This window comes from Acinonyx jubatus, chromosome A1 (genome assembly GCF_027475565.1).
Source record: "Acinonyx jubatus isolate Ajub_Pintada_27869175 chromosome A1, VMU_Ajub_asm_v1.0, whole genome shotgun sequence".
Taxonomy (NCBI): domain Eukaryota; kingdom Metazoa; phylum Chordata; class Mammalia; order Carnivora; family Felidae; genus Acinonyx; species Acinonyx jubatus.
This window is the reverse complement of record NC_069380.1, coordinates 22,206,647-22,350,825: the sequence shown is the minus strand read 5'-3', so window position 1 is coordinate 22,350,825 and position 144,179 is coordinate 22,206,647. Positions and strand designations below refer to the sequence as shown.

Here is a 144,179-nt window from a genome sequence, read left to right as displayed (position 1 = left end):
CAGATCTAGGTTTGATCTCGCCTGATCTTATTACTTTGGGAAACTCACAACCTCTCTAAGCTTTGGTTTCCTCACATGATTTTCTGTGAGGTTTAGGTTTAGGGGAGATAATGACGCAAAATGCCCCATAGGAGTAACTGAGGGTGCTGCTCACTGCTCATTAACATCCTTTATCTTCAGATATATATATACGTATATATATAGATATATAGATATCTATATATATACGTATATATAGATATATAGATATATCTATATATACGTATATATACATATATATAGATATATCTATATATATATAGATATATCTATATATCTATATACATAGATATATCTATATATAGATATGTATATGTATATGTATATATACATATATATAGATATATAGATATACATATATAGATAGCTATACCTATATACAGTGAGATAGTGAGGGGGAGAGAAAGAGATTCCTGGTCTTTGGTGAATTCAATCACTTTATTATTTGGGGGGTAAGAGAGAGCCTTCCCTGTGTCCTTCTGAGAATATTGTAAGACATACATTAATTTTTCTAAATATGATAGAATTAAATTGGTTTTATTTTAAGAATTCATGTGAATTTCAGTCTCCCTTTGAGAGTCTGGTCTGAGGAAACCATAGACAACCAAAAAACAAAACAAAACAAAACAAAACAAAACAAAACAAAGCAAGAATCAAATGCTAAGCTCAAGGTCTGTGTCTTATCATCTCTGACACTTGTATTCTTTAGAGCCCCTTCTTTAGGTTTTAATTCCTCTGGGGAGAGGGTATATGGGGGTGACATTTTTCTTCTTCAACTAATTTCTCATCCCTACACCTTCAAAACCAGTATCACACCCAAGGGTCACCAAACCTCCTTGAGTCTGACCCACGGAGAAAGTACCTGGAGACCCCTTGTCTCGGGGGGCAGGTGGTGCCCCTTCCTATGGACACAGGTTATTCTGGGCAGTCTCTGGCAGATGCTGAGGCATAGGATGTGGGTTTTAACCTTCAGAGTTTCCTCCTGAAACCTTAAATGCCATCTCTCTGGTATTTCTGGAACTAACCCTCTGTTTATAGGGGGTGAAGCAAAGCAAGTAAGAAACTGAACACAGATGGTGGCCCTTTCTGACTCTCCTCCCTCTCACCCTCCTGACTTACAGAACACTCAGGCAATGCCTCCATTTTAAGGTGGGCCAAGGCTGAGTTTTCCAGTTAACAGTAAACTGGAAACAACTTTTTTTGTAAACTTCCATTTCACCAGTTTTGTGGTCACTTTCTTCAGTATCCGACTGACAGCATTGGTTTCTGGGACCCTGAACACTGCCTTTATCTGTGTCTTAGACCATTCGGGCTGCTCTAACAAAAATACCAGAGACTGAGTGTCTTAAACACTCAAAAATTTATTTCTCACAGTTCTGGAGGCTGGCAAGTCCAAGAGCAAGATGCTACAGGTATAATGTCTGGTGAGAGCCTGCTTCTTAGCTCATAGATGGCCCTCTTCTCACTGGCAGAGGGACAATGAGCTTTACTGGGGTCTCTTTCATAAGGGCATGAATCTGATTCATGAGGGCTTCACCATCACAACCATATAAGAAAAATGACATCTCCCAAAGGCCCCACCTTCTAATACTATCGCACCAAGGGTTAGAATTTCAACAAATGAATGGAGGAGGGGCACACAAGTATTCAGCTCACTGCACCTTGCTACCAGAGTCCTGGTGTTAGCATCTAGAAATAGGAAGCCAAGGGTTTAGTTTGGAATAAGCCAATGCCTGAATAAGCCAGCTTGCCGGTGGGTCAGGATCACAACTAGTCTATGTCCCTGAGGATGTGAAGAGAAAGGGCAGAGCTAAGTCCGTGATGTCATGCAGTGTGGACACTCACATCCTGTAGATTCAACCACAGAGTGAGCCTGTCTTCATTGATTTAGTCAGCTGCCTGGCCCTACTGTTCATTTCTCAGTCTGCCTTTTCCCTCTATGGAAGGGCTCACGCTGGTGTTACCACACATGGTAAACTCAGCGAGAGCTGCCAGCTGTTTTGTTTGCTCAGGGAAATGTCATGTGAATATGAGCGTTTAATCAATAACTCTTTGCCTTTGGTGGTGGTGATGATAGATCCTTTCTGGCAGGTTATACAGTTCCTGATATAGTAAGCCTTATACTTTTGCAGTTAACTGTATGCTTACACAGTATATACACATATGTACATATATACATATGCATATGTACACAGGTACTTTGATAGGCTCCTCTTTTAGAAAAAACAAGGGGACTGGTTGGTAGTAGAAAGTAATCTGTGGTTTTTATTGTATATTTTATTTGTAACTTTCAATCCCTTGAAAGCACTAGGTCCCTTGTAATTAACACTCTGCAGATATCATGGTGGTGAAGGGCAGCTGCAAGAAGGGCTCCTTTTACACCTGCCGTGAGAGGAGGGGTGGGGGGGGGGTCACAGGGGAGTGAAGGGGGTGTTTCAGCAACAGCTGCAGAGCCTGCCGTGTGGAAAAATTGCCTCAGTCTCCTCTCCCTGATACTGGAATTCCTTCTTTAGGAGCATAACCTTTTATTTCAATTGCAGTTAAACAAATATTCCAATGCCCTAGTGGAAGCAACAAACACCCACATATTAAAACTTGCCTGAAGGCAGTTTTTACCTCCAGAGAAAGAGGAAGGGGCGGGAAGGAGAAGATCACCGCAGGGAGTGGGTGTGTTGTTGGAAAGAGGAACTGAGAACCTCAGAGTCAGAGCTCATTAAGTCATGCTTTTTCTTTCAACCTGATCTCCCTTCCCTGTCTCATCTTTGAAAGAAGCTTTCAAATGCTGACACAGCAATGTACAAGGTGAATCATGGATTATTTGTCTACGTGCTTTACCTGTGCTTAAATTTAAAATTTCGGCCATTTATTCAAGGCCTGGCAATAATTAACCAGCAATAAGGAAATGACATGATTTTCTTAGAGGAATGCATCAGAAAATAATTTCCTGGAGTCACCGAGAGAACTATAAACAGCTGTAGTCTCATTTTGGGCCACCCGGTGCAAAGTCCTTTTAAATCATAGATGGTGCCCGCCCTGAGGAGTGTTGGACTCAAGCAGCCTGAGCAAGGTGGGTTTTAGGGACCAGGTGAGCCCTGCCACTGTCTTCTAGACCTGCAATTATCCTGTGTGTTCAACCAAAAGCTTCCCTGGAGCTGGAACTAGTGTAACTGTTCTTCCATCAGACACTTTTTGAGCACCCATTTGGTGTTGGGAACTATTAGACGCTGGGGGAAAAAATTAGTAAAAAATGAAAAGCAAAAAGAATACTGTCAGCCCTAGAAACAGGTATTTGATACATAGGCCTTTTGTATTTCCGTTCTGGTCAAACAGCTACTCTCCTCAAGGCCACAAACACTGACGCTCATTCTTACTCTAATTAAAATTACCTGAAGGCAAAAGAGGAAAGTTTGCCTAGAAACAGCGGTTAGGAAAAAAAAAAAAATTTTTTTTTTTTTTTTTACAGCCTCATAACATTTTACCAATGCTGCTCCCTGCAGGGCAAACCTGGAATCTCAACTCAGCAGTGTGTACAAACTTCTCAACGTTGATTCCTTTGGAGAGAGCTTGAAGGTCCAGGGGCCCTGAGACTTCACTCATAAACCCCCTAAAATAATTGTGAACAATCATGTGCCCTCTTGCATATTTTTGAAAACACTGACGTATGAATTTGTATCATCAATTTCACAGCTGTGAAGGTTGAACGTTCCCACATATGTTATGTGCTTTAAATAGTTGCAGACTGGGGCACCTGGGTGGCTCAGTCTGTCGTTAAGCATCCGACTTCAGCTCAGGTCATGATCCCATAGTTTGTGAGTTCAAGCCCTGGTTGGGCTCTGTGCTGACAGCTCAGAGCCTGGAGCCTGCTTCGGATTCTGTGTCTCCCTCTTTCTCTGCCCCTCCCCTACTTGTGCTCTGTCTCTGTCTCAGTCTCTCTCTCTCAAAAATAAATAAACATTAAAAAAAGTTTAAATAGATGCAGACTGAGCTCATCAAACTTATGAAAAATACCTTCTATATCACCTCACGGTAAAAACAGCCTTCATTGCCAAATCAATCAATCAAATTAGAATTGCTTTTTGACAGGAAAAAAAGTTTGATCATTCTCCATTCAGTGTAACTGGTTTTTGGTGGCAATTTTTTTGGCTGTTATCCACCAGATGGGGAACCTCTTGACTTGTCAATACAAACAGAGAGCTGCTGTAAGGTGGCATGTACCTTTTGCTCAGAGGCTACTGGGGACCAAAACTTCTCTTCAAGACCTCAAGAGAGACTGAGAAGGAAGAATTCTTTTCCAGGAGGCCTAATCTTTAGAAAACATGACAGAGGCACATGAGGGTCCTGCACTCTAGGCAACCCTGAAGGGAAGCTGTGGTCTGGTAAAGGCCAGAGCAAAAGTGGAGGGACAAAGAGAGCCTCCTTAACATAAATGGCCCCTTGGACCCTGAAGTGGCCAGAGTGGGGCGCTCAGGTTCTTGGGTTCTTCAGGTGAATCAAGTCAGCCGTCTGAGCACTGCAGGACTTAAATCGTCTACATCTTTGACTTCTGTGTTCCTAAAACCAAGTGCCCGGGAAAGTGCCTGTGGTAGTTCCATCCATGGGCTACCCCCTCACCTCTTGTCAACACTCCCCTGTCACAATCCCTTTCTCCCACCTAACAAAAGAAAGACATGCACCTTCTGCCATCTTGCATTTGACTAAGTATGCCGTCCTGGTGTGAGAACATGCACCAGACGACAGCGCCATAAGAAAATTCAGATCTAAGAGCAAGAGTCACAGGAGAGCGAAGCAAAGGGAGCTGTCTTCTTTCCTCCTTGCAGGAAATCCTAATGGGATTGGGATGGAGGATGTGAAGATGATCTCCGGTCTGCCTTGGAGCCCCTTGAATGCCACACTAAGACACTGTAGTAGGTCTTGCACCGCCTTTTCAGGCTCCGCGCCTGCTGCACCCTGCATCCCACTGATGGGAATACAAAGGGCTTCCCCACACACCCTGTGCCCTTCCCTCTGTCTGACTTGCTTTGACCATCATCTTGCTCTGTCAAAGTGTCTTTAAAGGCTAAAGTACTCTTTCCTAGGGGCACTTGTACCCCAATGTTTATAGCAGCACTCTCAACAATAGCCAAATTATGGAAAGAGCCTAAATGTCCATCAACTGATGAATGGATAAAGAAATTGTGGTTTATATACACAATGGAATACTATGTGGCAATGAGAAAGAATGAAATATGGCCTTTTGTAGCAACGTGGATGGAACTGGAGAGTGTGATGCTAAGTGAAATAAGTCATACAGAGAAAGACAGATACCATATGGTTTCACTCTTATGTGGATCCTGAGAAACTTAACAGAAAACCATGGGGAAGGGGAAGGAAAAAAAAAAAAAAGAGGTTAGAGTGGGAGAGAGCCAAAGCGTAAGAGACTGTTAAAAACTGAGAACAAACTGAAGGTTGATGGGGGGTGGGAGGGAGGGGAGGGTGGGTGATGGGTATTGAGGAGGGCACCTTTTGGGATGAGCACTGGGTGTTGTATGGAAACCAATTTGACAATAAATTTCATATATTAAAAAAAAATAAAGTACTCTTTCCTGATTATTCCCTGGTATAAGCCTCTCTCCTTTCTCTTAATTCTGTAACATTCTATACTATTTTTAGGGCATGTATTGTATTCTTCCTTATGCTATAATTATTTAACTTCACATCTCATGGTCCTTTGAGGTGAGAGGCAAATTAATCCTTCTATTTCCCAGTTGCCTAGTTCAAGATCTGGTATAGAGCAGGTAATCAGAAAGCATTTCAGGCCCCAGGTCCACCCCACGATGCTGTTGTGTGAGTTTATAAAATATACTTTCCAAGTAAATACAGATTCTATGTTCTCCAATCAAAGAATGCACTTTTTCTCATCACACACCTGAAGAATGATGGGATGAGTTCTAAAACTTAGTAACTTCTGGAGTTCCAGCACAAAACATCTGTGAGGGTAAGGAAATTATTAATGTGATCGGGGATTTTGTCATGGATGATGACACACTTTGGGTGGCATTTCTAAAGCACCACATGGTGCTTCGAGGTCAATAGACTGCGTCCGGTGATGACTAACGGTGCATACAGGAGCTCAGTCTGGGCTCATGCATCTCCCCCCGCCACCCTGCCTCTTGTAGGAGTTATTCTGCTCATGACCCACATTCATTTCTTAATTGAGATAGTTTTAAAACATGCCAAGTATCAAAGATCTTTGGGAATGTTTCCAAATTTTATCAAAGATACACACATATCATGAGATAAACATCAAACTTCACGGTAACTCACTCAGCATATTCAAACCCCCAATTAAATGTGTGGCTTAGATTTAAATGATGGTCATGTACCATCACTTCATGGAGACAGGATAAATGAAGAATAGAATGAGGGATGAAAAATTTCCACCCAAGTCATATCTAAATTGGCAGGGGCTGAGCTCATTTAGATATTCATAAATCTGCAAATAAATAGAGTAGCTGGAATGGTTCTGCAAGACAGTGGTTATCCAAATACAAATCAACTCAGACAAATCAAAGAATTCAGAAAATGGGAGCCATGTAAATTGTCTTACATACAATGCATAAAGAATTATGCCTATGTGGTTTTATTTTACATTATAAGAATGATCTTAGCTATTGAGTGGGAGAGCAAATTCTGGAATGGATATGTGTGCCAAGCCTTATGGTACATAACAACAGTTTCTTGCCTGGAAGCTTCTTGTTAGCTCTGCTGTTAACCAGCTGAGTGACTTCGCCCAAAGATCTGTCCATTTTTATACTTAAAAAATTGAACATTGGCCAACAAGTGCATCTAGATAGGGACCCTTTGGATTGCCAATTAGTCTTATTGAAGAGTCATCCAATCTTTAGATGCTAAAGTTTAGAGACTTTACCTGCTGAGTCTCTTACCCAACCTGCCCATCTTCACTGAGCACCTACTACAAGCTCTGTACGCCTGGCACCTGAGTATTTGGCAGGCAGTGTGTTCCCATGGAGACCAGTTCTACTCCGGGAGAGTTTTTCAGTCTGTCTGTAAATTGGGGTTAGTGAGGGCAGCTTCCATCCTGCTAAGAAACAAAGCCAGCCTTTCATAGGAGCGAGAAGCTGGTGCTTTACCACATGTTTTTCCAACATCCTCTATAAAAACCCTTTGTGGTGTTTGTTGGCTGACCTCTCACGAACCTTTCTCTTATGTTCTAAATGCCTTTCTCATGCCAAGCGTGGTGAGAGTTTTTATTCTTTCTGCAATAGTAGGGATGTCAGATTTAGCAAATAAAGATATAGGACATCCGGTTAAATTTGAAGTTCAGATAAAAAGCAAAGAATTTTTGAATGTACAACACACGGGACATACTTATACTAAAAATTATTCTTTACCTATCTGAGATTGAATATAATGGGATATCTTGTTGGCAACTTTATACAGGGATTCAAACGTCCTAATTTTTACATCCATTGTTTCTGCCGTTTATCCCTCATAGGAGGAAATAATGCTGCACAACCTGGAACTATTTTAGTTACCTAAAAAGAACATGCACTCTCCATAAAGGAAGGGAAGCAAAAATAATATAGAAACAGGGAGGGGGACAAAACATAAGAGACTCATAGATATGGAGAACAAACAGAGGGTTACTGGAGGGGCTGTGGGAGGGGGGATGAGCTAAATGGGTAAGGGGCACTAAGGAGTCTACTCCTGAAATCATTGTTGCACTATATGCTAACCAATTTGGATGTAAATTAAAAAACTAAAATAAAAATAAATTTAAAAAAGGAAAAAAAAAAGAACATGCACTCTTCCCCCTGAGAAAGGTTATGAATAACACACTTTTCATTGAGTGTCCTGAGGTTTGACTATTCTCTTTTCTGATACAATAATTATTTCTTTTCAGGCTTTACCTCTTTTTTTGCATCTCTAGCACCGCTTGTCTTACCTTCTTAAATAAAAAAAGGAAAAATCCTTTATTTCAACCCTGGAATGTGAAAGATAGCAGTTCTCAGATCCTCTAGCTATATGGTTTACCTAGGCCCCTGAGTTCTGAACCCAGTAACAGAACGGCCACCCTGTACATATTACCCTTTCTGTTGCTAAGTGGCACTTGTATGAAGTAAAGATGACCCTCACGGTTTAGTTTAAACATTTGGAAAAGACACTTTCTTTTCCTTTTTTTAGTTTCTGGTTTTAAACTAGCGTGGTAGTCTCCGGGGTGGTTTAAGAATCAGCAACAACCCACGTCTTCACCACTCAGCTTTAGATGCTTCTACATTAACTATCACCACCAGACGCTTCTTCCGAATGTTCTCCCCTTCTCACCTGTGCTGGGCAGCTCCTCCAGGCTGGTGGCCTCACAGCTGCCTAGGACACCACCTGAAGGCAAGCCTCTTGGCAAATTGTGTTTGGAGACAGAGCATTTAAACTTCCATCATTGGGCAAAGTTACGGGGTTTAGGGATGAGGGACTAAGCGGGGGAAAAAAAACCCCTGCACTTGTTTTGTTTTTTTTGTTTTTTTTACTCATCTCATTTAATCCTCCTGGGGTGACCACGGCAGATGAATATTATAATTTCCTCCACTTTTCACATGAAGAATGTCAGGCAAAGAAAGCTGAGTCGGGGATAAAAATCTTTTGATTCTGCTTCTCTGCTCTCATTTTTTTTTTTCCTCCTGGAGTTTTCCCCTGGCTATCATTTAATTTCCTTTATGCAGCAGCTGAAAACAATAATGTATTTTCTATAATCTTGTGTGTCTGTGTGTGTGGTAAAACAAATACATGCTCTTTGTTTAACAAACATTTAGAACCTTCAGAAGAATACAAAGCGGAGATGTCTGCATGTGTGACAGACTCCTCTCTATTTCCCCAAGGTAACTATTTCCCTGAGGTGACTACTTATGAACAGTTGGGGGCCCAATCCCAGTATTTATTGTGGCTATTGATTCAATTTCTGCCACAGGCCTGCCTTTCCTTCACTGGGTGATTTACAGCTTTCCAGTGGGTCACAGAAGCCCAAAGGGTGTGGGCGCTAGGGTCTCGCCAGCTTGGATATTCGACCCATCCTTGCATGGGTTCTCATTTACTTCAGCAAAAGAATCTCTTTTTTTTTTCTTCTTTAATCAGGTTGCGTTTGGGCTGAGGGAGGGTGTGGGTGTAGCAGTAGATAGGAGGGAGGGAAAGTGGAAAGGAAAATCGCCTTGCTGGAATAAATGAGTGGGTCTTCCTACAGAGAATAATTACCCCAGGTGAGAGGTCGTGAGGTTTAGGAGGCCTGTTGCAAGATTTTGCCCCAGCCCAAAGAATTTATTTCAAACAAGGTGCACCAGGGATTAGCTTTCTGGCTTTCACTGAAGGATTTGTTGGGGTAGCTTAATATTTTGGCTAGTTACCTTAAAGCCAGGATTCTGTTTAAATGCAGATCATCACGTCCCCCACCTGCTGAGTCCCCCTTAGGCCCAGAAATGAGGAAAATGAGGTGCGTTGGAATTAATGGCTGGCGGTGACTTCATCTGAATCTCGTCTCTCAGAGGGTAACCATCCGAGGTGCAGGCTCAGCCTTCACCACTCAGGCCGCCTCACAATACTAATGAAATAGGAACACGGGGCCCCAATAAGGCAAAAGTGTTACCAACATTCTGATCTGTGTAGATACACAGGAGCACGTACTTACGGAGTTCTACAGTATATCGGACTCTGACTTCACTCTCACTGGTCACGATGCTTGTTCTCCAGGCAACGCCGAGTGAGATGGGGAGGGAGGACTCAGAGCTTGACAGGAGATGCAGACTGCCTGCTCCTGAAGCGGTTGATGGACAGGCGGAAAAGCCAAGCTTGGTGGTCACGTGGCTCTGCCACCGCCGGCTGGGCGAACTTGGGCACGAAACCTAACCTCTGGGGTCACCGGATGTTAGCGACCTGAGGCTCCCAGGATGTGTCTGCAACTTCCTCAGCACAGTCCACATATAATAACTGCCTGACAAAGACCGCCTAGTATGTGGCCATTACTTCGTCCCATCCGGGTTCTAGCACTTCTTTGCTTTTGACACTTTGCTCTCAGAACCTGCAGAGGGCGGCAGAGCGCTTCGGTAGGCTCTCCCTTCTTGCTGCCTCAGGTTCTCAAGGGCCCATCTCCCCGTTAGTCACAACAGACACGGTGCGAAAGGTCCGTGAGACTTCTAGGGACTCACGATAATATTGTAATTTCTCTTAAAATTAGAAGGAAAAAACACATATTAATGAATACATAACAGTGAGTCTAGCCTGCATTGTAGTAATTTTTTTACTGGTGCAGTCGTCAGATAAAACGTTTGATACTTTTTTTTATGGAGGAAGGGACTTGGAGGGCAAAAGAGCCTTGAGCCTGAAAAGTCATGATGCAAACAGAACTTTTGGAACTCACTTCTGAGAGTGAGTTAAAAGCCTGAGCTGCCTTTTGGCAAAGGCCAGAAGGGCTGAGCCACCAAAATCCCTTGTCTGTGGGGAGTTAAGGGACACGCTTTATCAGCTACAGAAAAGCACAGGCACCTTTTTTCTGGAGAAAACCTTCAGTGCCTGGATAAGCAGAGTAAACAGCCTCTGTTTGCCCAGGTGACTTACGAGGTAGGAGTCTGAAGGGAGGCCTGAGGGTATCATGAACTGCGCTGAACTGAGTGTTTGGGGCGAAGGGGGCCACATGAGGGCACTTTTCAAATAGCTAAAGCTTGCATCTTAGATCCTATGTAGGTGCTTATTGACAGCAGGATTTTTAAAGGAAATCTCTCTATAATGCACCACATTCCACAGTCTTAAACATTTTTTTATAATGTTTGTTTATTTTTGAGAGAGAGAGAGCGAGCACAAGCGGGGGAAGAGCAGAGGGAGAGGAGGACAGAAGATCCGAAATGGGCTCTGGGAAGACAGCAGAGAGCCCGATGCAGGGGCTTAAACCCAGGAACCAGGAGATCATGACCTGAGCCAAAGTCAGACACTTAACCAACTGAGCCACCCAGGCGCCCCTCTTAGCATTTTTAACTTTTGTCAGTGGAATGTATATGCATAGACACACAGACACACATAGACATACATAGACACAGACACACACAAAGCCTAATAGTGCTAAAAGATTAAAAGATAAATACCAAGGGTGACTTGTTTCACATTTCTGTCTTTCCACCTCCTTGTTCCTGCTCCTTGATGGCAATCACCTTCAACCCTTCTAAACCCCTTTCATTTTTCTGGTATTTAACTCCATATTTTTAAGGAATATAAACACAATGCTGTTTCCTGACTCATCAGTTTCAGATAGTAGCTATTGTTGTCCTGTTCTAATAGATGAAGATTTAGCTGCTGTATATCCCCAACCTTATTTCTCCTCTCACCCACAGCTACCAATAAACTTATATCATATTTTTTATTCAATCTATATTTAAAATGTTCATTACAGCACTGCGGAAATGTCCACTGCTGAGCCAACAATTACATCCCCTTTCTTTTTCTTTAAAAATTTTTTTTAACATTTATTATTATTATTTTTTGAGAGGCAGAGAAGGAGTGAGAGAGGGAGACAAGGAATCCAAAGCAGGCTCCAGGCTCTGAGCTGTCAGCACAGAGCCTGATTCAGGGCTTGAACTCACAAACCGTGAGATCATGACCTGAGCCAAAGACGGATGCTTAACCAACTGAGCCACCCAGGAGCCCCACAAACATGTTAATTAGAATTGACAGTGAATGGTATCGACAGCTAGTTGCTCAGGAGGATCTCATATTTGAAGACAGAGCACAGGGTTTTTTACTTCCCAGCTGCCTGCCCATTTTATGACTCCTTCTGAATGTTTGCTACAGACTATGGTTAGACTCCTAGGAGGCTTGGAAACTCAGTTGCCCTTTGTGGAGGAAACAGAGTTGAATCAACATGTGCTGAATAGGACTCCTCCCAAGAAATACAAGCATCCGGATCCGGGGAGACTTCAGCTCACCCACTTCAAATAAGGTGACCAGGGTGCCAAGGTATAGTTATCAGGAGGAGTGATTAGAAGGTGAGTGTAACCAAGAAAGTTGCAACTGGAATGTACCTTGTCTGAAGAAGGAGTGTGCCAACCCAAGGGCAGATCTTCAAAGTAAAAGGGAGATCAGGGAGCAAAATGTTATCAGTGTTTTCAATACCATCCAGTGAAGATATCAGTGGGCACAGGCCCATTACAGCTGCTTGGCACCTGCATTTTCTTAGCATAAACGGCTGTGTCAGTCCATGTAAGCTTATCAACACCAATAGGACAATAAAACACATTTTTTTGTCCTAATTTTATGTTGATGAAAAAACTCTTCAATCATTCAACAAATATTTATTGAGTGCTTGGAATACAGTAATGAACAAGAAAGGCAATTGCCTGCCCTCCTGGAGCTTATCATCTATGAAGAGATAACTTCTTAAGTGATTATTCACTCTGCTAGGGGTTGGAGTGATGGTGATAAAGGCTAAGACTGGCCCTCTAGGGACTCACAGTTAATAGAAATGGCTTTCCAATTAGATCTTTCCATAGGGCAAGACTGATTGATTAGCTAATTCAAATACCCAGTCCCTTTGGCACAATAAAAGTTAATTGCATTCTGGTCTCAAGATTTTGGTTAGCTTGAAGTAGTCCTCAACACTAAACCATGAGTGCACCGTGAAGTTGGGTTTCCTGACTCGAACAACTAATGACTAGACCCTGGAAAGTGCTGAACCCATAAAGTTAATTCTCTATAGCCACACCAGGCCTAAATCTCCTTTTATCATTTCCCCGTCACATCCCTTTCTTTCTCTAACCTCAACAGAGATATTCATATGTCATATATAATCATACTACCTCTTGAGAGCACATGTAGGCACAGAAAGAAGTGAGTTATTCACATATTCATTGCTGAGGTATTTCTGGAGACCTATTCTATAGCAGACCCTGCCCAGGGGATGAATGCGGCAACATCTCTTCGCAGGGTGATGGCAGGGCGTGTAGTGGAAAGCTCTCTTGATGGACAGGGTTGAATTCCAGTTCTGGGTCTGCTATTGACTTGCATGAGTGATCTCTGCTTCCTGGGCTGTAATTACCCTTCTCTGCAATCAAGAAGCTGGACTAGCTGATCTCCTGGCTTTCTGGTGTAACATTTCTGTGTCAGAAAGGTGTGTGGTGGGAACTTTCAGACACTGTGCGTGTGTGTGTGTGTGTGTGTGTGTGTGTGTGTGTGTGTGTGTGTGTGTATTTTACGACCAGAAATGCCCATCTTTTCTCAGCAGCACCGGGTAGTCACCGTGCAGGCAGTTCACCAGGGAGCTCCTGCTTACAGCACACACAGGACTCAGAGGAGATAAACCGAGCCTGCTTTCCATCCCGGCACCCGCTGTCCATGGTTCAGTGTGGGCCCAGCCTGCGGCCTTGGTGGAGGCAAACCCGAGTGTGTGCTCACGGTGGGCTTCTAACCCATCCTGAGGCTGGACCTGCGCTCTTAGCATCTGCACCGAGAAGAAAATCAGCTTCTCACAAACAACAGTCACTCCTCCCACTCACTGTGCTCCTCAAGTTCCGTTTTCTTAAAGGAGGTGAAGGCAGGAGGGTTCCTTTCCTGCCCAACAATTAGCTTTCCTATACTCTGATCCTCTCTACCCAGCCCCCCCCCCCACACTACATACACACTACACACAAACATACACCCCATCCACACACATGCCCTACCCATACACATGCCATACGATGCATGCACACATGCCTTACACACACATGCCCTATGCACACACACCCTACACACACAATACATACATACACATACACACATGCCCCACACACAATACATACCCACACATGCCATATGCATACACATACACAATATGTATATACACATACACACATGCCCTATATACACACACGCCCCCCCACAATTCATGTATACACATACACACGTGCCCTACACACACATAATACATACCAACACATACACACGTGCCCCCCACACAATATATACACACATGCCCTGTACACACAATACATACACACACACACACACACACACACACACACACAGAGGCATACACAACCCTTCCTTTTAACCAACATTATAGCAAAACAATATATTTTTTTCATTTGCTCATTCAATAATTATTTATTAAGACCCTAGTAAGTGCCAGGCCTGTTCCAGATTCTGGGCATTCATGGTGAACAAAAGACAATGACACCAAGAAGCTTACTTTTTGTGAGGAGAAAAACAGTGGAAGGTAAAAACAAATAAATTTCTTAAAAATAATCTTTTTTTTTAGAAAAAAGATTCAATTATTGGGAACACCTGGTAGTGCCCTGGGCTCAATTATAGGCTAGCGGTTCTCAAAGTGTGTCCCTGGACCAGCAGCATCAACAGCCCCCAGAACTTGTTAGAAATGCACATTCTTAGGCCCCGCCCCAGACCCACTGAATCTGGAACTCTGGAAGTGGAGTACAGCAAATCTGCTGTAACAAGGCCTCTAGGTGACTGTGACGCCCACTGGGGACTGACATGGACACCCCCCCCGGGGGCTGTGGCAGTGGGCAGCATCTGTGTGCCGTCCCCAAGGGGTGCTTCTCTCTCTGCAGGAGGACTGTCTGCCTCCTTCTTGTAGGTTCTGTCTCATCGAGGATTGTTGGTGTTTATTCCTCATGGCTGGCATCAGAATGTCTCTAATTTGTATTCCCTTCACATTTGCTGCTTCTAATCAGCTCTGTGCTGAGAAACCAGATCACCAGCCATAACTTCATTATGCAGAAGCTAGGAATACATTCTAGGGTTGCTGGAGCCTGTTGTTAGTAATCTGATCTTTTGCTCTCATTGGCATTGGCATGGTGGAGAGAACACGGGCCTCTGGAGGCAGATAGACCTGGATTTCAGTGCAGAACCCCACCCCTGTGGGGATTTTGCCAGCTGGTGTGTATGCCAATTTCACTTATACATGCCGGAAATGGGAAGTGACCACGGATGGCCCTCACTGGCCCCATGGTGAGATAAATCTGAACTAAAATGCCATTGATCACCTGACCTCCATAAGCCTCCACTCCGACTGGCTCAGTAATGTTTGGGGCCTATTAGAATTAGTGTCAGTTCAGAGTTAGTGTCCAGTGAGCCCCCAAAAGTCTGATGACTTCCTCTTTTCCGGTACACAGTCACCCTCGTAAATGGCCGAAGCTCCCTTTGGGGGAAGGCTGGGATGAAGATTGATGCTACAGATTGTTAGCAGTGTAGCAAGGTACTTTCTCATGGGGACATAGCCTCCCACTTTCCTGGTTGTGTGATCTTGCTGGAGTTAGAACAGGATTGCCTGGTACCAATGACATGCTCAGTAAGTGCTGGGACATATGACGGGGGGCTGACCTATGTGTGATTTTTTTTGTACAGGTCAATGCCCTTCAGAAAAATTTGCTCAATTTTTATCCCTTTTTAAAAAACAGCCTTAAAAATGTTTTTGTGATATAATCACATACCTACAATTCAGCCATTTAAAGTGCATCATTTAATGACTTTTAGCGTATTCACAAAATCGTACGTCCATCACCATAATCAATTTTAGCAATTTATTACCCTAAAAAGAGAAAGGATACATCCCTTAGCCATTGTCCTTCCCACCATCTTCTCATTGCCCACAGCTCTAGGCAACCACTAATCTATTTTCTATCTCTATAGATTCCTGTATTCTGGACACTTATATAAATGGTATCATACTGTATATGGTCCTTTGTGACTGGCTTTTTTTTCACTTAGCATAATGTTTTTGAAATCCGTCCACACTGTATAGCATATATGAGTACTTCATTTTTTATTGCCAAATAATATTCCATTGTATGGATATATCACATTTTATTTATTTATCAATTGATGAATTTGTTGTTTTTTGATTTTTGTTTTACCTTTTGGCCATTATGAATGATGCTGCTATCAACATTTGTGTCCAAATTTTTGTGCAGATGTATGTTGTCATGGACTGAATGTTTTGTGTTCCCCTAAATTCATATGTTGAAGCCCTAACTCCCAATGTAACGGTGTTAGGAGGTGGGGCCTATGGGAGGTGATTAGGTCATGAGGGTGGAGTGGAGCCCTCATGAATGGGATTAGTACCCGTACAAGAAGAGGAAGAAACCTCCATGCTCTCTCTCTTCTATCTCGAGCTCTAGCTCTATCCCTGGCTCCTTCTCTTTCTCTGCCACATGAAGACACAAGAAGATGATAACTGTAAACAAGGAAGGGGGCTCTCCCCAGAACCCACCATGTCAGCATTCTGTTCTCACACTTCCAGGTTCCAGAACTGTAAGAAACAAACATGTTTGTTGTTTAAGCCACTCAGCATATGGTATTTTTATTATAGCAGCCTGAACTGACTATATCTTAAGTAGATACCTAGAAATGGAATTGTTGGATCATATTGGTAACTCTATGTTTAAACACATGAGGAGTTGTCAGACTGTTTTCCAAGGCAGCCACACCATTTTACATCCCTATCAGCAGTGTATGAGGGTTCCAATTTCTCCATATACTTACCAGCACTTTATTATCTATCTGACTAGTTGAATTCAGCCATCCTAGTGCATGTGGAATGCTATCTTATTGTGGTTTTGATTTGTATTTGCCTGATGGTTAATATGTAGAAAAATTTTTCATGTGTTTACTGGCCATTTGTATATCTTCTTTGGAGAAATGCCTATTCAGGTCCTTTTCCTATTTTACAACTGGCTTATATATTTTTATTATTTTTATAATATGTGTATATTTTATTATTTATTATTATATATTTTATTTTTATATTATACATACAGGTCCCTTATCAGATATATGATTTGTAGGTATTTTCTCCCATTCTGTAGGCTTTTTACTTTAAAATTTTTTTTTTAATTATGTTTATTCATTTTTTGAGAGAGAGACAGAGCATGAGCAGGGGAGAGGCAGAGAGAGAGGGAGACACAGACTCTGAAGCAGGTTCCAGGCTCTGAGCTGTCAGCACAGAGCCTGACACGGGGCTCAAACCCATGAACCATGAGATCATGACCTGAGCTGAAGTTGGATGCTTAACTGACTGAGCCACCCACGCACCCCTAGGCTGTCTTTTTACTTTTACTTGCTGTCCTTTGATGCACAAAAGTTTTAATCTTGATGATATCTTATTTTGTAATCCTTTTGTATTTTGTCACTTGTGCCTTGGTGTCATACTTAACAGATGGTTGCCTAATCTAAGATCACAAAGGTTAATCCTATGTTTTCCTCTAAGACTTACAGTTTTAAGTCTTACATTTAGGCTTTTGACCATTTGAGTCAGTTTTGTTAGTGATGGCATGAAGTGAGGGTCCTCTTCTATTCTTCTGCAGATGGTTATCCTGTTGCCCCAGCACCATTTGTTGGGAAGATTTTTCTTTTCCAATTTAACTGTCTTGGCATCCTTGTCAAAAAATCAGTTGGTCCACCCACTTTGTTTCATTTCAAATTTTTACCCAAAAAACTTTGCTGGTGTAAATATTGATATGGGACACAAAAAAAACAAAACACATGAACAGACAGGTGCATTGAACAAAAGCAAGCAGTGCAGACTCTTCAACTATTTCTGGATGGCAGTGGAGAATGGCCTCCATCCTGCGTTAAATGCTTCTACTACTGTCTGTTTTAGTGCATGCTGGCTGGTTTGTCTATTTGCTGCTTGGCATCATGTGCTGAAAAGATTTTATTCTATTTCAAAGCAAACCAAACAGAGACTCCTGAAAAGATGCTGGCTCTACACAATTTGGTAGACCTTAACATTTGCCACAATTCAACCAGCTGTATTTCTTCTTAGACTAAGATTTTGACCAACCTGGGAGCCCACTAAAATTTTAGTTGTAAACTAAACCTGTTGAGGACATTGCTGCTTTTCTTGTGGCATCATGGCATCTTTTTCAAGGCTGCAATTGAAGAAGTTGCTCAGTCCCAGGATTACCTTCCCACCAAAGCTCTGGATTCAGGGAGACTGCCCATTTATAATAATGGCATAGCAGTGTTAAAAGCGTCAGAAAATCCAGGAGCTGAAATTCAAATACTGTCCTTGCAAACAGATCTCTTGTTGAAAGGGAAGGGAAGACAGAATGTGTACTCCCTAACAACTCAGAATCAGTTCAAATATACTAGACTTGCCCATGGTTCAAGCACTGTCTGCCAAGCCACAGAGGGAGGGAACAGAGGCTTCAAGGAGAAAGGCCACCTTAAGAGAGTTTATCATTCAAAATCCATCAAATGGAGGCTCACATCACTCAACCTTGTGTGATCTTCATTGTTTGAGTTACATTTACAACAGTGCTCATGAAGGGCCTGCAAGTCAGCTCTGGTTATAGGAGATTCTTCAGCCTTGTCTCAGATTTCAATGTCATTCCCATTTGTTCCACTGAACAACTAGTACATGCCAAGCTCCATAGGAGTATTGTGGAACTGGGGGTCAGAGGTAAAGATGAATATAGAAAGGCACAATCCTCACTGTGATGGAGTTTATAATTCAGCAGAACTTTGCCAGAATTGAATGTTGAAGCAACCATGCATTGTTTACAAAATTATGGAGTTTTATTAGGTGATAGTTCCTGTGTTTGGTATTTCCCCAAACCACTCTCAGATTCAATGATTCAGTAGGATGAGAATCAACAAAACTGTTACAGTAATGGTTATGGCTTATTGCAGTGGAAGGATATAGATTAAAATCAACAACAGCAAAAGGTGTATGGGACAGAGTCTAGGAGAGACTGGGCACAAACTTCCAGCTGTCCTCTCCCATTGGCATCATATAGGCAATGCTTAATTCTTCAGGCAGTGTTATAAGGCAATGCACATGAAGTGTTGCCAACAAGGGAAGCTCACTGAGCCTTGTAGTCCAGGAGTTTTATTGGGGTTCTATTACATATGTATGGGTGACTGCCCATGTGGTTGACCTAACTCCAGACCCTCAGGGTAATAACATGTGGCCCAAGGCCCTCAATAAGTCACATTGTTAGCGTAAACTATCTGGGATAGCCCAAGAAACTTAGGTAAACAAAGATACTTTTATCAGGCAGGATATTCCAATGACCCAGAGGTTATCTCCTAAGAGTTGAGTAAGGGCCAAACTTTTCCAGGAAATGTACATGTTTGGACAACACAGACTTGCTGAAATAATCCTTCACTACACAGAACACAAATGCATTCTTATTGTTAAAAAAAAAAAAAAATTCAGACAGGGGCACCTGGGTGGCTCAGTCAGTTGAGCATCTGACTTCGGCTCAGGTCATGATCTCGCAGTTTGTGAGTTTGAGCCAAGTGTCAGGCTCTGTGCTGACAGCTCAGAGCCTGGAGCCTGCTTCGGATTCTGTGTGTGTGTGTCTCTCTCTGTCCCTCCCCCGCTCGTGCTCTCTCTCTCTCTCTCAAAAATAAACATTAATAAAAATCAGACATTACAGTAAAGTCTAAATCACCCCTCCCCATGTAGGAGCATCTTTACAAATGCAATATTTGCCTAGGCACTGTTGCTAGAAGCTCTCTGTTGTAGTGTGTGCTGGGACTCTGTCTCAGAACAGCTTCAACATCTAGTAGGAAGACAGATGGTACAAAGCATGCTTAGCATTAGAATAACTTTCTGTATATTTCCCAAGGAATTCTGACAAGGACTCAGAGATTACATTCCATCTGAATCCTAATAGATTGTGGGAAATTTAAAACTTTCTCTTAGGAAAAGAAGACAACTGAAGAGATACTTGTTCTCAAGACAGCTATTAAGTCTAGAGTGGCTTATGCTAGTTCTTTTGGGATTCCTTAGGAAGGCAGTATGGAATTAGAATGCTAACATCAGAATTGAGCTTGAGTCCTGGCTTTGTCACTTCTTGGTGACTATAACAGGTCGACTTGTGTCATCTCCTAAAAGATACGTCCAAGTCCTAAACCCTGGTCCCTGTGAATGTGACCTTATTTGGAAATAGGGTCTTTGCAGATGTAATTAGATTCAATATCGAGAGATGACATCATCCTGGACTTAAGGTGGGCCACGAGCCCATCCTTCTAAGAGATGAGAAGGAGATTTAACCACAAAGAGACAAACACAGGAGAAGGCTGTGTGGATGTGAAGGCAGAGAATGGATCAATGCAGCCTCAAGCCAGACAATGCCAGCATGGATACCACCACTAGGAACCGAGAAGCAGCAAGGAAGGATTCTTCCCCAGACACTCCAGAAGCAGCTAAGCCTGCCGACAACTTGATTTCAGATTTCTGGTTTCAAAAACTGTAAGAGGATGCATTTTTGTTGTTTTCAACCGCCACGTTTGTAGCAATGTTTTATTGCAGGGCCAGGAAAATAATACAGTGACCTTGTGCCCCTTTCTGAACTCATCTAGTCTGTATCATCTATACGACAGTGATAACCACCTCTTGAGAGGATTAAACAAGATCATGTATAAGTAACAGTGAGAAGTCTTTCTAATTCGAAATTTTTATTTCCTAGAAATTCTCATATGCTTCACAAAGATACTGTTTTGGGGGATTCTGGGAAATAGTTTTATATTTTTTTGGCAGTATGACTCTAAACTCAATGGAAGATGAACTTCAGAGAAAAATTCTATGAAATCTCATATGATTCCAGTGCAAAAGAATAAGTAAAGGGGAACATGAATTAGAATAAGTGTCAGCTACCTAGGCACTGCTTTAAGAGTTCTCCTTCCCTTTATGACAGCAATTGCTATGTGACTTTGTTACTTGGAAAGCTAAGTCCCAAGGTCTGGGGGGTCCCAGATTGGGGGGCTGTGTTAAGCTACGCTCACTATGCCAGGGCAGGTGGTGAACACAGCCCCTGCTTCTTTCCTCTGGGTCTTCTGTGTTGATGCTGTGCTTTAGCACAAAGTGCCAGAGGGCACTGAGGGGCAAGAACTACATCCTTAACAGTAAAAATTATTCCCAAATGGACTGAAAAGGCATATTGCTATCTGCCCAGAATTGCCATAATGTACGTCTGTGCTTTTGCTTCTCTGGTATGTTGGCATGTTGGCATGTCATTGCTTACCCACAAGTCTGGAAGAGCAGTCTCTGGTGTAGGTACCACCGTGGCCCCAGATCACTTGTCCCTGTCACTAGAAGGACTTATGTTAAAGAAGCCCCCAGCCCACTCCTTCAGGAAAAGCAAATCCTGTATTCACTGGCATGGATGGGGGGGGGGATGGATAGAAACTTAATTTATTAGGCACTTATTCTGTGCCAGGAAAAAGGCAGCTGCATTTACATACATTTTGTTCTCATACATTTAATCCTCATTTGATTAGGTTGGAAAGATCCTAGCTTAAATTAGATATGGGGGATGTGGCCTGCAGATAAATTGAACAAAGAACTCAGCCTTCCCAGACTGAGGGAGAAGGACTATCTGCCTTTAAAAGATACATTTTGTTAAAGAACCGCAGTTTTGTCCCAACAGAATCATTCATTCATTTTCATTCATTATTTCAACAAATATTTACTAAGTGCCTTTTATGTGTTAGTCAGAAATATCTACCCTGTGAAGCTTACATCCTAGCTTGGGGAGAAGACATAATAGATTGGCAAAATATATATGCTATATGAAAAGATAATTTGCAGGATGGGAAAAATAAAGAAGAGTGATAAGGTTTGGGAGTGTGGGGGTAAACAGGGTGGTCAAGGTACACCTCACTGAGAAGATGACACCTGAGCAAAGACTTACAGCAGCTGAGGGAGGAGCCACGTGGGCTTCTGGGGAAGAGCCTTCCAGGCAGGAGCAGAGGTCCTACTGTGGGAGGGTGCTTGGCTTGTACGGAACAGCAGGAACAGCAGCTAGGATAGAGTAAATGAGGTGAGATCACCAGTGGGGAGGTAGAAGAGGTAAAGGTAGGGAAAGATCATAGTGGATCTCATCAGCAACTGTAAGGATGGACATGGAGGGTATTGGAGGGTTTCTGCTGGAGGACTGATCAGATTAGAACCATTCTTTAAAGGGATCACTCTTGGGTCTATGTTGATAAGACTGTAGAGAGGCGTGTCAGTTTCCTAGAACTGCTGTGACAACATACCATAAACTGAGTGGCTTAAAACAACAAACGTCTATTCTCTAAACATTCTGAAGGCTAGAAGTCTGAAATCCAGGGGTTGTCATCAGGGCCATGCTCCCTCTAAAGACTCTGGGGAAAATCCTTCCTGGCTTCCTCCAGTTCCTAATGGTTCCATCAATGGCATTCCTTGATGTTCCTTGGCTTGTGGTAGCATAAATTCAATCTCTGCCTTCATCTCCACATGGCCTTCTTTTTTTCTTTTTTCTTTTTCTTTTTTTGAGAGAGGGCGCAAGTGAGTGAGGGGCAGGGAGAGAGGGAGAGAAAATCCAAGGAGCGGCAGAGAGAGAGAGAGAGAGAGAGAGAGAGAGAAGCAGGGCTCACCTGAGGCTGGGCTGGTGTTTCTACCCAAAGCGGGAGTAGTGCTCACCTGAAGGGGGCTCGAACTCACAAACCATGAGATCATGGCCTAAGCTGACATCAGATGCTTAGCTGACTGAGCCACCAGGCGCCCTCCATATGGCCTTCTTTCCTGTATCTATGTGTCTCTAACTCTCTCACTCATAAGGACACCAGTCATTAGATTAGGGCCCATCCTAATGCAACCTCATCTTAACTTGATTATGTTTGCAAAGACCTTATATCCAAAGAAGGTCATATTCAAAGATACTGATGTTAGGACTTCAATATATCTTTACCTCAGACACAGTTCAACCCACAGAACGAATCAAGGGTGAAAGCAGGAAACCCAGCTAAGAAGCAATGTCAGCAACCCAGGTAAGAGAGAGATTGTTAGCTTGGATCTAAGTTGTAGTAGAAGAGTAATGAGAAGTGGTCTGACTCCGGATATATTTTGAAATCTGAGCGAAAAGTATTTCCTGACATATTGGAAGTCAAAAGGGAAGCATCAAGGACGTCTCAAGGTTTTTCATGTGAGCACTTGGAAGATTAGAGATATCATTGATTGAAACGAGGAAGGCTGTGGGGAGAGCAGACTTGGGGTATGAAGATCAGGTGTTCTATTTTCAACATGTTTCATTTAAGATGTCTTTCAGACATCCAGGAAAAATGTTGAGTAGGAAATTAAATAATCAAGTCTGTAGTAGTTCAGGGAGAGGCCCGAGCTAGAGATGTAATTGGGAATTATGGGCATATAGACAATGAGCTCCTTATCTTGCCCATTCTATAGACACCATGTCAGGAAAATATTTGCCTGAAAGCTATAGCTGGATATCTGGAAGTTATTCTGATGTCAAAAAGGGCTGTGAAATTGGGGAGCCTGGGTGGTTCAGTTGATTAAGCATCTGGCTTTTGATTTCAGTTTAGGTCATGATCCCAGGGTTGTAGGATCAAGCCCTATGTCAGACTTTGTGCTGAACATAGGGCCTGCTTGGGATTCTCTCTCTCTCCCTCTCCCTCCCCCCTCTCCCTCTCCCTCTTCCTCTCCCTCTCTCTCTCTCTGTCTCTCTCTCTCTCTCTCTGTGAAAAGTAAGTAAATAAACATTAAAAAAAAAAGAAAAAGGCTGTGAAAGAGTAAAGCATTTGCCAGGTTTCTTAACAAAACCCTCAAAGTCACTTATCCTTCTGTAGGAAAGGAATATGACAAAGAAACTTGGTTACTTAAGACAATAGGTAACATTTATTGAGCTCCTATTACATGCCGAATTTATTTTGTAAGCTCTTTCATTCAATGCTTACAATAACCACTTGAGATGGATTGGTATTGTCGCTAGTCTCAACTGCAAAGGAGAAAACCTAACTTTAAGGTAGTTAGGTAACTCATTCAGAGATATCCATCTTCTGAGTGGCACAGTGGAGATTCAAACACACGTTTGTCTGAGAGTGGAATTGGAGATGTTGAACACTGTGCTATTTAACCTTACAAGTGTCTGTATGCATTGTGTAGAGCTCTCTTAGGAAAGCATTTCTCAATTTCTCAAATTACCTCTAATTTCCTATTCTTAACTTTTGATTACCCTTAACACCTCATTTCTATTTTTTTTTTTTTCAAAGTAGGCTTCATGCCCAACATGGGGCTTGAACTCATGACCCTGAGACTGAGACTTGCATGCGCTGCTGACAGAATCATCATGGCACCCCTCAACCCCTCATTTTTGAGAGTGTGTCTGAAGTTCCCGTGGGCAAGGTTAAACACTTTTGTGTTCAGAAAGGAATGTTTACTAAGCTGTCGCCTCAAGACCCATCACCTTTCAGCTGATGATGACTATGGCTGCTGGGACCCAAATAGCCACTTAGTAAGTGTTCATGATGTGCCAAACACTGTGCTCAGGGCTTCACATATAATAACTTTTCTAACCTTCACAATAATTCAGTGGGGGTACAAATGACCTTTTATGATAAGGAAATTGAAGCATGGAAAGATAAAATAATTTTCCCATGGTCATAACACTGATGGATGGGATAGCTGGCATTTGAACCCAGGCACTCTCCCTCTATACCCTGTCCCATGCAGTGTCTTCTTTGAAAGCAATAGGTATAATGGTAATTAGAATTGCAACCAGAAAATACATCAATACTTGTGTCAATACCCCACTCAAATTTAGATAAGGAAGCCTAAGGTAAATAAAATCTTATTCTGACTGTTGCTATAGTTAGTTTACCTCTTTCTTCCTACCTTTCTTTTTTTGCCAATAATAGATTTGGAACAAGGTGGTGACCCCATGAAAGTGGGGTCACAGGGATCATGTCACATAGGGGACAGAAGGTCAGCTTTGGCATCAGCTCACTGACCAACTACCGATCAGGGTGACTTAGCAGTGGCAGACCCTGGAGAACACACCCTCAGAGGCTACTTGATGTGGATTTTCTGACTTCACTCCCTTGACATGTCCTAGGAAAAGTTGGCTCTCCTTCTCTTGCCACAGCACCTAGAAGGGTTTCTTGCCATTTCTCTGCTGCTTGGTCAACCACAAGGACAGGGCTGATGAAAGGGAGGGGTGTGAGTTACATCGGGATGGATTATGACTCAAGACCAATGTTTTATCCTATTTTAGTTTCTATAAATAACCAGGTTATTTAGGAGTCTAAACTCATGTGTTTAAAACAAAAATGTCTATGGGTGCCTGGGTGGCTCGGTTGGTTGAGTGTCTGACTCTTGCTTTTGGCTCAGGCCATGATCTCACAGTTCATGAGTTCCAGCCCTTGCACGGGCTCCACACTGATGATGAGGAACCTGCTTGGGATTCTTTCTCTCTCCTTCTCTCTCTGCCCCTCCCCTGCTTGTGTGCTCTCTCTCTCTCTCTCCAAATAAATAAATAAACTTTAAAAATAAAAAAAAATGTTTAATGTTTTTTTTCTAGTAATTTTGTCCGACCAGGCTTGCCAAAATTTACCAATGGGTCTGTCATTCTTTATTAATATCTTTTCCAAATTTTATAATTCTTTAGGCATTCTTGTTTTAGAACAGTCTCACTTTGATATTTAAGACTCATTCCTGTTCATTTCCAAACTTCCACCTCAAAAGTCATTCCAAGCTATTTTTCCTTGTCTTCCTAGGACTAATTAGACCTGTCTTAGTTATCGGAGTTTATGAGGTTAAACGTGGTTTGTACAAGTGTGGTTGAGAGCAGGTTTGATTCCCTTGACAGGATCAGATTTGATTTAATAGGCAACATTCCAGACCACATGGCTCTGTAATTGTACTGGCTTCTCTTTTCCCCCTTCTCACTGCCCCTGTCCTTCCCATACCTCTTGACCTGGGGATTATCCTTTCCTTCAGGTTAACTGTCTTTGATCTGGCATCTGCAATGTGACCTAAACCTAGTGATTTTCACTGGAGTCTCTTTGACATAGTGGAAGAATATGAATCTTTATCTTGTCAAATGTTGAGTGTATAAGCTGTTCCATTGTGGAGACCTCTCTCCATCTTGCAATCATCCTGAAGTTTCTCTTCTTCGTGCTCAACTGACAGGGGCAGATTTGACCTCTACTAGATAGACTGATGTTCAACCAAGGAATAAAATACAATTCTCCCCTCCTTGTAGTTTTCCCAAACATTTATAGCTGATTCTCTTGGGGTCTTACCCTGGGTTTTAGAGAATGGAAGGAAATAGCTTCTTTTCATAAACACTATATTAGTCAAAAACCTGAGGACACCTTTACCTCTTAAACTTTTTCTTATAGTCACTGAGTGGGGGTGTGGTAGGAAAGTAGGATTGGCTCTGAACCTGAGGTGCATAGATGCCCCCAACTGATAGCAACTCTCTGAATGTGGGGTGCTTAATACATCTGGTTAATTCTAGGGCTATGGGAAAAATTTCACTTGATGGTCTGTTACATATAATTGCATGTTTTAATAGTTTAGGGTAGAATTTACCCAAGTTGTTTTTCAGCAACAAAAGGCACCTTATTAAGATCTGTGTGCTTATTGTGAGATACAACATCCATTCTTCCCATCCTCCTTGCTAGCAGAATCATGATTTTGCTCATGAAGAAAGTCTCCTTTTTCTTCTCTCTCATTATTTTTCTGGATCGTTTAAGAGCAAGACACAGACATGGTGTCTCTTCATTCTTAAATATTTCAGTGTATATTTTCTTTTTTTTTTTAAGTCTTTTTTTTTTTTTTTTGAGAGAGAGAGTATGTGAGCAAATGGGGGAGGGGCAGAGGGAAAGGGAGAGAGAGAATTCCAAGCAGGCTCCACACACAGCACAGAGCCCTACCACGGGGCTCGATCTCACAACCTGGAGATCATGACCTGAGCTGAAATCAAGAGTCACCAACAGAGCCACCCAGGTGCATTTTTGGTCAGTTGGCTCAATAATATACTTTACAGCAAAAGAAAATCCAAGGCATTTGTCTTGTCTCTTGAGTCTGTTTTTAATCTATGACTATTCCTGAATTTGTCTTTGTATTTCATGAGTACAGGTCAATGAGTTTGTAGACTGTCCCCAGTCTGAGTTTGGCTGATCTTTCCTGGTGATCAGTCAGGTTATGCACACCACTCAGCAATGATGCTCAGTTCTTGGTACTTCACTTCAGGAGGCACATGTTGATGAGCCCCATTGGGCGGAGAATTCTAACATGAACATTACTGACTTACTGGCCGGTTGTGTTGGCTACTTTGTTACCACACCTCAGAATTCCACATATTCCAGCTTTTGTACGACTACACTGAAGGTCCTTTCCCTCCCATTCCCTTAATGCAACAAGCTGTTGATCATCATCAGAGGACTAATTCTAGGGACTTATCTAGTAGAACCAGATCTATTTCTACTCATTTAATTTGGGTGGAAACTTCCTGCAAATATGCTTGGCCCTCCATGCACTATTCCTGGTACCCACAGCCCTGCTCAAAGTTCAGAAGATTACCCAAAATTAGTTTGCTTGAAAAACCTCAGGCTTCCAGTGATTGTTCCCGAATAGCATTCAAAATGGGATTTTATTTATTTTTAAAGCTTATTTATTTATTTTTGAAAGAGAGAGCACATGCCTGTGAGTGAGGAAGAGGCAGAAAGAGAGGGAGACAGAGACTCCCAAGCAGGCTCTGGGCTGTTAGTGCAGCATCCAATGTGGGACTTGACACCATGAACTCGGATCGTGACCTGAGCTGAAATCAAGAGTTGGATGCTTAATCGACTGAGCCAGCCAGATGCCCCTCAAAATGGGATTTTAGTGTCCACCTATCATTTTTAGGGAGTGAAAAGCTACAGAACAGATTGGTTGATTTTTATTTTTTAAAGAACGTAGGTGCTTTCTGGCCAGGTGCTCTTTGTCCTAGATCTGGCAAAAACAGCCTTAATGAGCATGTGCTCACAAGTCAGCTGCGGTCTTTCCAGGCTATCCCTTGCTTTTCTTCAGACGAATTTTTCCTAATACTTTCTGTGTACTTGGCTTTCCCAGGGGAGGAAGGGGTGCCAATGTGCTCCACTGCACTTTCTTCTGAAATTCTCAGTGACATGAGCAGATACGTCAAACATATGAGGCCTTCCGTGTAGGTGGGAGATGTGTTCTAGCACATCTCTGCAGAGTAACCCTCTCTTCCTTCACCAGGCTCTCCCCGAGACTAGACAGGTGACTGTGGGATGCGAGAGGCTGCTGGCTTCTTTTGTGAGTCGTCGCTGGCTGTGGGTCTTCTGTGGGGAAGAGTGCCTGCCACTCAGTGTATCCTCAACAACAGACAGGCTGCCATGGAGCAGGTGTCAGCAACAGGAAGTGAAACCAGAAGTAGCCAGAGCACATGGCTAAGAGGGTGGTGACAAGAAGGGGATCTGGCTTTTGTGGTTGAGCTTGGACTCGTGATGAATGACCATCCACAGTGTTGCTCCAGGAAGCTGACATGTGGGGAGTTTTATTTTTTTGTGGCAGCCAGAAGTATCATTTCATACGAGCCACATTTGACACTGCAGGCACTTGACCAGTGTTTTTGACACTTGGTTTTGAAGGGGGCTATGCCTCCAGGTTCTTAAATAATGGCTAAGCAAGTTTTAAGAATGATAAATAATCTACAAGCATATTTGTATGCCACAAAGAAAAATAGAGGGGTGCCTGGGTGACTCAAGTCGGTTGGGCGTCCGACTTCGGCTCAGGTCATGATCTCGCAGTCTGTGAGTTCAAGCCCCATGTCGGGCTCTGTCCTGACAACTTGGAGCCTGGAGTCTGCTTCAGATTCTATGTCTACCTCTCTCTCTGCCCCTCACCCGCTCTCACTGTGTGTGTGTCTCTCTCTCAATAAAATAAAATAAAATAAAATAAAATAAAATAAAATAAAAACATAAAAAAGAGAACAGTATTAATATTACTATCCTCATGATTATAAATATAACCCTCATTTGGAGATGTTCTTGCTCGCACGGTGCAGGTTTTGCAGGGGAGTGGTTGAGATGTTGTGTGTTCCTCTCAGTTTGAGGCTGCATTCTGCACCACTGCTAGCCCATGACGGCTCATCTCTTGAGAGCATCTTTTTTGGCATTAAAAACAATAAATGTATATAATTTACACACCATAAAGCTCACCACTTCGAAGTGTACAATCAGTTACCTTTAGTATGTGTGCAAGGTTGTGCCACTATCATCACTGATTCCACAACACTTTTATCACCCCCAGAGAACCCCCATACTCATTAGCAGTCACTCCCCAGTTCCCCCAGCCCCCAAGCCCCTGGCAACCACTAATCTACTTCCTGTCACTATGGATTTACCTGTTATGGGCGTTTCATATACACAGAGCATACAATAAGTGGCCTCGTGTGTCTGGCTTCCTTCACTTGCACGGTATTTTCGAGGTTCGTCCGCATTGCAGCATGTATTAGTGCTTCATTATTATCCCTTTTAGTTGCCGGATAATATTCTATTGTATGGACATGTGACATCTTGCTTGTCCATTCATCAGCGGATGGACATTTGGGTGATTTCCGGCTTTTGACCATTAAGAACAATGATGCTATGGGGCGCCTGGGTGGCTCAGTTGGTTAAGTGTCCGACTTTGGCTCAGATCATGATCTCACAGTTCACGGGTTCGAGCCCTGCGCCAACTTTGTGCTGACAAGCTCAGAGCCTGCTTCGGATTCTGTGTCTCCCTCTCTCTCTGTCCCCACCTCACTCACACTCTCTCTTTCTCTCAAAAATAAACATTAAAAGATAAAAATAAAAAAGAACAATGTTGCTATGAAGATTCGTGCAGACGTTTTACTAGGGACATGTTTTCATTTCTCTTGATATATATCTAAAAACAGAATTCTGCAGTCCCAGGGTAATTCACATTTAATTTTCTGAGGAACTATAAAGTCATTTTTCACGGCGGCTGCATCATTCCTGCCAGCAAAGTATGAGAGTTATTTTTTCCACATGCTTGCCAAATGTTGTTATTGTCTTTTTTGTGTGTGTGTCTACCCTCCCAGTGGGTTGAAGTGAGGCTTATTGTGGTTGTGAGCATTTTCTACACAATATTCTCACACACATTAGAACTGTGGTTTGCACACAGGAGTTCCCCTAGCCCATGGTTTATTGGAGAACCTTAGCCATTCTGTCATTTAACCAAGATCTGCTAGCATCCACCGTGTGCCAAGAACTTCTCAGAAGTGCTGCGAACATGACACAGAGAGAGCAAGGTACATCCGCCTGGCTGTCATGGAATTTACATTCAGTAAATTCTGAGGAAAAGGATAAAGATGTGTACGTGCATGGTGTATTAGGGTTCTCCAGAGAGAGAGATTTATATAGAAAGACAGATTTATTTTAAGGAATGGCTCACACAGTTGTGAAGGCTTGGTGAGTCCAAAATCTGATGGGAGAGGCCAGCAGGTTGGTCACTCAAGGAAGAACCACAGTTTGAGTTCAAAAGCAGTCTTCTGTAGAACCAGAAGAGCTGATCTTGTAAGTGAAGTCTAAAGGCTATCTGCTGGCAGAATTCTCTCTTGCTCAAGGGAAGTCAGTTTTTTGTTCTATTTAGGCCTTTAACAGATTGGATGAGGCCCACCCACATTAGGGAGGGCAAGGTGCTTTACTCAAAGCCTACTAACTTAAACATAAATCTCATTCAAAAACACCCTCACAAGAACATCCACAATAGCATTTGTCCACATCTGGGGACCTGGGCCTAGCCATTAACTGTCACAGAGGGTATCCACAGTAGATAGGTGATTGGGGAAGACTATCTGGGCAGGTGATATTTAAACTGAGGTCTAAAGGAGGAGAAAAAATCAAGTGTGCAGTGAGAAGAACATTCCAGGGAGATGATACTGGCCTCAGCGTCACCTTCTGTAAAGTGTGATATGTCTTCCATCACCTGCCATCAAAGTCAGTAAATAAGAAAAAAAAAAAAAAAAGGAATAATGGCTGGAACCAAGGTTGTGGCATCATATGCCAAAGCTACTTCTAGTCCAAAGCTAGTCAGCTAGTTTCTGAAATAGGGAATTTTGTCCACTTCCCAAGTTGGACACCAAGGCAGGTTTCTAAGGAAAGCAATGGAAAAAAAAGACACACAGCAAAAGTTCCAGAGACTAGGACTGAGACCTTGAGTATTCACTTAATCATCTCCTTGGCAGTCTATAATTACAAATTATATGAGATATGTAAGGACCCAACCTATTTAAAAAAAAAAAATTTTAATGTTTATTTATTTCTGAGACAGAGACAGAGCACGAGCAGGGGAGGGGCAGAGAGAGGGGGAGACACAGAATCCGAAGCAGGCTCCAGGCTCTGAGCTGTCAGCACAGAGCCCAACGCGGGGCTCGAACTCACAAACTGTGAGATCATGACCTGAGCCGAAGTCGGTTGCTCAACCCACTGAGCCACCCAGGCGCCCCCTGACCTATTTTTAAAAAGGTAGAGCCTATTCTCACAGTGAGGAGTCCCCAGATCCAGACCCTTCCTTCACAAGAGAGGACAAGCCTGCTCACCCTAGCCTTTGCTGCCACCTTCGTGATTCCCAGAGCCTCTGGCTTGGGACATCCCTGCCCATGGATTGGCCTTACTCCATTTTATTGGGGTGTCGAGTTCAGGGAAACACAAGACCAAACCAACCCCTACCAACACATTTCTCCTGCACCATGCAGTTCGGACTTGAATGTGAATGGTTCTTTCTGCCATGTGGTGGTGACCAGGTGCCAGGGCTTGCTGGCTTCTCCTCAGCGAACTCTCTAGGCTGTAGGCAGGGTGTGACAGTCTCTCCTGGCCCGACTTTGTATTTTGTAGGCTTCAGGTTTCCTTCTTTCTCAGGGAAGGGCTGACTGGCTTCCACGCCAGCAAATGTGGGCTAATTATTTGTCTTTGGTATGTTTATGTAGCAAAAATGTGTGTCTTTTTTCTTTGGTTTCCTGCTCTAGGGTCTCTCATTCTGTCTTCCTGTTAAGGAAGACACAGAACATCTCTCTGCAAGGGAAGTATAAAATGCTCTGCATTGTTTTCCCCTGGTCAGAGTAGACTCCTTTTGTGCTCTCCTCTGTGGAAGAACTAAGGCTCGGTGTCTCCTTTTCCTCAGGCTAGGAGTTGACTATTTGATTCCATTAACTCAACTTTTTTTTTTATATGTAAATTTATTCACCAGCCAGATTGTAACAGCTTCAGAAACTGACCCTAAAGCCAGAGAAGCATGTGTAGTTTGAAAACACTTGTGTGAATAATTTAAATTCTGGCAAAAAAATTTAGGTAAGCAAGTGGAGAATAGGGAATACATTCTCTGGTTGAATGTTAACTCCTTCTAAGGATAACATAAAGCCAAACAGGTGGTCATAGGACCTCTTTTACCTTTCCCGAAATAATAATAGTAATAGCTAACTTACTTTGCGCCAGCCATTGTTCTCACACTCTGAAGACCAACCCATCCAATCTTCACACAGCCTCAGGGGACATACTATCATCCCTACCTTTAGGTGAAAAAATAGAGCCAGAAAAGCTTGAACCACCTCCCCACCCCACCCCTACCCCTCTGAGTCCACTACACAAATTTTAAATGTAAGTGTCAAAATATTATCGAGTTTACCTTCCCAAATCAGGAAACAGACTTCAGAGAGTCCCTGCTACCTTTGTGATGGTGGCCCTGAAGGAGGGCTTCCCACGCCTGCTCCAGCCAATGGCCAGGCCCTAAGGCAGGAGGCCTGTTGCCACTCGGTCCCTTTTCTGTATCAGAATGCAGGTAGAGCACTGAGGCACATGGACCCACCCTCTCTCATCAGCAGCAAGCAGATCTTCTTACTTAAGGGAGTGCCTACAGGAGAGCGTCTCCAACTGTTATGGCAGAAGATCACCTGGGCTGCAGCTACCATGCAGGCACTGACTCAGGGGCAGGGTCCAGGTGATGCTTCTGCTGCTGGCCCATGAGACTAAGAAGCAAGGGCCCAGGACACCTGACTCTTGATTGCACTTGTTAGCGGCAGGTTTCAGCTGGAACTTTTCTAACAAGTTAATCCTTCTGTATTTGAACACGTAGTTGACTTAGTCCCCACTCACTATCTCTGTTTTTATTCACTGGGGTAGATGTTCTGCATTTCAGAGAGTGTTATGGGCCAAATTGTGCCCCCCCCCACCCCCATCCTATGTTGAAGCTCTAACCCTCAGGACCTCAGAATGTGATGTATTTGGAGAAAGGACCTTTGAAGAGATGATTAAGTTACAACAAGGCCAGAAGAGTGGACCCTAATCCAGTTGGACTGTTGTCCCTATGAAGGAGGAGATTTGGACACACACAGACAGCCGGGGAGGCACCTCACAGAAGAAAGAGGTGCCATGTGAAGATATAGTGAGAAGGTGAGAGGCCTCAGAAGAAACCAAGCCTGCTGACTTTTTGGTCTTAGACTTCCAACTTCTGGAACTCTGAGAAAATAAATTTCTGTAGCTTAACCCTCCCCATCTGTGGTATTTTGCTGTAGCAGCCCAAGAAAACTAGCGTAGAGGGTACCCATTATCTGAAACCTTTTTCATGAAACCTCCCACCATTGGGTGACTTTGCTGGGGGCCAGAGCTCCACCTTTCACCAGGTAAGCTGGAAAGACCAGTGATTGTTTTTCCTGGCCCTGAACAGCCTCCAAAGCGGTGTGTGTCCCATTGTGGGCTCTTCCAAGGACTTCAGATTTGGCGTGAGATGTGAAAACAAGCAAGGGCTCCTCAGAATCTTCTCTAGTGGCAGTAGTGGCTCTCTTTGTCCTGGGGCTCCACGGACGTGCTGGCAGTGGAGGAAGCCCATGTCCGGCAGTGATGAGGCCACGGCTGGGGTGCCAAGGCAGTGCTGGCTGTGCAGGGCAGTGCGGTCCCAGAAGCAGCATCCCACCCAGGCTGTCCTGAGGCATGACACTGGCAGGGTCAGTGGCCTGATTCACTTTGTTCTTTGCCTTCTTCCAAACCTGGTTCTCTAGCCTTCCAGGCATTCACTGTGCCCACACCCCCAGCTGTCCCCCCACTGGGGACAGTGGCTTTCTGACAGATTCCTTTCCTGCCTAGCTTGCTAAAGCTGGTTTTCACTCTTTGCAACCAAGATGTTTGACTAGTATAGTCACAAAGATTTTGAGTGATTGACCTGGTTTTCTGGCTTAAATACTCTTCATCTGGATTTTTTTTCTTTTTTTACTCACCTATGCTTCATCGCTTTCCCATCAGAAGCAGAGTGATGAGGTTTTCTGTTTCTCATCCTATTATATCCAAGCAGAATGTGGGGCTGTGGGCTGCTCTGGTCCTCACAGGCCACCTGAGAGCAATACGTTCTTCATCCCAGCCAGGATATGGGGAGGTGTGCTTAGATGCCAAGGGCACATCCTAATCTTCAGCCCTAAATCAGGTATCCCATGTCATGCCTTATAGCAATGGGTTATAGCAAAATGAACAAACAGCAGTTTAGGCAAGCATCTCCAGAGCACAGCATGGCAGAGGGCTAATGTATGGTGGTGTCTCAGACCAGGGTTAGAGCAATGGTGATGGTGAGCTATATTTCAGATGCACAGCCAACAAGATTTGTTGCTGAACTGTATGTGTATTTCAGCTTAGTTAGGATTAGGGTCTGCTGTATCCAAAATAATAGGACAGAAGTTTATTTTTCTCTGAAATCAAAGTCTGCGTAGGAAATCCAGGGCCAGTGCACCACACACTGTGCCTGTTACCAGGGAAAGGAAGCCTTCCTTCTCTCCAATCTCTCCCTTTTAGAATGGAAATGTACATCCTGTGCCTGTCCCACCACTGTATTTTGGAAACACAGTTTCCTGGTTTTACAGGTTTGTAATGGAGAGGAATTTTGTCTCAGAACAGATCATACCTTGGGTCTCACTTATGCCTGATTTAGATGCCGTTTAGAACAGACTGTGGATTTGGAGTCGGTGCTGAAATGCATTAAGATTTTTGGGGCTGTTAGGATGGGAATAATGTATTTTGATTGTGAGAAAGACATAAATTTGGGGGCCCAAAGGGTGGAGTCATTTGGACTGAACTGTGTTCTTCCCAGATTCACATGTCAAAGCTCTATTTGGAGGCTGTATGACTGTATTTGGAAACAAGACTTCTAAAGAGGTAATTATGGTTAAATGGGGTCATAAGTGTGGAGCTCTAATACAATAAGACTGGTGCACTTAGAAAAGAGGAGACACCAGGGAATACATGTGCACATGCAGAGAAAAAAGGCCACATGAAGACACGCAGCAAGAAGGGGACCGTCTGCAAGCCACAGAGAGGCCTCAGGAGAAACCAATCTGCTAATTCCTTGATCTTGGAATTCTAGCCTTCAGTGTTGGGAGAGAATTAATGTTGTTTAAACCTCCTGGTCTGTGTTATGGCAGCCTATCAAACTAATACAGGCTTTGCTTCTTAACTCCAAATCCATTCTTCATTGTGTTGTTTTGGCACTGGAGCTGGAATCTGTAAACATTTTTCCTTTGCTGGTTGTCATGATGTTAGCTTTGTCAGTAGATGGTACTATATGGATATGGAAGGAAGAAGGAGTTTCTCTTCTTGGTTATGGTTCTCTTTCTCTTCCACTTGCTCCCATGAGGTGACTTCCAATGGCATGCATATGGGCCATCCCATGGCCATCACCGTCCAGCTTTGGCCCATTTTCCCACCCACCACCTTTAGTCCACTGACTGTGAATTTCCTCTAAGGTAACTGGCCTAAGGGAACCCAGCAAACTTCTCCACCTCTGGTGGGCTGCAGCCATACCCTTTTCAACAAGTTTTGAACCTTTTCCCCCTTCAAATTTGTTTCTTCTTTGCCTACTCTTTCTCAGCTCTCAGGTATCCTTTAGAGTTTTCTTTTATCCCCTTTTAGTACCCAATCCCCTATAAATAGTAATTCTTTATATTAAACTTTGCCTGTTTAAGTTCTACTTCCAGACTAGACCCTGAATGACAGACATACTAACAGCTCACTATTAGGGCATCTTGGGGTGTGACCCTCATCCTCGTGGTCCAAGGCAGCCTCTGCATTCAAGATGTCAAGATAAAGTGATAAGGGAGAGACAAAAAGTGGTCCTTTGGTACTTCCATCGACATCCAATTGGCCAGAACCAAGTCACAGGGCCACAACTAGGTACAAGGAAAGCTGAGAAATGCCATCTTTATTCTGGGGGCACATGTGCCTGGTAAAAGTTCTCTTACTATGGAAGAACAGAAAACACTGGAACCAAAGAGCAGTCCCTACTACATGAATTAGAAGTAAAATCAAGAAATCAAGGATGACTGCAAGATTTCTGACTGAGCAAAATATAGATGGTAGTGCCACTTATTAGGGTGGGTAAAGCTGGAAGTTGAGAAGGCTTGGGGCCAGGGGTGGATAGAGAAAGAATCAAAGATGTTGTTTTGTCACACCAACATTGATGTTCTCATTAGAAATTTAAGTTAAACCATTGACTACAGAAAACTGGAACTCAGGGGAGTCATAAACATATAGATGACATTCAAAGGTCTATGGTTGGATGAGATTGTCTAGGGAAGTGGAATAAAAAGAGAAGAGAACAGGGGACACAGCCTGAGACTCAAACATTTAGAGGTCAGGTAGAGAAGGGAAGCCAGTAAAGGAAGCTAAAAGGAGGGAGCCATTGATATTTGATGATATCAAGGATAGTTAATTTTTTTAGGTGTGACAATGATGGAGTGGTTATGTTTTTTATAAAAAGAGTCCTTATTTAGAAAAACATACAGAAATATTTACAGATGAAATAATATGTCTGGGCCTTGCAAGTAATTTGGGAGCAGGAAGTACATAGGAGATAAATGAAACCAGACTGGTCATGAATTGACACTGAGTGATAAGAGCATGGGAATTCATTATATTATCCTGTTGACTTTTGGACATATTTAAAACTTTCCATATTAGAAAAGAAAAAAAAAAAAAAAAAAGGAATGGCCACTCAAGTAGGACGACAACCAAGATATTGTGGTGTCAAGAAACCTAGGAAAAAACATGCTTCATGAAAATAGTGGGCAATGGCCAGTGCTTCTGAGGACAGAGAAGATGTGGACAGAGAGCTGACCCCTTGAGCTGACAAAATAGCTGTCGCTGGGAGTCTCATTAAGAATCATTCAATGGGTGGGGCTCCTGGGTGGCTCAGTCAGTTAAACATCCAACTCTTTTTTTTTTTAATTTTTAAAAATCTTTTCATTTATTTTTGAGAGAGAGAGAGAGAGAGAGAGAGAGAGAGAGACAGAGTGCAATTGGGGGAGGAATAGAGAGAGAGGGAGACACAGAATCTGAAGCTGTCAGCACAGAGCCTCATGTGGGGCTCGAACCCATGAACCACAAGATCATGACCTGAGCCAAAGCTGGATTTTCCACCGACTGAGCCACCCACATGCCCCAAACGTCCAACTCTTGATTTCAACTCAGGTCATGATCTCATGATACATGAGTTTGAGCCCCACCCTGGCAGCGTGAAGCCTGCTTGGGATTCTCTCTCTCTCTGCCCCTCCCCCACTCACTCTCACTCTCTTTCTAAAATAAATAAACTTAAAAAAAAACAAAGAGTCATTCAGTGGGTTGATGAAGACGAGAGCCTGGCTGGGAGGAGAAGTTGTATAGAGAATGGAGGATGAGGGAATAGAATGAAAAAGACAATTTCTTTGCTCTAAAGGAAAACAAAGAAATGGAAAAATAGCTAGAGGGGCATGGAACTGAGGAATCTATTTAAATGGGTCATATTGAGGCAAATCAATATGTTGATTGTAATGATCCAGCAAGGAAGAAATTTATGCCAAGGAGGCAAGAGCTTGAGTAGGGACAGATGATTGGCTGGAGAGCACAAGAGAGGGTCCGGCTTTGGAGAAGAGCAGGTTGAGAAGGCAAACTATCAGTTGTGGGTTTTCACACAGGTTCTGAATTCAGTGGTGGGAAGATGAGGTAGTTCTCATCTAATTGTATGTATTTTCTCAGTGAAGTATAAAATGAGGTCGCAAGCTGAAAGTGAAGAAAAAAGTTTCCTGTAGGTTTGAGGAGGAAGGAGAAGTTGCCACAAAGTCTCCTTGAGAAGAGGGGACTTGATTTACCAGGGAAATGTGACCATTTAAAAGCTATCTTACACATTTTTTAAGAAAAAAAAAAAACATGCAGCAGGATTGTTTGATTTTCTTCTCCCAGTTTCTGCTGCTGGAATGCAGCCATGTAGCAGGCAGACAGTTGGGTTTAATGAGGGTTGGGGTTTTGCCAGGTTAATTAAATGGGGGGAGAGATAGGAGGCCCAGGGTGTTTGTAGCAGTGAGGCTGATGTGCTGGACCATGGGCTCTGAGTCCAGGGAAGTGTATGGTGCGTGTATGCATGCATGCGTGAGTGCATGCACACGTGTCCTGGGGATTAGAGGGCCACGTAGTTTTGAAGCATAGCTGGAGTGGGGAAACTCAAATGAGTGAATCAGGAGGTGAAGAGGTGGTGGCCAAGAATGGGCAGGGTGTTGAAATAGAGAATTTGGAGATGGTGTGCTTAACGGTGAAGACAGAGTCAAGGCTATGCCAGAGGGGGCAGATGGTGGAGGTGGGGTGGAGAAAGTGGCCACTGGAGTTAGAGGCCAAGAAACCAGAGGCTAGAGTTCTCCTCTCTTTTCCCATCAGACATCATGCACGGGCTTTGTGTCTCATTGGTCCATGGTAATTGTTGACTAAATGTTGGGCATGAGGCCAGGTACAAGTGAACAAGGAGCAGGATGGAGGGAGGGGAAGTAAGAGAGGTAAGAGTAGTCTCTACATGATCACCTATCCCCTTGGTTCTGCCTAGAATGCTGCCATTTATAGGTGTTTAATATATTCTAATGGAGTAACCTGAGGTCCATGGGAAGATATATTTGACTCAGTTCAATCTGAGCAATGCTTATCGAGAACCTTATATCTTTAGAATGGCAGACTCTGTGCTGAGAGTACCTTGGAAAGGTTATAATCAAGGTGGAGAGAGGGCATAAACCATTCGTTAAACTGCCAGGCAGTTTCTGCTAAGTGAGAAACTGAATGAATACATTGCTTTGCCTCCTCTTTTCAGAGAAGGGAATTTCTTAAGAGGTCTGTTTGAAATTGTAGGGTCTCAGGAAAGCCTGCTGTAATACATTGTGGAGCTGAGACTGAAAGGGCCCCAAAACAGACAACTTGCAAATAGATACATGGTTTGTTTGGTAGTTTTCACCTTCCCTCAAATGCCATCAATCTTTATTCCTGAAGCAGAACTGTTACAAATGAAGTCTTTCCCCTTCTGTATAATCCTACTGATTCCTCATAAAATTGTCCTATTTTCCTCTATATTAGGGTTTTCCAGAGAAACAGAACCAATAGGATACACAAACGCATGCACGTACACAAATTTATTTTAAGCAATTGGCTCGTGCAAATGAACCCCATGGGACAGACTGGTAGGGTGGAAATCCTGTTACGAAGTGATGATGTCTGGAGTCCAAATTCCACAGGGCAGCAGGCCAGAAATTCAGGCAGGGTTTCTGTTTTGCAGTTTTGACAATTTCTTCTGCTTTGGGAAACCTAGTTTTTCTCTTAAGGCCTTCATATGACTGGATGAGGCCAACCTACATGACAGAGAACACTGTGCTTTACTGAAAGTCTACTGATTTAGGTGTAAATCTCATCTAAAAACTACTTTACAGCAATCTCTAGATTGGTGTTTGACCAAACCACCATAGCCTAGTCAAGGTGACACATAAAATTGACCATCGCACTGGCCTAGAAGATAATCAACACTAAAGGAATTTAATTCATCTGGTTTTTTTCTGTGGAATGTTTATAGTCTATCAAATATATAATTTTTGTGAAAGTCTTATCTGAACTATTATTCTTTCAGCTTCTTGCTAATAGGTACTATTTTCCATTCCTCTTTCCATCATTTCCCCAAACTTAGCCAGTATTGTATACTGGTGTATTATCAGGTCCTGTGCTGAGTGCTTCCCATGCATTAACTTAGCTATTCTGCAGAACAATCCCCATTGGACTGCTACATCATTGTTATCATCTCACAGGGAGCAAAGAGGCTCAGAGAGGGTAAGTTACATGCACACACACACACACACACACACACAGCTGGAAGTAATGAGGCAGAGTGGCGCTAAGGCTGGCTATTGTTCCCTGCAGAGTACCTGGTGTTTCTCCAAGATTCCCTCTGCCATGAAGGCCCTGCTTTCCATCTGGGGCAGCCACTTCTCTCCAGAGCCAGCTCCTGCCCCACAGCCTCTGAGAGGCCTTTTCTGCTGTGCTCTTCCTTAGGAAGAAGAGCTGATGGGAGCCAGCTGATGGGAGCCAGATGAGGGGGTCTCTACTTCACCAGGACATCAGGGGGAACACCAGGGAGTTGCCACGGCAGGGAACTGATGAAGCTACACCTTATCCTAATCTTCAAAGCCAGAATGGCTGTCATTCACACAGAACTACCTATAGTAGAGGGGCACCTGGGTGGCTCAGTCGGTTAAGTGTCTGACCTTGGCTCAGGTCGTGATCTCACAGTTTGTGAGTTCAAACCCCACTTCGGGCTCTGTGCCGACAGCTCAGAGCCTGGAGCCTGGTTTGGATTTTGTGTCTCCCTCTGCAACCCCACCCCATCTTGTGCTCTCTCTTTCTCTGTTTCAAAAATAAATAAATAAACTTATTTTTTAAAAAAGAGGTACCTGTAGTGTTCGCTGAGCCCTAGGACTGGCCCCCACTGGCACAAGTACTCAGAAATGTTCGTTTTCTGGCAGTGACCCTCTTGAGGGTAGGACCCACATCTTAGGTGTTATTGTATATCTTCATCCTATGTGGACCGACACAGCTCTGCTTAATGTTTTTGTTTGCTTGTTTTTTTAGCAACAATGTATTTTTTTAATTTTATTTTTTATTTTTTAAAATTTACATCCAAATTAGTTAGCATATAGTGCAACAATGATTTCAGGAGTAAATTCCTTAATGCCCCTTACCCATTCAGCCCATCCCTCCTCCCACAACCCCTCCAGTAACCCACTGTTCATTTTCCATATTTAAGTCTCTTATGTTTTGTCCCTCTCCCTGTGTTTATATTATTTTTGCTTCCCTTCCCTTATGTTCATCTGTTTGTCTCTTGAAGTCCTCATATGAATGAAGTCATATGATTTTGGTCTTTCTCTGACTGGCAAATTTCACTTAGCATAATACCCTCCAATTCCATCCACGTAGTTGCAAATGGCAAGATTTCATTCTTTTTGATTGCCGAGTAATACTCCAGTGTGTGTGTGTGTGTGTGTGTGTGTGTGTGTATATATATATATATATATATATATATATATATATATATATATATCACATCTTCTTTATCCACTCATCCCTCAATGGACATTTGGTCTCTTTCCATACTTTGGCTATTGCTGATAGTGCTGCTATAAACATGGGGGTGCATGTGTCTCTTCGAAACAGCACACCTGTATCCCCTGGATAAATGCCTAGTAGTGCAATTGCTGGGTCGTAGAGTAGTCCTATTTTAGTTTTTTGAGGAACCTCCATACTGTTTTCCAGAGTGGCTGCACCAGCTTGCATTCCCAACTCTGCTTAATGTTTGTTGGACAAATGGATTTAAAAAAAAAAAAAAAAGAATAAATGAAGATGTATTTTTTGAAGTTGGCAAGATTATTTCATTTCTTTCTTCATCCATACACATATATTTACTAAGTATCTACTATGTGTCAGTGGCCGTATAGACAGTGGTGCTACAAAGACATGTGAGATTTTTCTAATTCTGGTCCCTAGGAGAAATTCACTTATTCTTTTCTACTCTTCTATACAGAGAGGAAAAACAACAGCCATACAGCAAGCTGGTTCCTTAATGTATCCTACTAGGTTTCCTGGGGTTTCATCCTTCCAGGCTCCTAATTACCTAACATGTTCAAAACAGAAGAGTCTTTTTATGTACGCCAGGGGAAGGAATTTATAAACACTGACATTCCTGGAGTGTGGAAAATTCAGATGTCAGAATGCCTTCTTCACTGCATGTTTCCCATCTGTTTGTTTTTCTACAGCATCTACTCCTTTGCCAAACCCACCTCCCTCTACTCCACCAGGACAGAGCCCAGGTTAGACTGCCAGCCAGAGCTCCTTTCCTCCTGGGGCATCTTTCCCTCCCCACTGGAGCAGAAAGTAGTGCTAATTGGGCCCTGGGAAGTCATCAACAGGAGTCTCATGGCTCATCTGTGAAACGCAAAGTGACTTGGTTCTTCTGGACAGTTCCTAAGTGGCTTGGTGCGTGTGACCTCCCTAATGACTCAGATGTCCTGGGCTATGTGGAATTCTGAGGACTCCAGCTATTAAAGCAATTGTAAAGTACTCTTTAGATACTTGGATGCATGATGCATTTTGTGTTACTGTTTTCTTGGGCCATCAGCTTGTGCTCATTCTACTGAGCATGCTCAATTGAAGAAGAACATTCTGCCCCCATTTTCAGGGCTGTTGAAATGGAGAGAAGCCTGAGAAACTAAGAAAACTACAGTGCCAAATAAATGGGAGTGCCGTGGAAAAGCTCAGTAATACTAAGAAGAGTCCATCATTTCTGTTGGTAAGTAGAAATCACTTAATATGGATAGATGGGTTTATCATGTCAAAGGGATCTATGGTTTGTATCCCAGACATTGCTAATGGTCGGAGGATGCATAATTACTCAGCATCTCTGAAATGTGCCCACCTCATTATTTAGGCTATGTGTCATCTGACAATATCTCAAAGGGTCATTGCAATGTACATGATATATGTGTGTGGCAGTGCCTGCATGGGCTGGGCCCACGGAGGATGCCTAGTGGCTGATTGTGGGAGGATCTGAGTGTGATCAACACATGCCCCTCATAGAGTAAAGAGCTCATCAGAGAAGCCCATCCATCAGCTCACATGGCTGGGGTGGTGTAGTTGCCAGAGTCCAATCAGGAACACAGAGCCCACTCTGAGTATTTACAACAGGGAAGGTTTATGCTGTGATAGAGGAGCTGACTGAGAGAGGCATGAGGTAACACAGAGATGACCCACAATGGGAGGTGATTACCATGGTGGCTGCAGGGACAAAGGGAGGACATGGCCTTCCCCAAGCCCAGGGGTCTCCTTGCAGGATCTGGGGCCATGGTGGGCCAGGAAGGCAGGAACTGGAGCCACAGAGGAGACATAGCTGCCATCAGAAGGAAGGGAGAATGAGAAGAAATACCCTGCCTCCTCACTGCCTTCTTCCACACTCCAAATCCAGCCAGTAGCTGGGCTGACCTGGGGGTCTGAGATATGCATCCTTTAGGGATGAAGCTGCCACCCCACCCCAGAGAGAGCAGAGGAGAAGGTGGGGTGGTGGTGAGGAGTAGAACTGAGGGTAAGCAAGCCCAAGCCCCAGGCTGCCAGGTGGGCCTCAGATCCTGCCTCACTGGTAAAGGAACCAGATGAATGGTCTTGCTCGGAGGTCTTCATCTGGGGTGACAGTCCATTTCCAACTATCTCCCCCTGTCTTGTCCTTGTCCCCAGCCTCCCCATCTCTATTTCCCAAATGTCTCTGAGGTTTTCTGCTCAAGATGGGTCATCCTTCTGTGTACAGATGTGAAAGGAGGAGGCACAGGCCTTCAGCCTGTTGCCATTGTGATTGCTGTTTAAGTGCCTGGGCACAAGCAGTGCCTGGGCTGACCAAGTGCAGAGGGAAATCAGGGTAACACCACCACTTCTGCCGCTGCCTGGAACTAGGTGGAAATTGCTCACAGGGTCTCTCGGGGAGCCTCAGGTGCTCTGGCACAGAGCCTGGCCATGAGCTGGGAGATCAGGAGAGTCCCCTGCCCCTTATCCCCTACGTTAATTCTTAAAGCTCCAGCTTCAAACTCAGACTTGACCCAGGGAAAGCTGAGAACAGGACATTCCTTAGGGTTTTCTGGTAGCTCATTTGCTATTTTTCTCAAGAGTCCTTTTCCATCATCTGCCATGTTAAACTTCATGTTTATAAATTCTCCCCTTACTATCAAGTGATGGCTCAGCAGGAAGGAGGTCCTGGAGGGTGTAGGTGGATTTACCCCTTGCTAGCTGGCTGTGGCAGGATTCCCTCACCACACTTCCACTCCCAGTAAACCAGGCTGGCTTTGCCTTGTGTATAAACTGCTGTGTATCCACTATAAGTAAGGAATAAACATTAAAACTGCTTAACTGTGTTTATCAAGGATTATGATTTGTAAGGAATTGAGCCACAGTGAACACAATTTACTCTGATTCAGAATAAATTCATAACATCTTAAAAAATTCACAGACTCTGGGATTAGGATGTGGACATACATTTGATGCTACCATTCAGCCCACTACACTGGCTAATTCTTTTATCTGTTTGTCTTATCACAGAATGAGCCCTCCCATGCATAAACTTTGCTGCTTTCTAAATTCCCTGAGGTTTCAAGTTTTGTTTCCATTCCTTCCCTTTGTTAATGACCTAAATAGAAACATGATTCATACTGACTTCTTCCTTGGTGTTTAATCTTGCATTATGAAAATAAACACTTTCCCTGATGCCCTTAACACTAGTTCTGACTTTTTAAGAATCCCAGGTTTGTGTTTACAAGAATATACCTTCTAGATTCAAGTCAATGTCTCTAAAAGTCTGAGTAAAACTTCTGTGACTGGTGTATCAATAAAATTAGCAAGAAATTGGCCCTGATTTTCCTTAATTCACTTTGTTATCCAGGACCAACTGAGATCTCCTTCAAAATCAGAGCTGATTCTCATCTTTCAAGGAATTCTGCAGGCCTTTAAGAGTTTTAGAGAAGTCCTTGGGGCACCTGGGTGGCTCAATCGGTTGAGCATTTGAGTCTTGATTTTGGCTCAGGTCATGATCTCATGGTTCGTGGGATTGAGCCTCATGTGGGGCTCTGCACTGACAGCATGGAGCCTACTTGGGCTTCTCTCTCTCTCCCTCTCTCTCCCCCTCCCCCACTCACGCTCCCCCCACCTTCAAAATAAATCAATAAACTTAAAAAGAAAATCTATGAGTTCCAGAGAAGATCTCTGTGGCCTGAAACATGCTACACATAAAACAGGCTGACATTATTCCTGTTTTTTTCTTGAGGTTGTCAGGAAAAACAAATTAGAAAAATGTGTTGATTTATTTCTCTGCTCTTTTAGGGTTATATTTTTGTTTAAAGTCATGGATCTTTTCTGTTTCTACACTAAACAAATGCCTTCATTTGCCATCCTGGAAAGTTGGATTATAGTAAGATTTCATCTCTTTGTGTTATCAGGCCAAATTGTACCAAAAAAAGAGACTTTTTAGTGGATCCTTCTCAGTGAATGACTGCCTGCCTCTGGAATGCTTAGAAATTCCAGACTGTTCTAAAAATAAAAGAAAGTCTTAAGAGATTTCTCCTCTCCCTCCCTGAGGTTTACAGATTCAGAGGTAGAGGGGAAAAAGGGGAGTTTTCCCTCCTCACTCATCTTTCTAACCATCAAAAGGAGTCTTATTCTGCTCCTTGAAAACCTGATAGGCAAGACTTAGTTCTGGGTGTGCAGGGTGAAATTTTTTCCACTGCTTTTATTTTAATGAGTTGGACATTAGCCAGTTTGCTGAATTTTTCGGGGAGGAGAAGGAACACCTATAATGATTGCCTGTAGACTTTGTTTCTCAAGCGTTTTTGTTTTTTTTTTTTCTTTTCTGAAGGTGAGAATAGTAATGTTGTGATATTTGTCCACTGTTAATTTCCACTTGGGTCAATCCAATATTAGAAACAGAGTTCTAGGCCCAGCAAGAACCTCATTCTCTGAGCAGCAGCTTTGGCTCCAGCCCCTTCTCCACAGCCCCATGAAGAGCCAGTACAGCTAACCACCCGCCGTACCCCCGGTTCTGTGGTGTGAAGGTCACGTCACCACACTGTCCTGGCCACAGTCATTGTGGGAGAGCTGTGGGACATTTGTACAGTAGTTCCAGGGCCCCTTTCCTCGTTATCTTCATAGCGGCAGCAGCCCAGAACTTTTGAGGAAGACATACTTTTTTATTTTTCTCCAAGTTTTAAGACTTTTGTCACTTGTGGAGACTACAGATGGGATAAGGAAGGATTTGTGATTCTGGCTCCTATCACCCGGCCAGAGTCAAGGCTGGGAAGGGCTGGGGCAGGGGCAGAATCAGTGGTTTCCAGGGTTGTAGGAGACCTAGACCTGTCCAGACCCAGCATGTCTTTCCTGTGGTATTTGGGCTGGCAGAGGACCCTAGTGGAGTGGGGTCAGGTGCACAGGCCCTGGGGACTGTTAGCAGCTTTTCAGACCCCTGTCCCAGGTTCTAGGCCTGGTGTGGCACCAGCCGCGTAGCCGCCTGCCAGGACTGAGAGCCTTTGCACGTCTGAGCCTGCACTTCTTCGGAAGAATCACGATGAGTTTTAGGGTCTGTTCCAGGTCCAGTGAACAAATTCTAAACAAGCAAAACAAACAAAGCCTTCCTTTTTATCTTCAAAGAAGCAACTGATGTTTTCTATCCAACCCAACTTACCGTTTCATGCTACTGTTAGGCCCTAAAATAGTGCCTTTTATTTTGGGACATGAACAAACAGTTCAGTTTGACCGGAGCCTGGGAAGGGAGAAAGAGAGCCACCAACAGGAAACGTGACCTGAAAGGGAGGCTGAAATGGGTCCATGAAGGCAGACTGCTCACGGATGTGCGCATGAGGAACCACTGGCCTTGACACCATGCATCGGAGGATCCCTCTCTGGTCCTCCTCCAGTACTTCCTGTCCCAAGCGCACAGGGAGGCTGTGGAACTAACCTCCTCCAACTTCACTCTCTATAGCGTGTTTAGGATACTTGAGAATTCACCACCCAGATGTCCCCGGGGACTCCTTTGTGGCCGCCTCCTCCGATGTGTCAGAGCATACAATTTGTGGAGCTGTTCCGCCTAGCAGTGGTCAAGGGCAGCTGTTCTCAGGGGCGGGGAATGGACAAGAAAGCTGGAATATCCACAGGCCTAAGTGTGGGGCTCCTGATAACGTGTGAGGGAGCCAAGGGTGGGACAAGAACACGGGCAGCTGCCGATGTCTGTGATGACCAGAACCCCAATGAGTTAGAGATGTCTACACAACATACTACAGGAGTCCAACGATTCACAAACAAATATATGATGTTATAAGAAATAGTGATGGTGATGAACACTGTAAAGCAAAATAAAGTAGGTTAAGGGGGTAGAGTGTGTGTGTGTGGGAGGGGTCTTTTAGAAAGGGAGGTCAAGAAAGTCATGGTGGCATTTAAGCAGAGACCCAAATGAAGTGAGGAAGTAAGGGGACAGGGACATTCTGGCAGGTGCCTGGAATAGCAGTAGGAAAGTCCTCAGGGATAGAGACGAAGTTGCACAGATACATAGGACAGGCTGATAGGTCAGACCGTTGTGGACTATAAGGATTTTTTTTGTTTGTTTTGTTTTGTTTTGCTTTGTTTTTGACTATAAGGATGTTTATTCTGAGAATATTGGGAAACCATTGCAGAGTTCTGGGCAGGAGATGATGTGATTTGATTTACTCTTGAAAAACAAGGGTAGAATAACAAGGGTGGAAACAGGAAGACAACTAGGTAGGATGTTATACAGCATTCTTTTTTTTTTTTTTTGGACTTTTTCTAATTTATTTTAAAAATTACTTATTTTTAAAAATTGTGGTAAAATCTATGTAACATAAAATTGACCATTTTTAAGTTACAGTTCAGTGACATCAAGTACATTCACACTGTTATGCAGTCACTATCCACCTCCAAAACTTTTCTCATCTTATAAGACCAAAAATCTATACGCATTCAACAATAACTCCTCATTCCCCCCTTCCTTCAGCCTCTGGCAACCACCCTTGTACTTTCTGTCTTTATGAATTTGACTTATTTTATTTTATTTAAGAATACGGAAGTATTTTTGTTTTTTCATTTAATGATGCAAAACACAAATGCTGATTTGACATACAGTCACATATAACTTTTTCTCTCATATTTACAACTCAACAGATTGGTGAATCCAAAGAAACTGGTATAATCACTATATAGAGCATACTGTGTTAGTATTTCAGAAGTTTATTCCAGCCCATTTCTTCTCTGATACTCTAAAACACCTTCATTATGTTGTTTGATGAGATAGATTCACAAGAAGATGGAGGTGCCCAAGATCAGTCCAACTTGCAGCCAGTCAGGTCTGTTATGTGGTGGCTCCCAAATGTAGAACTTTGATTGCACTGCAGAGCTGTTTGGGAGACTTGGCTAGAGCCAGCAGCTTGGAGAAGAGGCACAAATATGTAGCTGGTGCCAACTTGCTGGGCCAGGCTCCTGAATTTGATTACTTCAGATACCTCATAAAAGTGCAATCACACAGTATTTGTCTTTTTGTGACTAGCTTAGTTCACTTAACATAGTATCCTCAAGGTTCATCCATGTTGTAGCATGTGTCAGAACTCCCCCCTCCTTTTTTAGGCTGAATAATATTCCATTGTATGTATATATTATATTTTGCATATCCATTCATCCATCAATGGATACTTTAGTTGCTTCCACCTTTTGGTTATTGTGAATAATACTACTATGAACATGAGTGTACAAATGGCTCTTAAAATGTACCTCATTGTGCAATAGCTGCTTTCAATCCTTTGGGGCATATACTCAGAAGTAGAATTGCCATATCATATGGAGGGTAATTCTATTTTTAATTTTTTGGGAGAAACCACACACATCCTACCAACAATGCACTAGAGTCTGTTTTCTTCACTTCCTTTTCACACTTGTTATTTTCTTTTTTCTTTTTTGGGTAACGGTCATCTTAATGGGTGTGAAGTAGCACCTCATTGTGGTTTTGAGTTGCATTTCTATAATGGTTAGTAATGTTGAGTATCTTTTCATGTGCTCGTTGGCCATTTGTATATTTTCTATTTCTATATTCTTTTTTTTTTAATTTTTTTTAACGTTTATTTATTTTTGAGACAGAGAGAGACAGAGCATGAACGGGGGAGGGGCAGAGAGAGAGGGAGACACAGAATCCGAAACAGGCTCCAGGCTCTGAGCCATCAGCCCAGAGCCGGACGTGGGGCTCGAACTCACGGACCGCGAGATCGTGACCTGAGCTGAAGTCGGACGCTTAACTGACTGAGCCACCCAGGCGCCCCTCTATATTCTTTATATTCAAGTCCTTTGCCCATTTTTAAAATGGGTTGTTAGTTTTTGTTGCTGTTGAGTTATAGTTCTATTTTTATTCTGGATATTAATCCATTATCAGATATGTGATTTGCAAATATTTTCTCCCATTTTGTGGATTGACTTATTACCCTTTGATGTGTCCTTTGATGCACAAAAGTTTTTAATTTTGATAAAGTCGAATTTGTCTATTTTTTCTTTTAAAATCTGTATTATATTCAAGAAATCATTGCAAAATCCATGAAGCTTTCCTCTATGTTTTCTTCTAAGAGTTTTACAGTTTTAGCTCCTTTGCTTAGATCTTTGAACCATTTTGAGTTAATTTTTTGTATATGGTGTTAGGTAAGGGTCCAACTTCATTCTTTCACACGTGAATATCCAATTTTCTCAGAACTACTTGTTGAAAACACTGTCTTTTCCTATAAATGGTCTTGGCACCCTTATTAAAAGTTATTAGACCCTATATGTGAGTTTGTTTCTGAGATCTCTATTCTACTTCATTAGGCTATTATCTGTCTTTATGCCAAGACTATACTGTTTTTCACTACTGTAGTGCTGCAGTCAGTTTTGAAATCAGGAAGTATCGGTCCTCCAACTTTGTTCTTTTTCAAGATTGTTTTGGTTATTTGGGAGTCCTTTAGATTCCATATGAATTTTAGAATAGATTTTCTACATCTGAGAAAAATATCATTGGGATTTTATTAGGGATTGTATTGAATCTGTAGATTGATTTGGATATTATTGATGTTTTAATAATATTAAGTCTTTTAACCCATGAACATGTCTTTCCATTTATTTATGTCTTCTTTAATTTCTTTCAGCACTGTTTTGTAGTGTGCAGTGTATAAGTCTCCTTAATTAATACCTAAATACCTTATTTATTTATTCTTTCTTTAAAAAAGTTTATTTTTTTAAAGTTTATACACTTCCAGTGCAGAGCCTGATGTGGGGTTCGAACCCATGAGCCAAGGATGCTTAAGTCAGACTCTTAACCAACTGAGCCACCCAGGCACCCCTATTTATTCTTTTGAATGTTATTATAATTGGAATTGTTCTTTAATTTCCTTTTGGGTTATTCATTTTTAACATATAGAAATGCAAGCTGATTTTTGTGTGTTAACTTTGTATCCTGCAACTTTGCTGAATTTGTTTATTCTAACAGATTTTATTTTGTATGTAGCATCTTTAGGGTTTTTTACATATAATTTTATATTATCTGCAAACAGACATAGTTTTACTTATTTCTTTCCAATTTGGATGTCTGTTGTATCTTGTCTAATGTTACTGCAAAATTCTATCCAAAAAACTATGAGAATTTTAATGGACGCTGGGAAAGTGAGAAATGCTTGGATTGAGGACACATTTTGCTGCTAGAACAAATAGAATTGTTTGGCTTGGATATGGTTGTGGGAGAAAGAGAGGGGTTAAGAATGACTTCTAGGTTTACAGACGGAATGACTGGTTGAACCATTGTGGTGCCATTTATTAGATGGGGTAGTTGGGGGAGTATATGCTTGGGAGAGGCCATATTAAATGTGGCCATGGATGTGGACAACATACATAAAAGCAAGAGAATATGGTAGGAAGAGGTCAGAAGACAGACTTTTGGGGCAAGCTCACATTTAGAAAAGGAGTAGAAGAAAAGGAATCAGAAAGGAAGGCAATGAAGAAGCAACTGAAGGGGTAGAAAAAGAACAAGGAGAGTCAGAGAAACAAAAAGGAGAAAGTTGCAAGAAAGTGGCTTTGGTTAACTGTGCAACAAATTGGGGAAGAAAGATGAGGACTCAGCAAGGACCTTTTACATGAGTGTCATTGGTGACCTCCAACACAGTATTTGCAGTAGAATGGGGAAGGCCTCCACCCATGTGCAAATAAATCGGAAAAGCAAGTGGGTAATGGGAAATGCTCTAAACAACTCTAAAGTGCTATACCTCTAAGGCATATGAGGTGACATTGATGTTAGTGTTGTCATGGGAACAAAAACCACTTAGGAGAACCAATAGCTGCCTAATACTGGTGACTCTAACTCCTCACATTCCCCGGATCTGTTGGGAAAGATGCTGATAAAAACAGTGTTAGAGAGACAGGGCTAATCCCTAAAAGGTTTCTTCCTTTTAGAGGTAGTCCCTAGCTGAAATATTTCCCCCTTCTTCCTGAGAAGGAAGCCAGACCAACACCCACACCAAGTCCTATAAAGCACAGATACACCAGCTGACCAAAGTTCCTTATCTTCTTGCTGTGAGCTGAAACTGTTTATAAACTAAATTTGCTCTTTCACTTTTCTTCTGAACAAGCTGGATTACTTGGAGGAGGAAGGTGGGAGGAATAGAGAAGACCGAAGCAAAGCCAGCTGAAACACAGAAACCTTTGGGTGAGCATTTTCATCTTTGCTTTGTTAATTCATTACTGAGAATTAGAACTTGCTTATCACTTCATAGTCGGAAGAATGACTTTTGAAAAGTATGTTAATTTTGTTCTAGTGTAAACTTTTTTCCTACCATATACATGGCAGTTTAGAAGATGTTGGGAAAGTACAGAAAAGTAGAAGGAAGTAAAAACCACTACTGAGCTAGTCTCTATTGACATTTTGGGGGGTATTTCTTTTCATTCTTTTTTTGCATGTCTGCATATAGTTTTAGTTTGATCTCCACTGTTGTGTCCATACAGTGTGGATTACTTGATGATCATTTTTTTTCCCATTAGAGCATAAATTGTTTCTACATTGCTGTAAATTCTTCATAATGGTAATTTTAAATTGCTGGATATTGTTGCATTGAGGAGATTTGCTACATCTCACTCAAGCATTCCCTTGCTTTTGGCCATAGAGCATCTTTCTTATTTTTTATATACTGGGACATTTAATGTTTATTTTTTGAGAGAGCGAGAGGCAGAGAGAGAGGGAGACAGAGGACCCGAAGTGGGCTCTGCGCTGACAGCAGAGAGCCCACGTGGGGCTTAAACTCGCAAACCATGAAATCATGACCTGAGCTGAAGTCAGACGCTTAACCAACTGAGCCACCTAGGCACCCTGCAACTGGGTCATTTTATTATGTTAAATGTATCTTTTTCCCATTCAGGGGAGAGGCAATATATTGGGGGAGAGGAAGTTAAATTTGAGAATGTATGTGTCAGTGGTTTTACTTGGAGGTAGAAAGAGAGAGAGTGTGTGTGTGTTTGAGAGCATATGTGTATAATCTGTTTATTACCTCTTTGGGACCTGATTCAGTGGTTTAGCTGCACATTCAGCCAAAATCACCTGATTCTAAGGAAATTAAAAAGCATCCCTAAAATAACTAAAACCTAGATTTTAGAGTAAGCCAGTCATGTGTAGTAGTCTTTTGTTTTGGTTTGGTTTGTTTTTCAAAAATTTCCCAGATTGTTCTAATGGGTGGCCAGCAAAATAATAGCTGACATAGGTCATTTGAAACATTTTCCTGTCTCTGACCCATGCCTGAGATCAATATGTATTAAGGGAAGGAGAGGTACAATCTCAGGCAAGCCACCCAGATCTTTCTTTTAATACTATATTAATAATGCAGAAGTAATTTGTGGGAAACATAAAATGAACAAAACCTCTAGAAATTTCTATCATCCACCTCACCCACATAAACTCTTGAGACGAGAATCTATTTATGAATTTCAACTTACTAATGCTTTAAAGACATGGATTTGTTTCCAGTGCATTGGTTAAAAGTTAGGGAGGTTGGGGCTCCAGAATGTTCCAAATGAATCAAAATTAAGCCCAGCATCTGTTAGCATTCTGCCTTCCTACCCACCTGGGGTTATCAGGGTACAAGACAACATAAATAACACCTGTTCTGGAAGAAAAATAACATATTTTTGCAATGTTCTCATTGCTCTGTGTCAGGATCACCTTGGGCATTTTTAGTATCTCATGTGTATTCCAGACTCAGAGACTCCCATTTTTCAAGTTTGTCTTACACACCAGACTTGGGAGGCACACTCGTCCTCCAAGGCTAAGCCTGGAAGATAAAAGCCTAATGAGAGCTTGTACAGTTACCCAGTGGGCTCTCCTTAACATAGCAGCCAAAGAGAGAAAGACAAACATTTGTCTGGGTTGCTCAGCTTTGCCACTGCACCTTATCAAATTTATGTCAGAACCTCCAGCACCATATCTGTGATTTTCTGGGGGCACTGACCACTGCCTTCTTTGTATTGGAGTTAGTTATGTGCAGGTCTCAGCCCCTCTACTGACCAAGAATGCCCGAGGATGGAGTCCTTGCAGAAAACCTAGTACATGAGCTCTGTTAAGAATAGATGAGAAGGTAGGGGAGTCTGGGTGGCTCAGTCAGTTGAGCATTTGACTTCGGCTCGGGTCATGATCTCACAGTTGGTGAGTTCCAGTCCCACATCGGGCTTTGCTCTAACAGTGCCAGGCCTGCTTCTGATTCTGTCTCCCTCTATCCCTCCCCACTCAAGCTCTCTGTCTCTCTCAAAAATAAATGAAATTAAAGACTAGATGGGAAGGCATAAATATATTAATTCATTAATGAATGTGGAGTTTAGCTAATAGCTTATGTTTATCTCTGTTGGACCTATTAACCTCTTTATATCATTAACTGACCCATGGAGAAAACAGTACAAGGTTTGAGAGTATTTAAAGCAAAACTTCTTCCTATCGGATAGATGACTTAGTGGCAGTGTAGGCTGATGCCCTTGACAAGGGAACTAGTAGAAGCTGGAGCAGTGAGTGGGAACCAAAGCATCTCAAAAGTTGGAAGGGTCCTTGAGAAGAGCCAGGGTCAGGAAAGTAAACTTTTTGTTTCTCTGGTGTTTTGAAGAGAGGTTTCAAGGAAAAGGGGAAGGAGATTTGAAGAGAACTGGAAGGAAAAAGAGAGGGGAAGGGAGGGAAGACAGGACAGGGGTGGGGGTGGGGGATAGACAGAAGAATTAAGTGGAGGGAAAGCGGGGAGCACGGCCTCTTTGCTCCAGGGGTTTAAAGATTAATTAAGCTGGAAGAATTTAAAAGGATCCAGTATACATACCTTTATTGTACATTATAAAAACAAGAATTTTTTTATCATTAAAAAAAAAAAAACAATGTCCCGTCTTTGCATGTTTAGTACAGAACACATGATGGTCTACAGAGTACGTGGGGGCATTGCCGATTCTTTAAAGGATGTTGGTTTCATTGTATTTTGAGTTTTACCTTAACGATAACTTTGTTCTCTTATAAATTCTCTGAGAGGATTAAAGTCCGTTTTCCTGGCAGACACAAATCCCTACGGGGAACTTGGCACAAAGTGAGAAAAACGACTGTCAGCCCTCAGAGATACAGTGTCCCTTTCTACAGTGTTTAGAACAGAGCACTATTTGGGTTCTTTCTGTCAATACCCCTCTACCCCCATGCCACTGATTCTGTATGCCTGTCCCCAGAGCCTAGATTGAATTTAAGAAGTGGAAAGTTGGTGAGGAAAGATGTGCAAACGTCATTTTGTTACAAAAGACCATCGGGATTCTTTTCCTTAGAAGCTATTTATTGTGAGACATAAAATGAGGGAGGTGAATAATACCTTCATTAGCTCATTCAGTGGTCATTTATTTGAGCATGTTTATGTGCCACAAGCTGTGCTAGGGCCTGAGGATACAGTGGTAGACAAGTGAGGCTTCTTCCTGCCGTTAGTGGTGACCACTCTGGTGGGTGGGGATAGACAGGAGCTATGGCTGGCCCGTGGGGTAGGTGCTGGGACAGAAAGCCCATGGGGCAGCAGGGCCAGGTGGGGCAGTAGCCAGCCAAGACCTCCAGGGGGCAAAGAAGGCTTTTTCTGGAAGAAATGATGTCATAAAGAAACCTGAGATTGGGTAAAAGATGACCAGGTGATGAGCTGGAGCTCAGAGTGAATAGGCAACAGAAAGCCAGGTGTGTTGGGGGCATTGAAATAAGTTCCACGAGGCTGGAATGGACTTTACTGAGGGGAGTGGAATGGAGAGAATATTCCAGATGACAAGATCCATATTGTGATGTGCCTGGAGTTGAACTTGATTCTGATGTGATGGTGATAAACAGAAGAGTAATATGGTCAGATATGCCTTTTGGAAAGGTTACTCTGGCCACTGTGTAGAGAATGAACTGAGAACAGCAAGAGTAGGGGCAAGGAGCCATTCAGGAGACTGTGTCCTTTGTGCAGGTGAGAGATGACAACATGTACTGGGACCGCCATCAGCTCCTCTGTAACGTCTATACCAGAGCATAGACGGGAGGGTAATAAGGCCAGGCCTGCCTTGGAGAAGACACTGGACAGCAGGACAGGCCAGGGGAGGAGGAAAGCCTGTGGTTTGCTCTTGTTCCGTGCCCTCTCCTCATTAGGCTACAGATGCCCACTGCCCCCGTGCCACTGGCAGCTTTCTAGGGCACCTTCCTGGGCCATTACCTTGGTTTTCCATTTTTCCATACATATCAAAACACACCTCCTTATCTATTTGTTATCAATTATCCCACATCCGGCATACTAAAAAGTTCTCAGGCTTTTCTTCCCTTGGCAACAGGCAGAGTTGCATTAGGCATGACACTGCATTGACTGTGCCAGGCTCAGGGCAGCTTCGTGTCGGAGGCTTTCTTTCACTTGTGTTGCCTCCTGGTCTTCTGGATAACTCTGAGAGGTTGAGTACTCGCTAATGTTCACACAGTTAGCAAGGGGTAGAGCTGGGATTTGGATCCTGTTGCAATTTAAAGTTTTTCTATGACATCACAATGCCTCGATATCATTCCAGGAAACAAAGAACATTTAACAAGCTCCCTTTGTAAATGATTTGTTGGCTCTAAGGAGTGAATTTGATGGTGAAATATGAGATGCCTCGGTAGGAGGGAAAAGAAAGAGAGGGAGTTTTAATTTTGAATGAGTGGGCTTTGAGGGAGCCTCTGAGTCATGGCTCTTAGGCACTTTCATTGCAGGCAAGGAAAGCCCCTAATGCTGACACAGTCATGAGGAAATTATTGGACTGAGTTGGGCAATGGCTTCTGAGATGACACTTGCTGGCTTCTGTCTTTCTTCTGTCTTTGCAACTTGAAGACTGGAGAATCAGAGACAGATGCAAAGTGGCCCTGCGGCCTTCCTGAGGCCAGGAACTGGGCAAATCACAGAGACCACCATTCTTCCTGCATACACTGGTGAAGGGCATTTGGGGACAAAAAATTGTCGAGGTATTTTTATAAAATTAAATCCATAATCCGTGTCATAGGATTATTACATTATTAACATTATTATTAACAAAGAGCTGAGAAAAGTTATAAGAGCCAGAGAAAAGATAGCACTTAGTCAAAATAATGCTTAAAAAAATGAAGTTATATGTTTAAGGAGCCCAGAGTGGTCCCTGTGTGTTCGGGGTTCTTTGTGTTCAATTTGTCTTTGTTTGTTGTAGCGGCTGAGTGTTACTGGTTAGGAAGAACATGGAAGAAAAACTAGCTTTGGGAGAATAGTAGAGAATGAAACAAGGAAATTAAGCAAAGACAGAGGCGGAAGGAGGACGTCAGAGATAGTGCCACACATCTCACTCCTGGGGGCAGAGAGAGGCCCCTTCACATGCTCAGATGCTGACCTTCTGCTAGGCTTCAGCTCCTGCTATGCCTCTGGGGATAATTTGCTCTCTGGAAGCATTTGTACCCTCCAAATACACAATAAAGAATGAAATTGTGAAGAAAGTCCAATTTGAAGGGGCAATTATCCACAAAAGTGTCCAAAATTCGTAGGCACCTTTTTGCACAGGAAAACTATCCAGAAAGGAATGTCACAGGAGAATGTATAAACAAGAGGAGAAAAGCAACCAAGCAAACAGAGGAGAAAAGCTTACCTGCAAGGGGTAGAAAAAAAGGCAACTGTTGCTCACCTCTAAGTCTGATGCTGACATCTGACCTCTGACATTTTGGCCACACTAGCGCTTTCCAAATGGTCACTTTTCATCCATACAGATCTTTGCCCTAGTGGCAACTCTAGCAATACACATTTTCTTACGGTGCTTCTTCTGTCTGTCCCTGTGCATTTGTGGCGGTGGATGTCATTTTACCACACATTTTGTGGTCTGAGCAAAGTTCCCCTTTCAGTGGGAACACAGCCAGTGTGTGCTACATATCCAGCCCCACTCCCAAACTGGACCTAACAGTCAACAGTTCAAGAGGGCCCAGCAGCTTTAGGAAGAGCCCAGGCCAGGAAAGCTCTGGCGGCTCCCTTAAGCTCACAGGAGTCGGGAAAGGTGCTAAAAGGAGAGGAAGGCCAATGCAAACTGAAGGGCACATGTGGATCAGCGGCTGGACAAAATCACTGAAAAGTTGACAATCCAACTGCTAGGATTTTACGAAAATATTCTGATTAGGAAGCTTGATATCATAAGGTGCTTAGTCTTTAGAGCTAAAATAGGAAATCAAATTAATGAAATTCAAATTTTATTTTGGGGGTTTCTGAACTTTCTCTGAACATTCTGGAATTTAGTCAGCAGGCAGGTTAGGGAGACTGACCAATTCGCAGTATCCTCCTTCAGTATCCCCGTGGGTTCCTGAAGAATCTGAGGAGAGATGGCGATGGGGGGCTGGAAATTTTGGTTATAAAAGAAGCCACTTAGGGGACATCTCGGTGGCTCAGTCAGATGAGAGACTAACTCTTGATTTTGGTTCAGATCATAATCCCAGGGTCGTGGGATTGAGCCCTGCATCAGACTCCATGATGGCATGGAGCCTGCTTGGGGTTCTTTCTCCCTTTCCCTCTGCCCCTCTCCCCTGCTCACGTGCGCATGCTCTCTCTCTCTCTCTCTCTTTCTCTCTCTCTCTCTCAAATAAAAAAATAAAAATAAACCACTTAGTTTAGGCAATTACAAGGGAGAAAGTGTTCCATGCACTCGGTCACCACAGAGATCCTCTGTCTGTTGTGACGACTGCTTGTGAAACCCTCCCCGCCCTTGCTGCAAGGGCTCACTCAGGTCTTCTCTGTATGGAACACAGGCCAGATCCAAAGACCCTTCCTCAAATGGTTCTGGGAGAACTGGACAGCAACATGCAGAAGGTTGAAACTAGACCACTTTCTCACACCATTCACAAAAATAAACTCAAAATGGATAAAGGACCTGAATGTGAGACAGGAAACCATCAAAACCCTAGAGGAGAAAGCAGGAAAAGACCTCTCTGACCTCAGCCGTAGCAACCTCTTACTCGACACATCCCCAAAGGCAAGGGAATTAAAAGCAAAAATGAATTACTGGGACCTTATGAAGATAAAAAGCTTCTGCTCAGCAAAGGAAACAATCAACAAAACTAAAAGGCAACCAACGGAATGGGAAAAGATATTTGCAAATGACATATCAGACAAAGGGCTAGTATCCAAAATCTAGAAAGAGCTCACCAAACTCCACACCCGAAAAACAAATAACCCAGTGAAGAAATGGGCAGAAAACATGAATAGACACTTCTCTAAAGAAGACATCCGGATGGCCAACAGGCACATGAAAAGATGTTCAACATCGCTCCTTATCAGGGAAATACAAATCAAAACCACACTCAGATATCACCTCACGCCAGTCAGAGTAGCCAAAATGAACAAATCAGGAGATTATAGATGCTGGAGAGGATGTGGAGAAACGGGAACCCTCTTGCACTGTTGGTGGGAATGCAAATTGGTGCAGCCGCTCTGGAAAGCAGTGTGGAGGTTCCTCAGAAAATTAAAAATAGACCTACCCTATGACCCAGCAATAGCACTGCTAGGAATTTATCCAAGGGATACAGGAGTACTGATGCATAGGGGCACTTGTACCCCAATGTTTATAGCAGCACTCTCAACAATAGCCAAATTATGGAAAGAGCCTAAATGTCCATCAATGGATGAATGGATAAAGAAATTGTGGTTTATATACACAATGGAATACTACGTGGCAATGAGAAAGAATGAAATATGGCCTTTTGTAGCAACGTGGATGGAACTGGAGAGTGTGATGGTAAGTGAAATAAGCCATACAGAGAAAGACAGATACCATATGGTTTCACTCTTATGTGGATCCTGAGAAACTTAACAGAAACCCATGGGGGAGGGAAGAAAAAAAAAAAAAAAGAGGTTAGAGTGGGAGAGAGCCAAAGCATAGGAGACTGTTAAAAACTGAGAACAAACTGAGGGTTGATGGGGGGTGGGAGGGAGGGGAGTGTGGGTGATGGGTATTGAGGAGGGCACCTTTTGGGATGAGCACTGGGTGTTGTATGGAAACCAATTTGACAATAAATTTCATATATTGAAAAAATAAAAAAAAAAAAAAAAAAAAAAAACCAAAGACCCTTCCTCAGAGGTTTCAAGCTACTCCAGAAACCCACAGCAAGCCTATGAACAACACACTGAATTTTCTGCCTGCTGAGTTCCAGGGTGAATCAGACACAGGTTGGCGGGACCTGGGAAGACAGGGCTCTGTGAGCTTTGCAACTTCCAAACGTGGAGTCCTAACTAGAGGACAAGAATTAGACAATAAAACTCTGCATAGGCCATGGGGCAGAAACTCCAATTATCCTTCAGGGTGAATTATCAGGCCCCGGGACTCTGGCTGAAAAGTCCCTCTGGCCCCAGAGCTGTTAAGGAGAATCCCTACAGTACAGAGAAAGTCAATTAGAGAATTTCCTCCTCAGGGTACTTCCAGAGCCATAAATACTATTCAACATTTACTGCTTTACAGCAGATCTGGGTCAAGGTGCTGACTTGTCAGCTATGAGGCCTGGGGAGGTAAATGGCATTTGGAAGGCAAAAGGGCATTAGCCTGGTGGTTTGCGAAGTGACTTGCACTTTGGGGCACCTTGAGGCACTTTGCAGGGAGACAGGGAAAGGGAGGGATTGGGGCAGCAGAATGCTCCAAAGTGCTGACTCCAAGGAAAAGGGGCCTTCCCCATTTATTCTGGAAACCTGGGGACCAGCCCAGCTCCTCAATCAAAAGACGTTGTCACCTCCATTCTTTTTGTCTGTATTTCTGTTTTGGTCTCCAAGAACTTAATTTACGTTATCCCTTTGGAAAAAATCTGAAAGTGCAAAACTGTTCCCAGGAGGCCAGAAAGTATAAGAAGATTTACATGCCTTCCATGACATTTGGGGCCAGTTTCAACTATTAAGTTAGCAGTCTTGGATTTCAAGAACCAGGCACTCAATGATACTTCCCTGTTTGGGAGTCAGGGAGACGTATCTGGTCAGCACTCTGGGGCCTCTGGGATTTCAAGGGACAAACATTTTGCAGACTCTTCCAATCCAGAGGGTTGCATCCTCTCTTCACAACCTCAGGGGATCAGTCTGCGGTCCGTTGCAGTAATAACAGCTCCCACGCCGTGCTTTCTCTCATCCCAGCCCTGGCCTGGGTGCCATTTGTGCGTCACCCCACTTCATCCTCACAGCAGCCCCGTGGCGGAATGACTAGTGCTATCACTGCCCCCATTTTACTGAGGAGGAATGGAGGCACAGGGAGATGAAGTTACTTGCCCAGGGTAACTCACAAAGCCAGTGAGTGAAAGAACCAGTGCTCAGTCACTGCTTCCTCCCTGCAGAGGCACCATTTCTTTTTATCCTTAAATCATCTCTTAGCCTTGCTTTTCCAGTGTGACTCATGCCCCCAGGGCCTTTTCACCTTTTAAATCATTTCTCTGGGCCCCCAATTTGAAGTTTAATCATAATAGTCAACATCGTTGAGTGCTCACACTGTGTGAGATACTCCACCCTCCCTGTGCCATTTCCAGATGAGGAAACCGAGGCCCAGAGAAGATAAATCACTTGCACAAGATCCCCAGGCTTGTAAGTGGCAGATTTGGCTCCACGATCTTATACCAACTCCCTCCTCTGAACATTTCCATGAACTATAAAAAGAATGTCCTATTTGCTATTCCACAGTCTGCAGTAGCTCTGGGAGCTAAAATCCAAATTATACTCTAAAGTTGACAGAGGAAACAAAGGGCATTATTGTCGGGGAGTAGTGAACCACAGGGTGGCTATTAAAGTAGAAGCTGCATGCGGTGGAGAACTACAAACCCACGGCGACATAGTGTGAGGACGTACATGTATGAGAGGAGGAAAGGGAGAGGTCTGATGGGGCTGTGAATTCACCTGGACCATCAAATCCCACGGTTCTGTGATGGTTTAATCTCACGATGGTATACACGTCAGGAGATGCTAACAGTTTCTAAGCATCGGCGAACAAAATCCAAGGACCGTGATGACTTTGTACATGGAGAGTAAGACACGGAGAGAATTCAAGGCACGTCATACAAAAGTAGTAGAGCTAACCCTGTCAACTGATTGGATGTAAGATATACAAGAAAGAAAAATTAAGGAAAACATCCCCCAAATGGCCACCAGCTGTATTGGTCTGCTCGAGCTGCTGTAACAAAATAACCACAGACCAGGAGGTTTAAATAACAAGAACTTATTTCACACAGTTCTAGGGGCTGGAAGTCTAAATCAAGGTGCTGACAAGGTAGGTTTATTCTGAGGCCTTTCCTCTTGGCTTGTAGGTGGCCGCCATCTGAATATGTCCTCCCATGGCAGAGAGTGTTTCTTCTCCTAAGGACACTAGTCCTATTGCATCAGAACCCTACCCTGTGACCTTATTTAACATCAATTAACTCCGTAAAAGCCCTGTCTCCAATACAGTCACATTTGAGGCTGGGGCTTCAACATAAAAATTTTGGGGGCACACAAACATTCAGCCCAATAACACCAGCTGAGTGGGATTGGTTTGAGAGGGAGGAGAAACCCAAGGAAGATGTGAGCAGAGACAGAGTCTCCAAATAAGTCTATCCTGTAGACAACTGGAAATGTAGGAATATGGCTTAGATTAGAAGTCAGGAAAAGACACTTAAAAATTTTCTAGTTCTCAGAGGTTTTTTTCCTTTAGTTATAAAATTGAGATAATACTAACTCAGCCTATCGCACAAGATAGGGCAAGTGAAGCAAATGACATAACTGAGAAAATTTTTTTTGCAAATTATAAGTTAAAAATATGATATTTTCATATGAAAAAGACATCTGGGAGTCAGAGGCAGAGAGATGGAGTAAAGTCTTCATCGTGGGTGAGTTCTTGGGGGATTAGAGAGAGGTGAGCTGAGGATGGCTGGTGGGGCTCCAGTGGTTGTCCACAATTGGTAAAGAAGAACTAACAGTGGATTACTGAACAATCAGGAAATGGAAAACCACAAGTACCCAGCACCACAGAAGATAGAGAAGTGGATGTTTCATAGACAAGACATGAGGAACAAATTCTAGAGTGACTGAGAAGGAAGTCTGAAAGGCAGCAGTAGTACGCGCTGGTGAGCAGGAGCAGATGACCTTATCTTAGTCATGTATGATTCAGAGGGGGCTCTCAGGAGGTGGTGGGATGGGGCAGGGCAGCTCTTGTTGTAAATTAAAAAGAGGAAGATGAGAAAGAAATGACAACAGTGAGCTCAGTAGTACAGAGAGTTAAGGTGTAACAGGACAAGCAAAACGAAAACTTGAATAGGTCACAGAATTAGTAGAAGAGAGAACTGGCATTTGGTTGACCACCTGCTAGGCATAGTGAACACATTCTTTCACTTGCAACTACAGGCAAGTCCTACAAGCTTTCTTAGCCTCATTTTGAAGGTGAGGAGGCTGAAGCTCAAAGGGTAAGAGTTCTACAACTAGAATGTGGGAGGGTGGGGAGTCAGAGCAGGTCTGCTACACTTCAGGCACAGTGTACATTCTAGTCTAGAGGTTCAGGTGGATGAGACGAAGAGAGGAAGAGACTGAAGTCACTGGAGGGAGGTTGGCAAAGAGTAACAATCAAGATGTCTCCAAAGAGAAGAAGACATGCATCTTCCCTCCCTGACTCAAAATCTTCCTCTGGCAATGCACCCCTTCATAACTACAGAGCTCGAGAGTGTCCTCTCCCATCTTAGCGGTAACTTTCTCGACTGCTGCACCTCTATCAGCTCCCTGTCCTTGGACTTCCACCCCACCCCTCTGGTCACTGATAACCTTGAGACTTTATCCCCACTGACTACCTGGTTTTTCAACCAGTCTTTCTCTTGGCCTCCTTGATGTTGCATTCTTGATTGGTCTCTTACGGTTTGGCCAGCCTTTGTCAATTATCTTTCCAGCTCCTGTTCTCTGCCTGCCCCTTAATTGTGGATGTCCCTGCAAGGTCCCGTCTTTGACATTATTTTCTTCTCTGTTCTCACACCCCTGTGAGGTCATCCACTTTTCTGGCTTCAGTTAGCATTAAGCACTGATGGCCGTGCTCTAGACTGCAAGGGGACAGTTCCATTTACATGTGTCACAAAAGCTTCGAACTCAAAACGTCCCAAATTGAACTCATTTTCCCCCAGACAACATCTTCCTCTTGTATTCTTTTTATTAGTGTAAGGCAACATTCTCCCTGCAAATACCTGAGAAGATCCCCCCTTCCCTTTATTGGTCCCCCCTTCTATAACTGGTCCATCTGCAACTCTGACCATCTCTCATTTTTCTTTATATCTCTTGGTCCCATCCAACTATGTCCACCCCCTCTGCCCTGGACAATCACAGGAGTGTCCTTTGCAGTCTCTCTGAACTTAAGCTTGCCTCCTTCCAAACTGCCCCCTCCCATCTGCTGCCAGAATCACTTGTCTAAAATACAGATCTGCTTTCCATAATTCGAGGGCTCTCATTGCCCTCAGAGTAAAACCCAAACTCCTTAGTGTGGATGTAGGTCACTCGCAAATCACCCTCTGTTCACCTCATTCTCCCTTTCATGCTTCTCCTATACTGTATCACTTGCTGTTCCCCAAACTTGCCATGTGCTATTAGCAACCAGTCTTCATATATCCTGCTCCCCTGTCTGGAACCCCTGTCTCCTTTCCCTAGTCAACCTTTCCCCCTTAGTACCCTAAAAATTCCCTTGTTCCCCAAGGCCGTTCCTATGGCATTGATTTGGATGGCCCTTCTCACCTTGCTTTATCTATTAAGTTATCTGATTTAGTCAGCACCGTGGAGGTTCCTGTAGGTCTGAGACTGTATTTTCTTCTTTGTCAGATACACAGGACCCAGTATTTGTGGCTCAAGTAGAGACAGAACAGCTTTGTAACAGAGAGCTGGGAACTGGGTTTCAGCCCCATCCCACCACTAAATCACAAGTGACCTTGGGCACACATGCTATTCTACGCCTTTGCCCTCTGGTTGTTCTCATCTGTGCAATAGCTGATGCAGAGTACCTCGGGCTGTTTGAGGACTAATTGCGTTAATATACATAAGGAGCTTTGCAGAGTGCCTACCACAGAGTAAACACAATACAGGTTGGCTGTTGCTTATTTTGAATGAACAAACATCTGTGGCTTGAGGTGGAGGTGGCTAACAGAGGAAGTGTGCTTTCCCAGAGCCCTTAGGCAGGTTTGGCCAAGGTGGGTAGCTTGAAGTGAGGGCAGTGAGGTTGCCTGATGAAATCAGACAGCCAAGGGCCTGATATTAACTTGCCAGAAGCATTCTTAGTGTGGGAGTTAGAAGTTCCAGAGACAGTGGCCAAACAGAGGACCCAGAACGTCACCTAGTGGCAATCTGGGAGGCTGCCGGCAGGCCGGTCTAGCTCTCCTGACATGGCGCTGACAGATTAGGTGCTGCTGAAAATCCCATCATGAGTTCCTTGTAAAGATGATGCAAGCAGACTGCACAGGCGTTTATTCTCCAGAAGATTCTCTGTTCTTTAGAAGTTTATCACAATCTCACAGCATCCTGTTGTATAATGCACATCCCTTTGCTGCTCTGCCGGGTATACCTACAGTCAGTGTGTCTGAGTGCCTCAGGCTTCAGGTTCTGAGACAGGTCTCAGAACTGAAGGTGAGTGCAGCTGTGACACACAGTAATGCTGACTGGGGTGGGGGGGCACTCTGTGACAGGGTCTAATGATCACCTGTGAATGTGTCACAAATGTATTTTTCTTTAAAAATGTGTATTTTTCTAAGTATAGATGAAAATAATTTCTGTGACGTTTTGGACAGTTGCAGCTTTGCTACAACCATGAAAACATTCTAAGCATCAGTGGAAGCTATTCATCCTGGTCAGATTTATCTGGTCATGCAGCACATTTGGTTTTCTTCGTAACTAAAATATGGAATCCCCATCTGCTGCTGCTTCTCACTGTTTCTTCTTTGTTGTTGGATCACCAGTAAAGCTGCAGGAGACAAAGCCCTAATTCTTTCCTTGTTTCAAGCCCCCTCTCAGTACAGGAAGCTGTACACATGCTCTTTCTCTTCTCCTGCCAAAGCGGTGGAAATTAGGCTGTCAATTTATTTCCTAATTTCCCTTGAATTTACCTCTTCATGTATTTCTCAGCTTCCTGTCACGTACTTAATTGGTCTGGCTGATTTTACAGCCACAGATAGCAGGCAATTTTTTTTTTCGTTTTCCTTTTTTTTACATTCTAGTGAAAGGTTGAAGTGTGATGTGGTCAGGTATATTTTATGTGGGCAGAAAAGAACAATCAATGTTTTAAAGGACTCTCAAGAGAAAGTGTTGAGCTAAATGGAATTTTGGATCTGAGCTGGTCCTGCATTTAGCCTGTGGCTGTTAGGTAAATGAGGCTTCTAGGAAGGGTATTAGTGTATTCTCTTTCTTTAGCATTCCATGGATTAAGATGCTCTTGGACTCAAAGCTCCAGCTTCTGTAGGTATTGTCTCCCTGAAGCACAGGCTGTTTGCCAGCCATCGACCGCTCCCACTCCCCTCCAGGCCCCTATAGGACCCAGAAACAATCCCAATCTCGGGCAGAGGAATGGAAGCAATTCTGGAACTCGGTGTTACCCTTAGGCTGATCTGATCCTGACTTTGTGCCATGACTCTGAAGTTGGGCATCTTTCCTGTCCTGAAATTTTGTCTCTACCTCATTAGGGAAAATGGACCCCTGCCTTGGCACCTCTGGCCTGAGTCTCTGTGTCCAAGGCTTTGTACAGCCCTTGGGCTCTCTAAGACCCAAGATCTCAATGACGCAATGTCTCCAGACTTAGGGCCTCCGGGACTCAAAGCCTGCAAAATCCAGGGCTTCTGGGACCCAAGGCTCTCAAGGACTCAGGGCCTCCAGGATTCAGGGCCTGCCTGCACTGGTCAGGCCTCCTCTCAGGCCCCAAACCCTCTCCTTGCACTGTGGCTTGGCTGTAAAGGGTCTTGCAGCTTACAGATGGACTTCCCCATGAATTCTGCCTTGCTTCCCAGTTGCTCAAGGAATCCCTGTTGCTAGAGTCTGGTTTTGGTCTCCCCAAACATCTCAAGTCCCTGATGGAACATTTATTACTATCTATTGAGACATCTTGTCTGTGGTTGTACCTGCTGGCTTCCATGCTCTACCTATGAGATGGGACTTTTCTCAGCATCCATAGCTGACAGTGTCCCTGAAGGCTTGCCACACCCTAGTCAGGGAAGAGTGCAGGCTGCTTCCTAACCTTCCCAGGCTGCCCTTCTCATTGCAATTCACAAGCCATGTTAGTCTTGAGATGGGAGAAGTGGTAGTCTTCCTGGTCAAAAAGTTTAAGGACTTGATTGCTTTCAAGTCCATTTTTCCTTTTTGAGATCCTTTCCTGGTCTGTTAGATATGAGATTTCCCGAAGATTCTTTCAGAATCTGGGCTCCAAAGTCAGGGTGCTTAAGACTCAAGTAGGTTCTGTATGGTCATATGGGTAGAATTCCATCCTTTCCAAAAAAAAATGTCATTTGTAATGGAAGCCTTCCATAGTAATTCCTCTAGCTGGTCGTATACCAGTCTTATTTACCATGTCTTGTATCTTTGTCCCCTAAGGCTCTGTTTGTTGACCCTGGTTCTAGTGCTGCACCCATCTAGAGCTGACATAATTGTGACATCTAATCGAACTTCATGCTTGCTTCATGGACTTGATTTGTGTTGACTGTACTACCTCTAGCATTTCCTGATTCAAAGTTCGATCCTTCTGTCCTGGCCTTGCAAACCAGTAGATACTTTAATTCTCTATAACATTGAATTAAGACACTATCTCCAGTTCCTCATTTTACTGTATTCCCTTTCCCAAGTCAGGCTTACAGACTTCTAGCCTCTGTGGGATGATCTTTCTGAACCGTATGTACATCCTTGACCTGTCTCCTGAACTCTGGAGTGTGTGCTCCTCATCCTAGCTAATGGCCTCACCATTCTCCCTATAACCCGAGCTAGAAACCTCAGACTTGCTGTTGAGATGGATCAAAAGCCATTATCCATGTAATCATAACTAAGCCCCTACCATCTCTCAGAAATAAGATGTGGCCCTCAGCTCTGCGTATAAGAAATCTCATCTTGTCAAGAAATCAATTCACACAAGCCAAACTCACAGAGAATTCATTTTTAACCCAGAATTCTGGTTATTCTGGTTTGCACATTTATAATGGGGTGACTATACTTTCCCTTTATTGTAATCTTCCAGTTCACCATTCAAAGTCCATCCTTTCAGAGAGGACTGATGAAGCAGATGGGTTATTAGAAGGTTCCCTGGTAAGAATAGACTGAAAGCAAAGGAGTGAAGTGGAATCAAGAGATTTTCATCATAAACAGAATAATCTAAAGGTTATCAGTATTTCTGTACAGAATGCCTTTCTTGCAAATACCGACAGGAATCTACTTTTTACACTTCAAATGAATTTGAGAACTGAGGTCATCAACTCATCCTCATGGTCAGTGGGATGACAGATGTTGAAGCTAGGTCATTCCTACATTCATTTATGACAGTAAAGCAGCTGGGGAGCACTTACCCAGTGCCAACTACTCTATGAAGCTCTCTCTCTCTCTCTTTCTCTCTCTCGCTCTCTCTCTAATTTAATGTTTACAACAACCCCATGAAATTGATGTTATATATCCTTGTTGTGAGTTGAAAAATGCCCCCCGCAAAATATATCCAAGTACTAACCCCAGGTACCTGTGAATGTGACCTTATTTGGAAATAGGATCTTTGTAGATGTAATTAGTTAAGATGAGGTCCTACTGGATTAAGATGTGCCCTAAGCCAAATGACTTGTTCTTGTAAAAAGGTCATTCCTCCCTTCCTCCCTCCCTCCTTCTTTCTTCCCTCCTTCCTTCCTTTCTTTCCTTTTCTTTCTTTCCTTTTCTTTCTTTCTTTCTTTCTTTCTTTCTTTCTTTCTTTCTTTCTTTCTTTCTTTCTTTCTTTCTCTTTCTTTCTTTTCTTTCTTCAGAGCCCCATAGAGCCTTTAATTCCATTATGAATCTCCAAAAGAGGCATACTAGAGCTTGCAGTGTTTCTCTAACTGATTTAAACATGGAAGCCTTGTCTTTTACAGAACATCTCATGGAATTCATATTCTGTGGAAGATACTTTGGGAAGTGCTGAATTAAAGAAAAAAGGTTTTCGTTTTTTGAAATCATTTATGTGATTTCTGAGTTACACTTTCATGTAAGTTAATTTAGTTCATTAACTAATTAGTTAATTAGTTAATTTAACTACTATTTTGCCATACTTTTATATCATTATGTGGATTCTCAGAGTCAGTGTCTTCTAGTCAAAGGCAATTGGAAACACACCTACAGTTGAACAAAGTTGGGTTTATTGACTTGTTGTGTTAAAGGAGAATGCACATAAAGGGAAACTGGGGAATCTCAGAAAGAAGATGTTAGGAATTATAATAGGATTTATGCTTGCATCAGATAATTTGGGAGTAAGATTCAAGGAAGCAGACTTTGTAGGAACAAAAATGGTTATTAGTTCTTATAACAGACTCTGAAAAACAGAAACCCATACCATCATACTCAGACAGTGAAAACATGTCCCCCCTACCCAAATCCAGCTGTTCTTTTCTAGACTTCCAGGAAGCTTCTCTCCACACACACCTCCAGTCATAGGTTGTTATGTAATATTTACAGGTGCAGTAATAAGTGTTTGTTTATTCTAGCATAAATTTATCTTTGGCTAGTTAAGAATAAATTAAGGACTATGTTATTATCTGTGACAACTCTGCCTCATGAATTTACATTTAAACCTAGGATTTGTCAAAGATAAAGCAAAGCCAGACACTAAAGTAAGGACAGATTTTATACTGTTGCAGTAGAGAAAAGACTCCAACATGAACTGAACTCAACTTCAATTTTTACAGAGATGAGTGGATGTTTTTAAGGAAGAATGAAGGAATTGGGGGGGGGGGTGGAGGAGCTCAGCAGAGTCAGGGAAGTAAAAAATTGCAAATAGTGGAAACTGCATCTGGATTTGCTGACACTTATGAAGTTTAGGATTCTACCCTCCCACCGAGCCTGGGGGCCAGGAGCCTATCTTCAGGTTGGCTGGAACAAATAGTAAATTCTTTTGACATCCTTGAGTTTTTTCAGGCTCTATAATAAGGGAAGGTTATGGTCATCCTAGAGATATGACCCTGAGCTGTTAAAAAAAAAAAAACTATTAGTCCTTTATTCAAGTCCTTACAGACCAAGGTAGAAGCCCAGTCAGGAAGAGGGCTCAGAGGAGCCTGGCTAGAGTTTGATCAAGGAGAGAGTTTTTGTCAGCTTCCAGAGAAGAAGTTGGACCCTTTAAGATTTTTGCCAAGGTCAGAGATAAGTTATGAGTAATTCTTTCCAGTTAGATTATTCCAACCCTGATAGTTGTTGCTTGCACAGTATGCATGCCGGGGACTTAGTGATCTTTCCTGACAGTTCTCTCGTAAGCCTGTGCCTGCCTCTTTCAGATGTCTCTGTGTATTCTTTTTAGGGAAACATGATTCCTGGAGGGGTGGTAGTTTTAAACATCTGATGTTCTCTAACGATGATCTTGAATACATAGGGCAGTGTGTGGCAGGTGGGTGTAAGCCTGATGTCCACATAAGAAGTAACCTGGTGGTACTGGGAATTTAAGAATCATTTATCAAAATAGGAATGAGCCTTTTTCTTTATTTGAGCATCTGTGGTGGAAAGTCACTTGAGGTGGACAAATTCTCCTTCAGTGGAGTCAAACAGGTCCTGCACAGCAAGCTGGAAGGTTGTGAAAGAAAATAAAGTAGCAATTTCTATCCAAGTTAGACCAAATCTTTGTTCTTACTCCCAAAGTGTCAGGTTTTGCTGATAGGGTTGTAAGGAATTCAGCAGAAGCATTTTGTTGATATGGGGCCAATGTACAATTTAATAAGCCTGAAATTGGTGTTAATTATGCAAGGGAAATTTAAATATCAGAAGGGATATATAGAAGAAAATTTACCTCTTGAAGTGTTTTTTTTTTGTTTTTTGCTTGTTTTTTTTTTATTTTTTAAGCTTATTTATTTATTTTGAGAAAGAGAAAGTGCACATCACAAGAGCTCGCATTAGCCAAGGAGAGACAGAGAGAGGGGGAGAGAGAGAGAGAGAGAGAGAGAGAGAGAGAGAGAGAGAGAGAGAATCCCAAGCAGGCTCTCCATTGTCAACACAGACACTGATGTGGGACTCCATCTCACGAACTGTGAGATCATGACCTGAGCCAAGACCAAGAGTCAGAAGCCTAATGGACTGAACCACCCAGCCACCTGTTTGCTAGTTTTTAGTTGTTAAATTTTGTCAGTAATCAGTTATATTCAGAACAGTGGCTATGGCCTAAGAAAAAACAACCCAGAGAATTTTGTTTTCTCTTAAGTGGCAAAGACTATAATAGGTCAAAGGATGAAGATAAGGGAGATTATATTAGTTAATATGGTAAAAGCACAATGATGAACAAGATGACTAGTAAAGGGAAAGAAGAGGGTGCTAAAGAATTAGAAAATTTTGTTCTGTCTTGTGTGAAAGCCATCTGCTTCTGCAGATGTTTCACTGCTTTGGGCAGAAGTTTCCCACTTCTGTAAATCAACAACTTCTGGAGAATTTCTAAAAATCTTCAGTTTGAGGTCTTTCAAAGGAATGGACTTCCAGTAGTTGGGGGGGGGGGGAGTTCTGAATGTCTTTTTAGTTAGGAGACATGAGTCCAAAAATTAAAATATTGGAATGTTAATACAATGTCAGTTGTTAAAGATAGCAATAGGGTATTTTCCATCTGGGATCAAGAGAAGTTTTTCTCTGAGGTCTTTTCCAGAAGACCAAATATCTAGGTTTCTGATCAGACAGAGACTGCTTTGGAGAATACTTTGGAAATGCAGCTTTCCTATAGTCATCATGTTAGATGGCAATAGGATAGGATCAAAGATTGGAAGTAATTCCCAAATGCACAAGGCAGCTTGTTATATACTCAGAAGGAGATATTTTGTTGGTTCTAGAGGGGACTGATCTCATTGCCTGCAATCAAGGCCAATGGAAATACTTCAACCATTAGAAGTCTGAGGATTTTAGAATTCCATTAGTTGTTACTTTCCCTTTTGTCCGTGGATAAGGAGTATTGTTTCTAAGTAAAAGGTAAAGCTTTACAGTTCTTTGATGACTATGTCAGTGAAATGTGTGTCTCTTACTGACGAGACAGGTTGGGATTCCCAAATTAAGCAATTTTTTTTCTACCATACAGCCAGAGCTCTCTAGCAAAGAAAAGCCTTAACACACTCTGAGAATAAACAATAACCAGAACACATTCACAGATCTTCTGGGGATGTTCAAAGGAGCCTTGGGGCTGTTGTTGTCCATGTTCTACCTTTACAGACTTGCTAGAATTGTGCTGATGGCAGGTAGGGCATGCATTAGAATGTCCTTAGCAATAGGCTTCAAATTCCCTGCCAGTGTTGGTTCAATATCATTGCCAGTTTATCTCTGCCATTGTAGGTAAATCATGAAATGGGCTTGCTAAACTCTACTTTCATTATGGCTTTCTCTTTGGGTAATAGCAAGACATCTCAAGGTTCTTTGATTCATTGCTACTTTATAGGGAGTCTTGTAGTGTCAGGAAATCTCTATTTCTAAACTATTTTGAATTCATGGATGGATCCAAAGTCATATTCCATGTATAAGTATAAATATTGGTTCTTTTATCCTTTTGTCAGCAAGTCTGAGTAAAGGCAATTAATTTAGTCATCTGAATTGATTTTATTTCAAGGTAAAACTCATATTTCAAGGGTAAATTCAAGCATAGCCTGCTTGGAAATTTTAGTTTTTCTTCCATAGTAGGAACCAGCCAACAAACAAAATTAAATCAGGGATATCCAAGGGAGAATCTAAAAGGTCCATGCAAAGTATGGATACCTCCATTACTGAGGTAACCCATCATGGGCTTTTTTTTAATAGATGAGGAAATGAGGGTAGCTAGTTTAGTGTTAAAGCAACAGATGATGATGTTTTAAGGGAAACCAGCAAAATTATATAGGAAGTTATGTGATTGGCTGAGGAGTCCCAGGTTCTATCAATAGGAGAGTCTGTAGGACTCTATAGTAGGAAAACTATTTCTTTTAAGTAATCTCTACACCTAATGTGGGGCTTGAACTCATGACCCAGAGATCAAGAGTCGCATATTCTTCTGACTGAGTCAGCCAGACACCACCAACAGGGAGACTGTTAAAAGTTTAGTGGAGACCATAGAACTAAGTTGACTAAGTGGATGTAAGGCCTCTATAAGCCTGCTGGAGTTGCTATCAGTCTTAAACAAGATGGCTTAATGAGATCTAATGAAAGACTGAAATCAACAGTTGGTCTCTGATGATTCCCATGTGATTGACTCAGAAAGTCTAGTGCTTATTGAGATTTGTCATGCCAAAAAAGGAAAAAGTGTTTGTGAGCCTAGAACCCTGGAAAAAATCTTTTTATACTCAGCTATAGAAATCTTTGTATTTAAACATAAGCATGCTTCTTTTAACTTAAAAAGTATGCAATCCCTCAAAGATATTTATATTAGCATATTTTACCTAAGTGTAATTAACTTAGGGACTTCAACCTTTTTTATGGTAATTTATGAGCTTTTTTATTACTAAGTTTGGTTAATAAATACGCTCTTATAATAGCTTTATATTAATCAAAATTCAAAGGATTTTTAGAAACCTAATTATTCTTATTTTTTCTTTCTTTCATAGGATGAAAGAACAAATCTTGTGTTACCCCTTGGCCATTGTAGTAAAACCCAAAGATGGTTTAGGCACAAATGGCATATTAATAGCTTTATCCTAAATTGGGGGCCTGGATTTGGGAAAGAATCAGGAATAATTGTTTGATGAGAGAAGATATAACTCAGAGTCAAGAAATAACTATAGGCAACATTATAAAAATACTCAACAATAATTATTAGAAACTTTATTTTGAAAGCAAGGAATCTTTTTAAAAATGATTTAAAATTATATCAGAAGCACTGAAATTTAACAGAATATTTTATTTATAAGAATCTTTATTAATGAGTATAAAATAACCTAATTATTTTATATTAAAAAGACTAATTCTAATATTACTTTTTTGTACATTATTCCTAAAACAATCTATAATAAAGGATTTATTAATATGCCCTCATATATATGCATTTAGGCATTCACAAATGTATAAATACACAAATAGTAATGAATTTAAAGTATTGAACTATAGCTTTAAAATTAAATCTATTAAATAAAACAAAGGGTGTATCAAATTAAATTTACCCTCTGAATAAACTATTTTAGTTTTCTTAATAAACAAACAGAAAATCATATCATTATCTTCTATGCATATTTGTATTTCTCTGTATTAACTATTTATATTAATTATCATCTTTAACCAAAATAATCAACCTTCTTTTTCATCAAGCATAAGAAAATTTAGAGGAGAGAAAATAAAGAATAATTCAGATATTTTTCTATCTACTAGCATTTATGTCATGCAATTTAAATAATTTTAAAGTATAATATAATTAAAAAGTATAATTCAAAGGCATTTACAAATTTTGTTCATCTACCGCCCTTGTAAAAACTAAGGAAAAAATTACATGTAATGATCAGTGTTTTGTATCTGTTTCTTATTTAGAAACTGTTTAGGCATCTAAAGATTATTTATTAATTATTTGTCTAAGGTCCTAAAGTTAGTTAAGGATTTATAATTATAATTATAAATTATAATCATAATTTTAGGAAATTATAATTTTAGTTAAAATATTAAATTCTTATGCTTTGTCCCAAAGTTAGAATGTCATAAAATTAAACCTTTAAAAAGGCATTCATTGTTATCGGTCATTTTAGTTAAATACAATTTTATATGTGTAATTTTGAATTTTAAACAAGTTATGGAAGTAGTGGAATATTGCTTAATTCATAAACAATGCAGGAAATTCAGTTTAATCAAAAGAAATTTAATCCTGGCCTTGTACAAACCAAAATATTGTGCTGACACTAGTTTTTATATATTAAACTAATTTTTAAAGACTCTGAATCATGCTAAAAATGTTATCTTCTTTTAACTTGAAAGTAATGCCCTTTCTTTTCTCATAAGTGTAATAACAAAGCTATTATGTAAATATACTTTTAGGGTCCACAAATGAAATACATCTTAATAACTTTGTCTTTTTTTTACATTTCAGACATTTCACCTATTTATCTGGACTATACATTCCTCAAATGTACACATAAAGAGTGAAGGACTCTTAATCAAGTAATCATTATTTCTTAAGAGAAGGAAAATGAGAAAGAGGAAATGAAAACAAAAAGGAAGAAGAAACTCCTTTAGATGAATATGACATTAACACTAAAAAAAGACAATTATGTTCCCTCTGAGAAGAAAGGTTGTATATAGAAAAACAATTTTTGGGGGGTGCCTGGCTGTCTCAGTCGGAGGAGCATGCAACTCTTGACTTCAGGGTTGTGAGTTCAAGCCCCACATTGGGTGTAGAGATTACTTAAAAATAAAATCTAAAAAAAACAAACAAACAACATATTTCAAAATATATACATGAAAAGGAGTGACATCAAAATTGGCTTACATCCTTGCCAATTTTGTCAATGACTGATTTAAAAAAAACAAAAAACAAAAAAAATCCAGCATTTATTAGTCCCCAACAGATGGAAGTAAAGGAAGGGGTATCACCAACATTAAATAAAAGAATCTTTCTTTTAGACAACTTCCTCTTGAAAGTTGCCTCACTTTTTGTTTCTAGAGTGCCTCTCAAGTAAACAATCTTGTTTATGTCAAAACTTCCCCAAAGCGGCCATCACAATTCTGAATTGTCCCTGGTGATATTGTGCCAGTTGCACGAGTGCTTTACAGGGAGGAAAAGCTGAAGGAAACCTCTTGGCCCTGGGAGATGTGCAGTTTGAAGTTGAGTGGGCCCCAGGAGACCTGCGGTGGTGTAAGGATGGTGCTTGTCTGCACTTCTGCCTCTGAAATTTGGGCAAAGGTCACCTGTCTCAAGTTAGGGCTGAATAAACAACAAAGCAGATCTCAGGGTCACAAAGATATGACAGAGGAAGTCATTCCAATTTTTGAAATGATGACCTTGCACCAAGTTGATCCAAAGGACAAAATTTGTGCAAAGAATGCCAGTCCTTCTGAACACTCAGTCCCTGGGGCAGCTGGAAGATGGACTAGTGGGGTCTTTCCTTGTCTTTTCCTTATAAACTTTTCCTCTGAGGGGCAAACAACACTCAAGACAATGGACAGACTATACAATGGGTATTAGAAGTTTAGGAAACAATTGTCACAATTTACTACATTTACAAGTCTGATTGGTAACTAGAATGTCTTGGGGTTATCACTATTTTTTTTTTTTAGCCATTCTAATTGATGTGTAGTTCTATCCCATGGTAGTTATAGTTGGCATCTCCTTAATGGCTAATGCTATTGGACAAACTTTTATGTACCTATATGTCATCTTACACACCTGAAATATCTCTTCATGTCTTTTGCCTATTTTCTAATCGGATTGTTTGTTTTGTTTGGTTGGTTTGGTTTTTACTGTTGAGTTTTGAGAGTTCTTTATATATCGTAGACACGGGTCCTTTGTCGAATCTGTGTTTTGCAAATATTGTCTCCTAGTCTGTAGTTTATCTTTTCATCCTCTTAACAGAACTTTTTGCAGTGCAAAAGTTTTCCATCTTGATGAATTCCAATTTATCAATTTTTCCTTTCATGGATCATGTTTTTGATGTTATGTCCAAGAACTCTCTGTCTAGCCTTAAATCCCAAAGATTTTATCATATGCTTTTTTTCCTAAAAAAGTTATAGTTTCACATTTGACTAATTTGGTCTATGATCCATTTTTGTTAATTTTTGTATAAGGTACGAGGTTTAAGTCATGGTTCATTCTTTTGCCTATGGATGTCCACTTGCTCCAGCACTACACAAATACTATCTTTCTTCTGTTGAATCTCTTTTGCCCTTTGTCAAAAATTAGTTAAGCATATTTGTGTAACTCTTTTTTTAGGTACTCTGTTTTGTTACACTAATTTATGTGTCTATCCCTTCAATATCACACAGTCTTGAGCACTTCCAATTCCTTTCCCTTTCCACATAAATTTTAGAATAATCTTATCTATTTCAACAACAAAAAAAGTATTGCATGAATTTAATTAGGAATTTCATTAATCCTATAAACCAATTTGGGAAAGATTGACATCTTTATTCTGTTGAGCCTTCCAATCCATGAACATGGTATGTGTCTCCATTTACTTAGAACTTTGATTTCTTTCATCAGTATCTTGTAGTTTTCAACATATAAATTCTGGAATGTCTTGTTAGATTTACACTTAAGTATTTCATTTTATTTTTGAATGATTGCAAATGGTACTGTATTTCTTATTCCAATGTGTTCATATGTTCATTGCTAGTATATAAAAATACAATTGATTTTTATGTGTTGTATCCTGTGACTTGGTTGAATTTACTTGTTACTTCTATGACTTTTTGGTGTAGATTCCTTGGGATTTTCTGTGTAAACAGTCACGTCATCTGCAAATGGGGAGTGTTTTCTTTCTTCCTTTCTGATCAGTAAGATGTTGATTTCCTTTCTTGCCTTATTTCACTGGCTAGAATTTACAGCATTATGTTAAATAAGAGTAGTAAGAGTAGACATCCTTGCATTGGTCCCAATTTTAAGGAGAAGGCATGCAGTCTTTCACCCTTAACTATGTTAGGTATGAGCGGGGGTTTTTTGTTGATAATTATCAAGTTGAGGAAGTTCCCCTGTATGCCTCTGTTTCTAAGAGTTTTGATCAAAAGTGGGTATTGGATTTTGTTCATATGCTTTTTCTGCATTCATTGATATGATCACATGATTTTTCCCATTTAGCCTCTTAACATGAATTACATTGACTGTTTTCTAATATTGAACCAGGCTTCAATGCATGAAATAAACCATACTTGGTCATGATATATAATTCTTCTTGTAATATTGCTAAAATTTACTTGCTAATATTTTGCTAAGAGATTTTGTGTCTATATTCATAAGGAATATTGGTCTGTAGTCTTTTGTTTTATACTGTGTCTGGTTTTGATATCAAGGTAATACTAGCTTTGTAAAATAAACTGGGATATGTATCCTCCTCTTCTGTTTTCTGGAAGAGATTGCATGGAATTGGTGTTAATTCTTATTTAAATATGGTAGATTTGGGTAGAAGTCTCCAGGGATACCATCTGGACTTGGAGATTCCTTTTACAGCTTTAAATTAAGAATTTAATTTTCTCAGTAGTTAAATTTATCATTTTGTATTTGGTGAGTTGGGGTAGTTTTTTTTTTTAAAGAAATTAATCCATTTCCTTTAGGTTATCAAATTTATTCTTGTAGAGGTAATCATGGTATTCCTTTATTATATTTTTGATGTATCTATCATGATGTTCCCTGTTTCACATTCTTGATAATGGTAATTTGCGTCTGCTCTATTTTTACTTTTGTCTGTCTTGCTAGAGGTTTGTCAATTGTATTGATCTTTCCAAATAACCAGTTCTTTCTTTCATCAATTCTCCTTGATTTTTGTTTTGTTTTGTTTTCAATTTCCTTGATTTCTGCTTTTACCTTTATTACTTGCCCCCTTTTTCTTGATTTGGGTTTATCTCATTTAAAAAATTTTTAGTTTCTTGAGATGGGAGCTTAGATGATTGCGTTAAAACTATTTTGTAATGTATGCATTTAGTGTTTTACAGTTCTCTCTTAGCAATGCTTTTGATATACCCCACAAATTTTGATATGATACATTTTCATTTTTATTGAGTTCAATATATTATTTGGTTTCCCTTGAGACTTCCTCTTTGACCCATGGAATATTTGGAAGAGTGTTGTTTAGTGCCCAAGCATTTGGAGATTTTCCTATTATCTTTCTGCTGTTGATATCTAGTTTGATTTCATTGTAGTTATAGAGCACACTCTGTACGGTTTCAATTTTTTTTTAATCTGTTGAGGTTTTCTTTTTATGGCCCAGGATGTGGTTTATTTGGGTATATGTTTTGTGGGCACTTGAAAAGAATGTGTATTCTGCTTTGGTTGAATGGATTTTTTTATAAATGTCAATTGGTTCCTGTTGGTTGATGTTATATTTGAGTTTTTCTGTATTCTTGTGGATTTTTGTCTAGCTGCTCTATCACTTACTGAGAGAGGGTTTTGAAATTACCAACTATACCTATGAACTTGTCAATTTCTCCTTTTAGTTCTATCAGTTTTTGCTTCACATAGTTTGTAACTGTTGTTAGGTGTATACACACTTAGAATTGATGTGTCTTTTTGGTAGATAAACTCTTTTATCATTATATATTGTCCCTTGCATAATTTTCTCTGTTCTAAAGTTTACTTTATCTGGTCTTAAGAGCCACTCCTGATTTCCTTTCATTAATGTTTGCATGACATATATGTTTTTCACCCTTTTACTTTCAACATGTCAATACTGTGAATTTCTTATATACAGCATATAATTTATATATACATATATAGACAGATATAGATATATCGGTCTGTCAATCTATATTTTAATTGGTATATTTACACTATTTATATTTATTGTAATTATTTATTTTTTAGGGATAAGTGTGCCATTTTATTTTATTTTTCTATTTGTATTATCTATTTTCTTTTTCCTATCTTCCTGTTGGCCACTTGAACACTTTTAAGTATTCTGGTTTGATTTATCTCTAGTGTTTTGAGCTTATCTCTTTGTATAGCTTTTTAATGGCTGCTCTAGGTGTTACATTACACATACATCACTTACCACAGTCTATTGGCATCATCATGTTACCAACTCAAGTGAAGTGTGGAAATCTTACCTCCTTTGTATCCTTTTACCTTTCCCCATTTATAATATAGTTATAATTATCTTTAAAAATTCCCCTACATTAAAGCTCATCACACCAGACAATGTTTCAATCATCAAACATAACTTAGACTCAAAAAAGAGAAGAAAATCCTATTGTACTTACCCATATTTTTGCTTATCATGTTCTTACTTTCTGATGTTCCTAGGTTCCTTCTTTTATTGATTCCTTTCTGATATGAGAACTTCTTTTAGTCATTCTTTTAGGGTAGGTCTTCTGCCAACAAATTCTCTTAGTTTTCCATCATTTGAGAATGCCTTGACTTTTCCTTTATATTTGAAGGATATTTTTGCTGGCTATAGAACTCTGAATTGTAGACTTTTCCTCCTCAACATATTGGCCAACCAGATCCAATAATACATTAAAAAAATTATTCACCATGACCAAGTGGGATTTATACCTGGGATGCAGGGCTGGTTCAGTATCCACAAAACAATCAATGTGATTCATCACATCAATAAAAGAAAGGACAAGAACCATACGATCCTCTCAATAGATGCAAAGAAAGCATTTGACAAAATACAGCATCCTTTCTCGATAAAAACCCTTAAGAAAGTAGGGATAGAAGGATCATACCTCGAGATCATAAAAGCCATATATGAAAGGCCCCACGCCAATATCATCAATGGGGAAAAACTGAGAGGCTTCCCCCTAAAGTCAGGAACAAGACAGGGATGTCCACTCTTGCCACTGTTATTCAACATAGTAGAATGTTGGTAGACTTCTCTTTCAGCACTTGAAAATGTTGTGCCACTTCCTTTTGTCTTCCATACATTTTGTTGAGACACCTGCTGTCTGGTAGATTTGGACTGCAGTATGAACATAAGCACTGGACCAAAGGTCTCCCAAGTTTGAGGCTTCTGCTTCAACAAAGTAAATGAATGTTTATTTTGTGTTCTAGAAATGTATCATGAAATATAATGGAGCATATGGTAAAAACTTTGCTGATATTTTTGACTCAAGTTTCAAAGAAAAGCTAGTATTTCTCCCTGTTTCATTAAAACCTGGAAAGATGTAAGTAGTGAGCAGGAAGTAACTTTTTGTGTCTGTGTGTGTTTTTTTTTTTAAATCCAGCGTGGAGAGAAAACTTATGCCCTTGCCTCTATACATCTCCACATCATAAATGGAACCCAATGGCACCTTCAGCAGTAATGTCAGCAACATGGACTGTTCAATTGAAAACTTCAAAAGGGATTTTTACCCCATCGTGTACCTGATACTATTTGTCTGGGGAACCTTGGGAAATGGATTTTCCATATATGTTTTCCTGCAGCCTTATAAGAAGTCCACGTCTGTGAATGTTTTCATGCTAAACCTGGCCATTTCAGATTTTTTGTTCACAAGTACACTGCCCTTCAGAGTTGACTATTACATCAGAGGCTCCAATTGGATATTTGGGGACCTGAGCTGCAGGATTATGTCTTATTCTATGTATGTCAACATGTACAGCAGCATTTATTTCCTGACTGTGCTGAGCATTGTGCGTTTTCTGGCAACTGTTCATCCCTTCCGGTTCCTCCATGTGGCTAGTATCAGGAGTGCCTGGATTCTGTGTGTGGTCATATGGGTCCTTATCATGGCTTCCTCAGTAGTGCTTCTGAACAATGGCTCTGAGCAGAACGGCAATATCACATTATGCTTAGAGTTGAATATGAATAAAATTGTTAAACTGAAGACGATGAACTACATTGCCTTGGTGATAGGCTTCATGCTACCATTCTGCTTGCTCAGCATCTGTTATCTGCTAATCATTCGAGTCCTGTTAAAGGTAAAGGTCCCAGAATCTGGGCTGCGGGTTTCTCACAAGAAAGCACTTATCACCATCATCATTGCCTTGATCATCTTCCTTCTGTGTTTCCTGCCTTATCACATACTGAGAACCCTCCACCTGGTCATGTGGAAAGTGGATACATGCAAAGACAATCTTCATAAAGCTGTGGTCATCACACTGACCTTGGCAGCAGCCAATAGCTGCCTCAATCCTTTGCTCTATTATTTTGCTGGGGAAAATTTTAAGGACAGACTAAGGTCTGCACTCAGAAAAGATCACCCATGGAAGACAAAGTGCAGCATTCCTGTCTGCATGTGGTTGAAAGAGGAAACACAAGTTTAAGGGGTTATTAAATGAGGCCTGTTCTTGTATACTTGTGTCCACCTTCATTCACACATAGTCCCAGTCACATGACCATGTATTTACATTATTTCCAACAAAGATCAATTCCTAACATTTAATTGACCATGACTTCTGTTAATAAGTCCTACTTCAAACATTTTATTAGGTGTGTTTTCAGTGGTTGAGTCTAAATGAGAATGTAGCAGGCAAAATCTCTACTAGTCTTGCAACCTAAAATGTTAGACTGGGAAAAAATGCTGAGCACACTGGGTGCTTATTTTCTTCAGATTCTGTACCAGATCTCTGTTCTACCAGCCATTCTAAATTAACTTTAAGACAACTTCAACTTCCCCAGCTTCTCCAGCTCCTCTTCCATCTTCAGTCCCCTAAGATATAGCCAGGTTCCAGAGTGAAAGGAGGTTCCAGAGCAGATAAGAAAAGTATCCTAAGGAATCAGTGAAAAGACTTTGTGAAGAAGGCTGCCCTTTAACAAGGCAGTCAGGGTCCCAAAAAAGAAAGGTGAGAGAAAAAGGGAGAGAAGGACTAGGGCAAGAAAGAGCTGGTTAGAAGTAGGGAGAAAGACAAATCTTATTTTGCACTGGGAGAGAGGCTCTAGCACACTGAAGGCAAGAAGGTTCTCTTTGTCTCTCTCGCCAGGGGACTAGAAAGGATAAGAAGACTAGGAGGAGGAACTGGGCCATTACCCTAGGGGGTGGAGGGATTATGTGTGAAATAGCAGAATAGAGGGGGTCAATATTACTCTTAGGATTTGGGTTTGGACTGCACTGCAATTCTCAGTCCTGCTCATTAATCCATTTGGATGGGAGCCAGAATGGAGGAGGTTGCTTTAAGGGTTTGGTTGGGCACTGAAAGAGAGAGTGGGGTAGAGGGTAAGTTGTAAAGGTGGTTGTACCCCTGAAATTCTATTAATATCTTGGCAGAACATGCGTAGGGTGGCTTTCCTTTTGAGGGAGTATAGAAAAGAACTGGATAGTGGGAAGGGGTCCTTTCTGTCCACTGAAAAAAGCTAGGGAGACTACCAACTACTACCTCCCTGAACATTGCACCACCAACAATTGAATGCCCTCTCCACGCTGGGCAGACTTGTGCCAGGCACTTGACATTCAGGAACCCCGTTTAACCCTCACACTAAAGCCATTCACTCTATGAATGAAGAAACGGAAGCTCAGAGAAATTAAGAAACTTGTTCAAGTTCTCACAGCTTGTAAGAGTTTAAAAAATCTCCATGCAGAAGGGTTGGCCAGGTGCTTACTTTACCGCTCTTCCTACAAATCTTCAGGCAAATTGGTTGAAAATCTGAATAAGAGTTCCCTCCCCCCACCAGGCACCTACCCCTCCTCGCTGTCATGAGATTTTCTCTTTAGAGTTGTTGATCCCAGGCAGAGTAGAGTGTGGGAGGGAGGTAGTGTTCTAAAGTCAGGGAAGAAGTGAATGTTTTCATTGTAAACAAGAGTCCCAGAACCCTTCTCTTACTCCTCTGTCTGGATGCTGACAGAATATCCTGTCAAAACAATAGACTGGAGAATTCACCTATGGGGAAATGCAAGAAAAAGACTAACAGATACAGACTGTTGAGGATTCCCCAACATAAAAGCCAGCATCTGCCTTATTACCTACCTGACAGGGAAGCCCACACTGCAACTAATCTATTCAGAGAGCATCTAGTCAACCTGTTAGAGCCCCATTATTAATTATGAATAGTCAATGACCACTACACATGGGCAGGGGGGAAAGGTCCAAACATAAAAAATACCAACAAACAAATCAGGATAGAGACATTTTCAATATGAAATGTCTCAACACTTTTATTACCCAAGTACTTTTTATCAGAAACCTACTGTGAGGATGTGCTCCTCCAAAAAAGTGATTAAGCCAAGATAGAGGAAAACAAGACATCTAAGACACAAGGAATCCAGTACAGGGGAAAGGTGAACAACACAGGATGTTGGTGGTAGCAGAAAAACAAGAAACTAGTTGATTTGAACAATCAATTTGGAGAGATTTATATTTTTCTTGAAGAAGTTGGGATGAACTAGTGAAAGTACATAGAAAAGTAAGCAAGGGAAAAGACACTGTGATCATTGAATGCTAGCAAAAAGAAACTGTTGTTTAAGAAAGGAAATATAATCATAGTACACTACATGGCTCAGCTGTGACTAATGTTTACACAATATAATGTAAATAACAAAATGCTGTGATATAACTTTTTTTGGGAAATGAGAGGAGAGGATATGTATGTGGGGGAGGGGTGTAAGAAATCTAGGTCCCCATCTTCAATCACAGAAAATGCACAATAACTAAAGCTAAAGAATGATAAAAGCTGTATAAAAATGTTATTTAGCAATAGGGGCTACAGCCCAGAAGAAACAATGAAAAGAATGGACAAGGTTGGCCTCTGGGGAGTTTGGAGTGGGAAAAAGGGTGGCGATTTCTCTTTCCCTTTTAAGAACTAATCATCTAACTTGTAAATATGTATTGCTGAAATAAAAATTAAGTTAAAATTAAATTTAAAAATTTAAATTAATTCTTCGGGTTTTGTTGGTTTGTTGCTTTGTTTTTTTAAAAAAAAAGACAGGGGCACCTGGATAATTCAGTCGAGCAATGACTTCGGCTCAGGTCATGATCTCAAGATTCATGGGTTCGAGCCCCACATCTGGCTCTGTGCTGACAGCATGGAGCCTCCTTGGAATTCTCTCTCTCCCCCTCTGTCTTTGCCCCTTCCCTGCTTGAGCTCTCTCTCTCTCAAAAATAAACATTAAAAAAATTGAAAAATATATATTAAAAAAGAAACAAGACAGAAAAGAAAGGCCACCAGAAATGGGCACTGAATGAACACTGACAGATGAAAGGAAAACAGGCGGGGTGCCTGGATGGTTCAGTTGGTTAAGTGTCCATCTCTTGATCTTGGCTCAGGTCATGATCTCACATTTGGTGAGTTTGAGTCCCATGTCTGGCTCTGCACTGTCAGCAAGGAGCCTGCTTGGGATTCTGTCTGTCTGTCTGTCTCTCTCTGCCCCTACCCTGCTTGCACTCTCTCTTGCTCTCTCTAAATAAATGCATAAATAAACTTTATTTAAAAAAGAAGGAAAGAAAGGAAAGCAGGAAATGGTTAGACTTGGATTTGGGCCCCTGAGGGAGGCCTGCCCAGCCCTGCCACGGGAGGGGAGACCCCTCTTGGGATGAATGGAGTCACTTCCTGGGGTCAGAGGTACATCAGGATATTTTTTAGTCACATGTAACAGAAAACCCAACTCCAAGTGAGTTAAATAGTCACTATCTCATATAACTGTAATATCCAAAGAAAAGTTAAACTTCAGACCTATTCACCTGGGGCTTCTGTGAGCCTTATTCTCCAGTTATCGGCTTGGTCCCATGGCTGAATCCCCTCGTGGGAATAAGCTGATTGCAAACAGCCTGAGGCTACGTTTCCTCACTTATTATTTCCAGGAGAAGAAACAGGGTATCTCCTGCTCAAAGCATTTAATAAAGTTATAGGGCTTCCCTTTGATCAGACCTACTCAGATTACACACTACTCTAGTTTACCTGACCAAAGAAGGGATTGCTCTGATGGAATGAGGATGATCAGAGTCTACACCTGCAGTAGGGCTAAACCCACTGAAACCTCAGCTGGGAGAAAATTGAAATGGAACTTGCAGAGGCCACATATTCTGCATTGCAAGTGAAGTGGAAAAGAACTGCCAGCCAGACAGCCAACCAAGCTCAGCGTGGCCAGCACCTAGGCAGCAGCCCCAGCAGCTGAGGAGGGTGAGGGAATGATGTGCTGGTGGAAGAAGGATGAAAGCTAAAATAGGACTTTATGTTGTAAAGTCACAGGGATTTTCGAAGGGTGATTAGAAATCTCAACAACTCTCCAAGGTTAAGCTAGCCCAGATAAAGCTGTGATAGCTGAGAGCACCCAAGGTCCTTGGGATGAATGGTCATGGAGGGGTTGTGAGTTCTTTGTGTCTTTAAATCTCTGGTGGGTGTGCATGTGTGTGCATGAGAGAGAGAGAGAGAGAGACAGAGAGAGAGAGAGAGACAGAGACAGAGAGAGACAGAGAGCATGCTTAATGACTTTTTCTTTTTCCAAGACTTTTCCTTTCTCTAGTCAGGATGAAACATCTCATCTGGTAAAGAATGTTGTCCTCCAGGAAGAAAACAAAATGGAAGTCTTTATTTACCAAAGCTAAAGCCAAGAAGGTCCTGAGGTTTTAGATATAGTTCTTTTTTTGTTTGAGAGATTAGATATCCCCTCAAGCAAGTGCATAAATTGTTCAACTGGGAGAAAGGATTTTTGTTGTGTCAACTTTAGTGGACACCATGCTATTTCAGTAAAGACCTAAGAACAAATGCCATTATATTTCATAACTATTTTAAATGACCAATTCTGTTTTAAATTTAATTAGGATGACTTACAATTTATTCTGAAGCAGAGATTATGTCAAACTGGCCAAAAACAGGTGGGGGGGGCTTTCTATAGAGAATTCATTTTTATTCCTGGAAAAGAGCTTGAAAATAGAGGCCCTGTCCAGGGAGAATGGGGGTGAGGTGGGGAGGGGGTAATTCAGGGAATATGGTGATACAGATCCTTCCTCTGAAACATTTTGTCTCCAAGTAGATAGAGGCAGCTATTTAGTGCTAATAAAAGCCACAAGGAGAATTATAATGAAATAGAACTTGTTCTAAAAAAATTAGTGTGTATTTTAAAGCTCTAGTAAATAAAGAGTATGGCACTGACATAAGAATCCAGAGTTCAAAGATACACAGCTTAGAATGGAGACTAGTTTACATGGAAGTTCGAAATGTCTTAGCAGGGTTAGCTGTATGATGTTCTGAGGAAGCTATTTTTTTAAGGTTATTTATTTTTGAAAGACAGTGAGAGCATGAGTGGAGGAGGGGAGGGGCAGAGAGAGAGAGAGAGAGAGAGAGAGGATCCCAAGCAGATAGTGCAGAGTCTGACACGGGGATTGAACCCACAAATGATGAGATCATGACCTGAGCAAAAATCAAGAGTTGGATGCATAACCAATTGAGTCACCCAGGCACCCCCTGAGGAGGCTAAATTATAAGCCCAGGGATCCCTGGCCCCTCCCTGCTCCCCTGCTCTTGTCCCCAAAGATTCCTGCATTCCAAGTGCAGAGTGGACATAGCAGGTCCTGTGTGACATAAATGGAAGCTACAGCCCGGGTCAGTGGACCAGAAGGGCCTCCCTGATGTGTTGGCTCATGTAGAACAGCAGGACCTTTGCATAACCCTCAAGTTAGGGAAAAACAAACTCTTGTATAACTCTCAAAATGGATAACCCTTATAATGGCCAAGACTGAATTTCCTATTAGCCTTGTGCGATGGATGCTTAGAGTCTGATGTAAATTAATTTTCTTAAAACTAAGCATGACACTTTCTTTATTCACAAGACTTTCATACAAATAAAAATGTCTGAATTAAAGAGTAAAACTGTTGCCTCTGTTCTTACTCCCTAATCAGCCTAAGAAATAGAATCTTATTAGTACCACCACACATATTTATGTACCCCTGATCTTGAAGGTAACCATTATTCTGAATTTTGTGTTAGTAACTCTTTTTACCATATAAATATATCTCCAAGCAAAATATTATAGTCGACTCTTGAACAACACAGGTTTGAATCCCGTGGGTCCAGTTATATGCAGATTTTTTTTCTATCTACAGTATAGTACCGTAAATGTATTTTCTCTTCCTTACAATTTTCTTAATAAGATTTTCTTTTTTCTGCCTTACTTTATTGTGAGAATATAGTATGTAATACATGTAACATACAAAATATGTATTAATCAACTGTTTAATTTTATCAGTAAGACTTCTGGTCAACAGTAGGCTATTAGTAAAGTTCTGAGGGAGTCAAAAATTATACATAGATTTTCAGCAGTGTAAGAGGTTAGCACCCTCAATACTCAACATTGTTTAAGGGTCAACTGTATTTAGTTTTGCATGTTTTTGTACTTTTTATAAATGGAATAATCTAGTAACTATTTTTTTTCCATTTAGCTTTATCTTTTTGAACTTCAGTCATGATACTGCTGCTCATATGAATGTAACATTTAATTATCCATACTTCTGTTAATGAAGAGTTAGATTAATGTCAGATTTTGGCTATTTGGAACAACACTCCTACAGATATTCTCATAATGTGCCTTTCAGTACACACATGTCAAAGCTTGTCTGATAACATACTTAGGAATGTGTTCATGATCAGCCATTCTACGTAATACCCAACTCTCTTCCAAATTGGCTTTACTAGTTCAACCCCCTGACAGCAGTGTATGAGAACCTCCATACATCTACCTCCTTGGAAGCATTTGAGATAGTGAGACTTTTAACCTGTTGAAACCTGGTGAGTTTCAAGTGACTTCCACTGTGGTGTTCATATTTCACTGTGATTTTCATATATTATTTACACTTAAGGAGTTAACAAGCAATAAGCCCTCACAAAAGGAAACTTTTTTGGCAAAAGAAAAATGATAACAGATGGACGCTCTGAAATGCAAGAAGGAATAGTAAACAAAGATGTAGATAAATATATGGGTAAATCAGGAGTTCTTGGCTGATAGCTAGGTTAACTATCTTCTGCTTTTTGTTGTTGCTAATGAGAAGTCAGCTGTCCAATTCCTTTAATAACAGTTAGCAGGGGCACCAGGGTGGCTCAGTCATTTAAGTGTCTGACTCTTGGTTTCGGCTCAGGTCATGATCTCACAGTTCGTGAGTTTGAACCCCGAATCAGGCTCTGCACTAATAGGACAGAGCCTGCTTGAGATTCTCTCTCTCCTTCTCTCTCTCTCTCTGCCCCTCTCCCACTTGTGCTGTCTATAAAAATAAATAAATAAACTTAAAAAAATTTATTAATGCTAGATACTCTTCTAGGAAATATGTGTGCATTTTTTCATGAAATACAAGAAACTGAAAATGTTATTAATCATATTTTACAGATGAAGATGTTAAGTCACAGAGAGGTAAAGTCACTTGCCAAAATGTACTTACAAATGATAGAACCACCAGTCAATGTGTTTTCAGAGCTCATGCTCTTAGCTACTACACTTGCCACTTATACCTTATTTTCTTATGTACCATACACTAAACTGGAGTGTGATACTGCTTCATAAGTGAGTTGACTTTTTCCTGGTTGGTCTTGAGATCTCCTATCTTTTGTATTCTGAAATATTACTATGATTTATATCATCTTTGCTGCCTCTCATCCATGGTGATTTGGTATGTTTTGTGATTTTTGACTCCGGGCCCCTGTTCTTTGGAACTTTATCAGTGGGAATATTTTGAAGCTTATGTTGGCTCTCCTCCAGAGAGGTTTTATGTTTATTTCCGCCAGGTTCTTGGATGAATTCCAACCCTGGGACTACATTAAATTAAATTTACTACTTGATTTTTTTGTATGCCACATAACACGAAGACATAAGTCAGAAACTGATGGATGTTACAAACAAGGAACAGACAGATGAACCACCAACAGAACACAGAGTATAAAGAATTCTAGTTCAAATGACGGTTTTATGGAAAATGGGCCAGAGCTTAAGAAAGAGCAGAGTTTAGCAGACAGACAATGAGGAAGGAAGAAAGGAAGGGTATTGCAGTTGAGGGACTTAAAGACCCAAACAAATCTAGTGCTTTTTGAAAATTGTGACACTCTGATGTGGACTGGTGGGCAATGGTAGTGCATAAAGGCTCGGGAAGCAGGTTGGGTGGGATCATGGAGGATTGTGAACATGATTCAAGAGGCACTGGGAAGTCATGGGAGACTTCTGAGGAAGACTACATAATGATTGGAGTCATTCGTATCTGAGGAACATTACTCTAGAAGGAACATGAAGAGTAGATCTTCAGTATAAATATAGAACAATGTCCTGCAGCCAAACGGAATTTACTCTTGATTATCTTCAACTGTACTTGATTCATTCTATATTCTTCTCTGCTTGAAGAGATAAGTACAAATTAATTTTATTAGGTTTGCCTGCAAGGAAATGGCATAAGTCTTTGAGCACAGGAGTCATTCACTTTGAAAATTGATGACCCTTTTCACCAGTCCTCAGATTGCCTCATGTGGGCCACATTTGAGTTTGTGCTTTTTAATTAGGGCTGAATCAACTCTTTAGCTTTTAAAACAAACAAGCAAACAAACAAACAAACCCAGACCTGGAAATTTTTATTGAATATATTTGTAGTCAGACCTGATTATCTGTGTTTTTTAAAAGATTTGCTAGTGCTTCTTGATGGTATATATCTTCAGAGACTCTTTTCAGAATATTTCAGACCTCCCACTACCCTCTTTGGAAAAACTCAGATCATTTTTTACAAACTGTTCTCCATTTCAAATTTGAATACATGTCAAAATAGCTCTGAGTATCTGAGCTATTGCAAGGGAAAATATAAATCTGAAAAAGCACGCTTATAAAGGAAAGAGTGTTTTAACACTGAGTCAAATGAACTGAGACCTAGCCTCAGCTCTTAACACTTTCCAGCTATGTGACCTTGGGCAAAGGACTTGGCTGTCTTTGCCCTGGTTTTTATCCTCGGTAACATGAGAATTGACATACTTGCCCCATCTTGCAAAGTAGTCATGAGGACAAAATAAAATATGAAAACATATGCCAATCCTTTTGGAACCTATAAAACTCTACAGAAATGCAAACTATCATGTGCTACTAGATATTTTGTCTCGATTGAGTTTTTATTAATTATTTAGTTTTAATTAATTATGAGTTGGTCCCTAATTTGTTCTTCACGTTTGGATTTTGTTATTTTGAGTGTTCTGAAAATGGTATACTCCTATTCCTACTTATAAGAATGCAGTGGGGCACCTGGGTGGCTCAGTAGGTTGAGGGTCCCACTTCAGCTCAGGTCATGATCTCGTGGTCCGTGGGTTCAAGCCCACGACGGGCTCTGTGCTGCCAGCTCAGAGCCTGGAGTCTGCTTCAGATTCTGTGTCTCCCTCTCTCCATGCCCCTCCCCAACTCGCTTGCGCGCAAGCACTCTCTCTCTTTTTCTCTCTCCCTTTCAAAAATAAATAAACATTTAAAAAATTAAAAGAATGCAGTGATTATGCTGAGCATAACGTAGCACTTCTGCCAGAAGTCAGAATTCACCCTTGAGATGAGGGAGAAGCAAGCATCTGGGAACTGCTCCAAGGTGACCCCCCCAGGGGCTGTTGGAACAAAGGACTTTAATCCTCTGCTTAAGAAGTGATGTCATGGAAGGCAAATTCATCATGACTCAAAGCAACTCTGGGTCTTCTTAACCTCTCAAATGCAGACATCTATAAAAAGCTTTTTACATAAATAAATTTTGTTATATCCAGAAATATGGGAACAAAGCCATAATCTCAAAAGTTAAATGTTAGACCATCAAAAATGTGTACTAGAAATCAAGAATATCCCAAATCTGGTTGAGCTCAGTCCTGACCACCTGTTTTTTAGGGATGGTTGAAATTCACAAGCTTAAACTAAAGGTTAGGGGTTTTATTTTGTGTTGGTTTGTTTTCATTTTGCCACAAGGCTACAAGAAAGAGAAAATCACAGATCGGTGAGGACTGGACTATGGGTAACATACAAGACTCAAGGCTAAGGTCCTGGGAAGCATTTTAGTGCAACAGGGAGGCTGTGGGTTCACAGTCTGGGAGTCCTGTGTGAACTCTGGCTCTGGAGTTCCCAGGCAAGGGAAGCAATCTCTCAAAATTTCAATTTTCTAATTGGTAAACCTGAAACTATTAAGATCTATCTCATAGTGTTGTGAAAATTACATAAGACAACATATGTAAAAGCAACTAGCAAAGTACTGGGTACAGAGTAGACCTCTCCAAGATGCTTTCACCGAAAACACACCATCCTTCATCCGTAAGCCAACTTGGACAAGTCACTTTGCAGAAGGTTTAAGCATAAGCTGTTTGGACTTCCCAGGAGGGAAGACTTTGGCTCTATTTGAATGATACTGCAGAGAAAACTGCTTCATTTTAATAATTCTGTGCATTTACCTTGCACGTTTGCTCCTGTAACCTGTGTGAAGTCAGGTAGTTGTGTGGTTCAGTTATAGCATGGAGGTACATTCAAAGAAACACAGCCTGGCAACTAAGGAATAATTAAGCAATTAGAATCTTTAATACATCCCTTCAAGAAAATGCCCAAGAGGATTTGTTTTCTTAGCTACAGAAACCCATCCCACCCCATCCCCACCTTCAATCTTTCTCCTTCTCTTTGTATCTCTTAAACATCTGGCAGCAGCTCCTGAGTCTTTCTACATCACCCTGCTCTGCATTCTTAACAGCCCCTACTTCCCTCCACTTTTTTGTTACCTTGGAGGGGTGCATAATGCTGTAATCTTATGTATACATTTATTAAATAATTAGCAATTCTTTGAACATTAAATAGTCAATGACCCCCCAAATATTCTTAGACTAGGTATATAATAAATCAAAATATATACATTTAATAAAGTAATTTTTTCTAAATATTTAAATATTGCAAACCTAATTCACTAGTTCTAAATGTTTAATTAAATTCACAAATACATTAATCTTATAAATATTTTAATACCTTAAGAGATAATACTCGGAAGATTATAATGATTACAAAAATCAGTGCACTTACATTAAACAAGTAACAAGATTATTAACGTGATAAGAAAAAACCCCTCCTTATGTAAAAATGTGACACTGGGTGGCTCAGTTGGTTTAAGCCTTCTGATTTCACCTCAGGTGATGATGTCACGTGGGTTCGAGCCCCACATTGGGCTCTGTGCTGACGGCTCAGTGCCTGGAGCCTGCTTTGGATTCTGTGTCTCCCTTTCTCTCTGCCCCTCCCCTGCTCATGCTCTGTCTTTCTCTCTCTCTCTCTCTCAAAAATAAATAAGCATTAAATTAAAAAAAAATAATAATAAAAATGTGACACTCCCAAAATGCTTTCACAACGGATTTATACATGTACATTATTATGAAGAAAAATTTCCCATAAGGGATCATACACATATCCTTGCCAGTACAACACCTTATGCATAATGAATGTCAGCAACTATTTATTACATTGAACTTTATACCTAAGACTTCCCCCAGAGCAATGATATGATGATCTCCATTTTACAGATGAAGAAATAGAGTCATAAACAAGTTAAGACATCTTGGATTCTGAATTATCTCTTTCTGGCCCTTTTGTAAGCAAAACTGTGCTTCCCAGAAGTCAGAGGCAATGCTCCTCTCCAATTTGATGGTGACATAGGCCCTGGTCAGGCCTGCTAGAGGCCCATTGATGCAATAAAGAACAGAAAACAGAAGGAACTCATTAGAGTGTATATTAGTCTGCTCAGACTGCCATAACACAATACCACAGACTGTGTGGCTTAAAACAAAGATATTTATTTTCTTACAGTTTTGGAGGCTACAAGTCCAAGATCAAGGTGCCATCAGGGTTGGTTACTAATGAGGTCCCTTCCAGACTTGTAGAGAGAGTTACCATCTCACTGTGCCCTCACATGGTCTTTTCTCTGTGTGCACAAAGAGAGAGACAAAGAGACAGAAACAGAGACAGAGAACTCTCTTTGGTGCCTCTTCTTATAAGGCACCAGTCCTATCAGATTAGGACCCTACCCTTATCACCTTTATTACCTTCCTAAAGGCCCCATCTCCAAATATAGTTACATTGGGCGTTAGGGCCTCAACATAAATTTTGGGGGTGACACAGTTGGGTTCATAGAAGAACACAATGCGCCTGAGACAACATGACCCTCCTCGGCCCAATGCTTCTGGCCTCCTCCTCATGGCAGATTCTTCTCTCCTCACAGGCTATATGAACTCAGAACTTAGGGTACACCTCTGGGGAAAATAAGAGAGGTGTTAGGAAGATTTGACCTTTGTATTCTTGATCTTGTACATGACTTTCCCTCTGATTGTTTGCTGGCTTGTGAGTAAACCGAAGGAAAGTAAATGGCAACAGAGTCCAAACCATCACTTTTGCTGACCTTTAAAACTAGACTATCTCTTAGGAAAACCCCTTCAAGAGGCAGTGTGGTGCAACATAAAGAGCGCTATAGCTGGAATCAGAAGTCCTGGGTTCAAATCCCAACAGCTTGTAAGCTCCCTCATGATTGAAGCTCTGGCTCTCCCCACCTCACCCCTTAGCCCCTTCTCTCTTACTCCCTCCAGCAATGCTGGCTTCCTGCTTCTGCTCAAAACCAACAAGCATGCTTCCTACCTCAGGGCCTTTGCAACAGCCGTTTCCTCAGCCTGGAAATGTCTCCCTCAGGTATTCACTTGGCCCATTCTCTTACTTCATTTATTACTTTACTTAAATGCTGCCCCTCCCAGAAAGTTCTTCTCTAATCATACTATCTGAAATGGCCCCCACTCCTCTCTTCCATCAGGTCTATCCCTAAATCCTACTTTATTCCTCTTTGTAATATTTATTACCGTCTGACATTATTATATATATTTATCTGTTTGTGGCTTGTCTTTCCCGATATATTGCAAACTCCACTGGGGTAGGTTCATTAGTTTCATTCATTGCTACAGACCATGCCAAGATCAGTTCCTGAAATAAAGAAGTGACTCAATACAGATTTTGAATGAATGACTTGAATGAGCACTGCTTCCCAACTTGGCTCTTCCTTTCTCAGGCCCGGCCCTCAGGGGTCTTTGTCCTGCCCTTGACCTCATGGGTACTGGTGTCTCAGTGGATCCCAACGTGCCATCAACCTTGCAGCTCCTATAGCCATGCCAGCTTTCAGCAGACGGGGGTGGGGGGGGGTGGGGGGGGTGGGTAGGCTGCCATGAGCACATGAGAGGTTCCAGAAAAGACATCTACCCTGAAATGGTACAGAAGGCATGGGTGAAAAAGAGAAGAGTGGCTCGGGGCCAGCTAACATCTTCAAGGCTGGAAACAAAATGGGAAATTGCATGACAGTGACCTTGCAAGAAGAAAAGTTGGGAGGGGTTTGCCAAAGACAAAGCACAAAGCAAAATTTTTTGCCCAAGATAAAAGTGTTTCTGGGCTAAAGACAGAAGACAGATGAAGCAAAAAAACCTCAACAGGCCCAACTATCGGTGCAGAAAGGAAGAGAGTGAAAGCGCCCTGAGATAAGGCCCGCTCACTGCCCTCTCCCTGCAGACTAGAGCAGCTCCCGGTACATCACAGGTACCCGGTGAATTTGTAGTTTATTTGAAGATGCATCCAGAGGGCACATTGTAGGGGTGTGTGTGGTGAGACGTAGCAAAAGTGGCACATGAGAAAGACAGCCAACACAGACAGCTTCAAATGAAGAAGCTACTTTAAAAATTCATCAATGATGAGATGGAAAGCCAGGCAGCCACAGGGTCGCTCTCTGGTTTGAGCAGTAACTAGCTATGGGAACCTGGGTAAGCCACTTAATTCTTTTGTATCTTATTATTTCTCATCTGGGAAAGTGAGTACAAATGCTATTTACTTTGTAGATTGGATCTGAATTACATGCAAGAGAGCCCAGCATGGCCCCAGCACATGAAGGTGTTCTATTGCAATGCATGGAGAAGAGGGGAGGGAAGAGGAAGGGGCTAAATGGAGAGGTGGCACTGGACAGGGAGAGAGCAGTGGGTCAGGAGGGAGGATTCCGGCAGGGCGGACAGAGGAAACTTCCGCCTCAATGCTGAAGTGTTGAGCCCTCTGGCTGGTGTGACCCCCACCCCCACAGAAGGCGCCTGGGGAAGCCCCGTGCCCACCTGGGCAGAGGCAGGGCAATTAAGGCCCATGGAAGTCTCACAGGTCTCTGCAGGAAGCAGAAGTTCGTTAACAAGGATTCATCAGACTTGGATGCCTGCTGGGGAGGAGATGGAAACACAGTAAATGCATCTCATCATCAAAAGCAGGAAGGAAACGAAACATTTTGGAAGTCACTGAAAGGCAGATTTTATGTAAGTTTGAAGTAAAGTGTCTAGTTAACCAGTTGCTTTCCGAGTGACTTCTCGATTTTGTATATTCAGTATAGACTTCACCTTGGCATACACTGGAAGGTTTGTGAGCTCAGTCAGGAGTTGCTACGTAGAAATTTGTAATGAACTCACTCAGCAAACAATGTAATCACCATCCCTTATTGATTGCCTGGATCAAAACTATTTTCGTAGAACACTAAGATGTCTTCAATGACAGTATAGAATAGTTTTCTAGATGCACCTCAGTGGCTCAGTTGGCTAAGTGTCTGACTTTGGCTCAGGTCATGATCTCATGGTTCATGGGTTCGAGCCCTGCACCAGGCTCTGTTTTGACAGCTCAGAGCCTGAAGCCTGCGTCGAATTCTGTCTCTCTCTCTCTCTGTCTCTCTCTCTCTCTCTCTGTCTCCCACTTGTGATCTGTCTTTCAAAAATAAATAAATATTTTGAAAATAAAAAAAAAAGAAGAGTTTTCTAGAGGCTACACAATGTGTGATATCATAATCTGAGAACATATATGCAAATGACAGGTCTTAAAGAGATTTACAAAAATGGAGAACACTGTCATTCTTCCAGTTTTTTTTATCTTGAAAATATAGTTATTTTTCATAAAAACTTTAAAAGAAAGTGAGCATGTGATGGGTTCACTATTATTTTTTCTACTGAAATAAATATTTTAATAAGAAATTTAATTGAAAAGTAAATTTCAGTTTTTAATGTGGAAAATACTGATTGGTAGAATGTGCATAAACAAAAGCTTTTTGAGTCTTCAATAACTTGCAAGAGCGTAAAGGGATTGTAAGACCGAAATGATTGCAAAGTTCATAAGATCATGTACTTATCTTTTCTGTACATTATCTCTAGCCTACAGAACAGACCCCCCAGATAAAGCCTTTGATTTCCAGCATACAGAGAACAAAATGGAGGGGGAGCCTGGGTGGCTCAGTCAGTTAAGCATCCGACTCTTGGTTTCATTTCGGCTCAGGTCATGATCTCACAGTTCATGGGTTCAAGCCCCGCGTCCAGCTTTGTGCTGACAGCACCCAGCTTGTTTGAGATTCTCTCTCCCTCTCTCTATGCCCCCCTTCTGCTCATTCACTCACAGACACACATACACACACACACACACACACACACACACACACACACTCTCTCTCTCTCTCTCTCTCAAAATAAACATTTCTATTTTTTTTTATTTAAAAAAATTTTTTTATAATGTTTATTTATTTTGAGGGAGAGAGAGACAGAGTGTGAGCAGAGGAGGGACAGAGAGAGAAGGAAACACAGAATCCCAAGAAGGCTCCAGGCTCTGAGCTCTCAGCAAAGAGCCCCACATGGGACTCAAACTCACAAACTGTGATATCATGACCTAAGCCGAAGTCAGATGCTTAACCAACTGAGCCACCCAGGCGCCCTAATAAACATTTTTTAAAAAGAAAACAAAAAGGAGCCTCAGAGAAAACAAAACCCACACCTCTAATAAGAGACAGATCTAGGTTTGCACATGCTCACTCTCTGCTATACTCACTTTTCTGCACTGCCTCCTGACATCTACTGTAGCAAAAGGACATTTTATGTCAGAGAAAGAAAACCACAATTGCTATCTACAAGAGGCAAACTTCACTCTCCAATGCTTTCTGAAAAATATTCTCTGCATGACTTTGTCTCAAGGGAAGGAAACCGACTTAGTTTTAAAAGACATTTCTCTACCCCTGGCTTAGCCCTGGGGACCTGCTCCAGGCCAGGCCTTGGAAAGACCTGGGCCACCACATATGCACAGCGCCCTCTGCTGGCCCCTCTCTGCTCCAGCACTGCTTGCTCTGGTCTGGAGGCCTTAGCCTGGTTCCTGCTGACGGGGAGGGCCCACAGGCACTGCCGGCATCTTAAAAGTGTTGGGAATTACTCCAGTGGCAACTAGTCTTTTTACGTGACTGCATGAAGCTGCCTTCAACAGTGAATCCTCCCTGGGAACCTCTCCTGGTTTCAAGTCCATTTTGCTGCATCATTCCCTTGCATCTGAGCTCAAAACACTCAAACTGCTCTTCTCTACACTTGTCTCTTGAGGAGGAAGCCTGGCATGAGCTTTGGACCCACACAAAACTAGATTTTAATCCAAGCCCTTCAACCTGTAGCTCAGCAAGTTACTTAACCTGTAGGAGCCCCACTCTTTTAATTTCAAAAGTAGAAATATTAATATTTAGCTTGTAGGGTTATTTTGAGCCTGAGGTGGGACAATCAGAAGTACTTGGCCCAGGGCTGAATGATCAGTGCTGGTTTCTGGTTTCCCACTTCCACTCTGGGCTGCAGGAAGAGCCCTCACAATGCAAAACGAGTCGCTGTCACTGAGGGTGGCCGTGGGCTGCATGCAACTTCACCACACCCTGGTCACCCTCTGGTCTTCTCTCATGGATTTAGCTGCCACCATGGGCAGGCATTCATGCAGCTCTCAGGATATAAAGTTGAAATGTTCGGTCTCCTGTTTCAAGGAGCTTATGGTCTAGTGCCTTAAACCCTTACAAGAACATTGTTCACATCATTCTTTCCTTAAAAGACTTAATTTTTTTTAAAGCATCTTTAGGTTCACAACAAAATTGAGCAGAAAGTACGGGGATTTCCCATGCATTCCCTTCCCTCAGATTCATGTGGCTTCCCCCACTATCAACATCCTGCACCAGAGTGGCACAATTGTTATCATTGACGAGCCTACATGGGCACATCATAACCACCCGAAGTCCACAGTTCACCTTAAGACTCACTTTTACTGTTGTACTTTCTATAGGTTTTGACAAATGTGTGCACGCTAGATGCATGTATACTAAACTGGAAGAGGGGTCAGAGTGAGATAGAAATTTGAAGCTATTACATTGCTGGCTTTGAAGAAGGAGGAGGATGCCATGAGCCAGAAATATAGATGGCTTCTAAAGCCTGGAAAAGGCAAAGAAATGATTCCCCCGCTAGTGTCTCCAAAAGGAACACGACTTTGCCTTCATTGTAGCCCAGTGAGACCCACATCAGGACTTCTGATCTATAGAACCAAAAGACAGCAAAAATCTGTATTTGTTCAAACCACTAGGTTTATGGTAATTTTTTACAGCAGCAACAGGAATTGAATCTCAGAGGAGTATTTACCTCTGGGGATCAAAACACCCCAGCTGGCTGGAATGTGAGAACAAAGCAGAAATCTCACTGGTGGGGCCTACAGGGCAGCATTTTATTATAATATGTACCATTTACATCATAAGCTCATATTTTTTTGCATTTCAGCCATCCTCGAAACAAGGCATCTGTAGCACTAAAATGATTCCTTTCTGTATGGAAGGGGTTATTTATCACATTATCCTATTTGAAGTGATTATTGTCATTCATCAAATTGAATTTAATTAATTTTCATATTTCAAGGGCCTGATAGCTGCTAACTATATCACTCGGCCAATAGCTCCATAAAACAATCTGCGTTTTTCCCTCTTGCATTTATTTGCATCCTTAAAAGGCTATATTTACTTCTCTGGAGCAAAACTGCTCTGGTGTGCCAGGCCGTATTGGCAAATTCTCCGGTGGGAAGAGAATCCTCTGGTAAAACACAGATCTAGAACGAGTGGCAAGCAGATGAACAGTAAGAACACTGTTTCAGCTGATGGAAAAGGGTGGAGGAGCGAAGGAATTCTGGGGGCGGGGGGGCAGTGTCTTCCCCTTTACACTCTGTGAGCTTCCTGCAGATGAGCTGGGCTGCCCGATGGCAGAGCAGAAACAGTTCCAAGGTGCTTTCCACTCTGCAGGGGAGCTTATTCCTGACCTCATTTGTCTGGGGAAGTTGCAAATGGCTTTTTCATATTTGTTTTTCAGTTACCTGGGAGGAAGCTCATGTCTGTGCATGCTTTCATACCAATCCTGGCCATTTCAGATCTCCTGTTCAGGGGCACACTGCCTTTGAGGCTAGCTCTGACCTCGGAGCTCCACCTGGGTGTCTGGTCACCCAGCCTGCAGTATCATGCTTTATTTTTGTGAATCAGCATAGACAGCAGGACTTATTCCCAGATTGGCCTGAGGGTAGCGCTAGAAAGTGCTTCAAAACAAAAGGACAAGGCTATCGCTGGATTTACGTGATGTATAATTAGGCTGATATCATCATATAACATATTATTACACTTATCTATAAAATATATGTGTCTCTTTACATATATACTAAGAGATATCCAGAGAATTTAAGGCGAAATTTCTTTACAGCTCCAGCGAGGTTCTGCCACCTACATTGTATAACCTGTGATTACTACTCTGACCAATAGTGTTCTAACTGTAAACTGATGTGACCTCTGGACTCACCCTGCACTTTCAGATATCCTCCACAGCTGCATATTGACGCAAGCTTTCCCACATTACAAGGCATTTTCACATGCATTATTTCATTTAATCCTCACAACAGTCTGGTTGTGGAACCTAAGGGTAAGAGGGTAAGTAATGTGCCCGAGATTATAGACCTACCAGCCAGTGGAGGTGAAGTCGGCAAATAACATTTGCTATTTCTTCTGTTTGGTTACACCTTTTGGAAACTTAAAACTATCAAGAAGTTATGATGGTCATGAAAAGAATGATTATCACTGACTTAGCACATACTGTCCACCAGGTTCTGCACGGGGCACTTCTGTGCATTTTGCAAGTGATCTTTATGGATGCTCACTTTATGGATGAGGCATCTCAGGCTCAGAGAGGTGAACCAACAAGCCTGAGGCCACACAGCTCACATCTGGTGGAGCCAAGTTTGAATTCTGTTCTGACTCCAAAGCTCATGCTCTTCCCTTTTGACTATGTAAACTATCTACATGTCAGTGCAAATTTAAATCAGTGTTGCTACCTTTTGTGCCAGTATTTGCATTTTGAAGCATGTCTAGTTATGGAATGAAAGGACATGCTCCTTATTAAAACAAACAAAAGAAAAGAAAACAAAACAAAAAACACCAAATACTCCAAGCCTCAGGAAATAGGTAGGATGGAGAATCTAGGGGTCAGTGGACAGTTACGTTAGTGCCTCTGAATCACACCAGATTGCCGGCCAGCCTGAGGCTGCTGGGGGCACAATTTCAGCTCTGGGAGGAGGAAGAGGCTCTTCTGGAAAGTGTTACATCTTCCCCGTAGCGGGGGAAGCCATGAGTTCTAGAAGCAGAACACCGGAGGCTGGGTGGCCCTGCTCATTAGGAGCTGTGTAGCCTTGACACCTCCTTACCCTCTTGGGGACTCTGCTCCCTTCCTTGGAAAGCAGGGATTAAATTAGATAATGCTGGGGGTGGGGGGTAGTTGCAAGGGAAACTATTCTTATGACTCCCTTCTAGTGAGTCAAGTCTCCCTTTGCCGGCTCTGAGTGAGCACTCTGAGGGACACAGTGGTGACAGCCTGGCAGCCGCACAAGGAGCAGCTTTCTCATGCTGCCTTCTGGATGGCTTTGTGCGGTGCAGATACATGCATCATTTCCTGCCCGAGTTTCCAAACCTCTTCACCAAGAGGCCACCTTACATGAAATAGCTGTTGTTTGTGTTAAGAAATGACTTTGCTAGTTTCAAGGACAGTTCTGGTTCTACAGGCCCCAATGACAGGGAGAACGAAGGCTGCCTGCAGATTTTCAGGACCCCAGGGACAGGCGGCCACACAGTGTGAGCTTCAGAGGTGGGTGGAGTTTCCCAGCTGGAATATCAGCCCTGTTGGCCTCACCTCTAGAAGCCTCAGTGTCCTTCTTTACATAATGAAGTTAACAGTTGCCACCTTTCAGGACCCCCGTAGGAACTGCAGGTAATGTGAATGAACTGCCTAACAAAAAGCCCGCTATATAGTAGGTATTCAGTAAACGTTGTCTAATTTCCCTTTCCACCCTTTCTTCCTAATACCCACGTTTACAGGTGGGCGTCTATAACAGACTCAAGGGCAAAAGTGCAGCGGATGAAGAAAGGCTGTGGGAGAGAGAGGCTCCTTACTGGGCTCTGTCCACTCTGGAAGAGTCACTTGAGCCCACCACGTTCAGATATTTCACCCAGACTGGACAATTTATGAAGACAACAAAGGGATTTGCCAAAGATGGCCGAATCTCTCTGTACTAATTAGAACAATATTCAGACACTGCTGTGTGGCGACCCCTACTGGGTTCTGGCATCTAACTCCTGTTTATCCTTAGGACTGGGGGACTTCCCTGGTGTGTCAGAGGCCATATAGAGGCCCCCACTGTAGTGTGTGAAATGTCTACTTCCCCCTCCAGCGCTGGTAATACCGACTTTGTTTACACAATTGCTGAAAGTATAGTTTTTAAGTCCTACATGTTCATCGAACGGATTTCTGTAAAAGGCTTTGCTTCCCCTTGCCAGTGCTGTGTGAATGCTGGCTGCCATTTCTCAGGCTGGATGGACATAGACCCCATTTGGCAGAATCATGGCACTTTTTGAGAAACAGTGTTTAAATAATTTCTGGGAAGCAGCGTGAGTGTTAATCACTTCATATCCAATTTTCTGTGGTTTCATTACAGTCTGTATGACTTTGGCCTCAAGGTTAAGGAAAAATGAAACAGGATGAAGCAATTTGCCCTGAGATAATGTCTATCATTCAGGCACATAAGTGAGCCAGAGCTATGTCCTGAGCTCTGGTTACATGCAGAGGGCTGTGCTAAGCAAGCTGGTGAGTATGTATCTTTTTGGTGTGGTCCCTGCCCTTAGGAATCTATAATAGGTTGTGGAAGCAGACATAAGGCGCTGAAATAGAGAAGGTAAACCTGATCAGTGTTTGCAATGTGGCAAGTGAGAGATAAATCAATGCAGGTACAGGTTCAGGGACAGTATCTAGAAACTAAGAATTAAGTGAGGGGTATTCAAGGATCTACAGGAAGTGAGAAAACCAACGTCAACGTGGAGAAGCGTTCTGGGTGGAAGCAACAGCCACATGAAGGCACATAAGTGAGAATTTGCCCAGTGCGTTTAGGACATGGAGAGTGTACCAGTGTATTTGCTTCGTTTCTTTTAGAATAGTGGAACTCAAGTTGGTAAAGATGAATTAGGGTCAACGAAACAGAAGTTGAGTTCTAAGCTGGGGAGTTGGGGCTTATTTCTTTAAGTAGTGAAGTCATTGTAAATCTTCAAGCAGACAAGTGGAATACTAAAATTAGTGTTTTGGGAAAGTGATATTGGTGGTGGTATGTGGAGGGAGTGTCATCAAGGAGCAAAGAGGAGACCTGTGGGGGGGAGTAATGTGAGGACTACTGCCAAGAGCTGACATGAAATCGTAAGAACCTGAGCTAGGATACCCATGGAGGGAAAGAGGAATAAAAGACATGTTATATGTAACTTGTAAGGCAAGGAGATATGGACTTAAAGAGATGACAGGAGAAGCAATGGCATCACAGGGTGAAGGTGGAAAGTTGGAGATTCTTTGTGGGCACTGTATTGTCTCCTGGTTAAATTTGAGGTCTGGTGACATAACTAGCAACTGAAAGGTGAAAATGGCCAGCAAGTTACTGGAGATATGAGACAGGGATTGAGAATCAACTCCGGGCTGCAAACATGATTTGGGTGGCCCTTGCATGAGTGAATGGCAGAGTTATGTCAGCTTTTCTCTCCCGTGTGAGATTTGAGGCAGAGGAGAAGACTGAGGAGACACTGACAATCTCCAGAGAGGTCAGGACAATTGAAGAAGCAGGGAGGAAAAACAAGGAGGCTGGGATGAAGAGAACAGGCCAGGGTGATAACCCTGAAAAGAAGGGCCCCACCACAAGGCACGCTAGGCCCTTCACAGCAGGATGGGGTACAGGTGGGGAGAGAGAAGGCAGGAATTCAGGAAAAGAAAGGCAAGCTACAGAACTATTTTGGCTGTGAGGCTGGCCTCCTCAGAAGGGGCGTCCAAGAGTCGTGGCAAATGGAAGACTGGCTTGGCTGACAATGATATGAAGGTGTCCAAGCAGGTTGGGTAGAGGTAGGACCCATGGAGTCAGAAGGCTGGACCTGAAGAATCTGGGCATCAGAGGGTCTGTCCAAGGAAACAGGACCCCAGAAAGAAGTGGAGGATGTGGACAGGATCGGAATTCAGGTAAGAGAAGAGCCGGTCACAGCCCAGGAATCATAAGGTATAAGACTATCGTTTTGTTTCCTAAACCCTAATGGTTCAGAGGTGCTTCAGGGTCTGCTAAAGGGGCAGAGAGGTTCTACACTCCAAACTTCCATTCAACCTGAGCAGGTCTCTGTGTCTTATTTGTTGAGTTTTATGATAGGATTTAATTGGAAAAAAAGGTTCCACTACTAAAATAAAGTTTGAAAATCACTGATGGCGGATGTGGCCTACCAGAAATAAAAGCAGAGGCATTATTATTGGCAGTGACAAAACAACAACAACAAAAAAAAACAACTCAAAATGACATGAAAGTTCGTCAAGAAAAGAACAATTGAATAAATGGTGGCATAGCTGCTGTGCCGAAATACTGTAGCCATTAAACATCATCAGCTAGACCTATGTGTATAAATTGACCTAACATCGGAGTGATGTCCGAGGTATATTGTTTAGAAACAAGTTTCAGAATAATGCATGTGGTATGTATATTTGTAAACAAATAAAAAGAAAAAAAAAGCCACCTACCCCCTCAAATCCAAAGAAACAGAAACCCGTATGTTTTTGTTTGTGTTGATATGAAAGATAACAAAGTTTACACAGTAGATTTTGGCTTCTTCAGAGGCTGGAATTGAAAGGAGGTAGTAAATTATCACATTGTAAAGAGCTACTTTTATATTCTGTAAGCAGTTACTCTGAGCCAATATTTTTCCTTTTATACTTACTTGAAAATAACTATAGATTCACCAGAAATTGCAAAAATAGTACAGAGAATCCTGTGTTCCCTTCATCTACTTTCCCCTATAGTAACATCTTATGTAATGATCGTACAATACCGAAGCCAGGAAACTGACGTTGGTATAATCCATAAACAATATTCAGTTCTCACTAGTTTTATATATACTGTGTATGTGTGTGTGCATATATATAGTTCTATGTAATTTTCTTACATGTGTAGATTTGTGTAATCACCAATCACAATCAAGATATACCAGGGCCACGTGGGTAACTCAGTCGGTTGAGTTTCCATCTCTTGATTTTGGCTCAGGTCATGATCTCCTGGTTGGTGACTCTAGGTCTTATGTCAGGCTCTGTGTCGACAGTGCTGAGCCTGCTTGGGATTCTCTTTCTTCTCTCCCTGCCCCTGCCCACTCAAGTGCTCGTGCACATGCGTGCTGTCTCTCTCAAAATAAATAAATTTATGCTATGATCCCATCACCACAAAGATCCCTCATGCTACCGTTTTATGGCCACACCCATTTCCTGCCCTTCCTCCCACAGCCTGATACCTGGCAATCAGTAATCTGTTCTCCACTTTTTATAATTATGTCATTTCAAGAATGTTATACAAATGGAACCATACGGTATACAATCTCCTGAGATTGGCTTTTTTCCTTCAGCAGAACTTCCTGGAGATTCATTCAAGTTGTTGCATGTACTGGTAGTTCATTCCTTTTTATGGCTGAGTAGTGTTCCTTGGCATGGATGAGACACCGTTTGTTTAACCATTCGCCCACTGAAGGATAAATGGATTGTTTCCAACTTGGGGCTATGGCAAATAAAGTTTCTGTGGACATTTGTGTACACATTTTTGTGTGGACATAATTTTTCATTTCTTTGGGATAAATGCCCAGGTTTGTGATTGCTGGTTTATAAGATGAGTATATGTTTAGTTTTACAAGAAACTGTCAAACTATTTTCTAGAATGACTGCACCCATTTGCATTCCTACCAGCAAGGCACAAGTAATCCAACTACTTGGCATCCTTGCTGACATTTGATATTGTCACTTCTTTTTTTCTTTTTAGCTGTTCTAACAGGTGTGTAGTGATATTCAATTTGCATTACCCTGTGGTTAATTATGGTGAGCAGATTTTCATGTTCTTGTTTGCCATCTGTATAGCTTCTCTGGTGAAATGTCTGTTCATGTCTTTTGCTCATTTTCTAATTGGATTTTTTGTATTTGTTTTAATTCTTGAGTTTTGAGATTATTTATTCTACATGTAAATCTTTTGTCAGATATGTGGTGTGCAAATATGTCCTTCCAGTCTGGTTCTTCTGTTTTCATCACTTTAACAGAGTCTTTTGCAGAGTAAAAGTGTTTCATTTTGATTTTTTTCTTTTATGAATTGTGCTTTGTGGTATCACATCTAAGAGCTTCACATCTCACAAGCAGGAGGCACGTGAGCCCTTTTGCTGAGGCGGCCCTATATGAGATTCCCTAGTTTCCCATCCACTGATGGAAAAGATAGTATTATGAACTTGAAATCACCCAATGACTAGGGGACTCAATTCTAGAAAGTACACTTATGGCAGCCTGCTCAGATGTCATATCCACTGGGTTAATGGACTCTTCTTAACAGCTCAGTGTTTCTCCTTGTTGCCAAACAGATGTGGCAGTGAACAAAGATGCCATTACTTACTCTTATCATTTCTCAGCTGCAAAGTTACTAGAACATGAATTTCAGCTAAGTCTATTGTGGTCCCTTCTACAGGGCAGAGGAACTAGCATCAGAAAAAGCCATTTTATCTCTTACACTTTTGCAAAGATAAAAGGAAAGCTGAGCTCAAGTATTGTGAGTTTTTGCCTTAAATTCTCATCTTCTCCACGGTAAACAGAGAGAAGCAGAATATTAGAATTCAGAAAAACAAAGATGAAAATGTAATATCCATTAAAAAATGACAAATCAAACTATATTATAACTGAAAGAAATAGAATTTTGTTTTTAAAGGCAAATATGTTTCTCCAGCAGGATATAATTTGGGGCTCTTTGGTCACAAATAAATCACTAAGAAACAATGGTATTTTATTATTGCACGGAGCCATTCCTGAAGAGAAGGAAATGATGGGTGTACAGAGCCATGCCAGGCTTTTGTTCAGCTTTATGGAATATATTGAAAGCACCACCAGAGACATCTACCCCCACTGCATTCAGAAACCCACAAATGAATGCAGCAGACTGCAAGACCCAAAAGTGTAAAATAGCACACAATAGAATACTGGTCTCCATGAGAATAAATTACACATTTTAATAGAAAGCTATCTAATATAAATTAGTTACACCTACTTCTCGAGATTACTCAGGAGGGCTCAGAACTAACAGTAAAGGGGAAAAGGACACAATAACCAGAATAGTCTTCAGTGGGGCCTTTGGAAGGCAGTCCCAGAGAAAGCTAGAGAATAATTTTGTCAGAGTTGGGAGCTGGCACACACAGTCTTTCCTACTGTCCTATGGACTTTCTGGAGTCTTGGCGAAATCACTGCGAAGGAATGCCACTTCCCAAATGAACCTCGCAAACCCCTTGGCAATCATTTCTATATGCAAACGTTATCTAAGTAAGACATGGGGGAAATAAATGATGATTTGGTCATGGTCCGAGGGGCCACAGGAAGTAGTCAGACAAGAGGACCGTAGCTGGCCAGAAGAAAGCAAACCCTCAGCAGGGCTTCCTGTGAGTCAGGCCCTGACCCAGGACTATACAGTTACAGCTCACTAGTTTTCAGAACACCCCCAAGAACCAAGTACCATTAGGATGCCAGTTTACAGATGAAGAAAATGGGGCACAAAGAAGCTAAGCAACTAAGATTATTAAGTAAAAAGACAGTGGCAGAACTAGAGTCCATGTTGTTAACCACCACACTGTGAGAGTGGTTCAGCAGGATGCTACATATGAGTCAGGAATAGAAAATTTGGTGCCGCGTCTTCCCACGTTCTATAGCCAGGTGCCACAGCTGTTTGCCCTGTATTGCACCTGCAACACGGCCCCTGTCGTTGTCACTGAGATGGAAGATTCCCATTGCTGCTACAAAGATTTTAATAAAGGAATGTGATGTCTCGGGAGAATTTCTCTAGGAGGAAAGAAAGGGCCTGGGAGGGGAGACTGAGTTAAGAGACACAGAAAAATGCTAAGGAAACACCAGGCCGGGATTCAGGATGCTATGGAACAACCATTTCAACCTGAACCAAGGAGTTAAGTCTGGAATGTCTAACAAAAAGTCCAGAGTGTCACCCTGGGCCCATGTTAAGTGACCTAATTAGGCAGGTAGTAAACAGAAGAGACAAAAGTGATCAGACAACAGCCCAATCATTGTGTGAAGCCAGACTCCATTGACTAAATACATTACATGTCTATAAATTACCTTCTTCATGGTTTACTAATAATTTGGTAAAACAGCTTTGCCCAATAAGTATCCAACTAATACAGTTGTTCTGAACACCATTAGGAGAGCAGTCCCATGGAAAAACAAAGGGAAGAGTGGTTTTCCCAAGGTCTCACCCTTTAGAGAAGAGCCTGTGATTCCTTCATACCATCTGTGGAAGGTGCTAGCAGCACACAACAGGGAGCCTTCTCTTCAGTCATTCTATTACAGTGGTTTCCTTCCTCTCTGCAGTTATGTTTAATAGGAAAGCAAGATTCATCTTCCTCAACTTTGGCTTTGGGATTGCACCAGCGTATATATAACATATGGCACTATGATGACTGGACCACACGGCATTGGCCAGTCCACCAGATCCACCATGGCTGAGCCTGGAGCGTTATAACAGAGCATTACTACCAGCCTTCTCAGAGTTTCCCAGTGAGCCCAGGACAACATTTATACACATCCATTTCAGGCCACGGCAGGGAGAGGGGGAAGGAAAAGCTTTCTTCTTACCTCTCTCAGAGCTCCTTTGCAAAGCAGTGTTCTTTTCATAATAAGGTAACCAGCACCTTGCTGGACCAGAAGACAAAAACCAGCACTCAAATGAGCCAGATTTTTTGGTCCCCCCTGAAACTCTCCATTCATGAGTGTTTCCCACTCCTCAGCACCCACCTGTGACCTTTGGTTCCTCATGGACTGCCTATTCTGACGGAAATATCTTTCTCTAATCTCCTCCTTCCTTAGCACCTGCTTAATTCCCACTCATTTTGTAGGAATTACCTTGGCCACCCCCTCCAGGAAGTCTACTCTGACTGCCTCAAGGTTATGCCATAAACCACTCATATATATGGCCCTCTACAGCCTGTGCTCACTACAGTATTTATCAAGCGATATTGCAATTTCTTATTTACTTTTCCTTTTTCTTCCAATAGACTGTAACCTCCGTGAAGGAAGAATCCGCATTTGTATCATGGCTCAGCCAGTACTCCGTGGAGTCCACATTCTGGGCCTTAACAGATATTTGCAGGGTGAGCTGATGTTGGAATCCAGCAGGTGTGGATAAGTGAAGGCCTTATGCGGTAGCAGCGTGCACACAAACAGTTAATGATGTCAGACAGGCCTGGGTTAGAATGCCAGTGCCACCACTTGCTAGCTAAGTGATACTAGACCCACCTGAACTTTAATTCCTTCATTTATAAAGTAATAACCACAACAATGACAATGAATAATAATAACTGGTCTTGTTTTTATTACAGTACCTACATTAGGATTGAAATAACGATTAAGTGATATATTCCTGGTGCTTACAGCAGAACTTGGCACATTCTCAAGGCTTGACAAATAATACCAACATGCCCTCGCCTCCCCTAATGCCAGCCAGTCCTCTCCTTGCCAGGGTGAGTTATGAAAAGAAAAATAATTCATATGTTTAGAAAACCCTGAAATTTATTTTTGAAGACAAGGAAATGGAACTGTTCTCCAAAGACAACCTCCAAGAGACCAGAAACAGTCATCTTTTACAAAGACGAGTAAATATCTATCACAGTCTCATCCGGGATGACTCACACCAGCCAAGGATCTCATCTCCAAGGATGATGCATTTGAAGGGTTTCTCAAGAGTTGTTTTTTACTCACAAAACTTGCCATTAGGTGGCGGCTTAGCCAGGGTCCATTAGAGAGAAGAGCAGCCTAACCCTTAAAGGCGGGGCTGTTTGCAGAGGCCACACTGCTTAGAAGCGAATATCTGACTCATCCACAGAGCGTTAGCCCAGAAAAATGACAAGGGCTTATTTTAACAGTGCGTAAAATATAACATCTTTGGGGCCAGAGTAGCCCAATAGACATGGTAAGCCTGATATGTAATCTCCCCAGAAATAAAATATTAAGGTGGTCAACAAATAAAGACATAAGGATTCAAACTATTTTGGACACATGTCCTATAAGTTTGATCCCAAGATAATTAAATTATATCCCAAACAGTCTCATCTGGTCCTATGTCTGCCCTGTTTAAAAGCCTCCGGTGACCCCCTGGGTTTTCTCAACCAGTGGTGGGAGTCAGAGACTGGTGTCAGGATTTCTGACTGATGTCAGGCAGCAGACATGGTTTGAGAGGGAACATCTAATATGCCTATTTGTTTCATGATACAAACTCAGGAAGTAAAGCTTGATGAAATCTATTTGGTGGCTATATTCAGAAGATAGAATGAAAAAGCATTGCAAGGGCATGGATTTTTAAAAAGATATCAGAAATAGAAATATAATGACAATTAATGTTTATTAGGCTCAGTGCTATCTGCCTTACGTGCTTTATCTCATTTAGTTCATACAACAACCTCATGAGATGGGAATTACAAATATTCCCACTTGACAAATAAGAAAACTAAGGCTCAGGGGAGGGAGTCAAGATGGCAGAACAGCATGGAAGTTTTTTGTGTGTCTCACATCCATGAGATACGGCCAGATCAACACTGAACCATCCTGCACACCTAGAAAACTGATCTGAAGATTAACACAACAATCTGCACAACCTGAACCACAGAATTCAGCAGGTACACGGCGTGGAGAGGTGAACTTGGGAAGCAAGAAGCCCCAGTGGGCAGGGAACCGCTTTTGTGGGTGAAGAGAGGACCGAGGGGCGGAAGGGAAAGAATACGGGAAAAGCACCCCTCCCCAAAAGCAGCTGGAGAGAAAATGGAAAATTAGAAATAGCTGCAGGGACTGAACTAAAAAGGGAGAAAGGAGAAGGTTTAAATTCCATTAAGACTGTAAACAAGGGGAACGCAAAGGCTGCAACTCCACAGCTCAGTACCTGGCGGTGCTCTGGTGAGAAGGGCGAATCCCCAGGAACAGAGTGGGGTCTGGGAGGTTCTCGGGCCACACGGGGAAAAGCAGTTCCACCGCTGGAAGGACATTTGGTAGAGACTGCTAAGGCCACCTGGTCCGAGCAGACCCCAGAAGGCGGCCACATTCGCTGGTGCTGGAACAAGGTCGTTGAGGGTGAAGCCTGGTGCCAGACATGCGTTGTGATTTTCCATAATCCCTGAAAAGCTGCTGCTACACTATCTCGCGAACATTTTCTGGGGCGGGCTGGCACCTGGCCGCAGTCTCGGGGCTCCGGCAGCAGCAGGGTCCAGCAAGCATTCCTGGGTGCAGCCAGCATTCGGCCATTGCTCATTCGCCATTGCTGGGTGAGACCCTCCCATAGAGGGGCGGAACGGGTCAAAGCCAGAGTCCTTCGGAAGTAAGGGGCTGGGTGAAACAGCCGCATCTGAGACAAAGCTCGGGAGAGAGGTACTGCCTGGGGCTTGACCACGGACACTGAGGAAGTGGGGAGTGGATGAGAGCTGAAGACAGAGGACGGGTGCGAGATTGCTGAGCTGAGAGAACACAGTGCTGATATTAGAGACTGGGTTGCTGGGTGATGCCGTTTTTTCACCGCTCCCGGCGCACGCGCATACGCGGCTTTGAGCACTGCAACAATCCACCCCAGTAAGCTAAGCAGCGCCATCTAGGGGAGAACGGAGCCATTACACTAAGCCCCGCCCAACTGGGGCCACCTCGCTCATCAAGAGCACAAGTCTCACCACCTGTTTAGTTTATGGGCTATAAAGCGATTCATAGTCTGACATCTAGGGGAAAATGAAGTAATTTCAGTTGTATTTCAATCTGTTAGCAGGTCAGTCTATTCAGTTTTCTTTCTTTCTTTTTTCTTTTTCTCTTTTTCACACCTTTTCTTTTTCATGAATACAGAAAGAGAAAAAATTCATTTTTATTTTCAATTTTTATTAAAAACGTTTTTTGTTAATTTTTTCTACTATATTCTTTACTTTTGTGTAATTTTTTTCAAATTATATTTTACTTCCATTATTTCATTTTAGTCTACTTCAGTGTATTCATTTTTTCAAATTCTCAATTTCCTTTTTACCCCCATCTTTTCTCTAATCTATCAAACCACTTTCAACACCCAGACCAAAACACACCTAGGATCTAACATAATTTATTTGATTTGTGTGTGTGTTTTTAATTTTTTAATTTTAATATTTTTTAAATTTCAATTTGTTTAATTTTAATTTTTCTACCTTATTAATTCATTTTCTCCCTTCAAAATGATGAAATGAAGGAATTCACCCCAAAAGAAAGAGCACGAAGCAACAGCAGGCAGGGATTTAACCAACACAGATAGAAGCAAGATGTCTGAACCAGAATTTAGAATCACAATAAAAAGAATACTAGCTGGAGTCGAAAATAGACTAGAATCCCTTTCTACAGAGACAAAAGAAGTAAAAACTAGTCAGAATGAAATAAAAAATGCTATAACTGAGCTGCAATCTTGGATGGATGCCATGGCGGCAATGATGGATGACGCAGAACAGAGAATGAGCGATATAGAGGACAAACTTATGGAAAATAATGAAGCAGAAAAAAAGAGGGAGATTAAAGCAAAAGAGCATGATTTAAGAATTAGAGACTCATTAAAAAGGGACAACATCAGAATCATAGGGGTCCCAAAAGAGGAAGAGAGAGAAAGAGGGGTAGAAGGGTTATGTGAGTAAATCATAGTGGAAAACTTTCCTAACCTGGGGAAAGACACAGACATCAAAATCCAGGAAGCACAGAGGACCCCCATGAGATTCAACAAAAACCGACCATCAACAAGGCATATCATAGTCAAATTCACAAATACTTAGGCAAGGAGAGATCATGAAAGCAGCAAGGGAAAAAAAGTCCCTAATCTACAAGGGAAGACAGATCAGGTTTGCAGCAGACCTCTCCACAGAAACTTGGCAGGCCAGATAGAGTGGCGGGATATATTAAATGTGCTGAATCAGAAAAACATGCAGCCAAGAATTCTTTACCCAGCAAGGCTGTCATTCAAAATAGAAGGAGAGATAAAAAGTCTCCCAGACAAACAAAAATTAAAGGAGTTTGTGACCACTAAACCAGCCCTGCAAGACATTTTAAGGGGGACTCTCTGAGGGGAGAAAATATGAAAGATAAATAAATACATACATACATACATACAAAAGCAACAAAGACCAGAGAACACCACCAGAAACTCCAACTGTACAAGCATCATAACAGCAATAAATTCATATCTTCCAGTACTCACTCTAAAGATGTAGGGTAACAGAATGAATAAGAAAACAAGATCCATCTATATGCTGTTTACAAGAGACCCACTTTACACCTAAAGACACCTTCAGATTGAAAGTAAGTGGATGGAGAACCATCTATCATGCTAATGGTCAACAAAAGAAAGCTGGAGTAGCCATACTTATATCAGAAAATCTAGACTTTAAGATAAAAACTGTACCAATAGATGCAGAAGGGCATTATATCATAATCAAGGGGTCTATCCACCAAGAAGACCTAATAATTGTAAACATTTATGCACCAAATGTGGCAGAACCCAAATATATAAATCAATCACAAAAATAGAGAAACTCATTGATAGTAATAACATAAAAGTAGGAGACTTCAACACCCCACTCACAGCAATGGACAGATCATCTAATCAAAAAATCAACAAGGAAACAATGGCTTTGAATAACACACTGAACCAGATGGACTTAACAGATATATTCAGAACATTTCATCTTAAAGCAACAGAATATACATTCTCCTCCAGTGCACATGGAACATTCTCCAGAACAGACCACATACTGGGACACAAATCAGCCCTCAGCAAGTACAAAAAGATCGAGATCATACTATGCATATTTTCAGACCACAACGCTATGAAACTCGAAATCAACCACAAGAAAATTTGGAAAGGTAACAAATACTTGGAGACTGAAGAACATCCTACTAAAGAATGAATGGGCTAACCAAGCAGTTAAAGACGAAGTTAAAAAGTTCATGGAAGCCAATGAAGATGATAACACCACAACCCAAAACCTCTGGCACACAGCAAAGGCAGTCATAAGAGGAAAGTATATAGCAATCCAGGCCTTCCTAAAGAAGGAAGAAAGATCTCAGATACACAACCTAACCTGAGGCCTTAAGGAGCTGGAAAAAGAACAGCAAATAAAACCCAAAAACAGCAGAAGACAGGAAATAATAAAGATTAGAGCAGAAATCAATGCTATCAAAACCAAAAATCAGTAGAAGAGATCAATGAAACCAGAAGCTGGTTCTTTGAAAGAATTAAGAAAATTGATAAACCATTAGCCAGTTTGATCAAAAAGAAAAAGGAAAGGACCCAAATACATAAAATCAAGAATGAAAGAGGAGAAATCACAACCAACACAGCAGAAATAAAAACAATAATAAGAGAATATTATGAGCAATTATATGCCAATAAAATGGGCAATCTGGAAGAAATGGACCAATTCCTAGAAACATATATACTACCAAAACTGGAACAGGAAGAAATAGAAAATTTGAACAGACCCATAACCAGTAAGGAAATAGAATTAGGAATCAAAAACCTCCCAAAAAACAAGAGTCCAGGGCCAGATGGCTTTCCAGGGGAATTCTACCAAACATTTAGGGAAGAGTTAACACCTGTTCTCTTGAAGCTGTTCCAAAAAATAGAAATGGAAAGAAAACTTCCAAACTCTTTCTATGAAGCCAACATGATCTTATTCCAAAACCAGACAGAGACTCCACTAAAAAGGAGAACTATAGACCAATTTCCCTGATGAACATGGAGGCAAAAATCCTCAATAAGATAGTAGCCAACTACATCCAATAATACATTAAAAAAATTATTCACCACGACCAAGAAGGATTTATACCTGGGATGCAAGTCTGGTTCAATATCTGCAAAACAATTAACATGATTCATCACATCAATAAAAGAAAGGACAAGAACCATACGATCCTCTCAACAGATGCAGAGAAAGCATTTGACAAAATACAGCATCCTTTCTTGATAAAAACCCTCAAGAAAGTAGGGACAGAAGGATCATACCTCGAGATCATAAAAGCCATATACAAAAGACCCAACACTAATATCATCCTCAATGGGGAAAAACTGAGAGCTTTCCCCCTAAGGTCAGGAACAAGACAGGATGTCCACTCTCGCCACCATTATTCAACATAGTATCGGAAATCTTAGCCTCTGCAATCAGACAACACAAAGAAATAAAAGGCATCCAAATCGGCCAGGAGGAGGTCAAACTTTCACTCTTCGCAGATGACATGATACTGTATTTGGAAAACCCTAAAGATTCCATCAAAAAACTGCTAGAACTGATTCATGAATTCAGCAAAGTTGCAGGATATAAAATCAATGCATGGAAATCGGTTGCATTTCTATACAACAACAATGAAGCGACAGAAAGAGAAATCACGGAATTGATCCCATTTACAGTTGCACCAAAAACCATAAAATACCTAGGAATAAATCTAACCAAAGAGGTGAAAAATCTATACACTGAAAACTATAGAAAGCTTATGAAAGAAATTGAAGAATACACAAAAACATGGAAAAATTTTCCATGCTCCTGGATAGGAAGAACAAATATTGTTAAAATGTCGATACTACCCAAAGCAATCTACATATTCAACGCGATCCCTATCAAAGTAACACCAGAATTCTTCACAGAGCTAGAACAAATAATCCTAAAATTTGTGTGGAACCAGAAAAGACCCTGAATAGCCAAAGCAATCTTGAAAAAGAAAACCAAAGCAGGAGGCATCACAATCCCAGACTTCAAGCTATACTACAAAGCTGTAATCATCAAGACAGTATGGTACTGACACAAGAACAGACACTCAGATCAATGGAACAGAATAGAGAACCCAGATATGGACCCACAAACATATGGCCAACTCATCTTTGACAAAGCAGGAAAGATTATCCAATGGAATAAAGACAGTCTTTTCAGCAAGTGGTGCTGGGAAAACTGGACAGCGACATGCAGAAAAATGAACCTGGACCACTTTCTTACACCTTACACAAAAATAAAGTCAAAATGGATGGAAGACCTCAATGTAAGACAGGAAGCCTTCAAAATCCTCCAGGAGAAAGCAGGCAAAAACCTCTTTGATCTTGGCCACAGCAACTTCTTACTCAACATGTCTCCAGAGGCAAGGGAAACATAAGAAAAATGAACTAGGGGGACCTCATCAAAATAAAAAGCTTCTGCACAGCAAAGGAAACAATCAGCAAAACTAAAAGGCAACCGACAGAATGGGAGAAGATATTTGCAAACGACATGTCAGATAATGGGTTAGTATCCAAAATCTATAAAGAACTTATCAAACTCAACACCCAAAAAACAAATACTCCAGTGAAGAATTGGCAAAAGACATGAATGGACACTTCTCCAAAGAAGACATCCAGATGGCCAACTGACACAAAAAAAATGCTCAACTTCACTCATTATCAGGGAAATACAAATCAAAACCACAATGAGATACCACCTTACCCCTGTCAGAATGGCTCACATTAACAACTCAGACAACAACAGATGTTGGTGAGGATGTGGAGAAAGAGGATCTCTTTTGCATTGTTGGTGGGAATGCAAGCTGGTGCAGCCACTCTGGAAAATAGTATGGAGGTTCCTTAAAAAACTAAAATAGAACTACCCTACGACCCAGCAATTGCACTACTAGGTATTTATCCAAGGGATACAAGTGTGCTGTTTCGAAGGGACACATGCACCCCAATGTTTATAGCAGCACTATCAACAATATCCAAAGTATGGAAAGAGCTCAAATATTCATCAATGGATGAATGGATAAAGAAGATGTGGTATATATATATATATACAATGGAGTATTACTGGGCAATCAAAAGGAATGAAATCTAGCCGTTTGCAACTACATGGATGGAACTGGAGGGTATTTGTAAAATTAGTAAGAGAAAGACACATATCATATGACTTCACTCATATGAGGACTTCAAGAGACAAAACAGATGAACATAAGGGAAGGGAAACAAAAATAATATAAAAACAGGGAGGGGGACAAAACAGAAGAGACTCATAAATATGGAGAACAAACTGAGGGTTACAGGAGGGGTTGTGGGAGGGGGGATGGGCTAAATGGGAAAGTGGCACTAAGGAATCTACTCCTGAAACCATTTTTGCACCATATGCTAACTAATTTGGATGTAAATTTAAAAAATAAAATAAAATAATAGAAAAAAAAAAAGAAAAGAAAAAGAGAACTAAGGTTCAGAGAGGTTACATAATTTGTCTCAGGGCACACAGCTGGAATCCAGGGCCAGGGTTCCTATCTCAGCGTTCTGACTGCAGAATGCACAGGAACTCTGAGGTGGTTGGCGGGACTCCTTCATGCTTTGGAGTGTTCTTTCCTGCCTCCTCTCCTCCCAAGTACGCCCACACCTCTTAATGAAATAAGCTTCCTGTACAGGAGCAGTTTCCTGGGCTGGCTGGACATCCCAGGAGCTAAGGTGTCACTTGAGGTTACTCTGAGCTGGGTGAAGGACTGAAGGAAAAACAGCTCCTTCCAATAGGTGTTTGTTGCTGGGCCCTCCGTGGCTGGCTGCAAATCAAAGCAGTCACTGATCCGAGACAGAAGTCTTCAAATTTAGAAATCTCCAGCCCAAACAGTTTCAGCCTGTGGTTGTGAAAATACAGGACTGCTTGCCTTGAAAGTGTTGGGAATCTCTCTTCTCCATCTTTCTTCGTTCAAGGGCAGAATCTTGAGCTCACCATGCTCTCTCAAAAGCCAGGCTTTGCACATGCCCTCTTGACCACTTGTCCTCAGCTCTGACACTGCTTCCTCTGCAGAATCGCACTGGCCTCCATCAGGGCTCCATGTGCCCTTCCTGGCTCCCAGGGACTTCTGTAACCCCTAGTACAAGAATATTTCTTACTGCATCTTACCCATTGTCTGCCTCCCACGCTTGACTAAGAGCTCCCTGAGGGCCCAGACCTGCCCTGTGTCATCCTCAGCTGCCCAGTCCAGCCTGCTGCTGGGCACAAAAAAGATACTCTCCATTCGGAATGTTAACCAAATGAACGAGTTCTTAGATATCCTGTTTGTTCTCAAGTCAGAGAGTGGAACACCTTAAGCTGTAAAACTGGTTTGGACTTAAAAGCAGGAACAGGCTCTATGTAAGCACAATTCTTGTCTCTAAGATACGTTCCAAGATAGGGCACACTGGATATCACTGAGGCTGTTAAAGGGAAATCTCGTACATAACCCACAGGGCTTCCTCAGGCTCTTGCTTGACTGGAGGTCCCTGTTTGTAGCAAGGAGTTGGGGGTAGTCCTTCTGGCCCCCATCTTTTTTTTTAAGTGTATTTATTTTGAGAGAGACAGAGCAGCACCAGTGGGGGAGGGGCAGAGAGAAAGGGAGAGAAAGAGAATCCCAAGCAGGCTGCCAGTGCAGACTTCTGGCCCTCACCTTGATACTCCCTCTGATTCTCAATAATAGCTAGGGGTTCTTCCTGAAGGAAACCCAGCTATAAGCAGGTCTGGGTTTTGTTTTTTTTTTTTAATGTTTATTACTTCTTTTGAGAGAGAGAGAGACAGAGACAGAGACAGAGCATGGGCAGGGGAGGGGCAGAGAGAGAGGGAGACACAGATCCCAAGCTGGCTCCAGGCTCTGTGCTGACAACTCAGAACCTGACGTGGGGCTTGAACTCCTGAACCGAAGGATCATGTCCTGAGATGAAGCTGGATGCTCAACTGACTGAGCCACCCAGGTGCCCCTAGGCAGGTTTGTTTTATTCACAATTAACTTTCAGGATATTTGTCTTCCTTTAGCTGTGTTCGTTCTACAGGGCTGTAGCTTGTACCTACTGTCCTTAGTTTCTTGCAGATACAGATACACACATTTTTTAAACTTCAGATGTAGCATTTTAGTTTCAACTCAATACTTACACTGTCAATTTAGTGCTCTCCATGAGCACAAAACCACCACAGAAATCTTGTTGCCTTGAAATTGTTACCTTCTGAAATCAGCCTCTCCTGAGAGCTCCATCTCCTGAGTTTAGAGCAAGTTTCTAGCATGCCTCCTATAGAAGCAAAAGAAAATACACATTTTCCAGTCCTGTCTTGCCAAATATTTCAAAAATATATTGTCAATATTTTATGCTTACAGTAAAGAAGAAAGAGTAATACAACAAACACCTGTTCTCCACCACCCAGCTTTGTGATGTGTTAACATTTTGCTACATCATCCCCAAATTACTGTGTTAAGAAGTAAATTACAGGGGGGTGTCGGTCATTAAGCGTCTGACTTCAGCTCAGGTCATGAACTCACTTGTGAGTTCAAGCCCCGCATCAGACTCTGTGCTGATAGTGCAAAGCCTACATGGGATTCTCTCTCTCTCTCCCTCTCTCTCTCTGCCCCTCCCCCACTCATGTGCCTGCTCTCTCTCAAAATAAATAAATAAACTTAAAAAAAAAAGAAGTAAATTACAGATACAGTTGAAGATTCCTATTTGGAAAGGGAGGGCATCCAAAATTACATTTCCTCTCTCTCCCTCTACTATCTTGAATTTCGATGTTTATCATCCATCCCCAATATTTTTAAACACTGACTACATATGTATGGATCCATAAACAAGATTTAGTATTGTTTTGAACTATTTTAACAGTATGGAAATGATATAGTACAGCACAGATCCTTCTGTAAATTGCTTTCTTCACTCAATATTATTTTTGAGATTTAAAAATACTGATGCACATAGGATGAGTTCATTCACTCTAACCACTGAATTGTAGGAAGAGATGCTTTCTTTGACTAGTCTATGAACATTTAATTACTCTCTATTGTTTTTTCCTGTAAAACCAGTACCACAGTGAACTTTCTTATACACATCTATTTGTGCAATTTAAGAAAGTATCTCCAGTAGAATTGGTGGGTCATAGGATGAGATAGCTTTAACTTTACTAGATATTGTCAAATTGTTCTCTAAAAGTGGTTGTATCAATTTATATGGCCAATAACAATGACAAAGTTTCCATTTTTTCATGTCCTTGCCTCCTCTTTATGGGAAAAATTTCAAATTTACAGAAAAGTTGCCAAGATGGTACAATGAACATATGTATATACTTTATCTCAATTCAACGGTTGTTAACATTTTGCTTCATTTGCTTTCGCTTTCTCTCACTTCAAATTTCTGGGCCTTTGTTTTCCATATTTTAACATGTATACATATACCGAAAATTATATATATATATCTTAGAATGAGAACATTCTCCTACATAACATAATGCAGTTATTATACTCAAGAAATCAAGCAATGATATAATTCTATTATGTTGTCCAGATTCAAATTTCCCATTGACGTAATCATGCTCTTTAAAAATTTTCCCCCAGTCCAGAATCTAATCAGGGATTGAATATTGCATTTAATTGTCATGTATCTTGAGGGTTCTTCAATCCTCTTTAATTTAGAAAAATTCTTCAGCCTTATTTTTTTATTTCATGACATTGATGTATTTTTCCTTGCTGACTCTTGATAATGGCAGACTTTTTATTCTTTACCAGACTGATGGGGGTGAAACAATGTCTCATTGTGATTTTAATTTGTTTTTCCTTGATTCCTAGTGGATTGAGAATTTTTCATATGCATGTTGGCAATTTAAATATCCTCTTTTTGGGGGTGCCTGAGTGACTCAATCAGTTAAGTGTCTGACTCTGGATTTTGGCTCAGGTCATGAACTCACAATTCGTGGGATTGAGTCCCATGTAAGGCTCTGCACTGACAGTGTAAAGCCTGCTTGGGATTTTCCCTCTCTCTCTCTCTCTCTCTCTCTCTCTCTCTCTTTCTGTCCCTCCCCCTTGCACACTTGCCCACTTGCATTCTCTCTCTCAATAAATAAACATTTAAAAAAAATCCTCTTTTTGGGCTCCTGGGTGGCTCAGTCAATTGGGCATCCGACTTCAGCTTAGGTCATGATCTCATGGTTCCTGGGTTTAAGCCCTGCATCCGGCTCTGTGCTGACGGCTCAGAGCATGGAGCCTGCTTTGAATTCTGTGTCTCCGTCTCTCTCTTTGCCTCTCCCCACTCATGCTCTGTCTCTCTCTGTCTCTCAAAAATAAATAAATGTTAAAAAAATCCTCTTTTTTGATTTGCTTCTTAATATCCTTTACCTGTTTCAGTACCATGTTGTTTACCATTTTTTATATATTTATAAAAGTTCTAGGTATATTCTGGATACCGAATGATTGTCAGTGAAAGGCAGTGTTAGCCAAGAGGCTTGCCTGTGTTGTCAGAGGTTTTGATTTTAATATTTAAATATATCTATCATTCCTTTTTAATGATTAGTGACTTTGTAATAAATCATTCTCCATTCTGAGATCATAAGACATTCTCATAAAGATAAAGATAATTTTAGATATTTTACCCACTTGAGATCTATTTTTGTTCTAGTGTATGATGCAGATCTAATTTCAACTTACTATGTGCAATGTATTAGTGCCACTTATTGACGAGGCCATCCTTTCTCCACTGATGCACGATGCCATTGCATGTGTCAGGTCTCCACATACTAGCATTTGGCTTTTTCCACTCTAGAGTGGAATTGGTTATAGGTCATAGGTGAGAGGCTACAGACATCTTTAACTTTACTAGATATTGCTGAGTTGTCTTTAAAAATGGTTGTATTGGTGTTTACTGCCAGTAACAATGACAAAATTTCCATTTCTTCATTCCTTCACCAAGTCTTTTTTGGAAAAAAAAATTCCATGGGTTTATTTTGCCATCCATAAGTCAATATCGCACTTGGGTTAAATACATCTTTGCAATAAGTGTTGCTAGCTGGTAAGGAAGATTTCTTCCACCTGCTGGCCCCAAGATGAAGACGACAGGTACATGGGACAGGGTCACACTTCCTCAGCTGTGCCTTAGCTCACCTCCATTCTTCACTCACAGGCACACATTGGCTGAATAAAGGCTTATTGATGAGTGCTACTGAGATTTTGTGGTTTGTCATGTAGCATTATAAGGACACTGAGAAGATTAAATGAGCAAATCCCTGTGAAGCACTTGGTACAAAGTAAGCATTTCTATAAATGTAAGGTATCATGACAATTTCAGTTAATGGCACTGAATAAGCTGAGTCATTCAAATTGGAGACCTGGGGCTCATCACCGATTCCTATATTGTCCCCCCTCCACACCATTACCAAGTCCACTGATTCTACGTCCTTGATATTTCTCACACCAGTTACCACTCCTTTTCCCTTCTGCCCTTGCCCTGGTTCAAGTCCTCATTGCCCCTTATCTTGATTACTGACCTCCCTGCAGCCACTCTTACTCTGCTAATTCCTCCTCTATGTTACTACCAGAATGATATATCTAAAATACATTTGATCATGACAGTCCTCACTGCCTTCAGAATCATATACTTACTACCTGTGTGACTTTGAGTAAGCTACTTAACATTTCAAGCCTCTGTTTCCTGATCTGTAAAATGGGGATAATGATAGTACATCTTCTAGCTGTTGTGAACATATGATGTAGTTTACATGTAGTGCATGGTGCATGATGAATACTCGGAAGATATTACTTCTAGTTATTACTTTCTCATTTTCATTATTTAATGAAACCTATAGTGGTTCTGTGATGCTGGTTGTTTCTCCAACATCCTTATCATTTTCTTTCTTTCTTTTTTTTTTTTTTATCAGTATCTGAAGTCTCAACCATGTGGTTTGAGTTGGATTGACTTTCATCTCAAATCTAACTAAGGTCAATCTCAATTGACTTAAACTAATCAAATTTTCCCATTGCCTGAAGCCAAGTCTGACCAACAAAAGCCATAAAGGTTTAATTCCAGTGCTTCAGTTTGCAACATTGAAAAGTGGACTCTCCTTCCCTGGAGATCCTGAACAAGAGTAGTTGCAGCCCCAGGAGCTACATGCTGCCATTATAGGACCACAAGTGAAGTCAGCTACTTCAGAAAGCACCTCTATGAAGGCAAAGTGGAGGCTTGGAATGAAACGGGATTAAGCTACCGGTTCAAGCCTCACTCGAAGCTAGCCCTATATCTTGACTTTTCATGAACCCATTAATCTGCTTTATTGTTTAGGCCAGTTTTAGATGAGTTTTCTGCTACTTGTAACAGAGTCTAACATACAGTACCTGAAAATGGATTCTTAAATACCTCTTCTTCAAACCATACTGTTCTAAGTGAAGTGGACTCTAGGTTCCTTACCTACCATAGTGGGTTGAATGATGGATCCCCAAAATATATGTCTACCTGGAACCTGTGAATGTGACCTTATTTGGAAAAAGGGTCTTTGCAGATGTAATTCAGTTAACAAACTCAAAATGATATATTCTGAAATAACTGGGTAAGCCCTAAATCTAGGGACAACTGTCCTTATAAGAGATAAAAGAGAATAAGACATGAACAGAAAAAAAATACCATGTGAAGGCAGAGGCAAATGTTGGAGTTATGCATCCATGGCCAAGGAACGCCTGGGGTCACCAGAAGCTGCAAGAGGCAAGGAAGGATTCTCCCTCAGTCTTCAACACTAGAGCCTAGGGACACTGTAATTTCAGACTTCTAACCTCCAGAACTGTGACAGAATTCATTTCTATTATTCTAAGCCATCAAGTTTGTGGTGAGTTATTATGGTAGCCCTAGGAAATTAATACACCTGTCGTAGACAGGCATTTTTTATAACTAGAACTGACAGAATGCGGGGACCTGCGTCTCCATGAATTTCCAGTGTATACAGGAGAAGTTACTGGAGTGTATTTCTTCACAGAGCCTTCTTCACTCTGGTGCTTCCATATATGTCTATAACACGTGATTATTTTCCAGATCCATAACCTGAAATCTTACCTAGGTCCCTTTTTTTTCTCCGCTTTTATCACAATTTAAACCAAACTAGGATGGCCATATGTGTAAACCATTCTAGCTTACACCTTCTGTCCCAATGTAATAGCACCTTTTCACTCTCAGAAATGTCCCATTTGGTCAGTTAATTCTATGGTCACCCAAGGTTCAAGCCTTGTTAATGAAATCTGTCAGCATCTGCTAAACTCATTGTGTTTAAGATACCACTTACTACCTTCCTACGCACACTTCCTGAGAAAAGGTGTCTGTGCCCAGACCTCTATTCCTTCAATGGCCAGCACCACAGGTTTCCACATCCATGATGGATTGAGGTGGCCACCTGCCTCGAGTGTACCTCATCCATAGGCTAGTCAGAAGCAAGTGACTTTTGTCATCTGTCTCAAAAAGATGAGCTGGATATATCAAATTCTTCTCTCAGGAATTTGAAATTGGGAAATCAAGAGACTTGAGTCATTAGGAACATAGCTGTAATGAAAGGACATGAAGCAGTGTTCAAGACTTGAGTTAGAATCTGTTGGTCCCCCATTAAAGAGCTGGAGAGTATCAGTTGTCAATACTGCCACAGGATTGTATGTCTGGAGTTGTGCTCTGGGGGGCGCCATTCACACAGAACGCCTAGTGGTTGGTGCTTCCTGAAGCTGTGTAGTGAGGTGGCCCGACTTCCTTGCATCCTTCTGTTCCACTTCCCGTTGTTGCTCATCTCTATCAGTGGTTTGCATCCCCTACTGTACATTAGAATTACCTGGGGAGTTGAAAAAAGTCCCGATTCCCCAAGTCGCACTCTAGACTAAATAAATGAGAATCTCTGGAGTGAGATCCAGATCTCAATAGTTTTAAAAACTCCTCAGGTGAGGTGAATGTGTAGCCACGTTTGAAGGTCACTGATAACTCCCTGAGCTCCCTTTTCGGAGGTCGTTTGAGAAGGTCTCTGTTGCAACCTAAAGACCCATATACATTACTCTCCCCAGTCTCTCCGAGGGGCTTTGACATTTCCCTGATGTTCTCAAGGGAAGGGCATGGTCTATGATAGTCTTCTAACTGACCAGCTGTCATAATCCTTATCTGGAATAATCTCGTGCACGCCGCCTGACACTCTAAATAGTGAGGTGGTTAAATTGCTGGCTAATTTCATGAGCTGTTCGCATAGCTCTTTGCATGAAAATGAGAATTATGTAAAACAGAATCTTGTTTTTTGTTCATTCCTCTTGGTGCTTCTGTAGACAGGATGAATCATCTCTCAGCTACAACTGGACTGGAATTTCTCTTAAAATACACAGCAAAAGTCGACTGTGCATTTTTTCTTCTCGTATTTCTCCTTATTGGTTTCAGCCTGCTCATTTTCTACCATGTTTCTGTCCCTCTGCCTGGATAGAAACATTCTCGTCTCAGTAGGAGCAGCTGGCAGATGTCCGTGGTTTATAAAAGAGTATAGAGACATAAGAACTATATCTGGGAATGGCCACTCATAATACTAAACTAATTAAAGCTCTAGAATTTTCTTTATGAAATGGACATGGAGGAACTAACTCTTCTACCCACTGGGTGACTTATCCTATATTTGCTGGAAAGTAATTGGTCATTTGTTATTATTAGCAGCATCCGCTCTCCCAGCACCTGAGCATGGCTGTTATAAATGAGGTTAAATGATCTGATTTCAGAAAGAAAAATCTCTCGTGATCAACAGTGACAGGCAGGACCTATTTACAGCCAGACACCACCATTTTGATTTGCTTAATTCTCCCCATGAAAAGGTAACAGAAAAAGTTAGAGCGAGAGAAAAGTGTGAGCTAAGAATTTTCCAGGTAGACTTGTTGGCCTGGGTTCATTTATGCAATAGTCATTAATAATTTTTGGTTTCTCTATTGACTGCAATGCCCAGAGATTCGACATGGATGCCAGCCAAAGGAGAGAGTGTCATAGTCTCTGGACCAGGTATTCTAGAGATAAAAAGAAACTCTCATCAGTTGTAGAACACTCCATGCTCTTTGTCTTTGCTTTTACACCTGCTCTTCTTGGCTGCCTAGTGAGCTTCTTCTCATGATTGAAGACCACACTCAAGAGACACCTCTGTAAAGGTCTCTCTCTTATTTCCTAGGCTAAGATATGGGGACCCTGGACATGATGTTATTATTGTTCTTATTCTCTTGAATTCACTTAGCCATGGCCTGCCTTCTCCACTAGTTTAAAAGCCCTCTGGGGGTGTCTGGGTGGCTCAGTCGGTTAAGCGTCCGACTTCGGCTCAGGTCACGATCTCACGGTTCGTGAGTTTGAGCCCCGCATTGTGCCGACAGCTCAGAGCCTGGAGCCTCCTTTGGACTGTGTGACTCCCTCTCTCTCTGCCCCTCCTCACTAGTACTCTCTCTCTCTCTCAAAAATAAATAAAAACATTAAAAAAAAAACCCTCTGAAGGTGGGACTGTCTCTCTGATGCATCCCTTTACCCCACAGCCTATTAAAATGTCTGCTGACACATAACTGGTACTCAATACATAGGTGGTGAACTCAGAAGGCTATGTAAATGACACCAGAAGGGTAGACAGGAATAAACATTATTTAAGGATGTCCTATGTGCCCAGCACTTACATTAGCTCATCAAATCATCTTAACAACCTTATTATGTAAATACAAATGTGAGAATACTGAGGTTCAGAAATATTAAGGATCTTTCACTGCTAATAAAAGGCAAGGATAGAAGTCAACCCTGCGGCTCTCTGACTCTGCCATTTTCTCTCCACTCCATGAGAACCTGAGTTACCCTCAAATCCGCCTTGAAAATGGAACCATATATTCATTTTCTTCGAATAGAACATGCTAATGAGCACAATTCACCTCATTTGAAAATTATCATTCTGAAGATACTAACTTAATTTTAGCCTCTCATATGCAAAAGCTTTGAAATGTGTAGGTATCCTCAAGTGCACAAGGAAAAATCTTTCAGGAAAAATTTTCTTTCAGGAAAAATCTGAGCATGACTCATACACACACTTGGTATATTGAATTCAAAGCTTCTAGTGGTTTCATGAGATAGGAGTTCACAATATGGCGGGTTTCTTTCAAAGCCAGTTTAGAAACACAGCACAACGTGTTAGTACCTCTCAAAAGCAAACACATCCTGCAGTAATAACAAGTGATCTCAATCCCACAAGGACTGTAATAGAATAAGACCATCTGTGGATGAGCTTAGAGAGACGTAGTAGTAGTAAGACCCACCCTCCATTGTCACTTATTATGTGTCAGAAACTGTGCTAACTATTACAGACTCACTGATACACTGCAGGCAGGGTCTTAAAGAGATATTTGTATACCCATGTTCAGAGCAGCATTATTCACAATCACTAAAACATGGAAGCAATCCAAGTGTCCACTGATGGATGAATGGATAAGCCAAATGTGGTCTATGCATATGATGGCATATTATTCAGCTTTAAAAGGAAGGAAGTTCTGACACATGTTATAATGTGGATGAATCTTGAGGACATTGTGCTGAGTGAAAATAAGCCACTCGTGAAGAGACAAATACTGTATGATTCCACTGACATGAGGTACTTAGAGTCATCGAATTCACAGAGGCAGGAAGTAAAATGGTGGTTGCCAGGGGCTGGGAGGAGTGGGGACTGGGGAGTTAATGTTTAGTAGGTACAGAGTTTCAGTTGGGGAAGATGAAAAGAGTTGTGTGTGTGGACGGTAGTTGCAACTGCACAACATTATGAATGTATCTAATACCACTGAGCTGTGCACTTAAAAATGGGTCAGGTGGTAAATTTTAGGTTACGCATTCTTTTTTTACCACCATAAAAGAATTGGAGAAACAAAACAAAAGTAGAATATACATTTATAGATATATTTGGAAAAGGGAATGGAAGCATACACAACAATCTGACGACAGTGGCTCCCTACAGGGCCAGGATGGGGAAGGGACCAGGACTGAGGAGGTGGGCAGGTGGAACTTGAGCCTTATTGGTAATGCCAAATAGATGTCTGCTTCCTCCTTTTCTCCCCCTCTTCCTCTGGGTTCAATTCCAAACCCCATTCCACATGAGCACATCTCATTGGCAACCTCTAAACCATATCCTGAAGCCTCACTACAAGGAAGTATGGGAAACATGGAGTTTAGCTTCCGGCCTCTCCACACTATGATAGAAAAGGGTCGGTTCATATGTCAAACTTGTCTACACACACAATAATATTCTGGGCAATGAATGCTTTGGCAAATTGCCAAATAAAATCAAGCTAAGTTGAAGAGGATGGGAGTGTGAATCACATGGATTTTTATATGACTTCTTATTCCACAAGGTCAACTATAGTCTGAAACAGCCAGTATGATGAGCACACAAGGGAAAGAAGCCACACAAAAAGACCTTGACCTCTATGAACCCTGACATTTCTGTCATCCTCCCAGGGTGCCCCTCCTCTACCCCACCTGCTGAAAGGCAGCCACTCCTACCTCTTCATTAGATGCTTTCATTCTCTGTCATGAGAAAGGCACCAGTTTGAAATAATTTAGAGAAGTATTCGAGGACAAAGATGTTCATCAGCAAGTTAAAATAGAAAATATTTTAAATATTCAAAAATAGGAGGGGGGCTGAGGAAAAAGTCAAAGGCAACATTTCAAGTTACATACAATCGTTACAGGTATTTCCTTCATACCTTCTTTTTGCATTTTCCAAATTCTCCACAGTGAGTTTGTATTACTTTTATAATCAGAAATTCAGTAATTTGCACTTTTTTCCAAAAGAAACACACATAACTTCCTTTTCTCATCATTCCCATCTTGTACCACTCTTGCTTCCTGTGTGGGACTTTTCATCTCTTCACCAGGCTCCTCTTCCAGACAAGAATTACACTCTGCTTTGTCCGTTTCCACCTTGCTCTCTGTGTCTGGAATCATTTGTTTCTATTGGGAGCAGACTTAGAAATGCAGAATTTTCAGGTGCTCAAGGTTAGCCCCACTGGCAAAGTCCATGGGTACGTGGAGGGAGGGAACATTGGGGGCAGAACTAGACAGAGGCACAGTCTGAGCCCCACAAACACCTGTGTCACCTTCTCTGCCAGGAGACGTCCATCTGACGGTTCCCAGCTTGAGGCCACCCAAAAGTCAGTCAACAAATCAGACAGAAAGTGAGAGAGCATGAGTTTTGATGACTATGAGAATCCCCTGCCCCCCTCCAACCAAGGACACCCACAGGTTCCTTTTGTTGTTGTCATTTAGGGTCACTAAGCCAGACATACTATAGTCTGCTAATTCAAGCCAGGTTGGCCATGGTGATTCAATCTTTCTGATCAAAGGTCCGGTCCATGGTTAGAAAGTGTTTATTCCTGTTTTGGGTTTAGAAGTTATCCTGATCACAGAAGAGTAAGGCTCCTGCAGGCTGCTGTCATCTGCAGACATCCCCAAGGGGATTAGGGAAAGTCAGTGATAAATACTGTTTATTGGCCACCTGCTGGTTGTGGTGTGGTCTGGGCAGTCCAGCCCTGGATGGAAGAGTTGGAGGACAGGCATGGGAAGGAGCAAGACATAGCAGAGTTATAAATGGGAACAATGGGGGTTAGCTTGGTGAACTAGGCTTGCTGACATTTGTAAGGAAAAAAGCCTGCAAAATGCATTCAGGTGGGGCTCTTCATGAAGAATGATAAGCCTGTGGCGCTTCCAGTCCCTGACTGAGCTCTGCCCTTTGGCTGGCCGCATATTAGCCCTGGAGGTTGCCAAGACTCTAGTAGCTCAAGCCACAGAGCAGAAGGGAAGATAAGGAAAGGGACACGGGACACAGACTTTCTGAGGAGCTTCTGCCTGTTGCCTAGAACAGTTAGAGTGTCTGAGGGTCAGGCAGCTTAATGTCCTCTGTTGGCAAGAAAGGGCTACTGTTTGGTGGCTGGTGAGGCAGGACAGGGCAGGGACAGTGGAGCCCAACACGTCTGCGCTCAACCAGGAGGGAAAAACACACCAACTAAAGAGGGGGCCGCTGCACAGGTGGAGAAACCATGGTGAGGTGCCTGTTCTGTCCATGGACTAATTGAGAGGAGGTCTCCCTCACCAATTTATCAGCAGTGGTAGCAAAGGGAAAGCCCCCCGTGGCGTGAGCTCTGCTAAGTTGCAAGACAGCAGAGACCGTGTGTTTCCTTTACCATGATGTCTGCAGACCGAAGTCGGTGTCTGAAACACCACAGATGCTCAGAAAATATTTGTTGTCCAAGGAGAGAAACAAATGAAGTGGGAAACTACAAACTAGAAAATCTGCAAGCAGGGCCTGGACCATTTCTCACTTCTCCCTATTAAGGGTGACCTGGATTTCAGGGTCTTTCTGAGTAAGTGACTTGGGGCAAGTTACAACCACCAGAACCTGGTGTTTTATTGGGTTTTGTTTTTTCACCTAGAAGGTGGAGATAATAATACTTCCTAGAGTTCCTGTAAAGATTGAATGACATAGTGTATATCAAAGTGATTTGTAAACTATGTGTTATGTAAATGTTACCCTTTGCTGTTTTGTGATGATGATATCATGATGACAATAACAGTGACAGTGATGATGATGGTTTCTCTTAGGAGAAAACAGTGTGAAATGGTGAAGGAACTTCAGAGAATTTAAGGTTCGTATGTGTAACGGGAGTGGATATGCCAATGGAAAGAGAAGCCTCCAGAAGCCAGAGACCCCAATACAGGATTTGCTCAAATGGCCTGCATAATTAGTTACCCTTTATGTTTGTTAATTTTGAACTCCTCTTTAGGGAAGCTCATTTTAACGCAAGGAGTGTCTTTTCCTTCTGTTTGCTCCCCACGTACCTTACATAGTACATTGCTCATAGCAAGTAGAAAACGTTTGTTGGGTGAAGAAAATGAATGGATGTGGCCAAAGGGAAATGAAAATGTGGGTTGAGCAGAGATTACTCCCTGAAAGTAATTTGTTCAAGCACAATCAAAACTGATCCTGTTGGGGTGCCTGGGTGGCTCAGTCAGTTAAGCATCTGACTTCGGCTCAGGTCACGATCTCACGATTTGTGGGTTCGAGCCCCGTGTCGGGCTCTGTGCTGACAGCTTGGAACCTGGAGGCTGCTTCGGATTCTGTGTCTCCCAATCTCTCTCTGCCCCTCCCCCCCCAAAATAAATAAAAGCATTAAAAAAAAACTGATCTTGTTGCTCCCTGATTTAAACACTATTGGCTCTTCCTTGCTCAAAAAATGAAGTCCAAGTATATTAACTATTAGGGCATAGAAGGTCCTTCATAAACTGGATCCAACCTATCTCTGTAGTCCCTGTTTCCATCACTCCATCTCCCCAAACCCTAATTCCTTGCACAGATGTCTTTGTTGGTCCTACATCCTAATGATGGTGAACTTCTTAGAGTCCCCTGGATATGTCATGGGCCATTTCCTCCCCTTGGTGCACTCCTCTGCATCCTTGAGGTATAGTTTAGCTTCAATGCTCTCTGTTTTGTAAAGTGCTCCCTGATGTCTCCAGCATTTATTCATTCACAGAACAAGTGTTTCCTTAGCACCTGCTATGAACCAGACACTAAGTACTAGACGCAGCAGTGAGCACATCAGAGCAGGTCTTTATGGAGTGTTCATTCAAATGAGGGGTGGGGAAGAATTATAAAGAAAAGAAAGAAAATCAATATATACTATGTTAGGAGGGTGTAAAAATAAGGGGGGGGTTGGGGACCTGGAGAACAGGTTGAGAGTGCTGTTTTATTTAGGATGATGTATCAATCAGGACAGGACAGGTTATGTTGCAATAACAAAGGAGCCCCCTAAAATGTGATTGGTTTATAAGATTTGCTTCTAGCTTGGGGCACCTAGGTGGCTCAGTTGGTTAAACGTCCGACTTTGGCTCTGGTCATGATCTCATGGTTTGTGAGTTCAAACCCGGCGTCTGGCTCTGTGCTGATAGCTCAGAGCCTAAAGCCTGCTTCAGATTCTGTGTCTCCCTCTCTCTTTGCCCCTCCCCCACTCACGTTCTGTCTCTCTCTCAAAAGTAAATAAACATTAAAGATTTGCTTCTAGCTCATGCCGTGTGACCACTGAAGGTCAGCTGAGACTTAGCTTCACATTCCTCACTCTGAAGATAGGCCCAAGCAAGTGTTTCTAATTGTCCTGGCAGAGGCTAAAGAAAATGAGAGGATGCACACACCAGCTGTTAAGGGTTTTACCTGAAAATGGCATAAGTTCTATCCGCTCACATTTCATTGGCTAAAATTAGTCATGTAACCTATAATAGCTGGGGTCTTTTGCAAGAAAAACCTGACAGTGGAGGGCCCTGTATAAATTTGATCAGCATTTTTAGGGAGACTGTTAAAAATGAACACATTTTCTTGTATGAAAAAAGTAGGTCCCAGATCTGAAACAATTTAGTCTTGCTAGATGAGTCAACCCTAGGAAAGAAACGCAGACTTAAATGGTAAACCACAGCCCATTTACATACCTCATGGTTTGACTTGAACTTTGAAGAGAGGAAAAGATGGGTTGATGAGGTCAGAAATAAAAGTACAACAACAACAAAAAAGTAACATATTACCCATAATATTGGAGGCAAATATATTAGGGCCCTTTAAGGCTCTATTTAAACTAGTAAGTTTTTTATCTAAAGCTTGTAGTTAAAAATCTTCAAATGGAATATATAATCTTTCCATTTCTATGCAAGTCAATTTTAGAGAACTCAAAGTATTAGTGTGTACCAGCAACTTTGGTAATCTAAACTGCAGGCTGAAACTTTTGTGTTAAAGAGAAATGCTAATATTATGTACATGTAGAAAAGAAATTCACCCAGAAGATAGCCAAAAGGATTCTTAATGGATTCCCCACAAAGATGAGTCCTTTCCTTTTTTTTTTTAACGTTTGTTTACTTTTGAGACAGAGAGGGACAGAGCATGAACGGGGGAGGGTCAGAGAGAGGGAGACACAGAATCCAAAACAGGCTCCAGGCTCTGAGCTGTCAGCACAGGGCCCGACGCGGGGCTCGAACTCACAGACTGTGAGATCATGCCCCCAGCTGAAGTCGGACGCTCAACTGACTGAGCCACCCAGGTGCCCCGAGTCCTTTCCTTTTTAGAAGGAAGTTACTCCCCTTGCATTGGGGAAAGAAAGAAAAAAAAAAAAAAAGACAGCCATGTGATTCTGCTGCGTTTAATGAAGACGAGATTCTACGGTGTGCTCTCCTTTTGTCATCTTATGCCACATGATTAGGAGTGATGGTTGAAAGGAAGAGAGGCAGAGCAGTTAGTATGAACATGGGGAGACCACCAGCTGAGTTAGAAAGTCCTGGGCACCCCCAGGCCTGTTAACAGAGAGCTTGTGGCCAACACCTGATAACAACTGTTGTCAGCAATTAGTGAGTAGTTCAAACAACTGAGCCTGTTTTAGATTTTCAAGAATTGAGTCAAGTGAGGAAGTTCTGCATCTTTCTCAAAAATTGAAAGGATGTACCCTTTATATTATGCAATGGCATGCACAGTTTGTATTTCTCAGAACATGTATGGACATGTTTATATAATTACATTGTATTCTATATAAATGCTAGCTGTGTTCCACAACCCAACTAGGTAGTAAGCTCCTAATTAGAAGGGGTCATGCCTACTTTTAAAACACATTTGGGGCGCCTGGGTGGCTCAGTCGGTTGAGCGTCCGGCTTCGGCTCCGGTCATGATCTTGCAGTTTGTGAGTTCCAGCCCCACATCAGGCTCTGTGCTGACAGCTCGGAGCCTGGAGCCTGTTTCGGATTCTGTGTCTCCCTCTCTTGTTGCTCCTCCCCCACTCGTGCTCTGCCTCTCTCTCTCAAAAAACAAAAATAAACATTAAAAAAATAAATAAAATTAAAAAAACCACATTTAATGGTATTTTTCAGGGCTAAGTCCTTAAAAGAAGATTAATATATGCCAGTTTTATGAATATGTGAATGAATTAATGAATTAATGAATAGCATTGCCATGGAGAGGGAGCAGAAAGGGTAAAAAGCTGCTAGAATACCTTGATTTGTCCTCTCTAGAGAGTGAATAATGGTTCATGTACCATAGAAGCCAATTGTTTTTGGTTTTGCAGTAGTAACAATATTAAAAAATCTGGATTCTTACTTGCTGTGCAAAGAGCAAAATAAGAAAAGAATTATTTTGAGTTTCTAAGTATCCGAAAGAGTAACATAAGAAGTAGGGTCTGTTGGTAAACCTCAGGTGACATGGTGATGTAAATTACGTGACAAATTTCAGTTTCAAAGACTGAGGTGGGTCCTAGAACAAAGTCGTATAGTGGGAGTTGAAAGCAAACCTAAAAGAGGTGAAACCTTGGATGTGCACAGCTCCAAGGTTTGTTGAACAGCTGGACAGCCTAGTAGGTTTGCTGCAGTCTCAGAAAGGGGTCCTTTCAGTGAAAGATTTATGTGTATGAGAATTTTGCTCCTGTGGTGATCTGTGTAACTTGCTAATATCTACTTGGCATTAAGCCATCTGTGAAGAGATGAAAAAGTCTCTCACTACCTGACACAGAACCCCTTTGGACCAACTTGCCTCTGTGCTTCCCTGTTCTACATTCTAGAAGCAGTGAAATCTCCCACATCACACGTGGGCTTAGTGTGACAATCCCAGGGCACTGATGAACACTATGTTCACATTTCTGCAAATATGCCTATAGGAAAGGCAATCGTGAAGTTACATGAGAATGAGAGGTAAGACCCCAGGTCCCATGGCAAGACAACTTAGGAGCTCAGAATAACACATATACAAACAATACAAAACAAGCAGAAGACGTGAGGTATAGAAATGCTCAAGCCACTAGAAATGAATTAAACTCCCTTGGGTCTCTCCCATGATCTCCACAGGTGTGTGTTGATGGATATGGATGGCATTAGCTGCTACAAGAGGTCCCTCTATCTCTGTGGCTCCTCTGGATTCAGTAAGTGGAGTAGAGCATTCTCTGTAGTATGCTGGTCTAGGGGTCTAAACATCTGAGTTCTGGTTTCTGATCTGCTTCTTACTAGCTGGTTGAATGTATCTTCTCTTAACATTAGGGCTTTTTTAAAAATCTCTAGCTGGTTAAGTTTTCCTTTAACTTCATTTTTTTTTTTTTTTATCTCTAGACTAAAGATAAAAATGCATGCCTACCCTGTGGAGGGAGAATAAGTGAGGAAATGCGTATGAATATACCATAGAGATGTGAGCTCTAGGAGATGGATGTTTGCAGGATTTTTGAGTTGGGGGGGAAAGAGATAGAGAACAGAGGGGATCAGTGGTAACCACTAAGACAGAACCTCATGGCTGGCTGTCACAAAATTACTGGATCTTATCAGTGTGTCTGGAAGAGAGAAGGCTTAGCAGGGATGGACTCATGCTAACCAAACTTATAAGAGAACAATGTTTAAATCGGAATGTCAGTTATTAAATATACAATAGGGGATATTCCTTTATAGTAACAGGAATGCTTATATCCACTACCTATGGAATCCTCTTCCTTTACGAGGGTAGCTAGCAGGATGTGTTAGTGAGAGCATTGGTTAGGGTTCTCAGATGCAGTAGAAAATGATTATGGTGGATTTAAGTAAAAAAGGCATTTGTAAAATTATATTGGATAACATTAAGAATTATGAATTGCTATAGAATCAAGTTTGGGTACACAGCCAAGTGCAAGGCCCCAGGTTATGCTTCAGAACTGGTACAGTGAAGACATTCTGCTTCAGCCACTGGATATTAGGTGCTGTACTTTGCATAGAGAATCACTAAGGAATCAGAGATATTGTTAGTAGGAAGAACAAATGCCCACCAGAGTCCACCCCTTTGTCCCACATTAACAGTCTTCTTCACCCTGAATACTCCTGCTTAGCAAAATGAAACCATCTCTCCTACAGTTATACTATTTCTCACTCCTTCCTCAAAAACATAACAACACCAAATCTCAGCAAGTACTGTACCCAGCTCACACTGTGGGTCTCTGAATGAGACCTTTCTTCTTCTGTTTCTACAAAAGAAATATCTGTGTTAATATTCTGTAATATCTACATATTCAATGGACTAGACTGTAAAGGAAACTCATCCTGTACAAAATAATTGGGGGAGGAGACAGAAAAGAGGAAAAATGGTTAAAATATAAACATGATACTGTACGGAAGACAGAGAACCCTGAAGAGCTGTACAGTTTCGTACTGTCCCACAATTGGTCTCTGACAGGACCTACCTGTAAGCCAAGAGATATTATTCAAAGGTGAATAGCTCCTTTACTTGGTCTAAAACCTTAGGGATTGTCTCTGTGATAATCCCTTTGGGACTTTCCATAGGCTTCATGCAACGTCACAATCTGTCACAAATGCTTTGAGTATTATTGCTGTGTCACTACAACCTTGACCAGCTGAAGACAATTCTCTTGCTCTGAGTTCCACACAAAGCTGCTGTCTTTCAACTGGGTAGAAGCAGAATACTCAAAAGTGGTATATGTTTCTGTAAAATCCAAACACTTACACCGAGCATTTTCTTGTTCCCTGGTAGAGGTTGTAAGACACAACAAGTCTTTGGTTTTTAAGGTTATCCCAATATTCCCCAGACTACTGGACCCTCAAAAAACTTCCCTGAAATACCAAGGCTAATATGTTCATGGTGTTTATCTTCTGATATCTGTCATCCTCAGGCATGACAACACATATCAAGTTCTAGCAACTTTTTGCTCCCAGATATTTATCTCATGAGCATGCTCTTCTGTGACATAATGAGATAGTCAGGTTCTCTGCATAATGTCTTGTGGCAGGAGGACAGTGAGGGGATGCAGATCTGAGGCAATACCCTAAGGGTATACTACTCTCCTCACTAGGTGAAAGCAAACTACTTCAGACATGTTCTGTGTTGGGGGATAAAGATCAACAGCTGCATATCAATGCCAAGGGATGTGTATATTTGCTTTCATAAAAAGACCACATCTAGTTGCCATTATAATTACTCCCTGATTAAGCTTACAACAGTGATCCAAAATCTATCCATTTTTAATATTGGCCAAAATGGAAATCAAATGGGGATGTGAAAAGAACCCTATCCTTATATCTTTTCAGTTCCCTAATGATGGCATTTTTGTCTTCAGTTTTACCAAGGAGGAGGTATTCCTTTGGATTTACTGTTTTAGTAGGTAAGTGGAGAGCCCAGGGTTTCCAAATTGATACTTCTAACTAGAATAAAAGTTATCCCATGGGTCAAGGACCCAATGGGGGATTCTGAAGGTTGCTGAGTACATCTTTACCAATGATACACTAATAAACTAGTGAAATAACTATGAGCCTTCTTTGAGGTAGAACTTAGGTCAAATCTCCATTTACCAAATGACCCTGAAAAGCCTCCACTCTGCATTAGAGTGGCATTCTGGGTCCCTGGAAATCAGTGTTGCTCAGAGACAATGTCTAATATCCTGAATAGACTAGGTATCTCTTCTTATAGTAAGTGACCACAGGGGCCTTTGGAGAAGCTGCAGGATGAGATACAATAAAGTATGTGTCAGATAATCGCATGGTCCTTCTGCAAGTGGTCCTAGCCTATGTCCATTTAAAGGGCTCTGGTGGTTACATTGACTCGACTTGAGAATGGGGTGGGAGAGAGTGATTTTTCTGTGGTGGCTCAATTGAAGCCTTTGTTCATAATTCTTAGAGTTTGAGGCGTATACATTAATAACTTTATGTTTATCTATATTAGTTCTCAGGACTCAAGATCAATGAGATCAATGGTTCTCAAAGTGTCTCTGGACAAGCAGCATCAATATAACCTGGGAAGTTATTAGTTAGAACTGTAAATTTTGGATCCCTTCAATACCTACTGAATCAGAAATTGAGTTTGGGGCCCAGGCATTTATCTGTGGTTTAATAAGCCTTCCAGGTGATTCTGTTATACACACACACACACACACACACACACACACACACAAACACACAACCAATGAAGTAGTCACTTATAAAGAGTGTTGCTAGTTGTTTATTCTGATTTTGTAATGATAGCCATACTTAATTTGCCTCTGACAGTTAAACAGTATTAGTTGGCCTCTGCCACTTTAGTTTCCTGGTGTCCACACATAAAATAGGGGTTTCAGGGCACCTGGGTGGCTCAGTTGGTTAAGGTCCGACTCTGGATTTCAGCTCAGGTCATGATCTCATGGTTCATGAGTTGGAGCCCCACGTTGGGCTCCACGCTAACAGCATGGAGAACCTGCTTGGGATTCTCTCTCTCCCTCTCTCTTTGCCCCTCTCTTGCTCATGTGCTCTCTCTCTCAAAATAAATAAACTTTTTTTTAAAAAAAAATAGGGATTTCATTTCAAATGCAATATTTCTCATTAGACTTCCTGGCCTACAGTTCATAGTCCCTACAGCACTTTTCAAATGTGCTGACATTCTCCTCACGAATCAATACATTTCTTAAAGCCTTGGTAAAGGGTGTGTTTCCTTGGACTTCTCAGGGGATATATTTAGGGTGTTTGTGAGCAGGAGACACACTGCAAATCTCCTCCAACATGTTTATTTCACAAGCCTTTGGCTTCCTTACTGTATATCATATCAAAGAATTTCTGGCCTCCTCACTTCAATATATGAAGACCACCATGAAGGTGAGGTTTAGTCAACCAATGAAACAAACCTTTAAGAGCACTCCCACCTGCTAATAGACTGAATCCAGAGTCTCTGCTAAGTGATACATAGCATTTCCATAAATATTCTCAATATTTTCTGATTATAGATTGGCGAAATTTTGCAGCTTTTTCGTTATGGGAGTCTTCCTTCTGAGTTGACTTTGTAATGAAATCTCCAGTGCAATACACAAAAATACATTCAAAATGGATGAAAGACCTAAATGTGAGACAGGAAACCATCAAAATCCTACAGGAGAGCATAGGCAGCAACCGCTTTGAGCTCGACCGCAGCAACTTCTTACTTGACACGTCTCCGAAGGCAAGGGAAATAAAAGCAAAAATGAACTGTTGGGACCTCATCAAGATAAAAAGCTTCTGCACAGCAGAGAAAACAATTAACAAAACTAAAAGACAACAGACAGAATGTGAAAAGATATTTGCAAATGACATACCAGATAAAGGGCTAGTATCCAAAATCTATAAAGAACTTATCAAACTCAACACCCAAAAAACAAATAATCCAGTGAAGAAATGGGCAGAAAATATGAATACACACTTTTCCAAAGAATACATCCAGATGGCAAATAGACACATGAATGCTCAACATCTCTCATCATGAGGGAAATACAAATCAAAACCACAATGAGATACCCCCTCACTCCAGTCAGAGTGGTAAAAATAACAACACAGGAAATACCAGATGTTGGTGAGGATGAAGAGAAAAGGGAGAATGCAAATTGGTGCAGCCACTCTGGAAAACAGTATGGAGGTTCCTCAAAAAGTTAAAAATAGAACTACTTTATGACCCAGCAATTGCACTATTAGGTATATAAAAATGCTGATTCAAAGGGGCACATGCACACTAATGTTTATAGCAGCAGCATCAAAAATAGTCAAGTTATGTAAAGAGCCCAAATGTCCTTAGACTGATGAATGGATAAGGAAGATGTGGTTTATGTGTATAGTGGAGTATTACTTAGCCATCAAAAAGAATGAAGTCTTGCCATTTCCAAAGACACAGGTGGAGCTAGAGTATATTATGCTAAACGAAATAAGTCAGAGAGAGAAAATTACCATATGATTTCACTCATATGCAGAATTTAAGAAACAAGACAGACAAACATAGGGGAAGGGGGAAAAAAAGAGGGAGGAAAGCAAACCATACGAGTCTCTTAACTATAGAGAGCAAACTGAGGGTTGCTGGAGGGGAGGTGGGTGGAGGGGATGGGTTAAATGGGTGATGGGCATTAAGGAGGGCGCTTGTTGGAATGAGCACTGGGTGTCATATGTAAGTGATGAAGCCCTAAATTCTACTCCTGATACCAATATTACACTCTGTGTCAACCAATTATAAAAAATAAAAAATAAATTCCTGGCGCAGGCTGGATTCTGACCAAGTTCTTCTGGTAGTGGTGGAAATGATGACAGTGGCTGCATCCAGTGGAGGGGCCAGCAGAGCGGAGGGCACAAGCACCAGCTATTACATTCTTGCGGCACCAGGTAGCCCGGAAGCAGGGCCGCCTTGGTTAAGCACACTGGCTGTGTGTGGCACAGCTGCAGGGTACCCAGTTGTGCCACGCAGTGGCTTCATCTAGCGGAAAGAGCACTGGATATGGAGGAATCCTAGCTGAGGTCCAAGCCCCAACACCGGTGCATGCAACTTGGGCCAATGTAGACAACTTTACTCTATGCCTCAGTTTCCTCATCTACAAAATGAAGGTCCCATCTACCTCTTGGAAACTTGTGGGAGAGCTCAAATAAGAGGAAGCATGTGCAAGTGCACTCTAAAATTCATAGCACTGTAGGGGTGCCTAGGTGGCTTAAGCATAAGTTAAGTATTCGATTTTGGCTCAGGTCATGATCTCAGGGTTTGAGAATTGGAACCCCGCGTCGGGCTCTGTGCTGACAGCTTGGAGCCTGGAGCCTGCTTTGTATTCTGTGTCTCCCTCTCTCTCTGCCCCTACCCTACTCATGCTCTGTTTCTCTCTCTCTCCCTCTCTCTCTCTCTCTCTCTCTCTCAAAAAATAAATAAACATTAAAATAAATAAATAAATAAATAAATAAATAAAATTCATAGCACTGTAGAAATATAGGGCCTCGTTATTATTATTTTCATCAAAGTCATCTATCAGCATAGCTCCAGCATTCACTGAAAAGGGTCACACATATTCTTAACTCCCTCCTCTCTGTACTAATGTCACTTGGATGTTCCCAGATCTCACCAGCCTGTGGGCTCCTAGGGAATCACACTAACATTAACCATGTCACTGCCGGCCCTCATCTCTACCGCCCCCTCCAAAACACAGCGTTCCCATTTCTTTGGGATTCTTTTTGGGTATCTTCTTCATGTCCAGCCTGATGCTCAGTAACAAGTACTTCCATCCTCTTCCACCCCATTCTGTCCAGTAGGGTCTCCTGCCTGAGTGGGGTCCCTTTACTTGGTCACAGCTGCTGGGCGTTCAGAAAGAACCGAATGCAATGATTGGTGGTTCCCACCACCACCTCACACTCCCCAGGTGCTGCTCTCCTCACAGTGGCTGCATTGAGCCCCGGGATATCAGACCCTCATGGCACTGGTGCCCCTCTTTCCTATTCTGTGCTGTGCTTTGTCACCTGGACTCTGAAGCAGAGTTGCTTGGGCCCCAAGTCTCATAGAATTTCTTTGTCCAGGTTTCCTGGTTTCTGCCTGCAGACCCTCTTTCAGAGGGTCAAACATGGACCCTGGTGTGTGCTGGGCTAGCAACCGGACAGCGACTCTTCTTTTGTGGTCCCTTTTCTCCATCTCTCTCTCATATTCCTGACCAAACCTGACCTTTCTTTTCTCCTCTCATGAAGAAGGAGGTCTTCATCCCTGTCACCTTATGGCTGGTTGAGGGTCTCAGGGGAGGCACTCTCTGTTTCTCCAGGTCCACCTTCCAAGGCTACCCTGCTACATTTGATATAGTAAAGTTATAGAAAAAGGAACTGCAGAGATTTCAGATTTTGGAACCATCATAGCCAACAGTGACTTTGAGTACGGGAGCGTGAGTGCTCCAATATATCTTGTTACAGTGGTTTGTCATCATGACTCACACTTAGAAAGACTCCATTTAGCACCACATCAGCATAATATTTTAATCCAGCAAGCAAGTGGACTTTAGTCATTCTCCCAGTGCTACGTAAATAGTTCTCACCAGCTCAGAGATCAGCTTTTCCTGCTGTCATTAATTTTAGGAGTTCATCACAAGGATGACACATGTCCCTCCCCCAACACACACATTCCTTGCCCCACCTCCTCCTACTCCCCTTCAGAAAGTTCTGTTCAGGGGCCTCGCTCGAGTCTCACACCCAGCTTGATGCAAGGACATGTCTCCTAATTATCCCTCGAATGAGTCCCAGGCCAGACCTGAGTCCCCTGAACAATATCACGCCCACTTCTCCACAATGAACTTGTGCTTCCTTTTGGGGACCTCGTGGTCTCTTGAAGGATACTCAGTGGCATTTCTGTGTATGAGAGATATGTTCTGACAACGTACTTTGCAATCAGGAACTTGATTACCAGGGTCAGAAATAAAGTTAGATATGTGAGGATGCACCCTTGAAATCAGTGAGCGTTACAATAACCTCCTCATACTCAAATTCAGTGGATGCAATTTTTAGTATTATTTTAAGTTTATTTATTTATTTTGAGAGTGAGTGAGCAAGCAGGGGAAGGGCAGAGGGAGAAGGAGAGAAAGAATCCCAAGCAGGCTCCATTCTGTTAGCACAGAGCCCGACGTGGGGCTCAATCCCACAAATGGCAAGATCATGACCTGAGCCGAAACCAAGTCAGGTGCTTAACCGACTGAGCCACCCAGGTGCCCCTCAGTGGATGCTTTTAATCATGCTACTCAATCTCTCTTCTACCTCTGACAGGACTGAACCAAAGAAGCATCAGACAATAGTGGAAATGCACAAACTGAGTTGAAATCCTTGCTCTTGCCTTACTAGTCACGATACTTGCGTAGGTTACTTGACTTCTCTGAGGCTAACTTTTCTTTATTTGTAAAATAAGTAAGGTGATACATAAGGAATTTCTGAGGAAGATTACAGTGCATGTAAAGTTATTGGAACACAGGCCTTTGATAACTGGTGGTTATTATTTCTCTTAAGAGCCAATTTTCATTCTTATATTCTTTTCTTGGATATAGTGAGAACTTCATACCATGGTTCTCCTACCTCATTTCCCATTCCACATACATTACTCAACAGTATTTGTTAAATGCCTATTAAGTTCCAGGCATTTTACTAGGCACTGGAGTTACAAAGATTAGTAATACACAGTCTCTATCCTAGAAAAGCTCACACTCTCATGGGGAGAAAGACATATAAACAATTGTAACTCAATATAACTGCTATCCTAGAGGTCCACACACAGTGGTCTGGATACAGTGGTCTAATGTGCTGATAGGAGCCCAGCAAAGCTTCAGGCTTGAGCTGCCTTGAAGGACAGTTCTAAATTTACCAGACAAACAAAGAAGGGAAGCGTGTCCTGATCAGAAGGAACAGTGTACGTAGCATCAGTGAACATCACCTAGCCAGTGGCAAAATGAAAAGCCTCAAACAAACAAACAAAATGTTGGATGATGCCACTTATTTCGGTTGCAAATCAGATATGATGTAGTCATTTTTGCCCAGAAACTTCTGGATATAGAAGCAGTCTCACACATGTTCAAAGTTACCTTTGAGCATCCCTTAAGAATATTGATATATTCTCAAAATGGCCAACAGTGTTGTCTTGGGTCTAAAAGGCATATGGTATGAAAACACTCTAAAACTCTAGAATCACACACAATCCACAGGAGAAAAATGTTCATGCTAGAAGAGGCACATTAAAACTCAGACCAACTGAGGAAAAGTGGGTCCAATTTTCTATATCAAATCCATGCACATTCATTAAATGGAATGGTCAGAATCACTGTAGGCTTAAATATAGTTTTTCTTTCTCTCCTTCTCTCCTCCTTCCCCTTCCCACCTTCTATAGGGTATAACTGACTTTGCTCAAGTTTATTCATGTATCATGTGACTTTCCCCATTTTGAAAGCCTTATATCAGAATTTGCTAATAATTTGCCAAGATCTTCCTTTTGTAGCCTGGAATATTAACAATATAGTCCTATCATCCATATTTTTATTATAAAAACTATAGAGAATTCAACAAAGTGTTATTTGAGAGCCTTTTAAAATAAGTGGCTGAGTTTGATTGGCAAAGAGGTGTTTAATGGCATCCTTATATGTTGCTGATGCAATTGAAGATGATCCCCTTTTGAAAAGCAACCTGGAAACTTATCAAAGGTCAGATGGTGATAATGATGATGGTTGTGAGTATGTCTATTGACTGTTCATTTATTATGTATTAATCACTGTGCAAGTAATTCACATATGTTAACCTACCCTATTCCCCTCAGTAACACTACTATTATTACCCTTATTTGACAGATGAGGAAACTGGAACACACAGAGTTTAAGAAACTTGCCCAAGGTTACAGAGCTAGTAAATGACAGAACAGGGTTCCAGAGGAAAGCACTCGACTCATACCCCAGAGAGTGCTCTGAACCATTCACCATACTGCTTTTATTGTATCAAATGCTAATATCTCTCAACCCAGTTACAGAATTTCTGGGAATCAATCCAGAGCAATACCTCCTAATCACGAGCAATGTTATATGCAAGAAGATTTATAGTATAGTATTGTATATCATTGGAAGCAGCCCAAATGTCCAAACATTGTGGAACAGTTAAGTAAATGATGTATATCCAAACAGTTGACAACTTTACGCCCTTAAAAATGGCGGTCATGGCTTCCAGGCAAAGAAGATGGATTGGACACATGTATCTACTATTACTCCTTCGCTAAATGACAGTAAAAGGATCCTTTTAAGAGGCTTAAATCCACAAGCAGTAGAGGAAAAGAAGAGAAGACAATAGCAATTTTGTTTGCAAAGTGTGAAAGTAGTAAATTATTCAGTAGTAAATGACTTAGCACATCTGAGAAGGTTGACTTCAAAACAGGCAGTGCAGGAAAGGTATGAATTGATTTAATTTATATCATGGGATTCCTAAAGGCTCAGAAATTGGTGGCATCAACTTAACAGTGGAGTGAAGGATGGAGGTGCTCAGATAAGGCAGAGTGGTTGAAAGTCTAAGAAGCATTATCTAAATCTAAGGAGCATTGTCTGCTCTCCTGTTGCACAACCAGGAGAGTATGCCTCCTCCAACTTCAGCAAAAGACAGGTTTGCTCTTTGAGGCTGAAACAAGCTCTCTGGACGAGATGGTCAAAGGGCCTCTGAACAACAGTGTCTTTCAGCAGCACTTGGGACAGCTTACCACTCCCTCTCTTGAAACATTTCTTCCGTTGACTTCCAGATAATTCTCTATAGATTCTCTGTCTTCCTCACTGGACCCTCCTTCTCATCTCCTTGACCTCTGAATGTGAAGTGCTTCAGGATTCTGTCCTTGGTCCACTTCTCAGTCTACAATACTCCCTAGGCAAGCTTAC

The 144,179-nt window shown here is 41.7% G+C and overlaps 2 protein-coding genes and 1 pseudogene across 5 annotated transcripts; 1 reads left to right on the top strand and 2 right to left on the bottom strand.

The window, feature by feature from the left end:
- Positions 1–47,443: 47,443 nt before the first annotated feature.
- LOC113600826 (NADH dehydrogenase [ubiquinone] 1 subunit C1, mitochondrial-like) lies at positions 47,444–55,428 on the bottom strand (annotated as a pseudogene).
- On the top strand, positions 51,382–83,776 carry CYSLTR2 (cysteinyl leukotriene receptor 2). 4 transcript variants are annotated; one of them, XM_053215308.1, is made up of 3 exons: positions 68,143–68,373; positions 74,374–74,574; positions 80,160–83,776. In XM_053215308.1, the coding sequence occupies exon 3, from the start codon at positions 80,209–80,211 to the stop codon at positions 81,196–81,198; it is 990 nt and encodes a 329-aa protein (XP_053071283.1). In that variant the 5' UTR covers positions 68,143–68,373; positions 74,374–74,574; positions 80,160–80,208; the 3' UTR covers positions 81,199–83,776. The 4 variants fall into 4 exon arrangements, with proteins under 4 accessions (XP_014924377.1, XP_053071287.1, XP_053071283.1 ...); XM_015068891.3 differs by lacking the exons at positions 68,143–68,373; positions 74,374–74,574 and adding an exon at positions 51,382–51,394; XM_053215312.1 differs by lacking the exons at positions 68,143–68,373; positions 74,374–74,574 and adding an exon at positions 59,282–59,390.
- Positions 83,777–91,507: 7,731 nt separating this feature from the next.
- On the bottom strand, positions 91,508–112,125 carry LOC128314069 (uncharacterized). Its single transcript, XM_053215304.1, has 2 exons — positions 110,167–112,125; positions 91,508–93,062 (listed from the first exon to the last, which is right to left on the bottom strand). The coding sequence occupies exons 1-2, from the start codon at positions 110,863–110,865 to the stop codon at positions 93,033–93,035; spliced, it is 729 nt and encodes a 242-aa protein (XP_053071279.1). The 5' UTR covers positions 110,866–112,125; the 3' UTR covers positions 91,508–93,032.
- Between the last annotated feature and the right edge of the window lie 32,054 nt (positions 112,126–144,179).

Excerpts from the sequence above, each read along its gene's own strand:
- CYSLTR2 (XM_015068891.3), top strand. The coding sequence starts at position 80,209 with ATGGAACCCAATGGCACCTTCAGCAGTAATGTCAGCAACATGGACTGT.
- LOC128314069 (XM_053215304.1), bottom strand. The coding sequence starts at position 110,865 with ATGGCGCTGCTTAGCTTACTGGGGTGGATTGTTGCAGTGCTCAAAGCC. Across the intron at positions 93,063-110,166 it reads TCTCACCAGAGCACCGCCAG|AGGTGTACCCTAAGTTCTGA; the intron begins GTACTGAGCTGT and ends TATTTTCCCCAG.